General features: G+C 43.2%; 1 protein-coding gene and 4 pseudogenes across 7 annotated transcripts; 3 read left to right on the plus strand and 2 right to left on the minus strand.

Moving 5' to 3' along the window:
• Window positions 1–10,844: 10,844 nt before the first annotated feature.
• On the plus strand, window positions 10,845–15,164 carry LOC103232157 (keratin, type II cytoskeletal 8-like; annotated as a pseudogene).
• Window positions 15,165–16,920: 1,756 nt separating this feature from the next.
• Window positions 16,921–117,220, minus strand: TAF1 (TATA-box binding protein associated factor 1). Of its 7 annotated transcripts, none has more exons than XM_073013578.1 (40): window positions 116,916–117,219; window positions 115,788–115,902; window positions 115,232–115,348; window positions 108,341–108,460; window positions 106,441–106,682; window positions 105,801–106,019; window positions 105,170–105,388; window positions 104,598–104,805; window positions 102,202–102,378; window positions 101,522–101,649; window positions 101,321–101,428; window positions 101,025–101,198; window positions 100,082–100,255; window positions 99,459–99,563; window positions 96,751–96,951; window positions 95,845–95,986; window positions 95,355–95,485; window positions 94,561–94,641; window positions 91,503–91,652; window positions 91,227–91,346; window positions 90,727–90,902; window positions 89,958–90,136; window positions 86,626–86,839; window positions 85,384–85,549; window positions 81,758–81,969; window positions 76,817–76,925; window positions 75,824–75,922; window positions 75,360–75,537; window positions 62,515–62,582; window positions 60,729–60,851; window positions 59,911–60,003; window positions 59,741–59,825; window positions 28,930–28,997; window positions 28,322–28,438; window positions 24,535–24,660; window positions 23,646–23,747; window positions 23,193–23,349; window positions 22,086–22,263; window positions 19,059–19,123; window positions 16,921–18,537 (listed from the first exon to the last, which is right to left on the minus strand). In XM_073013578.1, the coding sequence occupies exons 1-40, from the start codon at window positions 117,093–117,095 to the stop codon at window positions 18,461–18,463; spliced, it is 5,703 nt and encodes a 1,900-aa protein (XP_072869679.1). In that variant the 5' UTR covers window positions 117,096–117,219; the 3' UTR covers window positions 16,921–18,460. The 7 variants fall into 7 exon arrangements, with proteins under 7 accessions (XP_072869679.1, XP_072869676.1, XP_072869678.1 ...); XM_073013575.1 differs by having other exon boundaries at window positions 18,853–19,123; XM_073013577.1 differs by having other exon boundaries at window positions 16,921–19,123; window positions 106,441–106,619; window positions 116,916–117,220.
• Window positions 43,276–43,403, plus strand: LOC119621025 (small nucleolar RNA U13; annotated as a pseudogene).
• Window positions 62,596–64,872, plus strand: LOC103232158 (polyadenylate-binding protein 2 pseudogene; annotated as a pseudogene).
• An 11,764-nt stretch (window positions 117,221–128,984) lies between the features above and the next one.
• LOC103232156 (rho-related GTP-binding protein RhoG-like) lies at window positions 128,985–130,400 on the minus strand (annotated as a pseudogene).
• Window positions 130,401–144,179: the final 13,779 nt, after the last annotated feature.

Raw genomic sequence — 144,179 nt, forward strand, 5'->3', positions numbered from 1 at the left:
TAATCCCAGCACTTTGGGAGGCCAAGGCGGGAGGATCACGAGGTCAAGAGATCAAGACCATCCTGGCCAACATGGTGAAACCCCGTCTCTCCTAAAAATACAAAAAAATAGCTGAGCATGGTGGTGCCCGCCTGTAGTCCCAGCTACTGGGGAGGCTAAGGCAGGAGAATCGCTTGAACCTGGGAGGCGAAGGTTGCAGTGAGCCGAGATCGCACCACTGCACTCCAGCCTGATGACAGGGCAAGACTCTGTCTCAAAAAAAAAAAAAAAAAAAAAAAAAAAAAAAAGTGAGGTGTATGTCCATGGTTAGTCTGGTATGTCTAATGGAAAACAGAGAGAAAAGAGAAATGCATAAGCCAGTGCTTCTCAAATTTGGGTTAACAGTAAGAATCAGCTGAGTTGCTTTTAAAGCTAGTTTCCAAACTCATACCCCAGACACACTGAATCTGACTCTGGAGGAGGGGCTTGGAAACCAATAGTTAAACATGTACCCCAAGTGATTATGATAACCAGACAAGTCTGGGAAACAATTGAACCTTATGGCTTTCAAGAAGGCAAACTCACAATAACCTCATGGATGAGGAAATATGAGGCGGATGATAGGACAGGCAATATTGGTAATAACAAAATTAGGATGAGTCAAAATGTAAGGGACCTATCAAAAAATTTATTAATTACTATGGTGGTTTTAACATATGTCCACAACTTCTTGGATATATCTTCCTCTGCAAAGTTAGTGTGAGCTGGACTTAGTGACTTGCTTCTAAAGATTAGAGTATGCGGCTGGGCTCGGTGGCTCACGCCTGTTCATCCCACCACTTTGGGAAGCTGAGGTGGGCAGATCACTCGAGGACATGAGTTTGAGACCAGCCTGGCCAACATGGCGAAAACCCATCTCTACTAAAAATACAAAAACTTAGCCGGGTGTGGTGGTGTGCACTTGTAGAACCAGCCACTCTGAGGCTGAGGCACAAGAATCACTTGAACCCGGGAGGTGGAGGTTGCAGTGAGCTGAGATTGCACCACTGCACTCCAGCCTGGGCGACAGAGTGAGACTCTGTCCCCCACAACACCCGCCAAAAAAAAACTGTTTTGTAGACACAGTGGGGGGTGTTGTGGTCTCCCTATTCCCTATGTTCCCTAGGCTGGTCTCAAACTCCTGGCCTCAAGTGATCCTCCTTCTTTGACCTCCCAAAGCGTTGAGATTACAGGCATGAGCCATCAGGCCCAGCCAACAGTAACTTTATAGTGGAGAAACCTGGCATTGCTTCTCAGCCTTTTGGTTAAGATCAAGTGGAGAAACTTGGCAGACAGCTCTTTAACCAAGTGATCAATGTTAATATCACCAATAATAAGTTATGTTGATGTTATATGTACCACCTGATATGATGCAGATGTACTTCATCTCTGCGGTATTCTGCCCAAAAATACATTACCCAGTCAATTAATGAGAAAAACATCAGACAAACCCAAATTGAAAGACATTCTACAAATAGCTGGCCAGTACTCTTCCAAAACATCATGAAAGACAAGGAAACACTGAGAAGATTCACAGATTGGAGAAGACTAAAGAGACACAATGTTCCACATTGAAATCCTAACTGAATATCACGAAAAGATAAAAAATAAACAAATAAAAAAAGAGACATGATGACCAAATGCAACGTGGTATCCTGAATCAGATCCTGGAAGGGAAAAAGGATGTTAGTGAAAAAACTAGTAAAATTTGAATAAAGTCTATAGTTTAAAGAACTATACCAATCCTAATAATTTAGTTTTAATAAATGTGCCTTTAGTAATATGTTAACATTAGGGGAAGCCAGGTAAAGGGTATATGGAAAACTCTTTTCTATAAATCTAAAATTAGTTCAAAATAAAAGTATTGAAGGAAAACTGTGATTTTTTTTTTTTTTTTTTTTTTTTTTTGAGACGGAGTTTCGCTCTTGTTGCCCAGGCTGGAATGCAATGGTGCGATCTCAGCTCACTGCAACCTCTGCCTTCCGGGTTCAAGTGATTCTCCTGCCTCAGCCTCCCGCGTAGCTGGGATTACAGGCATGCGCCACCATGCCTGGTTAATTTTGTATTTTTAGTAGAGACGGGGTTTCTCCATGTTGATCAGGCTGGTCTCAAACTCCCGACCTCAGGTGATCCGCCTGCCTCAGCCTCCCAAAGTGCTGGGATTACAGGCATGAGCCACCAAGCCCAGCTGAAAAATGTGATTTCTTAAGCTAGGTGGTAGGTACACATTTAATGGTTTTATTATTCTCCACATCTAATATATCCTATATTACTTTAGGATAATATTTTAGGATAATTATTTAGGACTTTTTTATTCTATATTATTTTACACATGAACTATTTCATAATTTAAAAAACAAGGCTGGGAGTGGTGGTTCACACCTGTAATCCCAGCACTTTGGGAGGCAAGGCAGGAGGACTGCTTCAGCCCAGGAGTTTGAGACCAGCCTGGGCAACATAGTGAGACCCACGTCTCTACAAAAAAAATTAGCCAGGTATGATGGCACACGCCTGTAGTTCCTGCTACTCAGAAGGCTGTGAGAGGATCCCTTAGACCAGGAATTCAAGGATGCAGTGAGCTGTGATTGTGCCACTGCACTCCAGCCTGGGTGGAGAGTGAGACTCTGTCTGTAAAAAATAAAAATAATAAACAATTATATTTTCCTTTGTTAATAAATAATAAAGGAAAAATGTAAGGCTTCTAAAATAAGCCATCCTTGGAAGGGATCTTTGAGATTTTTAACACTCTAAAGTCAATTAAGTTGATTTGGAATAAGCACAGGATTGGCTGTGCCAGTAGGTAACACACTTCTATTTCAGAACTACCCTGAGCTCTATCTGATGAAATGATGTATTAACAGAATAAGGGTAGTAAGCAAGTCATCAGATGAGAGTCCAGAATACAGGCCAAATTCATCAATATTCACCAGCACTATCTGGAAGCGGGGAGTGTTCTGGTAGAAATCCATCCCTATAGAGAAAATGGGTGCTTGATGATAACTAGGCATTAAAATCATTGAACGCAACAACTAGACATCATATGCCTTCTCATGTGATACAATAAGAAGCATACGCCATCACTTACAAAGCATCTTGCTACTCCCTGATCCACAAAAATAAAATCATTTTTTACCTGAGTCTAATCCAGCCTACTGGATTGATGGTCTAAATGTCCATTGATAGTACAGAAAAATACTGGGTATACAATCAGCCATACTATGAGAAATTCAAAATCACCTGGTTTCCTCAAGAAATAAATGCCATTTTTAGGCTGGGCAAGGTAGGTCACCCCTGTAATCCCAGCACTTTGGGAGGCCGAGGTGGAGGGAATCACCTGAGGTCAGGAGTTCGAGACCAGCCTGGCCAACCATGGCCAACATGGTGAAATCCTGTCTGTACTAAAAATACAAAAAATAGCGGGCATGGTGGCAGGTGCCTGTAATCCCAGCTACTGGGGAGGCGGAGGCAGGAGAATTGCTTGAACCTGGCAAGCGGAGGTTGCAGTGAACTGAGATTGTGCCACTATACTCCAGCCTGGGCAACAGAGGGAGACTGTGTCTCAAAAAAAAAAAAAAAAAAAAAAAAGAAAAGAAAAGAAAAAGAAATAAATGCCATTTAAAACAATTCCTGCATAATTAGCTCATGAAAGAAAGAAAGAAAAAGATTGGTGGGACTTTTTTTTTTTTGGTGTGTGTGTGTGTGGAGACAGGGTCTCACTCTGTCGCCCAGGCTGAAGTGTGGAGTGCAGTGGTGGGATCATGGCTCACTGCAGCCTCTGCCTCCAGGCTCAAGCGATCCTCCTGCCTCACCCTCCTGAGTAGCTGGGACTTACAGCACATGCCACCATGCCTGGCTAATTTGTGTATGTTTTGTAGTGATGGGGTTTCACCATGTTGCCCAGGATATTCTAGAATTCGTGACCTCAAGCGATCTGCCCACCTTGGCCTCCCAAAGTGCTGGCACTACAGGCCCGAGCCACCTCCCCTGGCCTGAACTCTTAAAAAGATTATAAAAGACTTCAAAGACAATGTCTAAATCCTGATGTCAACAAGACATATGTATAAAAACATTTTTCAAGACAATGGGGAACTTTGAACATAGATTGGGTATTAGATTGTATTAGGGGATTATTATTACTTACTTCATACGTGTTATAATGGCAGAAGCATTTTGGGGAGGCTTGTTTCATTTTTGTTTTAGAGATAGGGTCTCATTCTGTTGCCTAAGCTGGAGTGCAATGGTATATGTGATCATAGCTCACTGCAGCCTTGAACTCCTGGGCTCAAGCAATCCTCCTGCCTAAGCCTCCCAAGTAGCTAGGATTACAGGTATGCGCCACTAAGCCAGCCCATTTTATTCTTATTCTTATTCTTATTTTGTAGAGATGGAGGTCTCGCTATGTTGCCCAGGTTGGTCTCAAATTCCTGGGCTCAAGCTATCCTCTTGCCTCAGCCTTCCAAAGTGCTGGGATTACAGACATGAGCCACTGTGCCTGGTCAGACGAGTTATTGATTTTAGAAGTTTTTATCTGTAAGAGATACTGAAGAATTTACTGGTAAAATAAAATGTCTGGGATTTGTTTTAAGATACCACAGCATCTTTCTAAAAAAGGGTGGGGGCCGGATAGATGAAAGAAGACTGGCAAAATGTTGTTAATTGTTAAAGTTTGATAAGGGTTCACTATACTCCTAAAGGTTCATTATATTCTTTCTGGGTTTTTTTTTGTGTGCTTTCTGTTGGTTTTTTTTTTTTTTTTTTTTGAGACGGAGTCTCGCTCTGTCACCTAGGCTGGAGTGCAGTGCCGTGATCTTGGCTCACTGCAACCTCCACCTCCCGGGTTCAAGCGATTCTTCTGCCTCAGCCTCCCGAGTAGCTGGGACTATAGGCACGCGCCACCATGCCTGGCTAATTTTTGTATTTTTAGTAGAGACTAAATTCACCATATTGTCCAGGCTGGTCTCGAACTCCTGACCTCAAGATCCGCCCGCCTCGGCCTCCCAAAGTGCTGGGTTTACAGGCGTGAGCCACCACACTCGGACCATTATATTCTTTCTACCTTTAAGTACGTTTAAAATTTTCCATAGCAAAAAGCTAAAAATAAAATCCAACTTACTGACTGGTTCTGATTTCTCACCGAGCAACATTCTGATTAAAATGTCTTCTGGGCACAGAAGACATATATGTGTGTGTGTGTGTGTGTGTGTGTGTTATATATATATATTTTTGATTCAAGGTCTCACTCTGTTGTTCAGGCTGGAGTGCAGTGGCGTAATCTTGGCTTACTGCAACCTCTAACTCCTGGGCTCAAGCAATCCACCTAAACCTCCCGAATAGCTGGGACCACAGGTGCATGCCACCATGCCTAGCTAATTTTTTTGTATTTTTTTTAGTGATGGGGTCTTACCATCTTGCCCAGGCTTGTCACCAGCTCCTGGGCTCAAGCAATCCTCCCGCTTCAGCCTCCCAAAGTGCTGTGATTACAGGCGTCAGCCACCACACCTGGCCACTTACATATATATTGAGAGACTATCTTTGACGTTTCAGGGCATTATCTATGGTAAAACTTGACATCTAGAGATAACTCCAGGCAGTCCTCTTTACACAGCTCCAACTGATAGCAAAAGCACTCTAATTGCTTGAAACTTTAATAATTACAGGTTTGCACGGAAAAACCTAGAATTTATGTCATAAAATGAAGAGCCCTTGAAATTAGGTCAATTGGCTACACTGGGATGTAAAAATATTTTAATGGAATGGATGTATTTACTATGTAATAACTTCTAAATATGGATTAAAAATCGTCATGCCAGAATTGAGTTAAAGGGAACACCTTCTGGTTTAATTGTAAGAAACTTTTTTTGAGACAGGGTCTCACTCTGTCACCCAGGCTGGAGTGCAGTGGCATGATCACGGCTCACTGCAGCCTCAGTCTCCTGGGGCTTAAGCGATCCTTCCTCAGCCTCCTGAGTAGCTGGTGCCTCAAGCATGCACCACAATGCCCAGCTAATTAAAAAAAAAAAATTATTTGTAGAGACAGTGAGGGGGAGTCTCCCTACGTTGCCACACTGGTCTCAAACTCCTGGCCTCAAGAGATCCTCCCACCTCAGCCTCCCAAAGTGTTGGGATTACAGGCGTGAGCCACCATGCCCAGCCTAATTGTAAGAAATTTGTCTTACCTTTTAAAAAATGTATATTACACTTTCTGGTAAACAAATTCTGTCCAGCTCGATTTTTTTTTTTTTTTTTGAGAAGGAGTCTTGCTCTGTCGCCCAGGCTGGAGTACAGTGGTGTGATCTCAGCTCACTGCAAACTCCGCCTCCCAGGTTCATGCCGTTCTCCTGCCTCAGCCTCCCAAGTAGCTGGGAACTACAGATGCCTGCTACCACGCCTGGCTAATTTTTTATATTTTTAGTAGAGACGGGGTTTACACTGTGTTAGCCAGGATGGTCTCGATCTCCTGACCTCGTGATTCGCCCGCCTCGGCTTTCCAAAGTGCTGGGATTACAGGCGTGAGCCACCGCACCTGGCCTGCAGTCCGATATTTATTGCTTAAAGTTTGGAGAACCCATACTTACTTGGTGATCTTAAGAGTTAAATCTGTTGACTTACAATTTAATTCTAAAGTTAAAAAAAAAAAAGAAGAGAAAATGAAATGAGAAGCAAACCTTTTAAAATTCTCAATTTTTATTCTAAATTTGAATTTTGGAAATATATAAAGAAACTGTATTATAGTACTTGGAGCTGTCCAGAGCTCTCGAGTATTTGTTTTGCTTTCATTTGACTGTGTCATCGAGTTTATTTTAAATAACAGAGAGTCAAGTAAGTTGAAAAGATTGCTTTCTAGCCCTGTCAGAAACGGGAGACGAAATCAGTAAGTGGTTCTGAAGCTTTTCCCCTATCTTTATACATTTTCTTTTTTTTTCTTTTTCTTTCTTTTTTTTTTTTTTTTTTTTGTAGAGATAGGGTCTTGCTATGTTGCCCAGGCTGGTCCTTTATACATTTTCATCTGTAACAGTGGCTCACCAAGGCACTAATTTACAGCCAAGGGGATACTGCTTCTCTAGTTGTGACTATTTATGTTTCCAATTTCCCATTACAGCCTTTTCTTTAAAGCATTCCTGATTTCATAGGAAGAAGGAAACACAAGGAGAAAGTAATTTTGTGATCACTGATGTAACATGCCCTCCAACTCAAATGTAATTTAACTGCTTACTCTATTTGACCACTTCTTACATATACTGTAGGATAGCTGAGTCAAATTTCTGGTTAATGGAAGGTCTCATGTGCTACCTAAGAGAGTCACGAACACAAGATATAAGTACACATTTTTATTTTATTGTAAATCAGGAGGAATGGATATTTAAACACGACGAAACATGGTAACATGGAGTTCACTGAAAACACTGGATTCCGAGTCCCCAAAATGTGGACAATCCAAACCTATATAGGCAAAATTTAAAATAAATGATTTCAAACTTTTATATCCATTTAAACCAACTTGTAGAATTTATATATAATTTTAATCATCACAATTTATGCATGATGGATGAAATATAAAACGTTAAGAGCAATTTATTTCTAAAAAGCCTTGACTATTGGCCGGGCACGGTGGCTCACACCTGTAATCCCAGCACTTTGGGAGGCCAAGGTGGGCGGATCACGAGGTCAGGAGATCGAGACCACTGTGATTAACACCGTGAAACCCCGTCTCTACTAAAAACACACACACACACACACACACAAAATTAGCCGGGCATGGTGGCAGACGCCTGTAGTCCCAGCTACTCTGGAGGCTGAGGCGGGAGAATGGTGTGAACCCTGGAGGCGGAGTTTGCAGTGAGCCGAGATGGCGCCACTGCATTCCAGCCTGGGTGACAGAGCGAGACTCCATCTCAAAAAAAAAAAAAAAAAAAAACCTTGACTATTAAGTTATTAACCAGAAAGCAAAGAATAAATCTGCAAGATGATATGCCTAGTAATTTTTAAAATTATGACTATATTTCTTCTAAAGTACTTGTATTTACCAAAGGATTATTATTAATAATGTCGCTATTGCTTTAGGGACTATCTGCATCAGAATTACAGGTGTGCATATTATAAATGCACATTCCAAGCCCAGGAATTGAAATTTCACAATAAGCGATCCCTACTCCATTTTGATGCACATTAGTTTAAGAACAGCTGATACAGAGAATAACATTAATTTGGGAATGTTGCTGGATCAGAGTTTCCCAAACTTCTCAAGTAAGAATCACTTAGGTCATCTATAAAATATACAGACTACCACCTCTTCTCCACTAGATATTCTGACTCAAGAGGGCTGAACTGGGGCCTAGAATCAGTGCTTTTTTTTTTTTTTTTTAACAAGTACACCAGTTGCTTATTTTCAAAGTTGGGGGAAGGGAAAAAGATTGTTGTATTTAGCAAATATTGTACTGTAATTCCCAAGATCCTAGATCTGCAAATGAAGCTTAAACTACCCATAGGAAAAAAAATTTTTGGATGACCAGGTGCGGTGGCTCATGCCTGTAATCCCAGCACTTTGGGAGGCTAAGGCGGGTGGATCACCAGAGGTCAGAAGTTCGAGACCAGCCTGGACAACATGGTGAAACCCCGTCTCTACTAAAAACACAAAAATTAGCTGGGCGTCATGGCACATGTCTATAATCCCAATTACTCGGGAGGTGGAGGCAGGAAAATCACTTGAACTGAGGAAGTGGAGGTTGCAGTGAGCCGAGATTGTACCACTGCACTCCAGCCTGGGCAACAAGGGCAAAACTTATCTCAAAAAAAAAGGTCAGGCATAGTGGCTCAAGCCTGTAATCCTAGCACTTTGGGAGGCTGAGGCGGGTGGATCACGAGGTCGAGATGGAGACTATCTTGGCCAACATGGTGAAACCCCATCTCTACTAAAAATACAAAAATTAGCCAGGCGTGATGGCACGCACCTGTAGTCCCAGCAACTTGGGAGGCTGAGGCAGAAGAATCGCTTGAACCTGGGAGGCGGAGGTTGCAGTGAGCCGAGATAGCGCCATTGCACTCCAGCCTGGCGACAGAGCGAGACTTCATAGTATCCAAAAAAAAAAAAAAGCCCGGGCGCGGTGGCTCACTCCTATAATCCCAGCACTTTGGGAGGCCGAGGCAGCAGATCACCTGAGGTCAGGAGTTCGAAACCAGCATGGCCAACATAGTGAAACCCCGTCTCTACTAAAAATACAAAAGTTAGCAGGGCCTGGTGGCAGGTGCCTGTAATCCCAGCTATTTGGGAAGTTGAGGCAGGAGAATCACTTGAACCTGGGAGGCGGAGGTTGCAGTGAGGTGAGATGGTGCCACTGCACTCCAGCATAGGTGACAAGAACGAGACTTCATCTCAAAAAAACATTTTTTTTCCTACTATTTTCACACTGGTTTGGAAGCACAAACCTGAGGTCATCTTCCCAGGTTCTACCCCATTCCCACTGAAAAGTTTCCCATTACTCTTAGGATAAAAACAAAACTTCTTTATTTTTTTAGAGACAGGGTCTCCCTATGTTGCCCAGACTGGTCTCAAACTTCTGGGCTCATGTGATCCTCCCACCTCAGGCTCCTAAAATGCTGGGATTACCGGCATGAGCCACCAGGCCAGCCTGACAAAACTTCTCAACAGGGCCTACAATGCTCAGGGGCATGGTTTTGCCCCCTTCCTACTGCATATATATGCATCTTTCTGGCCTTAAAGAGAGTCCTTCTCCAGTCCAAGGCTAATCCCTCTATTTGTATGACCCTGAACAAGTTCCCTCATTTGTAAAATGGGAATAATACCTATCTCATAGATGGTTCAGGATTAAATGAGGTCAGGTACTCTCTGCGGAGAGGTTGGCACAATAAATGATAGCTATTATTTAATCAAATCAAGCTCCTAGAAACTGTTGCTACTTCTTCTCATTCAATTATTCAACCTACTTGCCATCTGATTTCAGCACTGTTTTCACCAGGCTCACCAAATGCCAAATCCAAATGACAAATTTCAGTCCTTACCTGACTGACCTTTCTGCAAGTACTGGACACTGCTGACCACTCCATCCTTTGAAACTCTCCTTCTTTGGCTTCCCTCCAATCAGTATATCCTGGTTTCTGCATATTTTTCTGGACAGTGTTTCAAAGCATCTTTTGAGGATCTTTTATTGCTTGCCTTTTCACACTTAAAAAAATGTTTTAACTTTACAGAAATAATACATGTATATTTGTATGTCAATGACAGTTACTCAGCAAAGTCTTCCCTGACCATTAAATTAGCACCCTTGATTGGGTGCAGTGGCTTGCGCCAGTAATCCCAGCACTTCGGGAGGTTAAGGCAGGAGGGACTGCTCGTGTCCAGGAGTTCAAGACCAGACTAGGCAACACAGCGAGACTCTGTCTCTTCAAAAAATACAAAAAAAATTAGCCGAGTGTGGTGGCACGTGACTGTAGTCCCAGCTACTCAGGAGGCTGAGGTGGGAGGATCACGTGAGCCTAGGAGGTTGAGGCTGCAGCAAGCTGTGCACTCAGCCTGGGTGACAGAGTGAGACTGTCTCAAAAAACAAAACAAAACAAAACAAAAAACTAGCAACCTCACCCACACCCTCTCACATCACTTTTATTTTCTAAGTAGTGCTTCTCACTCTTATTTGTTATTGTCTCCTTCCTTCACTAAATTCTAAGCACTTTGAGGGAAGGGGCTGTTTTATTCATTGCTGTATCTAAAACAAGCTTGTCCAACCTGTGGCCCACAGGCCACAGGCGGCCCAGGATGGCTTTGAATGCGGCTCAACGCAAATTCATAAACTTTCTTAAAACATTATGAGGACCAAGAAGCAGGTTCTCTGCTCCTTCTGGGATCTCTGCCTGGTTCAGCCCGCCTGCTTCCACTCCTGCCTCCACCATGTCCATCAGGGTGACCCAGAAGTCCTACAAGGTGTCCACCTCTGGCGCCCGAGGCTTCAGCAGCCACTCCTACATGAGTGGGCCCGGTGCCTGCATCAGCTCCATGAGCTTCTCCCGAGTGGGCAGCCGCAGCTTCCAGGGTGGCCTGGGCAGAGGCTATGGTGGGGCCAGCGGCATGGAGGCATCACCACCATCACGGTCAACCAGAGCCTGCTGAGCCCCCTTAAGCTGGTGGTGGACCCCAACATCCAGGCCATGCGCACCCAGGAGGAGCAGATCAAGACCTTCAACAACAAGTTTGCCTCCTTCATAGACAAGGTACAGTACCTGAAGCAGCAGATGATGATGCTGGAGACCAAGTGGAGCCTCCTGCAGCAGCATAAGATGGCTTGGAGCAACATGGACAACATGTTGGAGAACTACATCAACAACCTGAGGCGGCAGCTGGAGACTCTGGGCCAGGAGAAGCTGAAGCTGGAGGCAGAGCTTTGCAACATGCAGGGGCTGGTGGAGGACTTCAAGAACAACTATGAGGATGAGCTCAATATGCGTACTTACAGAGATGGAGAATGCATTTGTCCTCATCAAGAAGGATGTGGATGAAACTTATATGAACAAGGTAGAGCTAGAGTCTCGCCTGGAAGGGCTGACTGACGAGATCAGCTTCCTCAGGCAGCTCTATGAAGAGGAGATCCAGGAGCTGCAGTCCCAGATCTCGGACACATCTATGGTGCTGTCCATGGACAACAGCCACGGACACATCTATGGTGCTGTCCATGGACAACAGCCACTCCCTGGACATGGACAGCATCATTGCTGAGGTCAAGGCGCATTATGAGGAGACTGCCAACCGCAGCCAGGCTGAGGCTGAGAGCATGTACCAGATCAAGTATGAGAATCTGCAGACGCTGGCTGGGAAGCACGGGGATGACCTACGGTGTCCAAAGACCGAGAACTCTCAGACGAACTGGAACATCAGCCGGTTCCGGGCTGAGATTGAGGGTCTTAAAGGCCAGAGGGCTTCCCTGGAGGCCACCATCGCAGATGCTGAGCAGCCGGGGGAGCTGGCCGTTAAGGATGCCAACGCCAAGCTGTCCGAGCTGGAGGCAGCCCCTGCAGCAGGCCAAATAGGACCTGGTGTGGCAGCTGCGTGAGTCCCCAGAGCTGATGAATGTCAAGCTGGCCCCGGACATCGAGATCGCCACCTACAGGAAGCTGCTGGAGGGCGAGGAGAGCCAGCTAGAGTCTGGGATGCAGAACATGAGTATCCATATGAAGACCACCAGCGGCTATGCAGGTGGTCTGAGCTTGGCCTCTGGGGGCCTCACAAAACTCAGCCTCGGCTATGGCAAGGGTTCCAGCTCCTTCAGCTGCACCAGCTCCATCAGGGCCATGGTTGTGAAGAAGATCGAGACCCGCGATGGGAAGCTGGTGTCTGAGTCCTCTGATGTCCTGTCCAAGTGAACAGCTGCAGCAGCCCCTCCCAGCCTGCCCCTCCTGTGCCTTCCCTAGAGCCCAGGAGGGAGGCCACTGTGCAGGGGAGCACAGGGAACAGGAGACCCACCTGAGGCTCAGCCCCAGCCCTCAGTCCACCTGCGGGGGAGTTTACTGCTTGGGGACCCCCCCTTGTCCATGCCTCCAGCTACAAAACAATTCAACTGCCTTTTTTTTTGGTCCAAAATAAAACCTCAGCTAGCGCTGCAAAAAAAAAAAAAAAAAAGATTTATGCGGCCTTTTTATTAAAAAGCTCATCAGCTATCGTTAGTGTATTTTATGCATGGCCCAAGACAATTCTTCTTCCAATGTGGCCCAGGGAAGCCAAAAGATTGGACACTTCTAATTTAGAATAATGCCTGGTATCCATTAGACTCAATGAATATTGACTGACTGAAATAATCCACATCTAATCAGTCATCAAATTTTATATAGATTCTACCTCCTAAATTCTCTCAAATCTCTGATCACTGTTCCTACCTTACAGCTGATTTGTCTCACCTAATGACTGCCATAACCATTTCCAGTCCTGCTCTTTACCATCCACATTCTGAACTGCTGCTGAAATGATTCCAGTCCTTCAACAGATCCCCACTGCCTTTAGGATAAAGTCCAAATTCTTTAGCAAAGCATACAGAGCTCTCCAGATCTGGACACTGGCTAATTCCTTAGTTTCAGTTCTTGCCAGCCCTTCCATGTGCACCATGCTGTAACCATTCCTAATTCTTTAGTCACATGTTCCTTGCACATGCTATTTTTTCTGCCTGGAATGATAACCATTCCCTACCCCCATTGCTTGCTTTGCCTAATTCAAGCTAGTAATCTCTGGAAAGGTTTCCCTTAGATCCAGAGTTGGGGTTACTCTGTACCTTCAAAGTACACCATATGTATTTTATCATTTCACTTATCACACTCTTGCATGGACTTATCTAACACTAGACCATGAGCGGTATTCACAGCACCTAGCACAGTGCTTGGTATAGAGTAGTCAAGAGAGCGTTACTGAAATGAAATTAAATTCACCATCTATTCCTTATAACCAGGTCTTCACCCCAGACTGCTTTACTATCTGTGCTTCTACACACTGACCAGTTGTGTTGCTAAGTACCTTTAAAGGAAAAACAGGCCAGGCACAGTGGCTCATGCCTGTAATCCCAGAACTTTGGAAGGCCGAGACAGGTGGATCATGAGGTCAGAAGATCAGGACCATCCTGGCTAACACGGTGAAACCCCGTCTCTACCAAAAATACAAAATATTAGCCAGGCATGGTGGCACGCGTCTGTAATCCTAGCTACTCGGGAGGCTGAGGCAGGAGAATCACTTGAACCTGGGAGGCGGAGGCTGCAGTGAGCCGAGATCGCGTCACTACACTCCAGCTTGGGCAACAGAGTGAGACTCCGTCTCAAAAAAATAGAAATAAAAATAAAGGAAAAAAAATCACACCACAATAAGTGGGTACCATTTTAAATTAAGTCTTCAACCTTGCTTGTACATTAAGCATCCAGTAATCCTTTCATGGATCCCTAGTCAGCTCCAGCTCCCATTTTCATCGGTGACTATTATAAGATTAAAAACAGGCCGGGCGTGGTGGCTCAAGCCTGTAATCCCAGCACTTTGGGAGGCCGAGACGGGCGGATCATGAGGTCAGGAGATCGAGACCATCCTGGCTAACACGGTGAAACCCCGTCTCTACTAAAAAATAAAAAAAAAAAAAAAACTAGCCGGGCGAGGTGGCGGGCACCTGTAGTCCCAGCTACTCGGGAGGCTGAGGCAGGAGAATGGCGTAAACCCGGGAGGCAGAGCTTGCAGTGAGCTGAGATCCGGCCACTGCACCCCAGCCTGGGCAACAGAGCGAGACTGCGTCTCAAAAAAAAAAAAAAAAATAAGATTAAAACCAAAAATGCTTAGACTTATTTTTTTTGAGATGGAGTCTTGCTCTGTCACCCAGGCTGGAGAGCAGTGGCACGATCCTGGCTCACTGCAACCTCCGCCTTCCAGGTTCAAGCAGTTCTCCTGCCTCAGCCTCTGGAGTAGTTGGGATTACAGGCACGTGCCACCATGCCTAATTTTTTTTTGTAGTAGAGATGGGGTTTCACCACGTTGGTCAGGCTGGTCTCAAACTCCTGACCTCAAGTGACCCACCCGCGTTGGCCTTCCAAAGTGCTGGGATTACAGATGTGAGCCACCGTACCCAGCCAATTTTCCTTTAACAGCTGCATACTTTTTCACTGAATGGATATACCATAATTCAACCTCTCTGCTACTGGACATTTAGCTTGTTTCCAGTTTCTCATTATCCCCCACAGTAGGATAGTATTCAAGCCCTCATTCCCATTTTCACTTTTGTCACAAGGATGATCTTACAGTTTCACAGACGAAGCTGAAGCTATGAAGCGTGAACTCCTCAATTTCCCATCTCCCTATCTACACAATGATAGATAATTACATCCATTCTTTTGTCTCTCTCAGGGGAAGATCTCTCTCTTCTAAGTCAGTATCTCTACCTGTTAGCTAACATCCTCTCCTGTTTTCACAGGTCCTTCCAACAATTATCCTCTCTTGCTTTCTTTCCCTAAGCCTACAGAGGTATACATATTTGTCTTCCATCTTAAGACTGTGCATCTCCCTAGCTTCTTGAAAGAGCAGTCTATTATCTTTATCATCACTTCCTCACCTCCATTTGTTCCTTGCTCCACTGCTGGTGAGATTACAATCTCACTACTCTGTTAAAACTGCTTTTGATTGCTCAGGTCACCAGGGACCTGCTAGTTGCCAAATCCAAATGCTCTCTCTTGGGTCTGACTTTACTTTTCTGTGGTAAATATGTTGTCTTTTTCTCTTCCTTAAATCCCTTCCTTGGTTTGAGAACTACTCCTCTTCAGGTTTTCTATTTCTCACCACCCCTAAATACTGGTCTTCGCCAGGAGTCTATCCTCTGTACTCTGACTCTACACATTTCCTGGGTGATCTCACCTACTTCCAAGATTGTACAAATCCTAAACTTTATACATACCATACTTCAAACTTACATGCTTCAAAACTAAGCTTAGCTGTTTCCCCCTACCTTCCACCCTCAACCTGTTCAGTAAATGGCATCACCATTTATCCAGTCACCCAGATCAGAAACCTAGGTTCCACTCCCTTACTTTCCATTATCCAATCAGTCACCAAGACATACCACTCATTCCATCCCTGCTGTCAATGCCTTAGTCAGTTTAGGTCTCCAGCATCTCTTATCTGGCATCACCCCTTCTCCACTCTATTTTCATACTGCTGCCAGAGTGATTGCTTTAAAATGAGCATTTCATCCTGAGCTTGTGATCACTATACACTACATAGGTTCCCTACATTCCAGCCGTCTATAACTATATGTAGTTCTATGAACACGTTGCTTCATGCTCCTAAGCATTCTGTTCCCCTCTGCTTAGAATGCCCTCCCATCCCACCCCTATGACCATCTAGTAAATTCCTTTCCACTCTTCATGATTTTTTTAAGGGTCTCCTCTGTGAAGCATTCTTGTTCGTACTTCGTAAAGAATCAAGAACTTTTTCCTCTCACCACGGATTCTTGTAAATATTTATTGCAATGATCACTTTTTATTAAACTTTATTTACATATCTACCTCTCATTCTAGACCTTAAGTTCCTTGCAATCAGGGAGTATATCTTACTTCTCTATCAGCATCTGGCAGGCTGCTTATAAAAACAGGTGGTTTGGCCAGGCACAGTGGCTCATGCCTGTAATCCCAGCACTTTGGGAGGGCAAGGTAGGTGGATTGCTTGAGGTCAAGAACTCTAGACCAGCCTGGCCAACATGGCAAAACCCCATCTTGGCTGGGTGCGGTGGCTCACACCTGTAATCCCAGCACTTTGAGAGGCCGAGGCAGGCGGATCCCCTGAGGTCAGGAGTTCGAAACCAGCCTGGCCAACATGGCGAAACTCTGTCTCTACTAAAAATACAAAAATTAGCTGGGCATGGTGGCAGGCATCTGTAATCCCAGCTACTGAGGAGGCTGAGGCACAAGAATCGCTTGAACCCGGGAGGAGGAGGTTGCAGTGAGCTGAGATCGCACCACTGCACTTCAGCCTACAAAAATTAGCCTGGTGTCGTGATGCGTGCCTGTAATCCCAGTTACTCAGGAGGCTGAAGCAAGAAAATCGCTTGAACCCAGGAGGTGGAGGCTGCAGTGAGCCGAGATCACACCACTGCACTCCAGCCCGGGCAACAGAGGGAGACTCCATCTAAAAAAAATAAAACAAAAAAAAGTGGCATGATAAATGTTGAAATGAACCAACGAATACCATGTATTCACCCAATCCTCCCAACCAAAATTCTGGAAGCCACCTTCCATTCCTCCTTCTCTACCCCCAAATGCCAAGTCCTACTCCCTGAAGATCTCTCAAATCCATCCCCCTCCTCCCGATTCCAATGCCATAGCACCAGTTTGGGCTCCATTCTCTCTTACTTGAACTAGATCCATCCAAACCATTCTCCACACTACTGCTGGAATTTTTTAAAAAATTTATTACAAAAATAATACACACTTATAAAAAAATTCAAACAATACAGAAATAAAAGCACAATATCCCACCCAGCATACATAACAAACACAGAAGCCCCCTCCCCTCCAATCCCATTCCTGGGGGTCATCATTGTGAACAGTTAGCATATATCCTTTCAGACTTTTACCTTTGCGTACACAAGTATATATATAAACACATATAAATAAACACACATGGTTCTGTCTTTTACAAAAAATGGGATCACATATATCTGTTACATGATTCTTCAATTTCTTTCTTCATTCATTCATTACACAGATTTCTAAAACACAAACCTGATTATATCACTCCTTTAAGAGCTTATTTCCCATAATATAAAAATCATACACATTAACATCAAACACAAAGCTTGTGATGATATACTTCCTGCCCATCTTTCAGTCTCATCTCTAGCCATTCCAGCATTAAAGGACTGGAATATAAACTACCTTAAATCCTTCCTGGAACAAGGCAGGTACAAACAAACAAACAAACAAACTAGGAACACACTCTGCCATTTCTAGACTGTGGCCTTTCCCATTCATGTTACACTTTGCCTGGACTTTTCCATCTGGCAAGCTTCTACTAATTCTAAAACAATCAGCTTAAAAATTACCTCTAGGAAGACTTCCCTGACTTTTCAGACATGATTACTCCTCTATTTCCCCTATACTTTATAACTAGCTTCTTAATTGCACTTATCTCACAGTACTATGATGATTTATTAACATGTTTTGAATTCCACTTCCCCTCCCCCAACTTGATGGTGAGCTCTTTGGGTAAAAGGGATTTGTCTTATTTACCTTTGCATCCCAAGGATCTGATAGAGTGCTTATCATGAAAAGCAGATGCTCAGTAACATATCTGTTGAGGACTTTATGATTCTAGGAACATTTACTGAGTACCTACTATGCACAGAACCACATCCTAAGCATGAAAAGAAACAGAAGACACAGTCTTTGTCCTAAGAAACTTACCATTTTCCTATCATTTCCCCTGGGGGGGAGGGACAGAAAACATTTAGGTGGCAACATTATCATTTCTGACATACAGGCTGTTTCAAAATTTACGGTAATTTGCCTCAAATCCATTTAGGAACTAGGCATTGCATAATTAAATAAATAAAATAATGGGCGGTTTGTCTCACAGGTTTAAGTGTAGCACAGAGTCCACTAGAACCCAATTCTCTGTCCCAGCAGGAGGGCTTTCATCTGTTCCAGCCTGTAAATTAGAAAAGTGAGATAATACCATGCTTGGAAATTTTCTTTTTTCTTTTTTTTTTTTTTTTTGAGATGGAATCTCACTCTTTCACCCAGGCTGGAGTGCAGTGGTGGGATCTCCACTCACTGCAAACTCTGCCTCCCGGGTTCAAGCGATTCTCCTGCCTCAGCCTCCCAAGTAGCTGGGATTACAGGTGCCCGCCACCACGCCTGGCTAATTTTTGTATTTTTAGTAGAGATGAGGTTTCGCCATGTTGGCCAAGCTGGTCTCGAACTTCTGACCTCAGGTGATCCGCTTGCCTCGGCCTCCCAGAGTGCTGAGATTACAGGTGTGAGCCACCACGCCCGGCCGGAAATTTCCTAATACATCAAGAGGACATAAAGTTACTAGTTCTTTCATAATTTCCCCTCCTTCCCCAGGGAAAAATTATACCAAAAGCAACACATGGAGTTAAAGGAGGACACGGGAAAATGAGCTTGCTCTTTTTGGTAGTGGTAGGGGAAAGGGGGTTGCTTTGTTTTAAATCAAAGGGTGACACTGCCCCAGGAAGATAAGGAGTGGTGATTTGTTATCATTTACTTACTACTTTTAAAAAGGCTAAGGTGTTAGTTAATTTCATGATTTCAGGATCAGATACTGTACAAATATGAACAAATTGGGGAAAGGTGAACCACCTAGGCTGGAGAACAGGGAAGGCTGACCAAGGAGGCCCAAAGGAAGCCTCATTCATCAGAGTCCAAGTCACTGTCCCCAGCAATGGAGTGGAAATCCTCACTGTCCTCCTCGTCCTCTGACAGGTGGACCTGGCTTAGTACGCTCGGCCCAGAGCGCTGCTCTTCCTCCTCCTCATCTTCTTCCTCCTCTGATACCTCATACCCACCGATGCTGCTGAAGCTTGTGTCTTGGGTGTTCGACTTGGGATCAGGCTCCTCATAGCTCCCATAACTGAGAAGAGAAACATGTCATCTCTCAAGCTCGGACACCATCCTCTAGCTGACCATTCCCATTCTCAGCGCCACCAAAGGATAAGCCCATCTCACCTCCCCTGGACACTAAAGTGACTGGTTCTGAACTATTCTATATGCCCCTGAGAGAAAAATGATCCTGTTCAAAAACATCAACTTGCCAACTTCATATACACAAGAACCTGAATGGAAGAAACTCCCTTACACCTGAACAACACACTGCCATCTTACATGACCATAAATGCTCTGACAGCCTCATGGTTTCATCTACCACTTACAGTATCCAATTAGTCAATAGTCCTGAAGATTCCCTCTTCAATATATCTTGTCTCTATCCCCTCCTTTCCATCCCTACTCTGCCTGCCTTGGCTTAGTCCTTTGTTATCTCTGGCCTGCACTACTGAAGTAAGTTGTCATGTCTCCAGTCTTGCTCTCCTCCAATTACTTCTTCACACTTCTGCCAGAGTGCTCTTTATTTTTTTGTTTGTTTGTTTATTCTTAATTTTACTTGAAAAAAAAAAATCACACAAGTAATGCACGTTCACTGGTTAAAAAAATTAGAACATACACCAGAAAAAAATTTTTAAAAATCATCAATAACTCCATCATCCGAGATAATCTTTTGGTATATTACCAAAATTTTCTGTGCACTTTAGATGCTTAAACATTTTTGTTTAATTTACAAAATTGCGATACTCTACATACTCTCCAGGAATCTGCCTTCTTCACCAATGATTATAATGAACATCTTCCCGTGTCAATAAACATACGTCTATAGCATAATTTTAATAGCTACATGGTATTCCGCCATATAGCTGTAACATGACTTAACAGTCTCTCACTAGGACATTGAAGCTGTCTCCAATTATTCCACTATTAGGAACAATGCTGTCATAAAACATCCTTACACAAACAACTTGATGGTGTGTTAATTATTCCCACAAAATAATTTCCTAGATGTGGATTTTTTGGGCCAAAGGGGATGCACATTTTTAAATGTTTTTATTTATGATGATAAATTGCTAAGCCTCTCTCCAAACCACCCCATTTTTATCAATCAACATTACCACCAGTAGTTTGAGAATGTCTTTTTCCTCATAATCTTTCCAAACACTAGGCATTATCATTCATTTTAATCACCAATATGATAGGTAAAAAATTGCACTTCGTGGTTTTACTGCATTTCTTTATTAGGGGAGTTATTATTATTATTATTTTGAGACTGAGTCTCGCTCTGTCACCAGGCTGGAGTACAGTGGCACAATCTCGGCTCACTGCAACCTCTGCCTCCTGGGTTCAAGCGATTCTCCTGCCTCAGCCTCCCCAGTAGCTGGGACTACAGGTGTGACCAGGTCCAGCTAATTTTTGTATTTTTAGTAGAGAGAGGGTTTCATCACGTTGGCCAGGATGGTCTCGATCTCTTGACCTTGTGATCCGCCTGCCTCGGCCTCCCAAAGTGCTGGGATTATAGGCATGAGCCACCGCGCCCGGCTGGAAGTTATTTTTTCATATGATATATTGGTCATTTACATTTCTTTTCTAAATTAGTTCATGCCTTTGCCCATTTTTCTTTTGGGGCACAGGACAATCTTTCTAAAATGTAAATCTGGTCATACTATTCTCATTCAATGACTCCCCAGAACTTTCAGGCCCTTCATGATTTGGTATTTACCTACCTCTTTAAATCATTTCTGTCACATGAATTATAGATCTTACATGGATCAATCAAAAAATCTCCAGTCACACTGAGCTACGTGTGGTCTCTAAAAGTGTTTCATGCCTGTAAAATGTTTCATGCCTGTGTCTTCATATAGGCTCTTCCTAGTCTCTGGAATGCCCATTGCTTTCTCATTCGTTTAGCTAATTCCTATTCATATTTGGCTCAATTTCCTTCTCTAGCCAGCTCTCCTCCCTCCCCACCTCTACCCAAGTTCTAGAAGAACCCTGCGGTTGCCTAGCATAGCACTTTTCATATTACACTGTGATTGCCTGTTTTAGGTTTCCTACTAGACTCATCTCCTTGAAGGAAGGGACCATATCTTAGTTTGTTTTTGTACTTACGATAAATATTTGCTGAAATAAAAAATTTTAATTTATTTACAATGTTATTTGCATATTAGCTGCTTGCTGGTTAGATGTATCATAGGTACATTAAATCCAACATGTCCAAAGCCAAATCCAAATCCATTTTTTCCTCCTTTCCTGCCCTATCTAACACGTATTCTTCTTCTTTACCAGAGACATCTCCATTCATTATTCATCTAACCTCCTTACCTCTTTATGTCCCTTTATTTTCCCCACTCCTGACAAGTCCCTGTTGATATCATCATCTGTCCCACATTGTCCTAAGTTATACAAATTTGATGTCACTTCCTTTTCCTTAAACTGATGACTCCTATTACCCACAGGTTAAGGTCCAAATGTCTTAGCATGCCTTGTAAAGTCCTTCACAATATAATTTCCCTTGCTACACTTCTGGAGCCTCAACTCCCCAACAAATTCCATTTGCTCTGGAACACACTGTTCCACCTATAAAGATCTCCCCACCCCCTGCCATACTACCTACTTACTAAACTCCTATTAATCTTTTAAGGCCCAATTCAAATGTTCCCTTGTCTGTGAAACTTTCCCTGATAACTCCAAGCAGAGTGAGACACTCCCTTCTCAGTGGTGCCTTGGCACTTTGTCTTACTTATGCTATAGCACTTATCACATTGTATTTATAATGATTTGTTTGTGTCAGTCTCTTCCACTAGGCTGTGAGCTCCTCAAGGGCACGGTATGTTTTGCTCCTCCGTGTATCCCCAGGACCTAGCACAGTGCCTGGCCCTAGTAGGTGCCCAGGAAATGTTTGATGGATGAAAAGTAATCTGATGCTGGGCCCCTCGACATCATAGCTAGGCACTGATGCCACAGCCCTGTAGCATGTTGCTGCCGATTACCTGATGTTGCTATCCTCCAAACCATGGGAAGCCTCCCCACCGTCTCCCTCATAGGACATCATGCTTTCTTCATTTTCCATGTCCATCCTTGTGTTCTCCTGAAGCATGCGGGGTTGTTTGGGTCTTATTCCACCAGATCCCACATCAGAGTCACTTCCACTTTCACTCAGCTGGATAGCTGTAAAAAGAGACAGATTCTGGTTCATCAAGAGTTAAGCTTGACAGATTTAACTTGATCTTTGGCTTGATCTTCCCAAACTAGTAACACTCACACATCTACACAGGCATCTTGCCTATACTCCTCTCCTCAGATGCCCTTCTTATAACTGCCTAGGGTCAACAGTAGTAGCAAGGTTTGTAGTTTAGAATCTGAATCCAAATAACAATTTCCTTTTCCATCTCATGCCAACCTATCTGTGTTTTTTCTACCATCTACTCCCATACTTTTCCTTGGCCATTGCCATTAATCCACAAAACATTAGTCCCCCAAACAGGATTTTTCTTAATTTTCCTTCCCTGTTGCCACATATAACACTTTATTATTCTGTTCTCATCTTTTTTTCTTTTTCTTTGGAGACAGTCTCACTATGTTGCCTAGGCTGTAGTGCAATGGTATGATCATGGCTCACTGCAGCCTTAAAGTCCTGCCCTCAAGCGACCCTCCTGCCTCAGCCTCCTGAGTAACTGGGACTACAGGCACTTGCCACCACACCCAGCTAATTTTTATTTATTTACTTCTTGTAGAGACAGGGTATTGCTATGTTGCCTAGGCTGGTCTCAAACTCCTGGTCTCAAGTATTCCTCCTACCTTGGCTTCCCAAAGTGCTGGGATTACAGGCATGAGCCACTGTGCCCAGCCTTTGACAAGTATCCAAATCAAAGCTCTTACTTAGACACTATCTTTTCCACTGTCGTATTTTGTACCTCCTGCTAATGAATATGATCATCCTATGCGTGAGTGCTCAGTACTCTCAGTTCTATTAATAGAAATTCAATAAAAGAGGCAGCTTCCAATAAAAGCATATGTGGCCAAGAGCGCCTATCCAGTCCAGTCCTGAGGGTGCTATAGTGAGTTATAAAGGAATAGAAGCAATGGTCGAGGCCTACCAGAGAATGGATTGTCTCCTTCTTCATCACTCCCAGCATCTTCCTCATCATCTTCTCCTTCAGACATAAGCAAATCCTCATACAGGACACTGGCTTGAGGCTGTTGTACAGTTCCTTCCTCTTCATCTGCAAGATCACCATCTCCATCTTCACCTTCCTGAATGAGACCAGTTAGGGGTCAAAGTCCTATCAACTGACCATGTAAGAGACCAGAAGCCACCACCAGACACAACCCCCCTCCCCACCCTGCCCATCCCTCCACTTGCTGCCTCACAAGAAGTTAAGTATTTTTGGTGGACAGATTGTTTAGTTGGTCCCAAGGATTAAATTCGGATTGGGGCTCACTAAGGAGACCCCCTGATATCACCTTAGGATTTGGCCTGCCCTGTACTGATGGGGCTCCTATCATATAAGGGTATAACGTAACCATAAGCTTTCTGTAAGCATACTCACTGGGGCTGGAGTCTTAGGTTTCCCATCCTCCTCCTCATCATCATACCCTTCAATATCTACATCAGAGTCTTCCTCGCCCAGCCTACCTCGGCCCTGGCGCATCTGAGTAAGGAACACAAATAGCACATCATTGAGGGACGTGCCTGTAGGAGGAGTTAACCAAGGGCTCTCACCCAGGATGAATGCTCCTCCCTGATATCCCAGCCAACCCCACTGCTAGTGGGGGCTGTTTAGACCGCTCAAGGCATGCGCATTTTCCCCCATTCTTTGGAAATCATAGCCAGAGTAAAAAACCCAAAGAACAGGAAAGGCCCTTAGTCTACTCTTACTGTATCATTACAAAGAGACTCTTTCTTTCTAACCCAAACTTTTCCTTATAGCTTGTGTTGAACTCTTTGGGATAGAAAAACCCTCCTGGGTTTTTACACTTTCCAGTGGAACCCTGACTGAGAATAGCTGTAGAATTTCTGGCTTCAGACTGTATCTTCTGATACCTCTAGAAAAGGCCAATTTTTAAAATTTAATTTTATAAATAATTTTAATTTAAATTATAATACACATTAAGTAGGCCAATTATTCTGAACTGTCTGAGTGCAGTTGGCCGTTCTAGTCACCTGTCAGGCTACTCTGATGCTTCATACCCTTTTTTCATTCTTGTGCCTTCCCTGAAGTTCTGCTGTGCCTGACTCTGCCCATGGGGACAGACAGAAGATAACTCCAGTCACACGACCTGATGCCATCCCAACTTGAAAGCCCATTTCTAAGCTTTCATTCCCAGGGCCAAAGGGCCCAGTCATTCTTGACATATGTCACATATCACCATCACCATTCCCCTAGCCCCACCTGCAGGCATAATACCAATCTTATAAAAAGAAAAACAACATCCTACCTGTGTTACTTGCTTTTCTGGAGTGGCAGTGGGAATATCCAAGACAGACATATTGCTCTCATCTTGAAATACAGAGGCATCTCGAGACATACTGAGGGATGTGTTGGTATCATACAAATCAGGAGGCTGTGGCACAAAACATACAACTTAGCTTCTATCTAGGAAAGGGAAAATAAATACAGATAACTCCCCTTTAAAGCATTTACTGGAGAAAAAGATCATGCAGAGCAATTCAGTTAAAGAGAAACAGTCTGACACAGCTTTACAGACAAGTTTTTGGGACTCTTACAAATGTTGCCTATTCTAGTAGACAGGTGCCTGATGCATGTAATCAGAAGCCTGAAGCAGAAATGCACCAAAGCTATGGGACAGTTTTATGCCCTAACAGCCTTTCTGGTCAATAACTTAGTTTTTTCTAAGCCTTGTCTTTTGGTTTTTAGGCCCAAGGCTTAATATCAGTGCTATTTTGATTGCTTGATCTGGAGACATCTAAGAGAAAATGAGATAAAGGAATTTCAATTCCAACAAGAGCATAGAATGCTTTGATAGTTTATGAGCCCATCAGAGGATGCCACGAAGCAAAATGGCATGGTGAAAAATCACAGGCTTTGCGGTAAAATGTCCTGGGTTTGAGTCCTGGCTCCAACACTTGCTAGTGAGTAACAAATTACGTAACATCTCTAAGCCTTGATTAACTCAACTATAAAACATGGATGATAATGTCTACCTCACAGGGTTGTTGTGAGAATTAAGAGATGTGTAAGTTTCTTATCCAATACTCAATAAATTATAGATCCCTTCCCTGTTTTCTTCCCTGGAAAGAACAGGGATTTAGCAAATAGACTATTCAGTGACAGGAGGGCAAGAAGGACTAGATAAAGTGCTCACAATATAAAGTGAAAAGAGTAAGACACAAAACCATATCGATCAATTTCATTTTAAAAGTGTGTATATAAGCACAAATACATACACCACAGATATGAAAAATAAAAATATTCACACTGGTTGACGTTGCTTCTGAGTGGTGGAAGTGATTACAGGTAACTTATTTCTTGTTTTAATTTTCCAATTTTCTCTAACGAACATGTTACTTTTATCATCAGAAAACCCATATATGTGTTACATTGTGTTTTTTGAAAAGAGGAAACAAGACTGATTCTGAAGAGGGTTTTGGTGAAACAGAGGCAAAACAAAATTCAAAGCATTACAGAGCAGGTAAATCAGTGTGGAACACAAAGAGGGAAAAATAAGGGGATGAAATTTCTGCAAACCCCTACAGCACAGTGTAGAAAACTGCAAAGTCAACAGTTTTAGATAAAGTGTTAAGCTGAACAGATGATGCAATGCAAGTTAGGTGGAAATAGTTGAGTGAAAATACATCATTGGGCCGGGCGCGTGGCTCACGCCTGTAATCCCAGCACTTTGGGAGGCCAAGGCGGGCCTGAGGTTGGGAGTTCAAGACCAGCCTGACCAACATGGAGAAACCCTGTCTCTACCAAAAATACAAAATTAGCCAGGCATGGTGGCCCATGCCTGTAAAACCAGTTAATCGGGAGGCTGAGGCAGGAGAATCGCTTGAACCCGGGAGGTGGAGGTTGCAGTAAGCCAAGATTGCGCCATTGCACTCCAGCCTGGGTGACAAGAACGAAACTCCGTCTCAAAAAAAAAAAAAAAAAAAAAGAAAAAGAAAATACATTATTGACCACCACCATTTAGAAGTTGAAAGGTATGATTACTGTCATGCTTCTTACAACCAAAATTGTATTAAGGCAGGTTACACTTTTGCAAACATACTCTAATAACATTTGAGTTTGAGAGTAGTTGGCCGGGCGCGGTGGCTCAAGCCTGTAATCCCAGCACTTTGGGAGGCTGAGACGGGTGGATCACGAGGTCAGGAGATCGAGACCATCCTGGCTAACACAGTGAAACCCCGTCTCTACTAAAAAAATACAAAAAAAACTAGCTGGGCGAGGTGGCGGGCGCCTGTAGTCCCAGCTACTTGGGAGGCTGAGGCAGAAGAATGGCGTGAACCCAGGAGGCGGAGCTTGCAGTGAGCTGAGATCCGGCCACTGCACTCCAGCCTGGGCGACAGAGCGAGACTCCATCTCAAAAAAAAAAAAAAAAAAGAGAGTAGTAATGTGTAAGGACAGTCACTCATGTACACCTTCCTCAGGTTAAGAGATAATGAGTTGGTTACTATCTTAAACTGTTTGAGTGAAGGGAATCATGAAAAGGTTAACTGGAATAATGAAGCAGTACTATCTGATCTTACTCTTCATAGGAAACCCTCTAACTGCACTAAACAACAGCTAATGTTCAAGAGAGAGAATAGTTGACAGGTTTTCCTTAGCCATTTGAAGTAGCCTGGGAGACGCAGCAAAGAAAGGAAGGTGACTTTGGGGTCCAAGGCTTTGACTCACCAAAGGACTAGGCTTAGACTGTCCTAGAAATGAGCAAACCATGTGTCATTCAATGGCTAGACTCTCCTGGGGAATGATGGCTAACACCAGGCTTTAACTTACCAGAAAGTACCTTGTGGAAGCTGTGGGCCTATTAGCAAATAGGGCCTTCCTGGGGCAACATCACTCACCCAAGAACCCTTGACCCAATCTGCCCACACACTCCAAGAGCCTTTCCTTGTTCTGGACCTTGAACGAGTATCTGAGGGTTCTTTTATACCTGGCCCCTCAGTAACCTAGGTTGTGAGATGAAAGAGAGAGTAAAAGATAGATAGGGATAGTGCATGAACGAGATACAGAGATAGCAATAATCCAACAGAGGTCACATAAGTTGCATTATCAGTTCAGAGGGAAACCTGGATAGAATGAAAAAAAAAAATTTTCCTGTGGGAATTGGCAGAGTTCTGCATTAAAATACTTGATTAAATTTGAAAGGGTCTCAGAGAACAGATAAAGATGTATCAGGCAAATTAAATTAATTCATTTAATGTTTACAACAATCTTGAAAAGATTTCAGAGAAAAGGAAACTAAGTGAGAGAGGTTAACTTTCCAAGATTACAAAGCTAGACAACAGGAGAACTAAGACTCAAACCCAGGCCTGTTTTATGTCAAATCTTATGTACTTTCCGCCCTACCATAGTGCCTCCAATACAGAAACCAAGCACCAGTGATGTTCTGTTAAGTCCTATTCTTCAAATATGCCAACCCTCTAAGAGTACAGTAGAGAGGAAATACACTCTTAAGTGTATTTCAAGGATCCAGTTAGACCAGGAAGACTAAAAATTTCTTATTTATCTTTCTCTCTAATTCTTTTGACACGAACATTTAAGAACATTATTAGTACTACCTTTCTTCATTTACTAGGAGTCAATCCAGGAAAATGAGTGACTTCTGAGCTACACCGAGATACCTCTGAGGGAATGAGTAATCAAGTGTCTGTAAGGCACAGGAACAATATGGCCCATGTCTGTAACTGAGAAGTCTACACTCCAGGGATGTTCTAGAGTCCCAAAATTCATGGACAAGAAAATTCCCGAGACCCAGAGGATGGCTGGGTCAGGAATTTGGTATTCCCAAACACTGCCTAAACAACTAAGGCCCCACCCCACTCATTCATCCCACAGCTGCCTCGTCTGGATTCAAGGCCACCAAGACCCATGGCCCTCACTCACCTTAGCCTTTGAGAAGACAAGAAAGCACACGAAAGGCATATGAAGAGGAAGGACAGAGAAGAATGGTATCTCAGTAAACAGATTTGTTAACATGCTCCCAATTTCCCAAACCAATAAGAAAACTATACAAGGAAGTACTTAGTCCTCAGACTCACCTGAGGTGTGTAGGGCCCTGGGGTCATTGGGTCCAGGCTTTCTAATTCTGCTTCCTCCAAAGCTGCTTCTTTAGCTGTACAGATATCCTTCTCAAGTTGAGTCAAATGCTCATCATACTGAGAAATAAAGGAAATAAATTCATTCAACATGTAGTTTAATTACTGGGGATACAAAAGTACACAAAAGAAAAAAATATCTATCTTCATGAAGCTTATGTTCTAGTGGCAGGACACAGATAATAAAAATAAATCAAGCAGGGAAGGAAATAGGGGATGTGGAGTTGGGGGGCAGGGAATACTACATTTTAAAATAGGATAATCAGGGAAGGCTCCTCATTCAAGGGAACAGGATTTCAAAAAGCTAGAACCCAAGGGGACCTCTTTTATTTTCTGAGACAGAGTCTTGCTGTTTCCCAGGCTGGAATGCAGAGATATGATCATGACTCCTGCAGCCTTTACCTCCCGGGCTCAAATGATTCTCCTACCTCAGATGAGTAGCTGGGACCACATGCATTTACCACCACACCCCACTAATTTTTAAATATTTTTTGTAGAGATGGGGTCTCCCTATGTTGCTCAAGCTTGGGACCTCCATCTTTACCACCTACCTCAGTCAATGTCTGGTAACAGACGTTCACAATCTCCTGGGCAGTCTTAGTATACTGACTCTCAGGTCCTATAAATAAAATAAGAAAGTGCCATTATCTTTGCAGACTTGTTCCAGAATTTTACATTCTGTCATCAGCAGTGTGTCCCATTATCCTAGACCTAGAAAAATCATTCCTCAGCTTTAACTTGGACTCTTGTTCTACTTTCAGAGGCAGAAAATTTCAAACATATGCAAAACAACACTAACATAATGAACTCCCATGTACTCACTAGCCAGCTTCAATGATTAACACACAGCCAATCTTGTTTCATTTACTTCAATTTTCAGACTCTTCTCAAATTGTTTTGAAGCAAATTCCAGCATCGTAACAATTTTCCTCTAAAAATTTTTCAGTATGTGTTGCTAGGTTTCACCATGTTGGCCAGGCTGCTCTTGAACTCCTGGCCTTAAGTGATCCACCCCCCTCAGCCTCCCAAAGTGCTGGGATTATAGGCATGAGCCACTGTGCCCAGCAGAAGGCTGCTTTTAATAAACAATTATTGGTATAATGGTGGATACATGTCATTATACATTTCTCAAAACCCATACAATGTATACCACCACCAAGAATGAACCATGGACTTGCGGGTGATAATGATATGTCAATGTAGGTTCATCAACTAACACAATTAATATAACACTCTGGTGCAGGATGTTTTTGTTTTGAGACAGTTTCGCTCCGTCACCCAGGCTGGAATGCAGCGATATGATCACAGCTCACTGCAGCCTTTAACTCCTGGGTGCAAGCATGCGCCACCACGCCCATTTTTCTTTGTTTGTTTGTAGAGATGGGGGGTCTCATTATGTTGCACAGGCTGGTCTTGAACTCCTGGCCTCCCAAAGTGCTGGGATTACAGGCGTGAACCACAATGCCCAGCGTGGTGCAAGATGTTGATAACTGGGTAGGCTGTATGTATGTGAGGGCAGGGAGTATATGGGAACTCTCTGTAACTTCTGCTCAATTTTGCCAAGAACTAAAGTTGCTCTAAAAATAAACCAACTATATCACATCTAAAATAATTAACGATAATTCTTTAATATTATCAAATAGCCAGCCAAGATTCAAATTTCCCAAATTACTTTATAAACACTCTTTTACATTTATTTCTTTGAATCATAACCCAAAAAAGGTCCATACATTGCATCTGGCTGATGTGTCTCCTTAAGACACTTTTACCTACAAGATGATTCTTAACTATATGGGTCCCCATATGGCCTTAGTTACAAGTTGCAAATTGGTGGCTTATAGCTTTGTTTGGCTCACATAAAAAATTAGTTCAGTTTATAAAAATGGATTGAGCTATACACCCACAATACATAACACTTTTCTGTATCTAAGTTATATTCCAATAAAAGGCTTTTTGAAAAAAACTTAGTTGATAACATTTAACAGTTGGGAGATTTCACATAAAAACCTAAATTGTCTGGCTTCTTTTAGAAAATTTAAAGATGTGGCCAAGACAGGGTCAGCATTCCTGCAAGGCACCAATGGGCTGGGGCTGAGTAGCAGCTGTTCGTTTTAGATAAAGCATGTGTTCTCCAAGTTATCATAGTCCCTCCCAGGTCTGCTTATCTTATGCCTAGACCCTGAAGGCATTTGAGTTTTCAATCCCTGCCTTAAATGCTCAAAATGTTCTTTTAATATACTGATCATTCACTTATTTATTCATAAGACATTTTCTTAATACTTCTTGTGTGCCAGGCATTGGAGATGATAGAAATGAGTGAGATATAGGTCATATCCTCAAGAAGTTTATAGTCTAGTACAGTGAGATAGACTGTAAACAAATAGGGCAACACAATGCAATGGAAAAACAGTGGCACAAAGAAGGAAGTGGCTGATTCTTGGAGGTAAGAGGGGAAGAGGAATTAAGAAAGCCTTCAGTTGTTTTTTGTTTTTTTGTTTGTTTTGAGATGGAGTCTCACTCTGTCACCCAGGGTAGCGTGCAGTGGCACAATCTCAGCTCACTGCAACCTCCGCCTCGTAGGTTCAAGTGATTCTCTTGCCTCAGCCTCCCGAGTAGCTGGGACTACAGGCATGTGCCACCACGCCCAGCAAATTTTTGTATTTTTAGTGGAGACAGGGTTTCACCATGTTGGCCAGGCTGGTCTTGAACTCCTAACCTCAAGTGATCCACCCACCTTGGCCTCCCAAAGTGCTGGGATTACAGGCATGAGCCACTGGGCCCAGCCAGAAAGCCTTCATAAGAGGTGATCCCTAAATTAAACCTACTGTTTTATCAGGATATAAAGGATAAAAAATATACCATAGGCCAGGCATGGTGGCTCAAGTCTGTAATCTCAGCACTTTGGGAGGCCGAGGTGGGGAGATTACTTGAGGCCAGGAGTTTGAGACCAGCCTGGCCAGCATGGCAAAATCCTGTCTCTACTAATAATACAAAAATTAGCTGGGCATGGTGGTACATGCCTGTAATCCCAGCTACTCGGGTGACTGAGGCATGAGAATTACTTGAACCTGGGAGGCAGAGGTTGCAGTGAGGCAAGATCATGCCACTACACTCCAGCCTAGGTGACAGAGTGAGACGGCCTCAAAAAAAATATAATTATATATATATATGTACACACACACACACACACACACCCCACGTGGACTTCAAATTATACTACAAAGCTATAGGAACCAAAACGGCATGGTACTGACATAAAACAGACACACAGACCAATGGCACAGAATAGAAAACACAGATACAAATCCAAACACAGCCAAATAATAATTTTCAACAAAGGCAACAAGAACACACATTTGGGGAAAGGACAGTCTCTTTAATAAATGATGCTAGGAAAACTGGTTATCCACATGTAGAAGAATAAAACTAGATCTCCATCTTTCACCATACATAGAAATCAACTCAAAATGGATTAAAGACAAATGTTAAGATCTAAACTACAAAATTATTAGAAGAAACATTGGAGAAATGCTACAGGATACTAATCTGGGGCAAAGTTTTTTAAGTAACAACAAAAGCCAAACAGACAAATGGGATCATATGAAGCTAAAAAGCTTATACACAGCAATGGAAACAAGAAAGTAAAGAGACAACCTACAGAATAGGAGAAAACATTTGCAAACTATCCATCAACAAGAGATTAATTAACCAGAATATAAAAGGCACTCAAAAAATCCAATAGCAAAAAACCAATCTGATTAAGAAATGGGCAAGGCCAGGTGTGGTGGCTCAAGCCTGTAATCCCAGCACTTTGGGAGGCTGAGACGGGCGGATCACGAGGTCAGGAGATCGAGACCATCCTGGCTAACACACGGTGAAACCCCGTCTCTACTAAAAAATACAAAAAAATAACTAGCCAGGCGAGGTGGCGGGTGCCTGTAGTCCTAGCTACTCGGGAAGCTGAGGCAGAAGAATGGCGTAAACCCGGGAGGCGGAGCTTGCAGTGAGCTGAGATCTGGCCACTGCACCTCACCTGGGCAACACAGCGAGACTCCGTCTCAAAAAAAACAAAAACAAAAAACGAACAAAAAAAAGAAATAGGCAAAAGACCTGGATATTAATCCAGAGACATACAAGGTAAGCAGGTATATAAAAAGGTGCTCAACATCAATAATCATTGGGGAAATGAAAATCAAAACCACCGTGAGTTTTTTTTTTTTTTTTTTTTGTGACAGGGTCTCTGTCACCCAGGCTGGAATGCAATGGCGCAGTCACGGTTCACTGCAACCTAGCTGGGACTACAGGCAGGTGCCACCACACCTGGCTAACTTTTGCATTTTTTGTGGAGATGGGTTTCGCCATGTTGCCCAGGCAGGTCTTGAACTCCTGGGCTCAAGCAATCTGCTCACCTCAGCCCCTCAAAGTGCTAGAATTACAGGTGTGAGCCACCACTCCTGGATAGAATGGCTTTAATCAAAAAGAGAGAACAACAGATGCTGATGAAAATGTGGAGAAAGGGGAACGCTCGCACACTGTTAGTATACTAGTACACAGCCATTATGGAAAACAGTATGGAGGTTACTCGAAAAACTAAAAATTGGATTATCACAGGATGATCCAGCAATACCACTGCTGGGTATATATCCAAAAGAAGGGAAATCAGCATAATGAAAAAATATCTGCATCCGCATGTTTACTGCAGCACTATTCACAAGAGCCAAATATGGAATCAACCTAGGTGGCCATCAATAAATACAATGGATAAAGAACATGTGCTGGCCAGGCACGGTGACTCACGCCTATAATCCCAGCACTATGGGAAGCCAAGGCAGGCGGATCACCTGAGGCCAGGAGTTCGAGACCAGCTTGGCTAACATGGTGAAATCCTATCTCTACTAAAAATACAAAAAAAAATTAGCCAGGTGTGGAGGTGGGCGCCTGTAATCCCAGCTACCCGGGAGGCTGAGGCAGAAGAATCGCTTGAACCCGGGAGGCAGAGGTTGCAGTGAGCTGAGACTGTGCCACTGCATTCCAGCCTGGACAACAAGAGCAAGATTCCATTTCAAAAAAAAAAAAAAGGTGTTATATATACACAATGGAATATTATTCAGCCATAAGAGAGAATGAAATCCAACCAGTATGGTTGGAAACAGAGATCATCATGTTAAGCAAAATAAGCCACGCACAGTGAAACAAATATTACGTGTTCTCATTCATATGTGAGAGCTAAAAACATGGATGTCATGGAAGTAGAGAATAGAATGGTGGTTACCAGAAGCTGGGAAGGGAAGAAATGTAGGGGATGAGACAGGAGGAATAAATTCTAGTATTCAATAGTACAGTAAGGAAATCATAGTTAATAATTTATATTTCAAAATAGCTAGAAGAATTGTAATGTTTCTGATACAAAAAAAAAAGATAAATGTTTGAGGTGTTGGATATCCCAATTACCCTGATTTGATTACTACACATCGTATACATGTATCAAAATATCACATGTACTCCATAAATATGTACAACTATCATCTGTCAACAAAAAATAGATACCACAAGTGTATGTGAAGCTTTGAAGCTTTCAGGTCATATCTACTATGACTATTACAAGCTATCACATAAATAAAAAAGTCTTGGCCAGGCACTGTGGCTCACAACTGTAATCTCAGCACTCTGGGAGGCCGAGGCGGGAAGGTCATTTGAGGTCAGGAGTTCGAGACCAGCCTGGGCAACTTGATGAAACTCCATCTCTACTAAAAATATAAAACTTAGCTGGGCATGGTGGCACATGCCTGTAGTCCCAGCTACTCGGGAGGATGAAGCACGAGAATCTCTTGAACCCGGGAGGTGGAGGCTGCAGTGAGCCAAGATTGCACTACTGTACTCCAGCCTGGGCGACAAGAGCAAGACTCTGCCTCAAAAAAAAAAAAAAAAAAAAAAAAAAACTATCTTCCAGATAAAACTTCTTACAAGTATAGGTCATTTACTCTTTAAAACATGAAAAATAAAGTTGTATCCTCACAGAAACTGCCTGTGCCAAACACAAACAAGGAAGAAAAGTCAATTGTCAAGATATTTAGAGCCGGGTGCGGTGGCTCATGCCTGTAATCCCAACACTTTGGGAGGCTGGGCAGGATGATCACTTGAGCTCAGGAGTTCAAGACCAGCCTGGGCAATACGGCGAAACCCCGTCTATACAAATAACACATAAATTAGCTGGGCATTGTGGTGTGCACCTGTAGTCCCAGCTACTCAGGAGGCTGAGGTGAGAGGATCAGTTGAGCTCAGGAGGTTGAGGCTGCAGTGAGCCATGATCGTGCCACTGCACTCCAGCCTGAGTGACAGAGCGAGACTCTGTCTCAAAAAAAACAAAAAAACAGAAATGTTGCTGGAGAAAATAGAAAGGCTGCATACAGGTTACAGGCCTCCTTCACCAAGCCTGTACAACGGTAGTTCCTTACAGTATAGGCTCTTCTACCTATAGGGACTTGCCTCATGGCTAAAACCCCAGCCTATAAATTAGGAATTCAATCTTTATTCTACTTTAGTTTCGAAACTTAAACATTAACTAACCTCTCAATATCTCAATTCCCTCACTTTATAATACAAGGAAAAATTAGTTTTATACATTTGTGAAGTTTCTCTCTTACTTTAATCCATTTTGAAAATGGGACCTCTTCCCTACCCATTTTCTTTGCAACACATCACTCTAAGAAATACCCACTAATGGCTGGGCACAGTGGCTCATGCCTGTAATCCCAGCACTTTGGGAGGCCGAGGTAGGCAGATCACCTGAGATCAGGAGTTTGAGACTAGCCTGACCAACATGGAGAAACCCCATCTCTACTAAAAATACAAAATTAACCAGGCATGGTGGCGCAAGCCTGTAATCCCAGCTACTCGGGAGGCTGAGGCAGGAGAATCACTTGAACCCAGGAGGCGGAGGTTGTGGTGAGATGAGATCGCACCATTGCACTCCAGCCTGGGCAACAAGAGCTCTCAAAACAAAACAAAAAAATAAATAAAAATAAAATACAAAATTAGTCGGGCGTGGTGGTACACGCCTGCAGTCCCAGCTACTTCGGAGGCTGAGGCAAGAGAATCACTTGAACCCGGGAGGTTGCGGTGAGCCGAGATCGCGCCCTTGTACTCCAGCCTGGGCAACAAGGGTGAAACTCCGTCTCAAAAAAAAGCAAAGAAAAGAAAAAAGAAAAGAAAAGAAATATCCACTAATACCTCCAGAATATTTAAGAAAACCCACACTTACTTGCACAGCTGATACACTTATGTGTTTGTGTCAGTTTCAGACAGTCCATGTTCTCAACAGTTACAAGAGCTTCAGCTATTAGACTCTATTACACTATTATATGCAAAGGAGCATTTAAGTCTTTCTAATGAAACATGGTAGTGGAACTGGCAAACCACTGTTAACATAGTGAATAAAAATATCCACTGTGATGTCTTCTTATCCCTACCTATACCAGGGGTTCTTATGAGAGAGAGAGCTACGAATCCTTAGAACTACAAACAAAATTCTGTATGTAATACTCATCTTTGAGAGCAGAACAGCCTTAGTTTTTCATCGGATTTTCAAAGGGATCCATAACCATCTCCGTAAGTCTAAAAATATCGTTCTACATTTTGGAGCAATCAGGAACTTACTAAAAGTAGGATGATCAGCTATAGGTTTTGTAGCTTAGGAAGAAATGAGGAATCCAAGTAAAGAGACAAAGACAACAGAGCCTCTACAGGAATAGTAAAGGTGCTGAAGCTACTGTGGGGGGGCTGGGAAGAAGGTTAAACAGAACTGAACTCCAATTTCTAGTCCCTACAGGGTTACTACACAGAAAACTAGAATTAAGTGATAAAGAATTTCTAGAATGACACCAAAATGAATGAAAGATGATCTGTGACTTGTCACTGTACTCAACAGAATAAGCTACCCACTCATGAAAAGGAATGTTTTTCCTGAGTATATATTTTTTCTCCCTCTCCTTGTTAAATCATGGCTGAAGCAACTCTACATGTCACGTTGGAAAAACGTTATTTATTTATACTTTGCCTCATACCAAATAAGGAGTGGTAGAGTCTACAGAATCACATACAATTCAAATTCTAATGTCCTTAAATAGAGATAATGCCAATGACAACTTTGGAAAGCTGACACTCCACCAAGAAAATTCTTTTTCTGGTTTCTAAGTTAATTTCCTTCTGTATGGTGATGTGAGAAGAAACCCAAGTCACAAGCTTCATGGTTCTAGTAAGAGGGGGAAAGCAAGCATTATTGCTATTTTTTTTTTTCTTGACACAGTGTCTCGCTCTGTCACCCAGGCTGGAGTACAGTGGCGTGATCTCTGCTTGTTGCAACCTCCGTCTCCAGGGTTCAAGTATTTCTCCTGCCTCAGCCTCCCCAAGTAGCTGGGATTACAGGTATGCACCACTACGCCCATCGAATTTTTTATTTTTTAGCAGAGACAGAGTTTCACCATGTTGGCCAGGCTGGTCTCGAACTCCTGACCTCCAGTCATCTACCCGCCTCGGCCTCCCAAAGTGCTGGGATTACAGGCGTGAGCCACCATGCTCTGTCTATTGCTGCTAACTTTCTGAAAACATTCAGAGAAAAACACCAGTCAAGTTGGTAAGCATCCCTGGGCCCCAAGAAGAGGGGATTTGTGATCACTCCTAGGCTCACATTTCCCTTGAGAACTCTTCCACAAATACTAAAAATAATCCCTCCCTAAGAAAATGAGTACTCTGTCAAAACAGCATAAATTATCATCTTGACAGTGGATGGTGTGACGATATGCATTTGTTCCAATGTGAACCATTAAAATTAAAAAATAAAAGTTCAGTAGAAGTACAAAGCTTTTATTTAAAAAATCAGTGCCAGATATAAAAAAAAGAACCTGCATACTAAATTCCTAAAGAAATCAGAATTACTAAATGCAACTACGCATAGTCCAGATCCCAAAGAGATGAGCTCTGACTCTGCAATTCTTAGATATTTATCTTCAAACTAGATCCAAAACAAGTGAAAATTAAGGAGAAGTGAATCTAATCTTTCACAATATAGCTAGGCTCCTTACCTTATGTAGAATGAGGATCAAATGTAAATTAGGATGTTTAGTTTCCAAAGAGGTTCAGTCTCTCAATAATCTCACTCAGAATCTAGACTAGAAATTCAAGAAGGTAGAAACCATCCAGAAGGAACTGGGGTAATAAATCTCACTGGCCAAGGGTCTATTTGATGAAAAGCCCAAAGACCCTGAAAATGTTTTTTTCCTCAAAAATGAAACACCATTCCATTTAGCAACTTAAAAATATATAGATAAACAAACAGATAGCTTTGGCTAAAAACATATCCTCATATCTCATATCTCTACAACTACAAAAATAAACACCTCAAAACACCTTTTCCTATAGAGTAAAATTTATGATACTTCACACCAAATCTAATACTGGCTACTAATGGGATGGTAGGAAGGGAAGAACAAGATTTTTCCTTTTCACTTTATACAATTCTATGCTGTTTCATTTATTCAATGAACATGTATGTAATTTTTATAAAATTTTAAGTTATATACTTTAATTTTACAAGAATAATTTTTAAAGTATTGATATTCCCAGCGTTAAAGAGGTTGTAGGGAAACAGATATTTTCCTTCACTGTTATTTTGACTATAAAGATACAGCCTTTTGGAACACGATTTCAAAATATTAAGATTTCCTACAAAAATTTTATACAAGCACACATCAATAAAATATAAAAATAGTGAACAACTAGGCCGGGCACAGTGGCTCACACCTGTAATCCCAGCACTTTGGGAGGCTGAGGCAGGTGGATCACCTGAGGTCAGGAGTTCGGGACCAGCCTGGGCAACATGGGAAAACCCCATCTCTACTAAAAATATAAAAATTAGCCAGGCATGGTGGTGCACACCTGTAATCCCAGTTACTCGGGAGGCTGAGGCACAAGAATTGCTTCAATCCGGGAGGCAGAGGTTATAGTGAGCTGAGATCACGCCACTGCACTCCAACCTGGAGACTCAGTCTCAAAAAAAAAAAAAAAGTGAACAACAGTCTGCAAGCCAGCATTATAGAGATACTTTAAATGCCTATCAATATAAAATAAATTATGATACATCCATCCATGCTAAGAAATAAGTTTAAAAGAATGTAGAAATCTATATGTACTAACATGAAAAGAGAATCAGTAAAGATGTCAATTCTCCTCAAATTGATCTATGGGTTTTAACACAATTCTTACCCAAATCCCAGTAAGATGTTTTTGTAGATATAGACAAGCCCCTTCTAAATTTAGTGGAATGGCAAAAGAACTAGAATATAAAACAGTTTTGAAAAAGAGAGGAATCACTCTACCTGATCATAAGACTTCTAGAAATAAACCAACACACTCAACTGATTTTTGATAAAGGAGGAAGGACAGTTTTTTCAATAAATGATGAAAAATTGGACATCCATAGGCAAAAAAAGTACTTCAACCTAAATTTCAAACTGTACACCAAAAGTAATTAAAAATGGATCACGGACTTAAGTGTCAAAGGCTACAACTGTAAAATTTTAGGAAAAACGTAAGAGAAAACATAAGAGAAAACCTTTGTGATCTGAGCTGGGCAAAGACTTTTTTTTTTTTTTTTTTTGGAGACGAGTCTCACTCTGTCGTCCAGGCTGGAGTGCAGTGGCGTGATCTCAGCTCACTGCAACCTCCACCTCCCAGGTTCAACCAGTTCTCATGCCTCAGCCTCCTGAGTAGCTAGGATTATAGGTGTGCGCCACCACACACCATACCCAGCTAATTACTATTATTATTTTTCTTTGTATTTTTAGTAGAGATGGGTTGCACCATGTTGACCAGGCTGATCTCAAACTTCTGACCTCAAGCAACCCACCGTCTTGGCCTCCCAATGTGCTTGGATTATAGGTGTGAGCCACCGTGCCTGGCCAACTTCTTAAGAGATACAAACACTGGGCTGGTCGCGGTGGCTCACGCCTGTAATCCCAGCACATTGGGAGGCCGAGGCAGGAGGATCACGAGGTCAGGAGATCGAGACCATCCTGGCTACGGTGAAACCCCGTCTCTACTAAAAATACAAAAAAAAATTAGCCGGGCATGGTGGCGGACAACTGTAGTCCCAGCTACTCAGAAGGCTGAGGCAGGAAAATGGCGTGAACCCAGGAGGCAGAGCTGGCAGTGAGCTGAAATGGCATCAACTGCACTCCAGCCTGGGTGACAGAGCAGAGACTCCTTGTCTCAAAAAAAAAGAGAGAGAGCGAGATACAAACACTGGCCACACCTGGGGACTCACACCTGTAATTCCAGCACTTCACCTTGACCTCCTGGGTCAGCCCTGACCATAGCTTTGACCTCCTGGACTCAAGCAATCCTCCCATCTCAGCCTCCCGAGTAGCTGGGACTATGGGCATGCATCACCAAACATAAATTTTAAAAATTTTTTGTAGAGATGGGGTCTCACTACATTGTGTAGGCTGTTCTCGAACTCCTGGGTTCAGGTAGTCTTCCCACCTTGGCCTCCCAAAGCGCTGGGATTACAGGTGTGAGTCACTGTGTCTAGCCTGAAAGATACTATTAAGGGACTGAAAAAGTAAGGCATAGACTGGGGAGAAAATCTCTGCAAATCGTATATGTAATAAAGGTCTTGTACCTAGAATATATCAAGAACCCTCAAAACTCATTAAGAAAACAGGCCAAGCGAGGTGACTCACGACTATAGTCCTAACACTTTGGGAGGCTAAGGAAGGCCGATCACTTGAGGTCAGGAGTTCCAGACCAGTCTGGCCAACATGGCAAAACCCCGTCTCTACTAAAACTACAAAAATTAGCCAGGCATGGTAGCAGGTGCCTGTAATCCTGGTTACTTGGGAGGCTGAGGCAGGAAAATCACTCAAACCTGGGAGGCGAAGGTTGCAGTGAGCTGAGACTGCGCCACTGTACTCCAGCCTGGGTGACAGTGCGAGACTCTGTCTCAAAAAGAAAACACAGGCCGGGCACAGTGGGTCATACCTGTAATCCCAACGCTTTGGGAGGCTGAGGCAGGCAGATCACTTGAGGTCAGGCATTCAAAACCAGCCTGGCCAACACGGTGAAATTCCGTCTCTACTAAAAATACAAAAAAATTAGCCAGGCATTGGGGTGGATGCCTGTAATCCCAGATTCTCAGGAGGCCGAGGCAGGAAAATCGCTTGAATCTGGGAGGCAGACACTGCAGTGAGCCAAGATTGCGCCACTGCACTCCAGCCTGGGTGACAGTGTGAGACCTCTGTCTCAAAAAAAAAGAAAGAAAACAACACAATTAAAACTGGGCCACAGACAGGGCAATCAGGCAAGAGAAAGAAATAAAGGGTATTCAATTAGGAAAAGAGAAAGTCAAATTGTCCCTGTTTGCAGATGACATGATTGTATATTTAGAAAACCCCATCGTCTCAGCCCAAAATCTCCTTAAGCTGATAAGCAACTTCAGCAAAGTCTCAGGATACAAAATCAATGTGCAAAAATCACAAGCATTCTTATACACCAGTAACAGACCAACAGAGAGCCAAATCATGAGTGAACTCCCATTCACAACTGCCACAAAGAGAATAAAACACCTAGGAATCCAACTTACAAGGGATGTGAAGGACCTCTTCAAGGAGAACTACAAACCACTGCTCAATGAAATAAAAGAGAACACAAACAAATGGAAGAACATTCCATGCTCATGGATAGGAAGAATCAATATCATGAAAATGGCCATACTGCCCAAGGTAATTTACAGATTCAATGCCATCCCCATCAAGCTACTAATGACTTTCTTCACGGAATTGGAAAAAACTACTTTAAAGTTCATATGGAACCAAAAAAGAGCCCACATTGCCAAGACAATCCTAAGCAAAAAGAACAAAGCTGGAGGCATCACACTACCTGACTTCAAACTATACTACAAGGCTACAGTAATCAAAACAGCATGGTACTGGTACCAAAACAGATATATAGACCGATGGAATAGAACAGAGGCCTCAGAAATAACTCCACACATCTACAACCATCTGATCTTTGACAAACCTGACAAAAACAAGAAATGGGGAAAGGATTCCCTATTTAATAAATGGTGCTGGGAAAACTGGCTAGCCATATGTAGAAAGCTGAAATTGGATCCCTTCCTTACTCCTTATACAAAAATTAATTCAAGATGGATTAAAGACTTAAATGTTAGACCTAAAACCATAAAAACTCTAGAAGAAAACCTAGGCAATACAATTCAGGACATAAGCATGGGCAAGGACTGCATGTCTAAAACACCAGAAGCAATGGCAACAAAAGCCAAAACTGACAAATGGGATCTAATTAAACTAAAGAGCTTCTGCACAGCAAAAGAAACTACCATCAGAGTGAACAGGCAACCTACAGAATGGGAGAAAATTTCAACGATTTACCCATCTGACAAAGGGCTAATATCCAGAATCTACAAAGAACTTAAATTTACAAGAAAAAAATCAAACAACCCCATCAAAAAGTGGGCAAAGGATATAAAAAGACACTCCTCAAAAGAAGACATTTATGCAGCCAACAGACACATGAAAAAAATGCTCATCATCACTGGCCGTTAGAGAAATGCAAATCAAAACCACAATGAGATACCATCTCACACCAGTCAGAATGGCGATCATTAAAAAGTCAGGAAACAACAGATGCTGGAGAGGATGTGGGGAAATAGGAACACTTTTACACTGTTGGTGGGACTGTAAGCCAGTTCAACCATTGTGGAAGACAGTGTGGCGATTCCTCAAGGATCTAGAACTAGAAATACCATTTGACCCAGTCATCTCATTACTGGATATATACCCAAAGGATTATAGATCATGCTACTATAAAGACACATGCACACATATGTTTATTGCGGCACAATTCACAATAGCAGACTTGGAACCAACTCAAATGTCCATCAATGATAGACTTGATTAAGAAAATGTGGCACATATACACCATGGAATCCCTATGCAGACATAAAAAAGGATGAGTTCACGTCCCTTGCAGGGACATGGATGAAGCTGGAAACCATCATTCTGAGCAAACTATCACAAGGACAGAAAACCAAACACCACATGTTCTCACTCATAGGTGGGAATTGATCAATAAGAGCACTTAGACACAGGGTGGGGAACATCACATACCAGGGCCTGTCGTGGGATGGGGGGTTGGGGGAGGGATAGCATTAGGAGAAATACCTAATGTAAATGACGAGTTAATGGGTGCAGCAAACCAACATGGCACATGTATACATATGTAACAAACCTGCACGTTGTGCACATATACCCTAGGAAAAAAAATACAAAATTATAGCTAGATAGAAATAAGTTCTAGTGTTCTATAGCACCATAGAATGACTACAGTTAATAATAAAACAATATATAGTTTCAAATAGCTAGAAGGATATTGCACATTCTCAACACAAAGAAGTGATAAACATTTGAGACAGTGGATGTGCTAATTACCTTGATCTGATAACTATAAATTATATGTATGGAAATATAATTATGTGCCCTCAAGAATATGTACAATCGCTGTTAATTTAAAAAATTTTTAAACTGTATATTGAATCCTTAAGATGCTAAATTTACTTATATAACAAAAAAATTTCTTATGCTAATGTTTTTCAAAAATCATAGCTTTTATGACTTTATATAAATATATTTAAAATAATTGTATGATTTTTGTAGTTTAATAAAATTTGCACCGAATTCCAAAAAAAATAAAAAAATAAAATCACAATAGAAGAACAGCTAAAATTTTTTAAAGTGTTAATAGTGAATGCTGCAGAGAAACTGGATCACGTACATTGCTGGTGGGAATGTAAAATGGTACAGACACTCCAAAAGTATGGCACAATCTTTTTGTAGTTCATAAGCTTATGATGACATAAGTGTGATGACATTGGGTTTTCACACTCATGTGTGAGATGTGCCTCCCTCAAGCCTTATTACAATGCCAGTACATTTTTTTTCCACATCTGATGTGGAAAAAAAAAATGAAATAGTACGGTTTCTTGTAAAACTAAACATATACCATTCTATTCTTGGGCATTTATCCCAGAGAAATGAAAAATTAAACTCATCCAAAACCCTGTCTATGATTGCTCACAGCAGCTTTACTCATAATGGCAAAATAGTGAAAATCTGAATGTCCTTCAATGAGTAAATGTTTGAACAAACTCTGGTACAACCACACAATGGGACACTCAACAATTTAAAAAATGAACTACTGATACAACAATTTAGATGGACTTCAAGGGAATTATGCTTTGTGAAAAAAGTCAATCTCAAATTGTTACATACATATTATACTATTCCATTTATATAACATGCTCAAATGTCAAAACTATAGAGATGGAGAACAGATAAGTGGAACAGGAACAGTGGTGGGTGCGGTGGTGGGCGTGTGTGTGCGGGGGGTGCAGATACAAAGAACAGGGAGTTCCTTTATGGTAACAGTTCTAAGTCTTAATTGTGGTGGTGGTTACAGAAACATACATACGGCATGAAATTGCACACACATATGCACAAATAGATTTTTTAAATGGTGAAAACTAAGTTTTGTAATTTATTTAACAGTAATGTACCAATATAAATTTCCTGGTCTTGATATTGAAGTACAGCTATGTAAGATACTGCCATTGAAGGAAGCTGAGTGAGAAGCCCACAGGACTCTGTACTATTTCTTGCAACTTCCTGAATCTATAATTACCTCAAAATAAAAAGGATCAGAATATATTCATGAGCAAAAAAGAGCAAATTACAGAATAAAACAAAAACTTGAAAAACCTACATGTATTTTTCTTTTTTACTGCTCCTGCAGAGCAGGGCTACCCTATAGGCAGTGTGCTGAGAGTGGCGTAATAAGTAAACACATTTTGTGTAAGCATAGAAAAAAGTACCTAAGACTATATATCAAGCTGTTATCTCTGGGGAAATGAAAATATGGGAGACAGGAGTGGGAGGGCAGGCAGAAGCTTTAACTTTTAATTTTATATATTTCTAGATTATTTGATCTTTTTATAAGAGGTTTTGCTTTTTTGTTTTTTAAAAGGTCTACTCGACAGGAATGTAGATGTTAGGTTAGAAGGAGATAAATATAAAGGCTGGGACATTCACCAGGTGACTAGGCAAAATATAATGCAAACTTTAGTGACATACTGGATGTTGGAACTTATTCAAAGTAAAGAATCAAAAACAAGAGGGTCCTAGATGTAGCTACTGGGTAATGTTAATGTCCCATTAAACCCAGATTGGAAATTTTAAGTGAGTGATTCAAGTAAAGGAGGAGAGAGGGAGAAAGTTGGAATAAAGGAGGATAGGAGGAAACAATAATACACTCAGCTTGAGGTATGTTTTAAGTTCCACTGAAACATCCAAGAGGAAATGTTTGGCAAGTGGCTTTGTCTACAATAGAGTCATCAGGAAAGAGGTGATAACTGAAGTTACAGGAGTGGGCAGAACATTCAGCAAAGGAGATTAAATAGGAATAGTTTAAGAGGTGGGAGGAAAATAAGGGCTGACTTTTTTATTTTTGGAGTCTCGTTCTGTCACCCAGGCTGGAGTGCAGTGTCATGATCTTGGCTCACTGCAACCTCTGCCTCCCAGGTTCAAGTGATTCTCCTGCCTCAGCCTCCCGAGAATGCTGAGTGCATTCTTATGCTGTGTGCCACCACGCCTGGCTAATTTTTTTGTATTTTTAGTGAAGACAGGTTTCACCATGTTGGCCAGGCTGGTCTCGAACTCCTGACCTCACGTGATCCACCCGCCTCAGCCTCCCCTAGCCAGAGCTAAAAATTGTCATGGAAGCCAATCACAATACAGTTGTGAGGAAAGAATGGTCAATTACGTCAAATACTAGGGTGAGGTCAAGATAAGCACAGAAAAGTGCCCACTATATCTGACAATTATGTGGTCCTGTTTACTTGGGAGACTGGAGAGGGTGGAAGACAGCTTAAAGCTAAGTGAGGCATTACTGGCAGACAAAGAAAATAGTGAGAGATGTTACATATTCATAAAAGAAATCTGGCTGTCATAAAAAAGAATGAAAGTCTGATACATGCTACAACATGGATGAACCTTGAAAATATGGTAAGTAAAACAAACCAGACACAAAAGGAAGAATATTGTATATAATGTATGATTTACTTATATGACATACCTAGAATAGGCAATTGCATAGAGAGAGAAACTAGAATAGAGATTACCAGGAGCTAGGAAGAAGGGGAGTTACCATGTAAGGGGTACAGAGTTTCTGTTTGGAATAATAAAAAAGTTCTGTAAATACATAGTGGTAATGGTTGCACTACACTGTGAATGAACTTAATGCCACTGATTTGTACACTTAAAAATAGTTAAAATGACGGCTGGGCACGGTGGCTCATGCCTGTAATCCCAGCACTTTGGGAGGCTGAGGCAGGTGGATCACCTGAGGTCAGAAATGGGAGACCAATCTGGCCAACATGGTGAACCCCCGTCTCTACTAAAAATACAAAAATTACCCGGGCGTGGTGGTGTACACCTGTAATCCCAGCTACTCTGGAGGCTGAGGCAGGAGAAACGCTTGAACCCAGGAAGCAGAGGTTGCAGTGAGCCAAGATCGCACCACTGCACTCCAGCCTAGGAAACAGAATGAGACTCAGTCTCAAAAAAATAAAAATAGTTAAAATGACAAATTTTTATATTATCTATATTTTACCATAATAAAAAAGTCTGTATGGAAAGAGAAAGAGACAAGATGGCAGCAAGAGACTCAAGCAGGATTTGGGGAAGTTTTTCTTCTCTTCAATGACGTGAAGGACTTAACCTTCATATGGAAATATTTCTTTTTTTTTTTTTTTTTGGAGACAGAGTCTCACTCTGTCGCCCAGGCTGGAGTGCAGTGGCATGATCTCAGCTCCAGGCCCAGCTAATTTTTGTATTTTTAGTAGAGATGGGGTTTCACCATGTTGGCCAGGCTGGTCTTTAACTCCTGGCCTCAAATGATCCGCCTGCCTTGGCCTCCCAAAGTGCTGGGATTACTGTTGTGAGCCACCAAGCCTGGTCAGAGATACTTATATCTTGGGTCCCAATCACTGATGGAAAAAAAAGACCCTTATTATTTGTTAGTGGCCAAACTTACAGAGTACTACCCTCATAGCACAGACTTAGAAACTAGTATTATGGAAACGCTTTAAGTATTACATTTAACCTATGAACAATACTGAATCAACTATTCATATTCTTCAAACTGAAACCTTTAGACTTAATAACCAGTTAGGAAAAAAAGAACACAAGCACACTGGCAGCAAAGCTTTTAAATTTTATATAGAATATTGACAATGAAGAATAAACAAAATAAAAACTTAAATTACCTAGTAATAAACTCAACAATGAGAAATTCAAAAGCAACAAAAACTATAAAATGTATAGGAATAAATTAAAAGATGCCTAGAAACTATATGAAGAAAACTAGAAGCCATTATTGGGGGACATAAAATGTGAGTAAATGAAGAAATATAAACTCCCAGGTGGAAAAATGGAGAATTATAAAGATACACAGTTTCTCCAAATTAATCCATAAATTAAATAAGGTCTCAATCATGTTTATTCATTCGACGACAAGGTAGAATCTAACAAAAACGACCTTAGAGTTTATTTAGGATAATCAAGCAAGCACAGTCAAGGAATTTAAAATTATAAAGCCTTTGTGATAAAACAATTATATTATCTGGTGATAATAGCACCAGACTAGACAAACAGATCAATGAAGCAGATCTGTTCATTGATGAAGCAGAAAGCTCTCAAATAGGTTCGAGAATATATAAGAGCCGGGCGAGGTGGCTCATGCCTGTAATCCCAGCACTTTGTGAGGCTGAGGCGGGCGGATCACGAGGTCGAGAGATCGAGACCATCCTGGTTAACACGGTGAAACCCTGTCTCTACTAAAAATACAAAAAAATTAGCTGGGTGTGGTGGCGGGCACCTGTAGTCCCAGCTACTCTGGAGGCTGAGGTGGGAGAATGGCGTGAACCCGGGAGGCGGAGCTTGTGGTGAGCCAAGATCATGCCACTGCACTCCAGCCTGGGGGACAGAGCGAGACTCTGTCTCAAAAAAAAAAAAAAAAAGTAAGAATTTAGTATATTTAAAAGTAGCATTTTGGCCAGGTGCATTGGCTTATGCCTGTAACCCTAGCACTTTAGGAGGCTGAGGCAGGTGGACCATTTGAGCCCAGGAGTCTGAGATTAGCCTGGGCAACATGGTGAAACCACATCTCTACAAAAAATACAAAAAGTAGGCCAGGCCCGGTGGCTCATGCCTGTAATCCCAGCACTTTGGGAGGCCAAGGTGGGCGGATCACGAGGTCAGGAGATCGAGACCATCCTGGCTAACATGGTGAAAACCCGTCTCTACTAAAAATACAAAAAATTAGTCAGGCATGGTGGCGGGCGCCTGTAGTCCCAGCTACTCAGGAGGCTGAGACAGGAGAATGGCGTGAACCTGGGAGGCGGAGCTTGTAGTGAGTGGAGATCAGGCCACTGCACTCCAGCCTGGGTGACAGAGCGAGACTCTGTCTCAAAAAAAAAAAAAAAAATACAAAAAAACAAAAACTAAACCAAAAACAGAAATTAGCCAGGCTTGGTGATGTATGCCTGTAGTCCCAGCTACTTGGGAGGCTAAGGTGGTAGGATAGCTTGAGCCCAGGAGGTGGAGGCTGTAATGACCCATGATCACACTACTGCACTCCAGTCTGGGCAACAGAGCAAGACCTTGTTTCAAAAAAAAAAAATGCAGGTAGCATTTCAATTAGTAGAAGAGGTTAGACTGTTCCATAAAAGGGACTTGGACACTTTGGCTAGTCATTTGGGAAAGAAAGTAAGTTAAATATTTACCTTCTACTTAAGATTTTATTCTAAAAAGTAGACAAACATTTAAATATTTAAAATACTGTACGTATTAGAAGAAAATATGGTTTGCTATCTTGGGGGTAAGGAAGATCTTTTGAAGAGTTATAATACCAAAGACAGGAATCATATAGGAGAGACTGATAAATACAAATGTATGCATATGAAGTTTCTGTATGTCAGAAATACCATAAAACTAAACATTAAAAGACTTTCTGGGCATGATAGAATAAATGCTATTGGATTAGTCCTCCTACTATAACCAGAAAACTAGAAAAAAACAAATGAAACAACTGCTTTCAGACACTGAGCAACTAGTAGTGTAAGAGTCTGTGATCCCTGTGAGAAGGGAAGGGAAATGAAGTGAGCCCTACAATTGTCCCTGGCTTTCTGCTGAAGGCAAGCCAATTATTGCAGTCTTCCTGAGCTGTGGAGACATATTAGAGTCTGAGGACGTTAAGACAGCTGGAAATTGCAAGGCACAACTGGAGAAGAGGGTGCTCCACAAGATCTGCAAGGGCTCCCTTTAGTCTTTGGCTGAATAACTACTAAGCTACACAGGCATAGGATGAGACCCCAGAATGTCAGGCAAAGGTCCTATAACCTGAACAACTATCAGAGCCCACAAAAGGTTGGGAGATACTCAAAAGTTGGGGACAGGGGGAGATTTCTCAGTTTTTCTTTGTAAATTTGAATCTAGATTGTGGGGTCCAACTGAGCATTCTAAAACTTTGGGCTCTCAGGTTTCATGACATAAGTTCTATCTATGTCCATCCTAAAGATGGTTTCTTACTGGAGTTGATTTTGCTTTTAAGAGCACTAGAGGAGAAACTTACTATGAAATCTTTGGGAAAGGGGAATCTCATCATGACTAGCTCAGCATCACCTATTGGTTCAGACTACACAGCTCATTTCAAATGAGATCAGGCACATTTAGGGTGATATAGCCACAGACTATGCAGCTCATTTCAAATTTAACTAAACATTAAGTAGTAAGGCCTCTGCCAATTTTGTTAAGTCCGGCAAAAAGTTTGGGTTGTATTTTTGAGAAGGGACTTATCTGTATGACTCTCTCCTTTAACTGTTGTGGTCCTTTGGGGACTGCTGTAAATAACTCCAACCACTTAAAGTTGTGGACTTCCCTGTATTAATGTTCTTTTCAAATGCTATTTAAACATGAACAGAGGTTCTGAAATTGATCTAGTACTTACGTGGCAGCTGGAAGGTACAAGGGCTTAACTCTATAATTAGCGTACAGTCCACTGTCATCACTTAAGGACAAGACCAATTCCTCTGATACATGCTGCCTATGTCCAGATGTGTTTTATATGGAGTGTTACTTATCTTCTGGTTTTTGCCTAATGACCCTAATCTTAGTGCTAAGTATTCTGGCTATATACAATATAGTTCACGGGCTAAATATGTGACTAACAAAGTCAAGGAAGTCAGTGTAAAATGTTACAGAAATATGCTCATATGCAGTATATTATGAGTGAAGGATCTGAATATAAAGAGTCAAAATAATGTTTTTTTTTTTGTTTTGTTTTGTTTTTTTTTTTTGAGACGGAGTCTGGCTCTGTCACCCAGGCTGGAGTGCAGTGGCCGGATCTCTGCTCACCGCAAGCTCCTCCTCCCGGGTTTACGCCATTCTCCTGCCTCACCCTCCGGAGTAGCTGGGACTACAGGCGCCCGCCACCTCGCCCGGCTAGTTTTTTGTACTTTTTAGTAGAGACGGGGTTTCACCGTGTTAGCCAGGATGGTCTCGATCTCCTGACCTCATGATCCGCCCGTCTCGGCCTCCCAAAATGCTGGGATTACAGGCTTGAGCCACCGCGCCCGGCCAAAATAATGTTAATTAGAGATACCATTCCACTAATTTAGATTAACTTTAATACTAACAATAAAATTTTACAAAATAAAAATTTTAACATAGAGAATAAAGTCCACATGGACTTTGTTACTATTTATATTTTTTGTTTTTTGAGACAGGGTATCACTCTGTCAACCAAGCTGGAGTGCAGTGGCACAATCATGGCTCACTGCAGCCTTGAACTCCTGGGCTCAGCAACAGGCACACACCACCATGCCCAGGTAATTTTTAAAATTTTTTAAGAGACAGGGTCTCTTGCCAGGGCTGATCTTGAACTTCTGGCCTCAAGAGATTCTCCTGCCTTGGCCTCCCAAAGCATTAGGATTACAGGAGTGAGTCGCTGCATCCAGCCTGGACTTTGTTACTATTAAGTAAAAAAAGAGGCAGGATCATATTTGGCTGAACCAACAAAGTTTTAAACAGAAATATTATTTCGTGTGTATCAACTGATAGTGGGAAATATTTCATGTGCCTTTAACTCCTCAATGTCTTTATGGTGTCTTTCTAGATGTCATCATTTCATATCACATGGCACCACTAACCCTTATAGCCCTATTCAGAAGTTTCCTATTCCACTGGTTAAGAAGGGGGAAAGTCAGCCTTCTAGGCTGTCCACTGCTACTACCTAGACATTATTTACTTCTTCTTGGGGATAAAAAAAAATCTTTCCTACTCTAAGGCCTGTTTTTCACTACGCCAGAGGTTGAAGACTTGGAGCCAAATTTGGCCTGCAGATAGATGTTTTTATTTGGCCAACGGAGTAAAGAAACATTTAAACTATTTGCAAATACGTAAAAATTTAAGAAATGTCACATAAAAAATTCAGATTTTCAGCTTCTCTTGAAAAATTAAGACATCTAGCAACACAGGATACTCATTTCCTTAGGACAACAATCAGATGAAGGACATGCTGCTTTAGATGGAATATGCATGCACTCTTCTAGTTTAGCACAATCCCACCTGGCCCACCTTAGTCATTTACATTATTTGCCTGGCCCCTGCAGGACACCTGAGTTTGAAATCTGTGTTCTTCACCTTTAGTCACCATTATTAACTGATTCTCATTCACAAAAACTTATGCACCTGGCACAATCATTCTCTCGGCTCCAAATCTCTCCCATCATAGTGAGTTACTTTATTGTTCACATGTACAACCTATCCAAATCCCTGCAAATCTTTGTGCCAATAGTTTGCACCTTTGCTCCAGCCAAACACATCCATGGCTACCAAACACATCCATGGCTATACCCAGAATGCTATCTAGTGAAAACTGCTTCACCTCTGGAACTTTCAACTCCAAATATTCAACTTTCTTACCACAGCCTTGTGTCTGTCCAGTTTTTTCATTCTCTTTCTCTTACTTCAAGAAAATTGCCAGGCCCATTAATTTCTATCTCTCAACATATTAAGCCTCTCCTGGCATTACTTTAATGTATAATCAGCCCCATGTTTTAAAAACTAAGGTAATGCAGAAGAATATACCAAAGTAAGCTATGGGATCATTGTTGTATAGCTTCCTGAATCAGCAATTTTACGTTAAGATTGGAGAGGGAATGTGAAGTAATTTGGTAAGAAACTTGAAGCAAGTTAAAGTACAGATAAGCCTAAAGGAAAATTTGCGTAAGTTTTTAAGATAAAACACAAATTGCCAAATAAATTGCAAGCTTCTGTGAAGCTGCTCTGAGATATTCCCCCAAACTGGAGACTATACGGTCACAATCCTCTGCAATAAAGTGTCCTTTATTGGTTTGAGATGCCCGAACTTCAACAATTTTTTTTTTTTTTTTTTTTTTTTGCTAATACCCTCACAATTCCCAATCTTTCCAGCACATCCACAAAACAAAATCTCAATCCTGAATCAATTTTATCATCTGCCTTCTCAGTTTCCTAACTTGATCTGATGAGCACTGACAAAAATTACGGAACTGTTCCAAATGATACTGCTCAAAAAAAAAAGTCTCCATCTTCAGCTGGACCCTGAAAAGCTGCTCAACAGCATTCTTCTGAAATGTCCCTCATCAGCTCCTTTTCCAATTTCCCATAAAAATAATTCTTGTTGGTATTTTTCTTCAAATTCCTTCTCGTACTTTAATCTCAGCAAAAAATACCGTTTCCTACTTTACGGAGAACTAAGATGTTACTTACACGGAAACTTTCTCAATGTCTATCTTCCCACTTTCATAGGTATTTCATTTCCTTTTCTTCTCTTTGACCTATACAAAGGTCTCCTCTGTCCAACTGCCTTCATCCCCTCAACATATTGTCTACTTCCTTCTTCCCTTCACAGGCAACTCTCAATCTCTACTTTCTTGCTTCCCATTCATTCATAACTCCTGCAGTCTGGCTTTTTATTCTACCACTTCAGTGAAATAGAAAACTCTTCTAATAACCATCCTCTTTGGTCTTCTCTGTAGCACTTGACCTGTTGGTAATTTTCCCTCTTTGAAATTCTCTTCTCTTAGTTTGCAGTATATTATTCTTAGTTTTTCTTCTTTCATTCTGGCCACTCCTTCATATTCACTTTTTTTTATTTTTTTTATTTTTTTTGAGACGGAGTCTCACTCTGTGGCCAGGCTGAAGTGCAGTGGTGCAATCTCGGCTCACTGCAACCTCCGCCTCCCGGGTCCAAGTGATTCTCCTGCCTCAGCCTCCCGAGTAGCTGGGACAACTGGCGCATGCCACCACGCCCAGCTTATTTTTTGTATTTTTAGTAGAGACAGGGTTTTGCTATGCTGGCCAGGATGGTCTCGATCTCTTGACCTCATGATCCACCCGCCTCGGCCTCCCAAAGTGCTGGGATTACAGGCGTGAGCCACCGTGCCGGGCCTCACCTATTATCTTAAATATTGGAATTTGTCAGGTCTATTCTTATCCCACATCCTCTCTTAAACAGTGATTCTTTTTTGGGATCACACACAACTTTGATAATCTGATAAAATCTATGGTCTTTCTACTCAGTAAAATAATCATATTTTACATACAACATCAGAGGGTTCAAGGAATGTACCCTACTCCCTATTTGAGCTCATCTACTTATATTTTTATATGCTGATAATCTGAAAAATAACCATATTTATAGTATAAACTCTCTTCTGAGGCCAGGTGCAAAAGTTGACACCTAAAATCCCAGCACTTTGGGAGGCCGAGGGAGGTGGATCATTTGAGGTCAGGAGTTTGAGACCAGCCTGGCCAACATGGTGAAACCCCGTCTCTACTAAAAATACAAAAATTAGCTGGGTGTGATGACATGTGCCTGTAATCCCAGCTACTTGGGAAGCTGAAGCAGGCAAATCATTTGAACCTGGGAGACGAACGTTGCCGTGGGCCGAGATCGCACCACTGCATTCCAGCCTGGGTGACAGACCAAGACTCTGTCCCAAAAAAAAAAAAAAATATGTATCATCTGAGCTTTGGGCTTGTATACAGCTAACTACCTATTAAAAGTCTTCACTTAGATGTCCTACCCCAATACAACATAGCAAGTTGAACTCTGCTATCTTTTCTCCAAACTACTCTTCCTGTATTTCCCATATTAGTCAATGGCACCACTTGTTGCCCAAGTCAGAACTTTGGACGTCATTTGATTTCTTCATCCTTCCAAAAATGGAAATTTCTCTTAATTGTAAAAGTACATAATACTTTTAGGGAGCACATATGCTCACTAAAAAATTCAAATACCTGGCCGGGCGCGGTGGCTCAAGCCTGTAATCCCAGCACTTTGGGAGGCCGAGACGGGCGGATCACAAGGTCAAGAGATCAAGACCATCCTGGCTAACACGGTGAAACCCCGTCTCTACTAAAAAATACAAAAATCTAGCCGGGCGTGGTGGCGGCGCCTGTAGTCCCAGCTACTCGGGAGGCTGAGGCAGGAGAATGGCATGAACCCGGGAGGCGGAGCTTGCAGTGAGCTGAGATCTGGCCACTGCACTCCAGCCTGCGCGACAGAGCGAGACTCCGTCTCAAAAAAAAAAAAAAAAATTCAAATACCTAAGTACAAACAAGTATAAAGTAAAAACTATTCTCCATTTCTCCCTTTGGTAATTCAATTCCATGGCAACAACTGAGCTAAACAGTGACTGACTCCTAGATGGGATACCTGCTCTCCAGTTCACTGGCCCCCACAACATAGCCCATTTCACTCATTTGTATTACCTGTCCATAGAATCCAAATTTGTGACCCCACCCTTTCTAAATATACTGTTGAGTAATATGGTTCTCAATAATACAACTTGAATATCTTTTCATATGAGTATACACAAATACACCTAATTTGTTAGCTAAGTCTACCATTTTGATAGCTAAGCAGTACTTCATCATATAGATGTGCCATTTTTAAAACAATTTCCTATTGTTGGATATTTAGAATGCTCCATGTTTTTGCAATTACAAGCAATGCTGCAAAGAACATTTGTACATGTACCTTTATAAACTTGTGTGGAGTAGTCCCTGGAAGTGAAGGTGCTTAGCCAATGGAAATGAACATTTACAGTCCTCTAAAACGTTTGTACTAATTTATGTTTCCCCCAAGAGCATGAGTGCTTGATACCATCTTAAAATCTCCATCCTTTACCCATGCCCCCAACTTCTAACCATTTATGAAACATCAATTCTACCTCCTCAGTATCTCTACACCCCGTCTTCATCTTTTTACTCTTATTGATACTGATCTTAGTTCAGGCCGTCAGTATTTTTAACTGGGAATGCTGTCAATAGTTTCTTTACCGGTCTCTATCTTATTCCCCTCTTCCAATCCATTCTTCAGATAGGTTTCGGAATGATACATTCAGGTACTAGTACCTGATATGTCCCTTTCTCCTTCTAAAGGTTTGGTGTAACATACTAGGCCTTTCATGATTTGGCCCCTCTACCTTTAAAATCTCGAATCTCACTACCAAATGTAATTCCACTATGCATCCTAGTCATATTTAACTACCGGCATTTCCCTATCCAAGGCACCTTCATCTACTTTTGCATTTGTGCTATCTGCCAGGAACTTCTCCACCGTTTTCCACTTGACTATTTCCTTGGCACAGTAGGTGCTCAATAAGTAGTTATTATCATCATCATTCTTCAAAACTCAGTTCAAAAGTCACTTCCTCTTAGGAGAGTTCCCCTGCTTCCTATACAAGGAAAAACCATGGAAAACATATAACATCATCCCCTTTACATCAACTGTTCAAGTAAAGTAAGTCCTTGCTAACATAAATAACAGTATCATGAATACCTCTGACTACATCTCTGATTAGGATTATAATCTTACCACATGCTAACTACTTACATGCACTATTTTATTTAATCCTCACAACAACCCTCAGAGGGGAGTACTATTATTCTTATTTTACAGATAGGAAAAGCAGAGACTAAGTTATTTGCTCAAAGTCACATTGCTATTAAGTGCTGGGGCCAATGTTCAAATCCAAGTCTACCTGACAATAAAGTCTGTTCAATAAAAGTCTGAACAATTTTTTAGTCTCTCAATGTTGCCAAATAGCTTTCCAGAAATCTCACACAATTTTATACTGCCAACAGCAAAGCGTGAGAGCACCTGTCTCACTACCATTATGTCTACTAAAAAACTGAGTTGGCCGGATGCAGTGGCTCATGAGGGAGACCAGGCCAGCCAAGATGGTGAAACCCCATCTCTACTAAAAACACAAAAATTAGCCGGGCACGGTGGCGGGAACCTGTAATCCCAGCTACTCGGGAGGCTGAGGCAGGAGAATCGCTTGAACCCAGGGGGTGGAGGGTGCAGTGCGCCAAGATCATGCCACTGTACTCTAGCCTGAGCGACAGAGCAAGACTCCGTCTAAACAACAACAAAACAAAACAAAACAAAAAAAAAACAAACAAAAAAAACCTCTTTCAATTTTTTTTTTTTTGAGACTAAGTCTCACTCTGTCACCCAGGCTGGGGTGCAGTGGCACTATCTCGGCTCACTGCAGCCTCTACCTCCCAGGTTCAAGCAATTATCATGCCTCATACTCCCAAGTAGCTGGGATTACGGGAGCCTGCCACCACGCCCGGGTAACTTTTGTATTTTTAGTAGAGATGGGGTTTCACCATGTTGGCCAGGCTGATCTCGAACTCCTGACCTCAGGTGATCTATCTGCCTCGGCCTCCCAAAGTGCTGGGATTACAGGCATGAGCCACCACGTCCGGCCCAATTGCATTTCTTCGATTACTAGTGCAACACAATATTTATTCATGTTTGTTACCTATTTAATTTTCGTCTTTTGTGATCTGTCCATCTGCCCTCTGCTTACTTTTTTATTAGTATCTTCTGGGTTTTTCTTACTGTTTTACATAAGCTCCTTGTAAGTCTGCCCTATGTCCTAAGTCAGGCATCACCAGGTCAAGTGCCTTTCTGTAACACTCTTGCTTATCACTTGCTACACATAGTCTTTTTTAGACGTCTGTGAGCTTACCAACACTTCCACTGCCAGAATTCTGGGTGATTAATTTTAGGTGTTTTCATGAAACAATAATGGATAATTGACCCAACAAGGGACATTTCTACTCTCCAATTTCCAATGTGTAATAAGCAGAGCAAAGTGAGAAAGTAGATTCTTTCAACCCAAACCAGAATGAACAAAAATGGAAGTCTCATCTCTTTAATGATATATGCATGTCCTAGTTACGTATAATTCCCTGAACTTGCCCTGTTCTTTCATTCTTCCATGATATTAAACATTGTGTTCTCTGCCCAGAACGCCTATTTCTTCATCAGTCTTTCCGACTGACCAATCCTTCACCTTTTCTCTCCAATACTCTGCCCCTTCTGACAAACTTAACAGTCATACTACTTACTGCTAAAAATTACAGGAGAAAAGTCTTATAATCATGTGGATTCTTAGTTGAGAACCTCAGTATGCTAGATAATTTTCTCAAATGCCCTTAGCTCCCTCTTCTATTTGTTTAAGGAATTATAAGAAATCGTTTCCCTGTTTCATTCCTTCAGTGTTTTCCTATTTAGGATCAAGTACAAACTCAAGTATAGCACACAAAATCCTCTATGGTTTGACTCTTGCCTGCCTCTCTAAACAGTTACTCACCAATATGTACACTTGAACTGCAACCCCAACACCTTGTTTCTTTTTTCTTTTTTTGAGACGGAGTTTCACTTTTGTTGCCCAGACTGGAGTACAATGGCACCATCTTGGCTCCCTGCAACCTCCGCCTCCCAGGTTCAAGTGATTCTCCTGACTCAGCCTCCCGAGTAGCTGGGATGACAGGCATGCGCCACCACGCCCGGCTAATTTTGTATTTTTAGTAGAGACGGGGTTTCTCCATGTTGGTCAGCCTGGTCTCAAACTCCCGACCTCAGGGGATCCCACCGCCTCGGCCTCCCAAAGTGCTGGAATTATAGGCGTGAGTCACCGCACCCGGCCTGTTTCTTAAACCTATCATGCAATTTCAGGCCTCTGTGCCTTTACATATTGCTGTTCTCTCTACCTAGAACATTTTCTCCTCCACATTCTTTGCCAAGTAAACACCATTGATCTTTCAGAATTCAGCTTAAGAAAACTCTCTTCTGATGGGTGTGGTGGCTCATGCCTGTAATCCTAACACTTTGGGAGGCCAAGATAGGAGGATGGCTTGAGTCCTGGAGTTCCAGACCAGACTGGGCAACACAGCAAGATCCCCATCTCTATTTACAAAAAAGAAAAAGAAAAAAGAAAATCCTCTTCCAGAAAGCTTCCTCTAACCCCCCCCCCTTTTTTTTTTTGAAATGGGGTCTCACTATGTTGCCCAGGCTGGTCTTGCACTCCTGAGCTCAAGTGATCCACCCGCCTTGGCCTCCCAAGGTGCTAGGATTACAGGCATGAGCCACCGCACCCCGCCCCACTCTAATTTAGATATACTGTCCTGTGATACTCTGTGCATGCTTATAACAATAAAATTTAAGTACTATAATTTTTCTTTTCTGTTTCCCGAACTAAACTAAACTAATTTGGAACAGAAACCATATATAATTTGATATTTATAACATCTATCAGTGCCAGCACATATAAGTACTCAATGTTTAAAAATTGTCATTAAAAACTGTATTAGCTTGTTTATGAAGCCTTCCCTCTCAGTTAAGATATTCCTTGCTCTCGTCTGATGCACTCTGCACATACTTCTATTATAGCCCTTGTCAAACTGCATTTTACTTATTTATTTTATTTATTTATAAAGACAGGGTCTTGCTGTCGCCCAGGATGTAGTGCAGGGGCATGATCATAGCTCACTGCAGTCTTGAACTCCTGAGTTCAAGTGACCCTCCTGCCTTAGCCTCCCAAATAGCTAAGACTTCAGGCACTCACCACTACACCTAGCTAAGCTTTTGTTTGTAAGTGTTTTATACAGACAAGGAAGGTCTTGCTATGTGTGCCCAGGCTGGTCTCAAACTCCTGGCCTCAAGCAATCCTCCCACCTCAGCCTACCAAAGTGTTGAGATTACAGGCATGAGCCACCATGCCTGGTTCCAAGCTGCATTTTAATTGTCTCTTTCTGCCAACTGGATTGTGAATTACTTGAGGACAGTGACTGTCTCTCTTATCAGTAGATTAAGCAGCTAGCACAGAGCCTGGCATATGTTATTCAATCAACTCATGTACTGAGCAAAACTCCATGCACCAAGGAAGCTCACCTTGGTCTATAGCTACCCATTTCCCTAAGCTCCATCTAAGGGCCTGGGACATAGGTGAGTTTTCACATTCTAGGAAAAAGCAATGATGGCTCAGAGCCCAAAGTAATATCCATTTGATTTTTATTCTCACTTCATTTTTCTGTGCCTTCCGAGATTTCAAAAGTAAGCATATATTACTTTTTCATCATTAAAGGCTAATAGCAATCTTTATACAACATACACACTAAAATATATGCTTGCTTTTAAAAAAAAAAAAAAAAAAAAAAAAAGACTGGCCAGGAGTGTGGCTCACACCTGTAATCCCAGCACTTTGGGAGGCTGAGGCAGATGGATCATCTGAGGTCAGGAGTTCGAGACAAGCCTGGCCAACATAGTGAAACCCCATTTCTACTAAAAATACAAAAATTAGCTGAGCGTGGTGGTAGGCACCTGTAATCCCAGCTACTCAGGAGGCTGAGGCAGGAAAATTACTCGAACCTGGAAGAGGTAGAGGTTGCAGTGAGCCAAGATTGCGCCACTGTACTCCAGCCTGGGCAACAAGAGTGAAACTCCATCTCAAAAAAATAAAAATAAAAAGACTAAGTCACTCAATTGATTCTGCGATCACTGCTCAAGGCTGCCTTATGCACATAAATTTTAATAATGCTGGCTAGGAGTGTTGGCTCATGCCTGTAATCCCAGCATTTTGCGAAGCCGAGGTGGAACGATTGCTTGAGCTCAGCCTGGGCAAAACAGCAAAACCCTGTCTCTACTAAAAAAAGAGCCTGGCGCAGTGGCGTGTGCCTGGTTCAGTGAACTATGATCACACCACAGCATCCAGCCTGGTTAGGAGAGCAAGATCCTGTCTCAAAAAAAATTTTTTTAATAATGCTAAGTAATGTCAGATGGATAGAAGATGGATGGATTCATGGAAAGAAAATAAAGAGAAATACCCACCATTATACTTAACACTGTTGGCCAGAATAAGGTTTACATCATCTAGAAAGCTCTCCCGACTCTGATACTTGTGCTTCGAGATATTCTGTGATGAAAAGAATCAGGCACTCAGATACACACACACAGTCACTTGATTACAAAAAGGCATTTAGATCAAATCAGTCACTCACCTTACGTATGGTCTCTAAATCCATTGGATTGACAATCACTTTGTAATAATCTGGAACAAATTTCTTATTAACTGGGTGATGAAATGGCCAAGACTAGTAAATAGAAAGCATAAGAAATTAAATGGAAATCACTCTTCATACCAGAATTTCACCACCTTTGTTGGCTTACAAATATTCCTATAAAAAGCTATGGACTCTTTCCCTAGAAAAACACATAATCATACAAAACTTCTGTATATAATGTAAGGGGTTCACAGATTCCTTTAAGGATTTCTATGCCATGATAGGGTAAAAACACTTGCTCTATAGTCATAATTAAAATTTCTTATTCCCTAGTCCCATCCGGAAGTTTTATAGCATTACACACGTAGAACACATTCCTATAGTGCAAAAGGAAACTGTTGAGAATTCCTAGGGAGGATCACCATAACAATATAAAAACGAAATAAAAGACAACCAACGGTGTCTAATTATCAAAGTATCATTTGCTTAGAAGTACCTTTAAATCAAAAGTCTCACATTCGCTAGCACCCTCTCTCTATAGGGCTACTCAGGAGCATTCATATACTGAATGTCAGCAACAGGAAGCAAAAACCTCCCTACATCCAAAGATTCCTGGCCTCTTTGACTTCAATGATAATGTACTCTTTAAAAAAAAGATAATGTACCCATACAGCAAAAAGGTCAATATTTAAAATCACATACCAGTCACAACTGACATACCCACTTAGACTCTCCAAAATACACACACGTACACCCTATACATTTTTCCTTTCCCCTGCACGATCCTCACAATATTTAGCACAGAGACAGCTTACATCTGGAACTGCCATCATTTTCTGGGTGACTATGTTGTCCAGAATGAAAGAAAAGGCCACTTGGTCATCATCATCCAGCAAGGGGTTGATAGCTTTCTCTAAGCGAGCTAATTTATCTTCTTTCTGAAATTAAAGCAAAGCCAAGACAGAAGTTTCCCTAAGGTGTGATCACCACAGAAAAATTAAGGATAATTTGCTGGGCGTGGTGGCTCATGCCTGTAATCCCAGCACTTTGGGAGGCTGAGGCGAGTGGATCACAAGGTCAAGAGATCGAGACCATCCTGGCTAACACGGTTAAACCCCATCTCTATTAAAAATACAAAAAAAACCAGGCATGTTGGCGGGCGCCTGTAGTCCCAGCTACTCGGGAGGGTGAGGTAGAAGAATGGCATGAATCTGGGAGGTGGAGCCTGCAGTGAGCCAAGATCATACCACTGCACTCCAGGCTGGGTGACAGAGCGAGGCTCCATCTCAAAAAAAAAAAAAAAATTAAGGATAATTTAAGGTTCAGCTAGCTATCTATGACCCTTGCCCCAGAAAGTGTAACTTTGAATTGTCTACGGAATGACAAAAAGTCAAGATAAATGATATTCCAGGCTGGGCACAGTGGCTCACACCTGTAATCCCAGCAATCTGGGAGGCCGAGCAGGTGGATCACATGAGGCCAGGAGCTTAAGACCAGCCTGGTGAACATGGCAAAACCCCATCTCTACTAAGAATTAAAAAAAAAAAAAAAAATTGGCTGGGCGTGGTGGCACACGCCTGTGATCCCAGCTACTCAGGAGGCCAAGGCACAAGAATCACTTGAACCCAGGAGGCGGAGGTTGCAGTGAGCCAAGATCATCCCACTGCACTCCAGCCCGGGTGACAGAACGAGACCCTGTCTCAAAAAAAAAAAAAAAAAAAAACAGATATTCCAGTAAAACGGTCAAAATGGATACGTCAACAACTTCTTAGGTACTCTACATTCTATTCTTCTGGTTCACCAAAATTTATACTTCTCTGAGTGTCAACATCATAGCTGCCACACACACAAAAAAAACATCTTTAGCAATTTAGGCTTTAAGATCATGCTCTCTGTTTTTGGTATAAAACTACTGCTGAACAACACTAAACATTATTACTGATTAGTGACTTTTGTATAATGGGACGTAACCCAATAAATTTATTTTAGACTCTAGTAGGAAAAAGTTTGTATTCCTATTGCTCCAAATCCTCATCAACACTTAGTATTGTCAGTCTTTTTAATTTTAGCCTTTCCAGTGGGTATGTAGTGACATCGTGGTTTAAATTTGCATCTCCTCAATAATCCGTCAAGTTGAGAATCTTTCCATGTTTACTGGCTAGCTACCCTCTTTTGTAAAATGTCTACTTCATACTTACACTTTTGTAGGTTTATAAAGTACCATTAAATGTTTTTGGTAAGAAGAGGGAATATAGATAGATTATCATTTAAAAATTAAAACTTCTAGCACTTGCTGCTTGGTTGGTTAAAAATACAAAGAAAAAATTAAAATTCCTCCTTCCTAAAACATTGACTAGTCTCTCAGCTACAGCTGACTTCCTGGAAACTCACTTTCCTTTGCCCTTTCTAATGAGTTATGGGCCCAGTTTTTCCATCTACAAAAGGGACTGGCCTGTGAGTTCTAAAGTCCCTTCCAGCCTTCACATATACTAAATATCTGCTACTCCCACATATATTTTTCCTTCTGTTAAATTCCCTACTTCCTAAACCCTGATATACCCCCCTCCTTCAAATTCCACTGCCTTTCTTTCACTGTCTTACCTCTTTGAGTTTTTCATCACAGAGATCCAGCATGGATTGAGAGATCTGAGTCAATGAGTGTTTTGGCCCTGTAGAGGAACAGTAAGAGATGAAACCATTAAAAATGGAAGGCAAAATCTGCCAACACTTCTTTATCCTCTTAATGCACTTGCTTAAGAACCTAATATGTGTCAGGCACCAGGCTAACTGATGGGTGAGACAAATATACCAGACTTATATCCATTTTTCAGTGCCTAAAACATAGCAGGTACACAATATGAATGAATAAACTAATTTTAACTCTTTCCTTAATTTGTGTATATCTACACACGGTAGTACTACTACTGCCTTTAATACCTTGAACATAATACTATGGAAGGGGAGCAATAATTTAAGAATGCCTGAAGAGTGAGCAGGCGGCAGGGGCTGCGGATGGCGGGGGCTGTGGACGGTCGGGGCCCCAGGCCAGGGCGGCGGTGCCATCTTGTGCCCAGGGCCGGTGGGGAGGCCAGGGAGGGGACCCCGGGGGGCGCAGGGGACTACGGGAATGGCCTGGAGTCTGAGGAACTGGAGCCTGAGGAGCTGCTGCTGGACCCCAAGCCAGAGCCCAAGCCCGAAGAGGAGCCGCCCCAGCCCGACACCCACACTCCCACGGGAGCTCCGGGCCCTGGGCCTGGTTCGGGAGTCCCTGGCAGCCAAGAGGAGGAGGAGGAGGAGCCGGGACTGGTCGAGGGTGACCCGGGGTACGGCGCCATTGAGGACCGGGAACTGGAAACTATCAAAACTCAAGTCAGGGAGATGGAAGAAGCAGCTGAGAAGCTAAAGGAGCTACAGAACAGAGGTAGAGAAGCAGATGAATACGAGTCCACTTCTAGGCAATGCTGGCCCAGTGATCATGTCATTGAAGAGAAGATGGAGGCTGATGCCCATTCCATCTATGTTGGCAATGTGGACTATGGTGCAACAGCAGAAGAGCTGGAAGCTCACTTTCATGGCTGTGATTCAGTCAACCGTGTCACCATACTCTGTGACAAATTTAGTGCCCATCCCAAAGGGTTTGCACATACAGAGTTCTCAGACAAAGAACCAGTGAGGACTTCCTTGGTCTCAGATGAGTCCCTATTTAGAGGAAGGCAAATCAAGGTGATCCCAAAACGAACCAACAGACCAGGAATCAGCACAACAGACCGGGGTTTCCCACGAGCCCGCTACCGCGCCCAGACCACCAACTATAACAATTACCTCTCTCAATTCTACAGTGGTTTTAACAGCAGGCCCCACGGTCGCGTCTACAGGGGCCGGGCTAGAGCAACATCATGGTATTCCCCTTACTAAAAAAGTATTAGGAGAAGAGAGAAGAAAAAAAGAGGAAAGGAGGGGAAAAAAAAGAATAAAAAAAAAACAAAACAGAAGATGACCCTGATGGGAAAAAAACCATTTTTTAAAAAAACGATATACTGCGGAAGTGGGAAAAATCCCGTAATTAACAGCTGAGGAGGGACCTGCTTTGGGGAGTAGGGGAAGGCCCAGGGAGTAGGGCAGGAGGCTGCTTATTCACTCTGGGGATTCGCCATGGACATGTCTCAACTGCGTAAGCTGCTCCCCATGTTTCCCCGCACCATTTCACCCCCTTGGGTGCTGCTCAAGGGTAGGTGAGTGTGGGTGGTAGGTTTTTTCTTTTTTTTACCCAGGGCTCTGGAAGGACACCAAACTGTTCTGCTTGTTACCTTCCCTCCATCTTCTCCTCGCCTTTCACAGTCCCGTCCTGCCTGCTCCTGTCCAGTCAAGTCCCACCCCAGCCCTCTTCTCCGGCTCCCTGCCCCTCCAGATTGCCTGGTGATCTATTTTGTTTCCTTTTGTGCTTCTTTTTCTGTTTTGAGTGTCTTTCTTTGCAGGTTTCTGTAGCCGGAAGACCTCCATTCAGCTCCCAGTGGTTCCAGTGTAAATTCCCCTTCCCCCTGGGGAAATGCACTACCTTGTTTTGGGAGGTTTAGGAGTGTTTTGTTTTTCAGTTTTTTTTTTTTTTTCCTTTGCCTTTTTTCCCTTTTAATGGGAGGGAATGAGAAGCGGGAACAGGGAGGTGAAAAGTGTATTTTGGTTTTTTTAGCTCATTTCCAGGGGTGGGAATTTTTTAAAAAATATGTGTCATGAATAAAGTTGTTTTTGAAAACTAAAAAAAAAAAAAAAAAGAATGTCTAAAGAAACCAATGGGTAACTTGTAATTTTCCCACACTTAGCATATACAATTTGTGATTGTAATTTTTGTTTGTAGAATTTATGGTTTGTGATGTTCTAATAACATTGGGTTAATCCAAAGCCTCTGTTAAAAAATAATCTCTGGGCTGGGCGCGGTGGCTCAGGCCTGTAATCCCAGCACTTTGGGAGGCCCAAGCAGGTGGATCACCTGAGGTTGGGAGCTCAAGGCCAGCCTGACCAACATAGAGAAACCCCGTCTCTACTAAAAATACAAAATTAGCCAGGTACGGTGGCGGGCGCCTGTAATCCCAGCTGCTCGGGAGGCTGAGGCAGAAGAACTGCTTGAACCCAGAAGGTGGAGGTTGTGTGAGCCAAGATTGTGCCATTGCACTCCAGCCTGGGCAACAACAGTGAAACTTCGCCTCAAAAAAAAAAAAAAAAAAAAAAAAAAACACAAATCTCCACACTGATCCCTATCAGAAGCTTCAGAAAATCCTTGAATTATCTGACCTATCTCCTACACTCCCTGCTTATGAATGCCCTAATTTAAGCTCATCATAAAGAAGCTAAAATATTTTCATTTAGCTAGTAACTCCAATTACTTCTTTTACATATCCTTTGCTACACTGTATTCCTCTGTCTATCCTTTTGTTAGTGCTCCCCAGAGCCTAAATGTCAGTTCTCTTCTCACTTACTATTTAATTTAATTCAGCATTCACTTGTTTATTCATTTAATAAATGTTTAATGACTATGTACAATGTGTTCAATGATGGGAATATAAGGAAAAATAAGACAGACTTCCTGCCTATGAGACTTACTGGTTTAGGCCAGGCATAGTGGCTCATGCCTATAATCCCAACACTCTGTGAGACTGAGGCGGGAGGATTGTTTCAGCCTAGGAGTTTGAGACCAGCCTGGGCAACATAGCAAGACCTCACCTCTACAAAAAAAAAAAAAAAAAAAATCAAAAATTAGCTGGCCGTGATGGCATGCACCTGTAGTCCCAGCTACTCGGTAGGCTGAGAAAGGAGGATTGCTTCAGCCCAGGAGGTCAAGGCTGCAGTAAGCCAAGGCTGTGCCACCGCACTGCAGCCTAGGTGACAGAGTGAGATCCCATCTCAAAAAATAGAACAAAAAAATAAAATAAAGATAGTTGCTGGTCTAGTCAAAGAAATGACTTGAAAATAAATTATTGCAAGACAGAGTATAAATGCTTTAAGTATTTATGGATGAAATGATACAAAAGCTGAAAATATATACTAGATTGACCATATGCTAACAAAGTGTTGAACTGAGTGAATAGCACTGAAGTTTATTTCCTCTTTTATTTCTGAATGTGTCTACCAATTTCCGTAATAAATTTTAAAAAAATAGAGTATTCGTGGCCGGGCACGGTGGCTCAAGCCTGTAATCCCAGCACTTTGGGAGGCCGAGACGGGCGGATCACGAGGTCGGGAGATCGAGACCATCCTGGCTAACCCGGTGAAACCCTGTCTCTACTAAAAAATACGAAAAACTAGCCGGGCGAGGTGGTGGGCGCCTGTAGTCCCAGCTACTCGGCAGGCTGAGTCAGGAGAATGGCGTAAACCCAGGAGGCGGAGCTTGCAGTGAGCTGAGATCCGGCCACTGCAGTCCAGCCTGGGAGACAGAGCAAGCCTCCGTCTCAAAAAAAAAAAAAAAACAAAAAACAAAAAAATAGAGTATTCGTATAAATAGAGAAATATATTGGTTGCCATAAATTATGGAGGAGCTACATATGAGATACAGATGCTCCTTGACTTATGATAGGGTTACATCCCAATAAACACATAATCAGTGGAAAACATCATAAATGCATTTACTGCAGACAGCACAACACAGAATGCTATAAGCTGTTTTACAACAATTGAATCTGCTTACTGGGGCCGGGGGTGGTGGCTCACACCTATAATCCCAGCACTTTGGGATGCTGAGGTGGACAGATCGCTTGAGCCCAGGAGTTCGAATGTGACGAAACCCTATCTCTACAAGAAAAAAAAAATACAAAAATTAGCTGGGCGCACTGAAGCACACCTGTGGTCCCAGCTACTTGGGAGGCTGAGGTGGGAGAATCATCGAGCCTAAGGATATTGAGACTGCATTATGCTGTGATTATGCCACTGTACTCCAGCCTGGGCAACAGAGTGAGACCGTCTCAAAAAAAAAAAAAAAAGAAATTTCTTACAATTATGACGGCTGAGCAGTCCAGGGTCAAGGGGCCTCAATTAGTAAGAGTCTTTTTGCTAATGGAAACTCTGCAGAGTACCAAAGTGACTCAGGGAATCCCACGGTGCTTGCTCAGGTCCCTTTTCCTCTTCTTATGATTCACTAGTTCCACTCCCATATTAACCCATTAATCTATTAATCCATTCATGAGGACAGGGTCCTCCAGATCCAGTCACCTCTTGAAAACCCCACCTCTCAATACTGCCACATTTGGGCATTAAGTTTCAATATGAATTTTGTTTTATTTATTTATTTATTTATTTGAGACAGGGTCTCGCTCTGTTGCTCAGGTTGGAGTGTTGGCCAGGCTGGTCTTGAACTCCTGACTTCCAAGCAATCTGCCCTCCTCAGCTTCCCAAAGTGCTGGGATTACAGGAGTGAGCCACTGTGCCCAGCCTGTCTCTAAGAGTCTTACTCTGGTTCAGCAACTGCCTAAGTTGCACTGTTGTTCTGAAAGCAGTCACTTTAAGCAGAGGTGTTGGACACTGGATGATACCTAGAGGAAGCTGGGAAAATGAGTTGCACAGGCAGTAATTGTTGTACAAATTCAGAGGGGAAATAAATTTATCCAGATCAGGAAAGTCAAAGAAGGCTATTCTCGAGGAAGGTGGTGATGACTGTGCCCCTTTTGTATCGACCTTGTGTGTTTGATCTTTATGCCTATTCCTGGATGGAAAAAGAACGGGCTGATGGTCAGTGAATACCCTGGGGTGGTTTTCCACCAGAGTTAAATTATGCTCTGGACTTATTTTAGCTGTGGAACCTGTGCTAAAGACGACTTCTAGGTGGGAGGCCTCACCACTCAGAACTGGCTCTGTGTGGGTAGAGAGCAACCCCTAGTGGGCTTCTGGAAAGCACACTCTGAAAGCCACTTTTTTTCTTTTTTTTTTTTCTGAGACAGGGTCTCCATCTGTCACCCAGGCTGGAGTCCAGTGGTGTGATCATAGCTCACTGCAGCCTCGATCTCCCAGGCTCAAGGAATCCTCTCACTTCAGCATCCCAAGTAGCTGGGACTACAGGTACATGCCACCATGCCTGGCTAATTTTTTTTATTTTTAGTGAGACGAAGTCTATGTTGCCCAGGCTGGCCTCAAACTTCTGAGCTCAAGCAACCTTCCCCCCTCAGCCTCCCAAAATGCTGGGGTTACAGGCATGAGCCACCACGCCCAGCTCACTTTTCTTTATTCTGACCAAAATGAGGTGTTGTGTTTATTTTGTTTTTGCCTATGATATGGGCCTAATGTGGACCTTAGCTAATGAGACAACAGGATGAGGGATGTATCTATTTCCCCAAATCCTTAAGGTGAGAAATAAATTCATTCTCAATTTTTTTTCTGTAACCAAATATGTATGATTTAATGCCCTTTCCTCTGTGCTCTGACACTTAAAGAAGGTACTGCTATAAGAATAGGTCTGAAATTAGGGCAGTAATTAAGAACCTACAGAAAGTGGAGTACTTCGGGACCTAAATTGAGGGCAAGGCGTTGATGGGGTATTAATATGAGTGTATAAATATAGGAACTCAAACAAGCTTCTTGGAGAGCATCTCTGCCATATCATTTACTCGGAAATACTGATTCATGAAGAAATGGATGAGTGTGGTGGCATTAAGACCTGTAGTTTTACTCACATAAGGTTGAAGGGGATGAGACCCCTGGTTTATCTAGCATTGTAACCATATTACAGAATTTTTGCCTTCTCCAGCAGAATACTAGAATTATTAAGAAGACATAGTAGCTTCTATCACTTAATGAGTACTGTCTATGTGAGAAGGACTAATAAGTACTACGCATGCCTTCTTTCATTTAACCCTCAGGTTAAAAATTTTCTCTGGCCAGGAGCTGTGGCTCACGCCTGTAATCCCAGCACTTTGAGAGGCAGAGGCGGGTGGATCACTTGAGGCCAGGAGTTCAAGACCAGCCTGGTCAATATGGTGAAACCCTGTCTCTACTAAAAACGCAAAAATTAGCTGGGTGTGGTGGCGCACGCCTGTAATCCCAGCTACTCGGGAGACTGAGGTACAAAAATCGTTTGAACCCAGGAGGCAGAGGTTGCAGTCAGCTGAGATACACCACTGCACACTCCAGCCTGGGTGACAGAGCAAGCCTCTGCCAAAAAAAAAAAAACAAAACAAAAAACAAACGACAAGTTCACAAAGATTAGAAGGAGATATGGGTTTTGCCTCCTGACCTCGGAGACTAGACTCTTAACCATTTCTCTTTTTTTTTTTTTTTTTTTTTTTTTTTTTGAGACAAGAGTCTTGCTCTGTTGTCCAGGCTGGAATGCAATGGCATGACCCTGGCTCACTGCAACCTCTGCCTCCTGGGCTCAAGCAATTCTCCTGCCTCAGCCTCCTGAGTAGCTGGAATTACAGATGTGTGCCACCACGTCTGGCTAATTTTTGTATTTTTAGTAGAGATGGGGTTTTGCCATGTTGGTCAGGCTGGCCTCGAACTCCTGACCGCAGGTGATCTACTCGCCTCGGCCTCCTAAAGTGCTGGGAATACAGGCGTGAGCCACCGCACCCAGTCCTCTTAACCATTTCTCTAGCTGAGTGTGACTTTGTCTGCCTTTCTCTCCAGTACTGTGATGTCTGTTTTTCAGGAATGGAGGTTCCTCTGCTGCTCTATAGCCAGAGACCCAAAGTGAGAGCCATGTTTCTTGATTCAACCCTGGAAACCTTCTATGATAATTTTAAAAAATTACTAACCATCTATTGAGCACCCATAATATTTTAGCACCTTTGATACAGTAGATCCAGACCTTATGACAACACTGTAACACAAATACCTATGTGTATGAATGGTTTTTAATCTTTTTGAGTTCACCAAAAGATTAAAAAGCCTTTTGTGGGATACTGGTGACAGCTCTGGATCTTCTTTCCAGAAAAATTCAATTATGCACATATACATAGTATTGTACACAACTTCAGAAGAGGCTTCTAGGACCTACTGAAGCCCATCCTCTAGTAGTCCACAGACTCCAGGGTAAGAACTCTTGACTTATACAACCCTTTGCAGCTGACTCTTTTATAGCATTAAGGGTATAGAGAGTGTGGGGGGCATCTTATCCTCCTCATCATCTCCTCAGAGAGAAATGTTTAGAATAGCTCCCTACATTAACCAAGTATCTCTGAATATTCTTTCTTTCTCTCTTGTACATAGGACTACAAGGGAAGAATGCAGACAATCACGTGTGGTTGTAGGAGATGAGGCTATAGGTAAAACCTGCCTCCTCATCAGTTATACAACAAACGCCTTTCCTGAGGAGTATTATCCCCACTGTCTTTGGCAACTATAGCGTGCAGACATCTGTGGATGGGCAAATCGTCAGCCTGAACATGTGGGACACTGCTGGCCAAGAGGAGTATGACTGACTGCAAACACTCTCCTAACCCCAGACCAGTATCTTTGTTCTTTGTTTTTCCGTTGGCAACTTAGAATTTCCAATTTATGGGACTTGGTTATCTATGAGTGTGGGGAAGAGAAGATGGAATAAATTATGACTATGATTTCTAGGATGTACAACTAGATGGGCAATCAGATAATAAGTTGCCAGTAGGACAATGAAAAATGGACATGTCTGGCAGACAACTGGAAGCACAGGTATGGAGCCCTGAAGAGAGGTATGGGGCTGGAGATAGTGATGTTAACAGACATATGATGGCTGAAGTAATGAGAATGAAAAGGCAAGGAAATCATTTGAGAAAGTGTTTCTGGAAAAGGGAGAAGAGAGTATCAAGGAGGAAAAAGTGGTCAATAGTGGCAAATGCACAAAAGTTCAAGAATGATATTTCTAATCATATTCGAAAATTTTCGGCATCATTAGTCAATAGGGAAATGCAAATCAAAATTACAATGAAATACCACTTCACACCCACTAGGATGGTTAGAAGCAAAAAGATGGACAATAACAAGGGTTGACAAGGATGTGAAGAAACTGGAACCCGCTGGTGGGATTACAAAATGGTGCAGTTGCTCTGGGAAACAGTTTGGAGGTTCCACAAAAAGTTAGTTAAACATATGAGTTACCATGTGGACTCGGCAATTCGGCTCCTAAGTACAGACTGAGTATTCCTTATCTGAAATGCTTGGGACCACAGGTGTTTCAGATTTCAGGTTTTTTAAGAATCTGAAATATTTTGGAATATCTGCAAATATGTGAACATCCCTAATCCGAAAATCAGAAATCCAAATGTTCCAGTGAGCATTTCCTTAGAGCATCAAGCAGGCATTCAAAAAGTTTAAGATTTTGGAGAATTTCAAGTTTTTGGATTTGGGATGCTCAATCTTTATATACCCAAGAGAAATAAAAACAAGTGTCCCTTTCTTACTTGCCTGAGAAATAAAAAAAATTAAAATTGAAAAAAGCAAATGTTCGCCGGGCGCGGTGGTTCACACCTTTAATCCCAGCACTTTGGGAGGCCGAAGCGGGTGGATCACGAGGCCTGGAGATCAAGACCAACAGTGAAACCCTGTCTCTACTAAAAATACAAAAAATCAGCCAGCCATAGTGGCACGCACCTATAGTCCTAGCTATTTGGCAGGCTGAGGCAGGAGAATCACTTGAACCCAGGAGGCGGAGGTTGCAGTGAGCAGAGATCGTGCCACTGCACTCCAGCCTGGGCAACACAGGAAGACTCTGTCTCCAAAAAAAAAAAAAAAAAGCAAATGTCCACACAAAAGTTTGTACAAGAATGTTCACAAAATGTTCACAGATGCATTATTTGCATCAGCCAAAATTACAATCTAAATGTCCATCAATTGACAAAATGTGGGGCATCCATACAATGGAGTATTACATGATAAAAAAAAAAATGAGGTTGGGCACAATGGCTCATGCTTGTAATCCCAGCACTTTGGGAGGCCAAGTTAGGAAGATCGCTTGAGCCCAGGAGTTTGAGGCCAGCCTGGGCAACATAGTGAGACTCTGTTTCTACAAAATAAAAATTAGCTAAGCATGGTGGCATGCACATGTGGTTCCAGCTACTTGAGATGCTAAGATGGGAGGATTCCTTGAGCCTGGGAGGGTGAGGCTGCAGTGAGCTGTGACTGCTCCACTGCACTCCAGCCTGGACAACACAGTGAGACCCTGTCTCAAAAAAAACAGGAATGAAGTACTGATACATGTTACAATATGGATGACATGTTAAAACTGACCACTTTAGCCAACCAGGCGTGGTGGCTCATGCCTGATTTAATCCCAGCACTTTGGGAGGCCGAGGCAGGCAGATCCCTTGAGGTTGGGAGTTCAAGATCAGCCTGACCAACATGGAGAAACCCCATCTCTACTAAAAATACAAAATTAGCCAGGAGTGGTGGCGCATGCCTATAATCCCAGGTACTCGCAAGGCTAAGGCAAGAGAATCGCTTGAATCCAGGAGGCAGAGGTTGCAGTGAGCCGAGATCGCGCTATTGCACTCCAGCCTGGGCAACAAAAGCAAAACATCATCTCAAACAAACAAACAAAAAAAACTGACCACTTTAAATGGATAAATTGCATAGTATGTGAATTATATTTCAATAAAGGTGTTTAAATAAAAGGTTATTTCTGAAATGTGGCCAGTGGATCCAGCAATTAGGATGTAGCTGGTACTTCAGCAGAAGACAAGTGCAGGGTTGTGAGGCGTAAACAGTAAGTGAAAAAGTGGAGAAGGGTATATGGAGCATGGTGGTTAAGAGTACAGGCTCTGACATTAGATATAACTGGATTAACATCTCTACTCTGTCATTTTTTTTTTTTTTTTGAGACAGTCTTACTCTCTCACACAGGCTGGAGTGCCGTGGTGCGATCTTGGTTCACTGCAACCTCCACCTCCCAGATTCAAGTGATTCTCATGCCTAAGTCTAGTGGTGGCTCTTGCCTGTAATCCCAGCACTTTGGAAGGCCAAGATCAGTGAATCACTTGAGGCCAGGAGTTCAAGACCAGCCTGGTCAACATGGTGAAACCCTGTCTCTACTAAAAATAGAAAAATTAGCCGGGCATGGTGGGGCACAGCTGTAGTTCCAGCTACTCAGGAGGCTGAGGCAGGAGAACTGCTTGAACCCCAGAGGGGGAGGAAGTTGCAGTGAGCCAAGATCATACCACCACACTCCTCCAGCCTGGGTGACAGAGACTATCAGAAGAGAAAATCAGCTGGACACGGTGGCTCACGCTTGTAATCCCAGTACTTTGGGAGGCCGAGGAGGGCAGATCACCTGAAGTCAGGAGTTCGAGACCAGCTTGGCCAACATGGCAAAACCTCATCTCCACTAAAAATAAAAAAATTAGCCCAGCATGGTGGCGCATGCCTGTAATCCCAGCTACTCAGGAGGCTGACGCAGGAGAATCACTTGAACACAGGAGGCAGAGACTGCAGTGAACCAAGGTCGCATCACTGCACTCCAGCCTGGGCGACACAGCGAGACTCCATCTCCAAAAAAAGAAAATCACAAATGTAGGTTAGAAGTGCCCCTAAAGGTAAAGTAATCTTCCTCCTTTTTTTTTTTTTTAATACATGTGCAGGATGTGCAGATTTGTTACATAGGTAAACGTGTGCCATGGTGGTTTGCTGCACACATCAACCCATCACCTCATCATTAAAAAAACATTTTTTAAAGCTATTTAAACACTATAGGCCTGTATGTTCATCTGGAAAACGAGGGTTATAACAGTACCCATTTTAAAGATTTCTTATGGTGAAATAAAGAAAATCATGGGCTGGGTGCGGTGGTTCATGCCTGTAATCCTAGCACTTTGGGAGGCTGAGGGCAGATCACAGGGTCAGGAGTTCAAGACCAGCCTGGCCAACATGGAGAAACCCCGTCTCTACTAAAAATACAAAACTTAGCCACGTGTGGTGGTGGGCGCCTGTGATCCCAGCCACTCGGGAGGCTGAGGCAGGAGAACCGCTGGAACCCAGGAGGCGAAGGTTGCAGTGAGCCGAGATGGCGCCACTGCACTCCAACCTGGGCGACAGAGCAAGACTCCATCTCAAAAGAAATAAAATAAAAACAGGTAATATAAGTTGGCCCAGAAATATAGGAAACAAAGGCATCCCAGAGAGAGAGCAAAGACTGCAAAGTCATGAAGAAATGATAGGGGATATTTTGTGAAATATAATGCTGAGTGTGGCAAGGGTTGATAATGGGTATGGGAGCCAGTCATTGGAGATAGAAAGTAGATAAATGGGTTGGGCCTGCTTCTGAAAGGTTTTAAAATTCACATAGTACTATCCCATGTTTACAGATGAGAAAACTGAGGAGGGTATGAGAAGTTAAATAACTTGTCTATGGTAACTCAATTAGTAAGTGCCAGAGCCATGATTTATACTCTATCTGTACTCTGAATCCCTACATTTATATATGTGAATCTGTGCTCAAGGATGCAAACGGAAACCAGAAAACCTTATCCTTTACATGCAGAAGCTATACTGTTTCCTCTTTTTAAGACATAGCAACAGGCCAGGTGCAGTGGCTCATGCCTGTAAACCCAGCACTTTGGGAGGCTGAGGTGGTCAGATCAGTTGAGCTCAAGAGTTTGAGACCAACCTGGGCAACATGGCGAAACTCCGTCTCTACCAAAAAAATACAAAAATTAGCATGGCATGGTGGCAACCACCTGTAGTCCCAGCTACTTGGGAGGCTACTGGGCAACAGGAGTGAAACCCTGTCTCATAAGGGGGAAAAAAAAAGACAAACAGATTTCTTCCCCTTTGTCTTCTCAGTTTTTGAGCAAAGTGAACATATAACGGCGCCTCTAACAAATTTGTAGACCAAACAGAAGATTCAGACACAGCAAACATGGTCCCAAGTGCATACCCTACACAGGTTCCATCCACACTGAATGTCCCTCTTTTCTACTAACCTAGGACCACCTCTTCCACTACTTTCCATGGAACTGTTTCATTACAACGGACAGACTCCAAATTCTCCAGAGGATATAAGAATTAAACAGTGGGAATAAAAAGAAGTGACATTAGGCTGGGTGCAGTGGCTCATGCCTGTAATCCTGGGAGGCTGAGGGGGGTGGATCATGAAGTCAGGAGTTAGAGACAAGCCTGACCAACATGGTGAAACCCTGTCTCTACTAAAAATACAAAAATTAGCCAGGCATGGTGGCGCGTGCCTGTAATCCCAGCTACTTGGGAGGCTGAGGCAGGAGAATCGCTTGAACCGAGAGGCGGAGGTTGCAGTGAGCCAAGATTACGCCACTGCACTCCAGCCTGGGCAACAGAGAGAGACTCCAACACCCACTACCCGCAAAAAAAGAAGTGATATTTATTAAATGACTGAAAATGTGCATTACCTGATTTTCATACCCACAAATGAATGCAGAAATACACTGTAGTCCTCTCAGTCCAATCTAGTCTGAATTTAGGCCCAGTAAGGAATAAATAAAGATCTGAACAGTGACCTTTGCAATCATAGAACATTTGATTCTTACCATTGTAGGTTGCACTATTTTTCACAATTAGCTCCAGATGCTCTCTGAACTCTTCCCGAGATGGGTAGAGGCGTTTACGCACATTTTCGCGGAGAGTTTGTAGGTCCATTGGCCGAGTGATGATTTTGTAGTAGTCCTTTACAACCTTTGCATTGACTGGAGTGTGGAAAGGGTATGTCTGCAAACAAGGGCCGGAACCATACATCAGCAAAGAACACTTGCCAGAGCCAATTCCTGAAGATTCTCACATCTTACCTATCCACCTGGCTATCAACTCTGAAAGGAATCTTTCTAGCAGGTCTGTTTCCTCTACTAAACTGCTTAAACAAACAAAAAAACTAAATCCCCAAAAATTAGGCATTCCAGTTACCTAAATCTATAGATTACTGCCCTCTATTGGAAATCACAGACAGAACAAAGGGCTTTGACACCCCTACTATAGATATCCAACACAATGAACTCACATTCGGAAGATCTCTCATGTCATTGATGATAGACTCCAAGATGGATGACAGCGTCACCATAGGATCTGTGCGGCGCCGGTGGATGGACTTATGAGGTCTCTAAGAAGAAACATGAAATCAGAATGCTTCAGACCAAAAAAAATCCACATTCTGTCCAGGCACAGTAGCTCATGCCTGTAATCCCAGCACTTTGGGAGGCCGAGGTGGACGGACCACTTGAGGCCAGGAGTTCAACACCAGCCTGAATAACATGGCGAAGCCCCATCTCTACTAAAAATACAAAAATTAGCTGGGTGTGGTGGCACATGCCTGTAATCCAAACTACTCAGGAGGCTAAGGTGGGAGGATCACTTGAACCTGGGAAGCGGAGGTTGCAGTGAGCCAATATCACACCACTGCACTCCAGCCTGGGTAACAGAGCGAGACTCTATCTCAAAAAAAAAAAAAAAGAAAAAATCCGCCAAGCACGGTGGCTCACACCTGTAATCCCAGCACTTTGGGAGGCCAAGGCGAGTAGATTGTGTATCAGCTGGGCATGGTAGCTCATGCCTATAATCTCAGCACTTTGTGAGGTGGAGGCGGGCAGATCACCTCAGATTACCTGAGGTCAGGAGTTCAAGATCAGCCTGATCAATATGGCAAAACCCCATCTCTACTAAAAGTATGAAAATTAGGTGGTGTGTGCCTGTAATCCCAACTACTTGGGAGGCTGAGGCAGGAGAATTGCTTGAACCTGGGAGGTGGAGGTTCCAGTGAGCCGAGATCGTGCCACTGCACTCCAGCCTGGGCAACAGAGTGAGATTCCGTCTCAAAAAAAAAAAATCCACATTCTCTAACTAGACAAACATATTTTAGAAATCTTATAATGAACAGTACACATAATTCTCAGGGCAAGGCAAATGGAGAATCTAAGGCTGTCAGAGCCATGGCATATATGGTTAGGGGAATCAATGAGAACCCACCTAATCAGAAGGAAGCAATGCACATACTCACATTCAAATAGTCACAATGAACAGTGGTTCCAACTCTCCGTTTCTTCTTTGGAGGAAGTTGCTGTTTAGGAAATTTGAGAACCAGAGATTTTCTGCGAACCTCATCCGCACTGTAATCAAAACACTTTAGTAAGATACAGCCCCTATTTCTAATTCCCAGGGAAAAAAAACCAACTATAATAAAAAAAAATCCAAGGTACCTAAGCATGAGCTTAGGGAGGAAAAAGCCAAACCAAAGGCCAGACATCCACCTTCAGATCAGGCAAGCCCTCAAAGGCTTTCCAAGTTAATAAGTAACTAGGCAAGTCACAACTTTACCTCAGTTTCCTATTGGGAAGATAAGGAAACCAGGCTAAAGAATTTTAAAAATCCTTCCAGTTCCAACATTCTATCTTTTTTTTTGAGATGTAGTTTCGCTCGTCTCCCAGGCTGGAGTACAATAGCGCAATGTCAGCTCACTGCAACCTCCACCTCCCAGGCTCAAGTGATTCTCCTGTCTCAGCCTCCCAAGTAGCTGGGATTACAGGAGCCCACCACCATGCACAGCTAATTTTTGTATTTTTAGTAGAGGCAGGTTTTCGCCATGTTGGTCAGGCAAGTCTCGAACTCCTGACCTCAGGTGATCCACCCGCCTTGGCAAACCAAAGTGCTGGGATTACAGGTGTGAGCCATCGTGCCTAGCCCCAGCATTCTATCTTAAAAGGCTAGGAAACCTAACTCATTCAGAATGAAAATAAGAAATTTAAAACTGATTTGAAAAAAGAAAACAAACTAGTTTGGGCTTCCCTCAATCATTAAAGCTCATTCACCTTCTTCTCTTCCACTTTAAGGGACCATGGTATCACATTTTCTTCTTCTTCATTTTTTAAATTTAAAAACTGCTTGTTCAGTAATAGAGACAGGATCTCACTATATTGCCTAGGCTGGTCTCGAACTCCTGAGCTCAAGTGATCCTCCCACCTCAGCCTCCCAAAACGCTGGGATCATAGGCATGAGCCACCACGTCTGGCCCATCTTCCTCTTCTAATGTGCTTCAAAAAACAATGACTATTACAAATATTAATAATTAAATCAACAAGGATGGAGGCTGGGTGTGGTGGCTCACGTCTGTAATTTCAGCACTTTGGAAGGCCAAGGCAGGCAGATTGCCTGAGCTCCGGAGTTCAAGACCAGCGTGACCAACATGGCGAAACCCCATCTCTACTAAAAATACAAAAATTAGCCAGGTGTGATAGAATGCATCTGTAGTCCCAGCTACTTGGGAGGCTAAGGCAGGAGAATCACTTAAACCCAGGAGGCAGAGGTTGCAGTCAACTGAGATCGCACCACTTCACTCCAGCCTCGGCAACAGAGCGAGATTCCATCTCAAAAAATAAAATAAATCAACAAGGATGGGAAAAGGAACCCCAAATTAAACACAAACAGAAATAAATGACTCTAACTGTATCAAATTGATTTCTTAAATTACACACAAAAAAAGAAGTGATTCAAATATGTTTGGAATAGCCTAACTATACCTCAGCGGCATGTAGTCCAAGAAAAATAAACTATGAAAAACATCTTGAATCTACTTTATGGGTTTGTTGGTGGTAGTGGTATTATTATAGTAATTCTGAAACTATTTTGTACCTATCATAGGACAGAGCAAATTTCTCAATATATTGATTTCTAAGTAAATATATAGAGAAATTAAGTTATTTCTTGAGAATGGAGACATATGAAATGAGGGAAGATGAGGAAAAAAAGATCTATAAACTAAATTGGAGGTATCAGTATAAAGTTGTAATTTAAAATACATGTATATCAGCTGGGCATAGTAGCTCATGTCTATAATCTCAGCACTTTGGGAGGTGGAGGCAGGCAGATCACCTCAGGTCGGGAGTTCAAGAGCAGCCTGACCAACAGGGAGAAACCCCGTCTCTACTAAAAATACAAAATTAGCAGGGCAAGGTGGCACGTGCCTGTAGTCCGTTACTCAGGAGGCTGAGGCAGGAGAACTGTTTGAACTGGGGAGGCGGAGGTTACAGTGACCCAAGATGGTGCCACATTGCAGCCTGGGAGACAGAGCAAGACTCCGTCTCAAGAAGAAAAAGGAACCCCGGCCGGGCGTGGTGGCTCAAGCCTGTAATCCCAGCACTTTGGGAGGCCGAGACGGGCGGATCACGAGGTCAGGAGATCGAGACCATCCTGGCTAACACAGTGAAACCCCGTCTCTACTAAAAAATACAAAAAACTAGCCGGGCGAGGTGGCGGGCGCCTGTAGTCCCAGCTACTCGGGAGGCTGAGGCAGGAGAATGGCGTAAACCCGGGAGGCGGAGTTTGCAGTGAGCTGAGATCCGGCCACTGCACTCCAGCGCGGGCGACAGACCAAGACTCCGTCTCAAAAAAAAAAAAAAAGAAAAAGGAACCTGGGCTCTTGGAGAAATGGCTGACTCCAAGTATAGGATAGGAAAATTTGAAAGAGAGCTTTTAACATCTTGTGCCAGAAGGCTGAGATTGGTGGCTCATGCCGGTAATCCCAGCACTTTGGGAGGCCCAGGCGGGCGGATCACGAGTTCAGAAGTTTGAGAACAGCCTGGCCAACAAGGTGCAAACCCATCTCTACTAAAAACACAAAAATTAGCCAGATGTGGTGGCACAAGTCTGTAATCCCAGCTACTTGGGAGGCTGAGACAGGAGAATCCCTTGAATCTGGGAGGCAGAGGTTTCAGTGAGCCGAGATTACGCCACCACACTCTAGTCTGGGCAATGGAGCAAGACTTCGTTGAGACGGAAACAAAAACATCTTGTGCCAAAAAGCAAGGAAGTTCTCAAGTATTTATAGGGTCGTTTAAAAAAAAAAAAAAAGAAAAAAAAAACCAGGATCTGGCTTGAGGGAGTCAAATTTGGGACACTATGTTGGAAAGGGAGAGTAGAAAGCTCTTTTTTATAGAAAAATGTTAGCTAATGTTGAAGAAATGCTAGAAATAGAAAAATTACCATTTTTGAACCCCCACTGAAATAACTGAATAAAGCAATGGTCATCAACTGATGCTAAAACTATTAAAAGATTGTCAGGGAACAGGATATTCACCAACATGTTAATTACAAAGAAAAAACATACTTTATTAAAGGATCTGAGGATCACCACTTTAGCAAGATGATCAAAACAGTGGGAAAATCTGACATTACATGCTTGCTGATATGGTATAGTAAGTATATCACCCAAATATGACATTAAATGTCTTGCCAACAACATTTAATTGGAATCTGATCAATGAGAGAACAGACAATTTCAGAATGTGGAATATTTTGAGACAACTGGCCTGGAATTTTCAAAAAATGCATGTCATGAAAAACATAAATGGGGCTGGGTGCAGTGCCTGATGCCTATAGTCCCAGCACTTTGGGAAGCTGAGGCAGGAGGACTGCTTGAGCCCAGGAGTTTGAGACCAGCCTGGGCAACACGGCAAAATCCTCTCTCTACAAAAAATACAAAAATTAGCCAGGTGTGGTACTGCACGCCTGTAGTCCCAACAACTGTGGATGCTGAGGTGAGAGGATGACTTAAACCTGGGAGGCAGAGGTTGCAGTGAGCTGAGATCATGCCCCTGCCCCTGCACTCCAGCCTGGGTAACAGAACCAGACCCTATCTCAAAAAAAAAAAAAAAAAGAAAAATATAAAAGGTAGGGAAAACCATTCTAGATTAAGAGAGATTCAAAATATATTTAATGTTTGAACTGGGAATGAATCCAGAATTGGGGACAGAGGAAATAAAGGACACTGAGACAACTGGGGAAGACTGAATGAGATCTGAATATTATTACATTAATGTTAACTTTCTTAGGAGTGAAATATGATGCCTGCAACTTAGTTCCAAATGATTCAGGAAAAAAAAAAGTTTTAGGTATATAAAGATGAAGCAAATGTGACAAAATGTTAACAATTAGTGAATTTAAAGGAATCATATACTACATTCTTTCAACTTTTCTGTAGGTCTGCCATTTTCAAACTAAAAAGGAGAAAGAACTTTACAACTTCTTCATTTTATTATCTATTAAAGTCTCTGAGGGCAAGACACAAGTATAAGCACAGTTTCTATGTCTCTTCCATCCTTTATTAGAACACTACAAGGCCGGGCATGGTGGCTTACGCCTGTAATCCCAACGCCTGGGGAGGCCGAGGCTAGAGAATCACTTGAGGACAAGAGTTCGAGACCAGCACGGCCAACATGGCAAAACCCTGTCTCTACCAAAAATACAAAAATTAGGCTGGGCATGGTAATCCCAGCACGTCTGTAATCCCAGCACTCTGGGAGGCCAAGGCAGGCAGATCACTTGAGGTCAGGAGTTCAAGTCGAGCCTGGCCAACATAATGAAACCCCATCTCTACAAAAATACAAAAATTAGCCAGGCCTGGTGGTGTGCGCCTGTAATCCCAGCTACTCGGGAGGCTGAGGCATGAGAATCGCTTGAACCCAGGAGGCAGAGGTGGCAATGAGCCACTGCACTCTAGCCTGGGCAACAGAGCAAGACTTTGTCTCAAAAAAAAAAAAAAAAAACACAACAATATTAGGGACCTTGCAAATATTATTAAGTATCTAGAAGTAGAACAAGAAGAGATAACTAACATCTACTGAGCATCTACTATATGCCAGGCACTATACTGTATGCTTTGTAATCTGTCTCATTTTATCTTCTTAACTATCCTAGTAAGGGTGGTTTTATTTTGTAACTAAGGAAATAGACTCACAAGTTAGGCAGCATGCTCCGAAACAAGTGGTACAACCTAATGAGTGCTATAATTTTCAGTACTGGCAACAATAACTGAGGAAAAGCCATCAAAATTCCCGTTCCTTCAGTTCCATTTCAGAGAACACATCACATCTACCCCCACCAGCCACCAATAAAACCAAACTCAAATGAATCCGTCCCATGGCACTTCCTGCCTGGTATCTCTTACCTCTCAATTAGCTGTTTCCCCAAGACAATTTTGGTCCCTTCGACCTTGATAAGTTCTTCATTATCATTATGAATGACTGTCTTTTCCAACTCCTCCTCCTGCTCTTCTGTCATGGCAACAGGGTTGGAAGGTGGCGCATTTGTTTGATAATAGAGGGGGCAGAATTTGTTAGTTCTCATGTGTCCAATGGCACCACATGCTCCACATTTCAGCTGCAAAAGGAAAAGTATCAAACATGTCAGAGGTAAGTAGGCTGAAACACATATCAGAGATAAGCACGCAAGTTGTCCCTCAGTATACGTAGGGGATTTGTTCCAGGACCCCGAGTATACCAAAATCCACACATAGTGAAGCCCATATATACAAAAAGCCAGCCCTCCATATACACAGGCTCCACATACCACGATCCACACATAAGTGGACCCGTGCAGTTCAAACCCATGTTGTTCAAAGCTCAACTGTACATACAAGATGGGAAAAACAAAGTCAGCTTAAAAACTTTTGCTCTCGGCCGGGCGCGGTGGCTCAAGCCTGTAATCCCAGCACTTTGGGAGGCCGAGACGGGCGGATCACGAGGTCAGGAGATCGAGACCATCCTGGCGAACACGGTGAAACCCCGTCTCTACTAAAAATACAAAAAAAAAAAAACTAGCCGGGCGAGGTGGCGGGCGCCTGTGGTCCCAGCTACTTGGGAGGCTGAGGCAGGAGAATGGCGTAAACCTGGGAGGCGGAGCTTGCAGTGAGCTGAGATCCGGCCACTGCAGTCCAGCCCGGGCTACAGAGCAAGACTCCATCTCAAAAAAAAAAAAAAAAAAACTTTTGCTCTGGCCGGGCACAGTGGCTCAAGCCTGTAATCTCAGCACTTTTTCGGGCGGATCACGAGGTCAGGAGATCGAGACCATCCTGGCTAACAGGGTGAAACTCCGTCTCTACTAAAAAATACAAAAAACTAGCCGGGCAAGGTGGCGGGCGCCTATAGTCCCAGCTACTCAGGAGGCTGAGGCAGGAGAACGGCGTAAACCCGGGAGGCGGAGCTTGCAGTGAGCTGAGATCCGGCCACTGCACTCCAGCCTGGGCGACAAAGCGAGACTCCGTCTCCAAAAAAAAAAAAAAAAAAAAAACTTTTGCTCTAATAGAATTGTTATGCACTGATCAATCAGAAGCCACTAGACAAAACTGCATGTATGGAAATGACACATGGAAAAAAAATGAAATCCAGAGACTAAACATTGCTTTAAAACTCAGGTAAGAAGAAAAAAGAGAAGATTTTCACTCCCAATTTAAGTTGTAAACTATGAAAATATTAAATATGCAGGAGACAAGCTGTTGGAAGCCCATCTACATTCAGCAGCATAATCAGCCTGCTGGGTGTATTCCCATTCTCTAGTCAAAACAAGAAAAACGTTCGATAACACCGAGTCTCCATCTCAGTTTTGCAGATGAGTAGCTCTGGTATCCTAGACCTCGGTTTCATCTGTAAAATGGGGCCAATACTGTATCACACTTATCTAACGCTACATACAAAAAGGAACATTAAAACACTTAATGACTTCAGTATGCGTTAAGAACAGCTCTTTACATCTGTTGAATATTTTATAAAGTGCTTCCCCCGAATTGTATCATTTAAAACAACAACACTGTGGACATATCATTTTATATTAGAGAAAACAAGTCTGGAGAGGTTAAGGTCACAGACCTATTAAATGGCAGAAACAGAACCTGAATTCAGATCTTCCGTTTCCAAGCTCATGGCTCTTTCCACTGTATGACAACTGCCTCATCTTAGGATGCTTATTACAATCACAGTAGTATCTGTGATCCTAAGTTATGGAAAACAACTTGTATGTTTTACTTTTGTTGCTTCTTTTAATATGTACAATATTTTAAAGGTACATATTTAAAAATATATATACACAATGTATACACACAGATAAGAGACATGAAAGTACATGTTAAAAAACCTACCAAACTTGGGCCAAGAGCAGTGGCTCATGCATGTAATCCCACAACTTTGGGAGGCCAAGGTGGGAGGATCACTTGAAGCCAGGAGTTCGAGACCAGCCTGGCCAACATATTAAAACCCTGTCTTTACTAAAAATACAAAAAAATTAGCCGGGCATGGTGGTGCACGCCTGCAATCCCAGCTACTCGGGAGGCTGAGGCACAAGAATCCCTTGAACCCGGAAGGCGGAGGCTGCATTAAGTGGAGATCACACCATTGCACTCCAGCCTGAGCGATAAACAGAGACTCTGTCTCTAAAACAAACAAACAAACAAACAAAAAACCCTACCAAACCTATCTCAACTCCTAGAAAATATTTCAGATAAAGAATAAGGCCAGGCTCAGTGGCTCATGCCTGTAATCCCAGCACTTTGGGAGGCCAAGGTAGGCAGATCATCTGAGGTCAGGAGTTCAAGTCCAGCCTGGCCAACATGGTGAAACCCCGCCTCTACTAAAAATACAAAAATTAGCTGAGCATGGTGGCGAGCGCCTGTAATCCCAGCTACTTGGGAGGCTGAGGCAGGAGAGTTGCTTAATGGGAAGGCAGAGGTTGCAGTGAGCCGAGATGGCACCACTGCACTCCAGTCTGGGCAGAGCAAAACTCCGTCTCAAAAAACAAATATTAGCCGGGCATGGTAGCACATGCCTGGTAGCACAGCTACTTGGGAGGCTGAGGCACAAGAATTGCTTACCAGGAGGCAGAAGTTGCAATGAGCTGAGATTGCGCCATTGCACTCCAGCCTGGGAAACAGAGTGACACTCTGTCTCAAAAAAAAACAAAAGAATAAATAACAAGCCTGGCGTGGTGGCTTACACCTGTAATCCCAGCACTTTGGGAGGTGGAAGCAGGTAGATCACCAAGTCAGGAGTTCGAGACCAGCCTGGCCAACATGGTGAAATCTTGTCTCTACTAAAAATACAAAAAATTAGCCAGGCATGGTGGCAGACACCTGTAATCCCAGCTATTCGAGAGGTTCTGGCAGGAAAATCGCTTGAACCCGGGAGGCAGAGGTTGCAATGAGCTGAGATTGCGCCATTGCAACTCCAGCCTGGGCAACAGAGTGAGACTCTGTCTCAAAAAAAAAAAAAAAAAGAATAAATGACAAGCCAGGCATGGTGGCTCACGCCTGCAATCCCAGCACTTTGGGAAGCCAAGGTAGGAGGATCACTTGAGCTCAGGAGTTTGAGACTAGCCTGGGCAACATGGCAAAACCCCATCTCTACAAAATATACAAAAAGTATCCAGGTGTGGTGACATGTGCCTGTAGTCCCAGCTACTTGGGAGGCAGAGGTAGGAGGATGGCTTGAGCCCAGGAGGCAGAGCCTGCAGTGAGCCAAGATCGTGCCAGAGTGCTCCAGCCTGGGCAACAGAGCCAGACCCTGTCTAAAAAAAAAAAAAGAGAGAGAGAACAACAGCACCAGATTTGGTGTGGAATTGTCAATATCACCCACATTAGTACTGAGAACACCCCCAAGTAGTCACATCAATTCAAACCAGCTTTCCACAATATACTTCCCTCATTCCCAGTAAAGGAGGATACAAAAGAGGATGTCAAAAGCTAAAGGAAAAGGTATACTTTCTTCCTTTGCTCCATTAGCTGTAATTATACCACATTATACTTACTTTTAGGTCAGGACGCTCCTTCATTTTCTTGGGCTTCTTCTCAGGAGGACCCTTAAGCTTCTCCTTTTCCTGGTTCCGCTTAAGCCGCCTCAGTTGCTCTTGAATCCTCCGCCGTTCTTTTCGCATCTCTTCCCGATGTTGTTCATCAAAAAGGGCAAATTTTCGACTGAACAATGTGGGCAGCAGAGGAAGGACCATAAGCAAACCTTAACCAAAAAGGCTATCGTAATAGCTAACATCTCAGGACTACAGTAATCCATTCAGGTTAATATAAAAGGGGCTACATGCCATTCCCATCTCCCTCCCTAGTCAGCCCTCCATTTGCAGAGGTAACTCTCTTAGAATAAGTCCTGAGTAATCTCTAAGTTTTTTTTTTTTTGGGACGGAGTCTCCCTGTGTCGCCCAGGCTGGAGTGCAGTGGCAAGATCTTGGCTCACTGCAACCTCTGCCTCCCGGGTTCAAGTGATTCTCCTGCCTCAGCCTCCCGAGTAGCTGGGATTACAGGTGCGTGCCACCACATTCAGCTAATTTTTGTACTTTTAGTAGAGACGGGGTTTCACCATGTTGGTCAGGCTGGTCTTGAACTCCTGACCTCGTGATCCGCCCACCTTGGCCTCCCCAAGTGCTGGGATTACAGGCATGAGCGCCCGGCCGGTAATCTCTAAGATTTTTGCAAACCAACCAATCAAAATGCAAAGGATTGAAATGGAACAAGACATGCCTTCATCTTGTGGCAAATACTGAATAGAATTTTCCCTGTAATTTGGCTCTATTCAAACCCAATCTAAAGGCAATATAGTTCTCAATTACAGCAGAGTTCTAGAAATAACTGTGAAGAACCCTGTCACTAAAACTCAAAGCACCCACCCCAATCACCATTCCGCACCATTATTATTTTCCCTATCACACTCAAAAGTGGTGAATTAGGCCAGGCGCCGTGGCTCATGCCTGTAATCCCAGCACTTTAGGAGGCTGAGGCAGGCAAATTGCTAGAGCCCAGGAGTTCAACACCAGCCTGGCCAACACGGCAAAACCCCATCTCTACTAAAAATACAAAAATTAGCTGGGCATGGTGGTGCACGTCTGCAATCCCAGCTACTCTGGAAGTTGAGGCACGAGAATCACTTGAACCCGAAAGATGGAAGTTGCAATGAGCCGAGATCACGCCGCTGCACTCCAGCCTGGGCCACAGAGCAAGACTCTGTCCTCAAAGAAAAAAAGGAAGTGGTAAATCAAACTCACATGAATTCCTCATCTTTTGTAGTCCGTATGCGCACATAGGCATCAATGACAGCTGGTTTTCGGACTGTCTCACAGCGAACATACTCTTTCCCTTCTTCATCTCGAAACGTGCGATAAATCTTGAGACAGCGCCCAGTGGCAGAAGAGTTAAGGCTAGTCACGGAAGCTGTGTCATCATCTCTGTGATTGTTTCCTGATGCTGCTGAGCCTGCTGCTGCAAGGTAAGTAGAAAAGATTTCCAAATGTTCCCCTTATCTCCCAAATGATCATTTTCTTGGGGTTGAGTGGATACACCAAAACTCAACATGCCACAAAAAAACTATGGTTCTACAAAAAGCATCAAAGTCATCATTATCCCCAAGAATATGCTGATTTGTCCTTTCCTGACTTCATTTTAGGCACTGCCAATTTCCTCACTTTTTTTTTTTTTTTGAGACAGGATCTCTCTCGCTCTGTTGCCCAGCCTGGAGTAGTGGTGCAATCTCGGCTCACTGCAACCTCCACCTCCCAGGCTCAATCTATCCTTCCAGCTCAGCCTCCTGAATAGCTGGGACTACAGGTGTGTACCACCACACCCAGCTAAATTTTTGTAGAGACGGGGTCTTGTCATGTTGCCCAGGCTGGCCTCTAACTCCTGGGCTCAAGAGATAGGCCAGCCTTGGCCTCCCAACGTGCTGGGATTACAGGCCTAAGCCACACGCCCGGCCAATTTCCCAACTTTTATAAATACAAAAAATTCTGAAAGAACCTCAAAGAACTACATGTTTGCTACAGGAGATAGAGAAGCAGATTCCTCTGAACAACAGTGCAAGAGAAAAGGCCAGGTAGGCAGTGGGTGATGATCACATTACAAATAAAAGCACGCAAGGCCGAGTACAGTGGCTCATGCCTATAATCCCAGCATTTGGGGAGGCTAAGGTGGGAGGATCGCTTGAGCCCAGGAGTTTGAGACCAGCCTGGTCAACAAAGGAAGACACTGTCTCTACAAATGCCTTTAACTAGCCAGGTATGGTGGTACACACCTGTGGTCCCAGCTACTCAGGAGGCTGAGGTTCTTGAGCCCAGGAGGTTGAGGCTGCAGTAAACAAGCCATGGTTGCACCACTGCCCTCCAGCCTGGACAACAGAACGAGACCCTGTTTCCAAAAAAAAAAGTACCCAGGCACGCAACTCAGGGGGAAAAATGGCACTACAAAAACAAGTTCCGAGTCTTAAAGCCTAACATATGCTTCTCAAACATTAGTATGAATAGGAATCATTTGGGGATCCTGTACAAATGTAGGATTTTTTTGGTTTTTTTTTTGAGACAGAGTTTTACTCTGTCGCCCAGGGTAGAGTTCAATGGCGCACTCTCAGCTCACTGCAACCTCTGCCTCCCAGGTTCGAGCGATTCTCCTGCCTCAGTCTCCCAAGTAGCTGGGATTACAGGCACCCACCATCATGCCTGGCTAATTTTTGTAGAGATGGGGTTTTACCATGTTGGCCAGGCTGGTCTTAAACTCCTGACCTCAGGTGACCCGCCCGCCTTGGCCTCCCAAAGTGCTGGGATTACAGGCGTGAGCCACCACACCCAGCCACAAATGTAGGTTCTAATTTAGTAGATGTGGAGTGAGGCCTGAGATTCCACATTTCTAATTCCCAAATGATATAGATACTGTGTTTCAGGACTACGCTAGAAAACATAGAAGACCACATTGGTGGAAGGGCTATATCACATTTTTACAAAGCACCCAAAACAATGAAATTACACAAAACTTACACAGAAAAGAGGAAACAAAGGGAAGACTACTGTGACTGAGAAGTCATATAAATCTTCATCATCAGCCTTTATCCTCTCTTGCAATATCTACATCAAGTTTTCATTTTATTTTATTTTTTTTTTTTTGAGGCGGAGTCTCACTCTGTCACCCAGGCTGGAGTGCAGTGGCCGGATCTCAGCTCACTGCAAACTCCGCCTCCCGGGTTCACGCCATTCTCCTGCCTCAGCCTCCCGAGTAGCTGGGACTACAGGCGCCCGCCACCTCGCCCGGCTAGTTTACATCAAGTTTTCAACTGCCTCTTTGACACGTATACTTCAAGGGTGTCAAAGGGACCTCAAACTCCACATACTACACATTCCCTTCCTAACTTCTTTTGAGACAGGGTCTCACCCTGTCACCCAGGCTGGAGTGCAGTGGCACAATCTCAACTCAATGCAACCTCTACCTCCCAGGCTCAAGTGATCCTCCCACCTCAGCCTCCCGAGTAGCTGGAATTATAGGTGCCTGCCACCACATCTAATTTTTGTATTTTCTATAGAAACAGGGTTTCACCATGTTGCCCAGGCTGGTCTCAAACTCCTGGGCTCATGTGATCCTCTCACTTCGACCTCCCGAAGTGCTGGGATTACAGGCATGAGCCACCACGTCAGACCTTGAAATTCACTACTCTAATCAATGGTACCAACATCTTTCTAGTAATCTCAGAGTGAAATCTTAAGGTTGTCTTGATTTTCATCCTTAATGCCCTCCATATCCCAACTCAATTCAGGTCTTTATTATTCCTACCCTCAATTTCTACAATTTTAAAACTCTTTTCAGGGTCTAAGACTCCTTCTGAGGGTCTTCTGAAAGCCATGGATGTTCTCAGAAAATGCACATTTAAGGCCAGGCGCGGTGGCTCATGCCTTTAATGCCAACACTTTGGGAGGCTGAGGCAGGTGGATCACTTTGAGCTCAAGAGTTTGAGACCATCCTGGGCAACATGGTGAAATCCCATTTCTACAAAAAATACAAAAATTAGCCAGGCATGGTGGTATGCACCTATAGTCCCAGCTACTCAGGAGGCTGAGGCAGGAGGATCGTTTGAGCCTGGGAGGCGGGGGCTGTAGTAAGCTAAGATTGTACCAGTGCACTCCAGCCTGGGTGGCAGAATGAAACCCTGTCTCCAAAACAAAAAAATAATAAAATGCACATATGCATATTTTACACGTAATTTCAGAAGTTTCAAAGATAACTGCCTAAATTCATTTACAAATTCTGTATTAAAAACTCTTACCCTCTAGGATAAATGCACAAAAAGCTCATTTGAAGTACAGCACTGATAGCCCAGGCTTGGCCAGGCACCTGATACAGACAGAGGCAGTAGTGGAGTGGCATCATCTCTGAAATTTGTCCTCCACAGACAATCCTAGAGTCCAGATTGTGAAAAGCTTTCTACTTCATTCACAGACTTTTCTACATGCATCCTCTACATCTTCTGCCTCCAGATCTCCCTCAATCATAGTCTGTGGTTATTTAGGCTCCTTTTTAAATCCTTCTCTTTTTTATCTGTCTGTGAAGCCACTATCCTCACCCAGTAGCATTCGCTGTAGTTCCTTCCGCTCCTGCTCCTCCCGTTCACGTGACAGCTGAGAGCTGGTTTTCTTGTTCTGCAACATGTTCTCAATGTTCTTTCCCATTTCTTCGAAGTCACTATCTTCAGCTGAGCTGCTGTCTGTGTCAGTTGATAAAACTTCAGTTGATGACAGAACCCTAAAAAGAGAAAAAGCAATGTGCAGAAAGAGCTAAAGAAATATGGTTGCAGGCAAAAGTAAAAAATTGGGAAATCAACCTTAAAAAGGCATACTCAAAATCCACTAAGACATGGGGCCCCTAACAGAAAAGCTTTACAAAGTTTTCCGACACATTTGGTCAACAAGACAAGTTTGAAAAACTGTAGTAACTCTTTCAGAATTCCTGGAGACAATTTGATAAATAAATCAGCACACTGGTCATTTTTTAACAGTGTATTAACGTCCTCTCACAACTAAACCTTTAGAAAAAAGCCCCACCTGTCACCTGCTACCATTGTGCTGTTTGTTAGGCCCAAGTAGGCCATAAGAGTTGTCATGGAACCTAGAACACAAGACTAGCATCTCTTTCCATTCAAAAATTTTGCCAAGTTGGGTTGAAGGAAATAGGTACTCTGGTGGTGGTGTTACAAACAGATACTACCCTGACACGTCGGATATCTGACTACCTAGGTAGTCAAACTTTTAGGTGACCTCCTCTTTATTATGAAATAGTGCCTGGAACTCCTCCCCTTTCCAGCTTGGATTTTCTGCAGCACTAAAACAACCCACTTGTTCTGTAGGTCAAAGATGCGCTGACATTCCTCTTTGTAACGCTCTTGATGCTCAGCCACAGAAAACCTTGATCCGCGGGCAAATTTACTCATGGGCCCCTCTCCAGAACGAGCCTGTTCTGTTGACATTGTGCGCACCACATCAATCACTTCCCAGCGGGACAACTTTTTAATCTGCAAGACAAATAGCCACATACATATACATACACACACACACACACACACACACATATACACATATATACACACAAAAATCATTCAGGGATTTCAAAGGACAAGCCAATGTACACAATTAGTTAGACCAAAAAAGAAAAATCATCCCAAAGCAGATTACAAAGACAGATAACTCCTGAAACAATATCTAAGACCTAGCTTACTATATCCTACTATACCCTACAATACAAAGTTCCCCAGATAGTTCTATACATCTGCTTCCTAGCAATTCCCTCTCTATACAAAGCCCCTAGTATCCTCTAAGTTTTCCACTTCCACACTCACCTCTTCCTCAGGCACACCAAATTTACGTAGAAGTTGCTTGGCATTTTTCAGGGAAAGGCGACGAAGGTCTGCATCTGTTCCTGTCACTGTCTTCTTCACTGGCTGCGGTTCTTTATCATCCTACCTCAAACCAAAAAAAGTGAGAATCCTAAAAACCTGAATTCCTTGTAAGTAGGAATCTAAGTCATTCTGCTAACTTAACTACATTCCAAGTCCTCCACTCACCCATTTCTTTCTCCCCTGACTTTCTCATTCTAGAAATAAACACAATCCCACCTTCTGCTGTGTTGGTTTGTTTGGAATCTTCACATAGGAGAATCCTTCACCACACCCTGTGGGATCTGCCACCCCAGTCACCTCTAGGAGACACTTGCCCTTCATGGCAGCAATGAAGGCCCTTGTGGTGTTCCAAGGAGCAGTGCGAACCTGAGATAAAGAAGAAGATTCTCAGGGCAGTGGGAAACATTTGTTCTATGTCTAGCTAATATCCACAAGAGTAGAATAATTACAAACTATTTCATGTTCTTTTTTTTCTAATGTTTAATTTTTGTGGGTTCGTGCTTTCTTAACTGTCCACAAAAATCAACAGTTAAATATAGCTACCTAGTACTCAGTTCTCTTCTATCCTATGGTACAATACTTACAACATGATATTAAATAGAGGTCAAGAGCTCAGCCAGGATAAGGAGAAAAATAAAGAACAGTGGAATCCCTTCAGCCCCTTATCCCTTGGGCTTCAATAAGTATTCTTAAAGACAGTGTTTCCCTCATCCTCATGATGCTCAAAATTAGACTAATGACTACATTTGATTGTCCAACTGCTCAAATAGCTGTTTTAGAATGAAACCTATTTTCTCGAAATAGTTGATGTGCTTGCATTCAAAGCACTGGCCCCCTATTCCAGTGACACTAAACCAAAGTCCATTCTATTTCTGCCACTGGTTTGGTCAAAAAGGTCTGTCCTCTCCTGGGACCCTGAATAGTGTTTACCAACCCCTGCAAAATTCTTAAAGAACTAAGCCAAGGGGTGAATGTGCCTGCCCACACAGACCAGTCAGGAGTACACATAAGGCCAGGTGTGGGGGCTCACACCTGTAATCCCAACACTCTGGGAGGCCGAGGAGGGCAGATCTCTTGAGGCCAGGAGTTCAAGACCAGCCTGGCCAACATGGTGAAATCCCATCTCTACTAAAAATACAAAAATTAGCCAGATGTGGTGGCACACACCTATTGTCCCAGCTACTCAGAAGGCTGAGACACGAGAATAGATTGAACCCAGCAGGCAGAGGTTGCAGTGAGCAGAGACTGCACCAATGCACTCCAGCCTGGGCGACAGAGTGAGACTCTGTCTCAAAAAAAAAAAAGAGTATATATGATTAGCAAGAAAATGGCCAATTCTCTAAGATACAATATTAAAAGCCATTCAACAGAATTCTTTTTTTCTTTTTAATTAAAAAAAAATTATTTTTCTTTTTTAGAGATAGGGTCTCACTATGTTGGCCAGGTTAGTCTTGAACCCTTGGCCTCAAGCAATCCTCCCACCTTGGCCTCCCAAGGTGCTAGGATTACAGGCCTGAGCCACTGCACCTGGCCTCAATAGAATTCTTAATTTCTGAAATTCTTAGATATCCACTCATTTTTCATTCCAACCTCAAAATAGTACAACGATTCTTTACTCACTCTCTGTGGTCTCATTTTCTGCTTCATTTTATAATCACTTAATTCATTTAACGAATATTTATTGAATACCAACTACACACTACTCCATGCTACTTTTTCATGAACCTCGTCAGTGAGGGAAAAACAGCCAACCAAGTTCAGTAATATTATGATCAGTACCATGGTAAGAAAGTAAAGGAGGCCAGGCACAGTGGTTCATGCCTATAATCCCAACAGTTTAGAAGACCAAGGCAGGATAATTGTTTGAGCCCAGGAGTTCAAGATCAGCCTGGGCAACACAGTAAGACCCCATTTCTTTCTTTCTTTTTTTTTTTTTTGAGACGGAGATTCGTTCTTTTAGTCCAGGCTGGAGTACAATGGCACGGTCTCGGCTCCCTGCAACCTCCACTTCCCAGGTTCAGGTGATTCTCCTGCCTCAGCCTCCCAAGTAGCTGGGATTACAGGCATGCGCCACCACACCCAGCTAATTTTGTATTTTTAGTAGAGACAGGGTCTTACCATGTTGGCCAGGCTGGTCTTGAACTCCTGACCTCAGGTGATCCACCCGCCTTGGCCTCCCAAAGTGCTGGGATTACAGGCATGAGCCACCATGCCCAGCCGTGAGACCCCATTTCTACAAAAAATTTAAACTATTAGCTGGGTATCGTGGTGTGTGCTTGTTGTCCCAGCTACTCGGGAGGCTGAGGTAGAAGGACTGCTTGAGCCCAGGAGTTCAAGACTACAGTGAGCTGTGATCTCACCACAGTACAGCCTGGGCAACAGAGCAAGACCCTGTCTTGGGGAAAAAAAAAGTAAAGGGGTACTATATGTACATAATGAAAGGAGAATTATCATCCAATCGAAACTTAGGGTGGAATGAGGGGAAAAGTCCAGGAAAGCTTCCCAGAGAAAATAACTTGTAGATGAGAGTCAAATGGCAGAGTGGAGAAAAAATATCTCCACAGAAGACATAACAGTTGCAAAATTCTGGAAGGGGAGAGAAATTTAGGAAACTGAATGAACTTCGGTATGGTTGAAGCTTAGAATATAAGACAGGCAGTGACAGAAGATGAAAGGAGGTCAGATTAATATGCAAGGTCAAAATCACGTGGAGTCTCATAAATCAGGTCAGTCTTTTTTCTAGAAGAAATGAAAATCCTGCCAGGCGCAGTGGCTCATGCCTGTAATCCCAGCACTTTGGGAGGCCAAGGCACGAGGATCACTTAAGGTCAGGAGTTCCAGACCAGTCTGGTCAACATGGTGGAACCCTGTCTCTACTAAAAATACAAAAAACTAGCTGGGCATGGTGGCATGCAACTGTAATTTCAGCTACTCGAGAGGCTGAGGCAGGAGAATCGCAAGAATCGCGGGAACCCGGGAGGTGAAGGTTGCAGTGAGTCGAGGACCCGCCACCACTGCACTCCCGCCTGGGCAACAGAGCAAGACTCTGTCAAAAAAAAAAAAAAAAGAAAAAAGAAAAAAACCATATCATATAAAGTACAGTATTTGATATATCACATCATTTTTTCTGGCATGAATAAAGCAAGAACATGAAATAGTATACTTTAAATGTATACAGTTTATTGTATGTTAATTTTATCTCAATAAAGCTGTCTCTTTTAAAAGGATAAATGAGATGTATTAATGACTAATACAAACTAGTATAAAGCCTTACTTCATCATCAATCTTCATCTGGAAATCTTCCTCATTTTCTTCTTCTGGAGCAAAAAAGGATTTCTCACCATAGCCAGCATCCTGGAAGAGGACAGATCCATGCATAAATCAGTCAGTTAAAAAACACAAAGCACAAGTTTTTTTTTTACTGAATACAAGTACAGAATACCAAAGCCTATTTTGCATAGATGGATTCCATAAAGTCTTCACTATATCTAGCACCATGGTACATCCTTAAGCTATGAGAAGATACATTACCACATGCCAAAGAGCTTACTAGCTGATATACAGATAGTTACAGCCCATAAGCAAGCTGAACAGAGATGCTCAGTAACTGAGACTCATTAACTCAGTGGGACAGAGTTGTGCTGTCCCACCCCAGCTGGACCTTTTCTCTTTCGGCCTTATAAGAATTCTGTGCTTCTCTAAACCACACATTCAGCACCATCATCATCTCTGCCTACCCGAGAGGCTGACAAGTACTTTCCCTGCTTATATGCTTATCTTGCAAAGAAGAGATTAAAGTCACCCAGTCACCATTTTCAAAGCAAAACAATATGCCCAAAGTTCCTGGTTATGCCTTCCCACTGATATTCAGCTACACTGCAGTTTTTCTCCAGAACTGATGTACATAGGAAGTACTTTACACAAATTCAACTTTTTAGTAATTGGTAATAATCTAGTAACCATCCTCCCTAAGCCAGCGAGAGAGAGTCTTCTCTCTCATCTCTCCGGGGGGGAGGAAAAAAAAAAAAACCACAGGCATAAGTGGTGTCTGAGAGGAAGGTGTTCACCTTCAGTCGTTGCTCTGCAGCTATCATGCTATAATAAGCACAGCACTGCTCTGGTGACACCATAGCTCTGATCTCTTCTTCCGTTGGTAAACGAAAATCAGACTTAAGCACCCACCAGTTTGAGTCCATCCCTGGAAAAGACATATACATAGAGAATGAGACCATTCTGAATTCCAAAGGCCCTGATATTTATTGACAGCAACAGGGACAGTAAACCAAAACTGTAACAGGCCTAGCCACAGTTGGCATGACTGGCCAAGAAAACCCCAGCTGCTAAGTTTCCTACAACTCATAGAAGATATCTAACAATCACATTAAACTTCCTGGCAGCCAAATTCAAAAAAGCAACCAGAGCGTTAGAAGATCTGCTACCACCTTTCAACGGCCATCAATTTCTATTTTATTAACTATATGCTTATCCTTTAACTCAAAATCATCAAAATTCTTTTCTTGGAAAAAGGCAGTCAAATAACTAGTCACAACGGATGACCTGTGCGTTTGAAGTCCGCGCAGAGCTTTAGCCTCTTCCGGATGCTGCTTTCTGAATGGGATGGAAAGGCTTTTTTTATATCTTCCATTCGTATCCTCCGTGGCCGATCTTTACTTTTCCAGAAAAGGCGGTAAATAAAAACCTGCCCAACAAACCAAGTGTATTTTAGTTGGCAAAGAAAAGGATGAAAGTCCTCACTAGGGCCTCTTCCCTTGCTAAGCTCTAATGTATTTTCATCTTTCCTGATGTGCTCCCAAACCCACACACCCGACTTTTTCTGAGACGGAGACTCACTCTGTCACCCAGAGTGGAGTGCAGTGCTCACTGCAACCTCTGCCTCCCAGGCTCCCGTGATTTTCCTGCCTCAGCCTGCAGAGTAGCTGGGACCATAGGAGTACACCACCACGCCCCAGCTAAATTTTTTTTTTTTTTTTTGGAGACTGTTTCACTCTTGTTGCCCAGGCTGGAGTGCAATGCTGCGATCTCGGCTCACTGCAACTTCCACCTCCTGGGTTCAAGCGATCCTCCTGCCTCAGCCTCCCGAGTAGCTGGGATTACAGGCATGTGCCACCACACCTGGCTAATTTTCTATTTTTAGTAGAGATGGGGTTTCTCCATGTTGGTCAGGCTGGTCTCAGACTCCCGACCTCAGGTGATCTGCCCGCCTTGGCCTCCCAAAGTGCTGGGATTACAGGTGTGAGTCACCACGTCCAGCTAATTTTTGTATTTTTAGTAGAGACAGGGTTTCACCATGTTGGTCAGGTTGGTCTCGAACTCCTGACCTCAAGTGATCCATTCGCCTCGGCCTCCCAAAGTGCTGAGATTACAGCCGTGAGCCACGGTGCCCAGACCCAACATACCCTTTCTATATACAACCCAACCCCCTCCCTATCCTCCCATTCTTACCTGTAGAAAGTCTCGAATATGTGTATTGGCCCTTTTGGAGTTAGGCCCAGGAACTTCAAACAAGGGACACTGCTGGCCAACCACAAAAATATCCACTAATTCCCGAATATAGTATCCCTGTCTTGTCCGAATGATCAGGAAATCAGTTTCTGGCATCTTATGAAGATAAATTGGAGCACGAAAAAGGTTGTTCTCAAATGCCTAACAAAAGTAAAAACACAAAAATTATGTACAGAGTAGCCCCAGGAAATTCAGTCAACTGCTGAGAAAGAAAAATCAAGCTTATTGCTCTCCATCTTCATTATGCCATCTAAAGTCTATCCAGTAATACAAATAGATTAAAATATGGATTATCAAATGTGATTAAACAATTTTTCATCCACTATCTATCTTTCAGAGTCAGTAGGAGAGAAAATACAGGAAGTGAATTCAGATGATGCTAGCTCTGCCATTACCTATATTATTTAACATGTCTATTTAAGCTATTTAACATATCTAAGCTTAGTTTTCCTCAACTACAAAACAGAGGTACTTAAAAATGCCTATACCTCACAGGACTGCTACGAAGATTACATATGAAAATCACTTTATAATGTACCAAGTATTATACTACTACCCTAGACCACAGTGTAGCCCGACACACAACAGGTGAGAGCAACATTTGTTGGATAAATAAGTGAACTAATTAAAAAATAAAACAACGCTGGGCACGGTGGCTCATGCCTGTAATCCCAGCACTATGGGAGGCCGAAGCGGGTAGATCACTTGACCTCAGGAGTTCAAGACCAGCCTGGGCAACATGACAAAATCCCGTTTCTACAGAAAATACAATAATTAGCTGGATGTGGTGGCATGCACCTGTTGTCCCATCTACTTGGGAAGCTGAGGTGGGAGGATGGCTTGAGCCCAGGAGGCAGAAGTTGCAGTGAGCCAAGATCGTGCCACTGCACTCCAGCCTGGGTGACAGAGCCAGACCCTGTCTCCAAACAAACAAATCATAAAACAACCGATGAGGTATAAAGAGTGCTAGACAGAACAGGCTGGAAAAAAGAAAAGGAAAACACAAGACAGTAGGGCAGAGGACAGCTGAACAGAAACATCTAAGCCAGTTTAAGTAGAGGCAAGATAGGGATCAACTGTCACAAGAAGCCTGAGACTAAGGAAAGCCTTCGCCAAAAATCAGAAGAGTAGACAGAAAGAGGGAAGAACATCACTGAGTGTGGAAAGAAAATTCTAAATGTGAAATACAGGAAGAAAAAGAATTACAGAAGAACACAGAAAAAGAATTACAGAATACAGAAAAAGATCTTTTTTTTTTTTTTTGAGATGGAGTTTCACTCTTGTTGCCCAGGCTGGAGTGCAATGGCGCAATCTCGGCTCACTGCAACCTCCGCCTCCTGGGTTCAAGTGATCCTCCTGCCTCAGCCTCCCAAGTAGCTGGGATTACAGGCATGTGCCACCACACCCGATTAATTTTGTATTTTTAGTAGAAACAGAGTTTCTCCATGTTGGTCAGACTGGTCTCGAACTCCTGACCTCAGGTGATTCACCCACCTCGGTCTCCCAAAGTGCTGGGATTACAGGCGTGAGCCACTGCACTCGGGAGCTGGGCGCAGTGGCTCATGCCTGTAATCCCAGCACTTTGGGAGGCCGAGGCGGGTGGATCACAAGGTCAGGAGATCGAGACCATCCTAGCTAACACTGTGAAACCCCGTCTCTACTAAAAATGCAAAAAATTAGCCGGGCGTGGTGGTGGGCGCCTGTAGTCCCAGCTACTTGGGAGGCTGAGGCAGGAGAATGGTGTGAACTCAGGAGGCGGAGCTTGCAGTGAGCCAAGATCGCGCCACTGCACTCCAGCCTGGGCGACTGAGCAAGACTCCGTCTCCAAAAAAAAAAAAAAAAATCTTTAAGAGACTACAAAAGTAGGCACAAAAGAAGAGGCTGAACTGGTAGAAAACCTCAACAGAAAGTTTCAGGGAAAGGAGAAGAACAATACAAAGATGATACTAAAAATCTGGTAGGCAATAGACTATGGATGTAAAGGATAAAGAAAAAAACTGAGTTTTGCAGACGTTTTAGGAGAGTAAAGGATAACAACAGTAGAATAAACTAGGTATAAGAGTAGGACAAATGGTTAAGATTGCCAAGAGAAATGAAATGGAGAAAAAAAAAGATAGGACAGTGCTAGAGATTTTCCACATCATTTGTGGACCACCATACTTCCCCCCTTGAATATATAAAAGCTGTTACAAGAGGGCCTCTTTACACCCATTAGAATAAAGGAGGAAAAAAAGGCATTTCACTATGGCTGGGGACTGCAGATGGCACAGTTCAGGTGTGGTTCAATATTCACAATAACCACAGCTAGTATGATCAAAATGTTATCAATTTTATACACAAAAATTAAACATTCATAAATTATAGTAAATTCATCCTAGGTTGACTTCCTTATGCTTCCCAGATGTTACTGAGCTTACCAGTGTGTATTTTTAAAAACCTATTTTACATTTAGCCTAAGAACAACACAATTTACAGCCAGTTTTAAGAAAAAGATTTCTTTAAAACATTTTTGGATTATACTTATCTTCTTTGTACTTAATATTAAAGCATCTCAATCAACCAGAATTATAATAGTTCTTTCTGAGCTGACTGGCTCCTCATTTATCAATTTCCTTAGTTAAAAGTAAAAACAGGAAAGAATTCCTCACCTGCAGTAATTGGCCAGGATGGAGAGAGCCCAGGAAAGGAGATGTATGGCAGTAAACAGTTTCCCCATATTTACAATCTGGTGCTCCAGGATCTTTTCCAGGTTTCTAAAAGGAACACAGAAGACCCAGTTATTAATCACAGAATATAATCAATAATCCTACACAATATGAGCATAGCACTTTACTAACACATGTTGAGTATCCCTCATCCAAATGTTTGTGACCAGAAGTGTTTTGGATTTTGGAATAGTTGCATTATACTTACCAGTTGGGCATCCCAAATCTGGAAATCCAATATGCTCCAATGAGTATTTCATTTGAGTATCATGTTAGTAGTGCTCAAAAAGTTTTGGATTTTTACTTCGAATTTTGAGGTTTGAGATGCTCAACATGTTTTAACTACAAAACAGGTACCACTCCTTTCTCCCATGAAATTTATGGTATATGTTCACAGATTACCAGTAGATCTCTAACTACAGCTATGTTAATAACAAAAAGTTTGTACATAAGTTTGCAGTTTGTCTTACTACAGCTACATTAATAACAAAAAGTTTGTACATAAAAGTTTATGGAAGCATAAGCAGAATTATGTGTGGAAAAAAATTTTCTGAGCAGAGACTCACCCGTTTATAATAGTTCTTTATCTTGGTTGCCATGCCAACCTGCATCATTAAGGGTCCATTTTCCTCACTATATTCTGCAAGAATAAGATCTCCATCTTTGCCTGTGAGGTCCTGAGGTGTGCGCATAAAAAACATCTCTCCACCACCTGAAGCTTGCCTCTCTTGTTCTCTCATCTGTCCAGAACAAAGAAAATACCATCTAGCTCCTGACAGGATAACTACTACACACAATGATGTTGTTCAATCTGAGACAAACACACCAAAAAGATTTTATCTATTTTTCAAACTACTGTAAAGTCCAAACAATAGTACAGTCAGCCCTCCATATCCATGTATGGTTCTGCATCCGTGAATTCAACCAACCATAGATAGAAAATATTCAGAAAATACAACTGTATCTGTGCTGAACAGGTACAGACTTGTCTTGTCATTATTCCCTAAATAATAACAGTGTAACAACCATTCACATAGCATCTACATTGGAGTAGATATCATAAGTAATCTAGAGGTGATTTAAAGTATAGGAGAGGATGTGCACAGGTTATGTGCAAATATTATGCTATTATATCAGAAACTGGAACATCTAAAGATTTTGGTATCCAGAGGAGGTCCTAGAACCAATCTCCCAGAGATACCTAAGGACTACTGTACTACGAACACTTATCCCACGTTGCTGTTTATATTTTGCCTTTTTTTTAACCTTTACCTTTCTATAGACTTTGCTGGACGGTTTTTGAAAGATGCAGTCATTGTGACACCTCACCTTTAAATATTTTCACAGCATCACCTAACAATAAAGACATTCTCCTAAATAAATAAAATAACATTCTATCACATCTGAGAAAGTAACCAACTCCCTGATAGAATCTAATATCTGGTACATTTCCCTAATTTATACCCCAATATCCTTTATAGCTGTTTTCTAACCAGAATTCAATTATACCTTGGCCTTTTTTTTGATGTGCTTTAGCAAAGGTTGGACTGAGTGGGGACCTGGCTGAGAGAGTGCACCAAATGAGTACTTTTTCAGAGGTGGGCGATGGAACTGCCGGAGTTTGATGGGCCCCATGTGGGTGGGAAAGAAGGGCTGCCGTAATTCCACAGCAGGAATTGAATGCTAAAACAGGAAATAGAAGGGTTAAAATTAGCTAATTCCAGCCTAAGCAAGATTTTCCCATATCCTCCGTCAGAACAAAGCCATGGGGTTCTCCTCTACCACAGAAAAGACACTATTTGTACCTGGATAATATTCCCTCCAAAGGTGCCTCGAAGACCCTGTTGCTTGGGGTAATAATACTCATCATTGGAGAGATTCCATGGATCTTTCACTTCTGGCTGAGACATGTTCTAATGATAGATAATCAAACAAATCTTGGTCAGACTATCCTTCTCTATTACCTTTGTTCCTCTAAACGCCAAGCCCCTTTTTTCTTCACACACCTGCTGTGGTTCCTCCTTGATGACTCCTGTTTTCCCTAAGAGAATTCGACTCTTCTTCAGAGATGATTCCTTCTTACTCTCCTTGGAGGGGGAGTTAGAGGTGGCCTCTTCCTTCTCATCAGGAATTTCTGAGAATAAAACAAAGATCACTTGAGTTGCTCTCCCTGAAGATTCACCTTTCCTACAGACAAGTATCCAGTTTTCTTCTTTTTTAAGGTGATGGATGTCCCAATGAAGTTCTTAACTAGATCTTTCATCCCACCCCAGGTAACTTCTAGTCCATGATTTACTAACTGAACTACATGCTTGACATCTCAAAGGTATTACTGACATTCCTACATGAGTTTTCCCTAGGGAATACACAAATAATAAAAACTAACAGCTACAACTTTGCTCTCTCTGAAACTGCTACCTAGAAGTTTCCAGTCCATGATTCACTAACGGAACAAACTATGCTCCTGACATCTCAAAGTTGCAACTTTCCAATATTCCTACATGAGTGTTCCCTAAGCATATACACAAATAATATAAACTAACAGCCAAAACTTTGCTCTTTCAAGCCACTACCTATAAGTTTCTAGTCCTAATTTTCTCCAACCCTTCTGATTTCCTCCTGCCTGTTGAACATTAACAGCAAGTTGTCAAAGGAGAAGGAACACTGGCCTCTGCCAGTAATATACCCAAAATGAGGTTCTCATCATTGGGATCAAGTGTCAAAACAGGAGGTTCCAACAGCCGGGGCATGGCCTGAGCATCCCAAATGATATTGTCCTCCCAGCGTCCATACACCAGATCCTCATTGTCAATGGGAAAAATGGAGTACCAAGGTTTGTCATCATCAAGGGTGGCTGCAAAACCTAGTCAAAGTGCAAGGAGGAAATAGTAACAGAGAAAACATTTATGCCCCTTTCAATCAAGATTCTGGCAAAGATTTTTTATGAGTAACATGAGTAATGTGAGTTACTCATGTGCCCACTGAAAAGGAACCTACACAGCGCATTTCTCACTTTAAAATAATGTTGCAGGCTGGGCGCGGTGGCTCACACCTGTAATCACAGCATTTTGGGAGGCCAAGGCAGGTGGATCACTTCAGGTCAGGAGTTCAAGACCAACCTGACCAATATGGAGAAACCCCATCTTTACAAAAAATACAAAAATTAGCTGGGTGTGGTGGCACATGCCTGTAATCCCAGCTACTCAGGAGGCTGAGGCAGGACAGTCACTCAAACCTGGGAGGCAGAGGTTGCAGTGATCTGAGATCGTGCCATTGCACTCCAGCCTGGGCAACAAGAGTGAAATTCTGTCTCAAAAAATAAGTAAAAATAAAACAATGTTGCAGTCAAAAATGTTCATTGCAACACTGTTTACAATAGTTGAAATTTAAATAACCTAAATGTTTAAGAAGGAATTGCTTAAATTATAGTAAATGATACAGTAAAGTATGCTAACAATAAATGGTAATAAATTTTATTAACAAATGCAACATGTATCAGTAAATTATGAAACATTCATAGTAATAATACACAACCCATAAAGTGGGCAGAATGGAAAGGAAAAAACCTATTTCTTAGGTTTTAAAAATCAGACATTTTTGTATCCGGGTGCGGTGGCTCACGCCTGTAATCCCAGGACTTCAGGAGGCCAAGGCAGGCAGATCACTTGAGGTCAGGAGTTCAAGACCAGCCTGGCCAACCTGGTGAAACCCCATCTCTACCAAAAATACAAAAATTATCTGAGCACAGTGGTGCACACCTATAATTCCAGCTACTCAGGAGGCTAAGGCACAAGAATCACTTCAACCTGGGAGGCGGATGTTGCAGTGAGCCAAGATCGTGCCAACACATTCCACCCTGGGCAACAGAGACTGCTTTCTCAAAAAAAAAAAAAAATTTTGTTTTTCCTCCAAAATGTAGAAGTAATCCAGCTTTCTATGTTTATGCAGTCTGCTTTTTTTCATTTACACTAATAAGATATCATATATGTTGTTTCATATCTTCTTTCTTTCCATTTAAAATGAGTTTCTCAAGCCAGGTGTGGTGGTGTGCACCTGAAGTCTCGGCTACTTGAGAGGCTGAGGCAGGAGGATCACCTGAGCCCAGGAGTCCAGCCTGAGCAACATAACAAGACTCTACCTCTACAAAAAAATAATAATTTAATTAAAATAAAATGAATGAGTTTCCCATGTCATTAAACATTTTTATAAAGAACACAATATTATTTATGTGGCTGGGTCGGGTGGCTCTTGCTTGTAATCTCAGCACTCTGGGAGGCCGAGGCAGGAAGATCGCTTGAGTCCAGGAGTTTGAAACTAGTCTGGGCAACAAAGTGAGGCCCTGTCTCAATAATAAATAATAAAAAATGAAAGAGAGAAAAATATTTATTAAGTGAAAAGCACAGTACACAAAACTATACATATAGAAATGAGCTCAACTACATACACACAGAGAACACTGAAAATACACCAAAAATTAACAGTTGATAATCTCCAGATAGATTACCAGTGACTTTTTTTTTTAACACTATACTGTATTTTCAAAGTGTTTTACATGAATCATGGCATACCTTAAAAAAAAACACACAAACCTATTTAAGGAGAAAAAAAGGAAACTAGAATTCTAAATACAAAGGGACTTGGGAAACAAAAATATACTATAAAGTACCATTATAGTTCAGAAAGATCTTTAACTTCAGGCCAGGCGTGGTGGCTCATACCTGTAATTCCAGCACTTTGGGAGGCTGAGGCGGGTGGATCACCTGAGGTCGGGAGTTCAAGACCAGCCTGACCAACATGGAGAAACTCCGTCTCTACTAAAAATACAAAAATTAGTCAGGCATGGTGGTACATGCCTGTAATCTCAGCCACTCCAGAGGCCGAGGCAGGAGAATCGCTTGAACCCGGGAGGCGGAGGTTGCGGTGAGCCGAGATTGCACCATTGCACTCCATCCTGGGCAACAAGAGCGAAACTCTCTCTCAAAAAAAAAAAAAAAAAAAAAAAAAAAAAACACAGCTAGGCCCACTTATGGTGACTAAGATTAAGGGCAGTATATGCTGGACACAGCTAGCACAGAAGCACACCTTGCTGAACATTGTAAGCCATCGCATTCCTAGTCATGCTAGAAGGAAGCCAGCCTGCTAGGCTTGCACGCTGAGGTTTTGTCCCTTTGTGTTTGACATCCTCCCCATCCCAGATGATATCATCCTCCCAATGCAGCTGTGTCACCATCAGGAAGTTTTCATCAGCCAGAAGATCAGTGCCATTGTTTTCCTCAAGTTTCCTAAATTCCTGGGTAAGTAGGGAAGAAAAAACACACCCTCGATTGGTCACTGGTCAAAGTTTACACTCCAAATTCCACATTAGAGATACAGACACATCGTAAGTGGTCCTTTACTTGAAACAACCACTTGATAACAGAGGAATATTTGCCTCTTCCCACTCCTAGTCTGGCACAGCACTCACTTCACAAACAGAATCCTTAGTATAGGACCTAGCTACCAGGGTGATACACCATACCAAATAAAAGGCTGAGACACCTCAATCTCCCACTAAAGAAACCCCACCCAATATCTCCCAAATTAAAAAGTAAAGTTAGTAAAAGTAATAGGACCTGAGTACACTGATTCCTTTCTTACATACCAGTGTTGCTCACCTCTATCGTTCTAGATTTTATCACAGGTTCATGTTCTGTCTTTCTCAGTTTGAAGCCATAGTCAAACCCACTGCCATCTTCAGGGACACCCAGCATATCGTACCACAGTCGGGCAGGCCCGTAACGCCACTCAGCCACTCTTGGCTTGGTATCTGTCACTTTATCTATATCTCCAGTTGACTGGGAAAATTTGGACTCCACAGGAGCCATCATTGTGATCTGTAACAGAAAAAAATAAGTAGAGCAGGGAGAATTTCCTGATCCCAGCTGTCCTAAGGCTATAGAGAGTTAACAGTCAGGAGGGGAACTTAGACAAACTGAGGATGATTTACCTGGAGTTAAAATGTAAACAATGGAGATGTATCATAGCACATTCCGCCTATCGATCAAACCTTATTCAGCAGCATATCACCATCTACCCCTCTCATCCCCGCCTACCCCACCAAACATTTTTCTTTTACAGTAGGGAAGGGGCAGCCGCTGAGACTGAACCCATGATTACTCATTGAGAATTAGCACAGAATTCTATCTGCTATGGTGTTATTTACAATTTAGACATAAACTAGAGAGAATTCATTGAATTCATTTGTTCCTCTCCTAAGCCTTAATCTCAGGTCTCCATTTTGCCTACTTCATCATCAGAGAGACACTGCTCTGGAGGTGGTGGTGGAGCGTAGTCGTAGTTCCACAAAGACTTCTGGCTGACTTCTGATTCTACTGAGCATTCCACCTCCTGGATCTGCTCTTCTTGTATCAGCTCACGGTGCTTCTTCTTCCTCTTTCTCCGAGCACTCCGCCAAACAGATGGGACATTCTTCCCTGGTCCAAAAAGACGTAGGAAGCGTAACACCTAGAACACAGAATACATTACTATGACAGAGACTCAAAGTCAGATACGAAAACAGCAGCATCTGGGCCTGAAAATGCCCTTGAGAGATCTATTCAAATGCGGGGGAGAAATAAAGGAGTGTTGCATTCAGACTTACAGCATCTAACAAGAAAGTAAAGAAGCGTTCCTTAATAATTTGGACTAGTTCTTTTAAGGTAACAGGGAAATTTCCAATGAGAACAGCATAAATCACATTTACTATCAATATATACAACTTTAAAAAAAAGACCTAATACAGTGTGAAGAACTCTTATATAGCCAATAGTATGTCACTGAGTAAGGAAACCCTTAGGTCTATTCCATACTCAGCATCTTAACAACGAAACTCATTATTTGGAAGAGGTCGGTGGTTTGCAATCTGGGCATTCTCCATACAATGTACCTTTCCAGGTCGAAATTCTGGAAACAGTTCTGTGACACTTGGCAACAGCTTGGTGGCATCATGTTGCATAATCCCAGCCAATGGAAGGGTCAGCTTTCCATCCTCAGATTCTGCCTGTGTTGCTTCCTGAGATCCCATCTCAGATTCTGAGTCAGAGGAACTACTGAAGTCCACTTTCTCTGAGGCCAAAGAGGAAGGGGCAATGATGGAGGGCAAGATGATGCCTTCTCCATTTTCAGACACTGCAACAAGGAAGAGAAACCCCTTTGGCATGTAACTGTGAATGTATTTCCTCAAATTCCGCAAACACCCACTTTTAGGCTATACACATGGCTCAATGCCAGGAGATATAGGCCCAAGCACCCAAATCATAATACTAGTATGCAACCCAGAAAACTCTTCTAACTCATTATCTCCCATCATCCCCCAACTCACCACGTACCTGGTACCCTAGGGTTGTGATGAGAAAACAAACACTATTACTAGGTTTACTACTTTCGGTGTTTTTTTTTTTGAGACGAGTCTTGCTCTGTCGCAGAGGCTGGAGTGCAGTGGTGAGATCTCAGCTCACTGAAACCTCTATCTCCCAGGTTCAAGTGACTCTCCTGCCTCAGCCTCCTGAGTAGCTGGGATTACAGTCATGCGCCACCACGGCTGGCTAAATTCTTGTATTTTTAGTAGAGATGGGGTTTCACCGTCTTGGCCAGGCTGGTCTCAAACTCCTGACCTCAAATGATCTGCCCGTCTCCACCTCCCAAAGCGCTTGGATTACAGGTGTGAGCCACCACGCCTGGCCCTACTTTCTGTTAAGTAACCAATATTGTAACCAATGTTGTGACCAATAGCAAAATTATGTAATACTTTATACCACTGAGGTAGTCCTAGTTCAGAGACCCATGAGCTGGAGAATCTTTTTAAGCCCACAGGACAACATTAAGATTCTTTGGCATAAAGAAGATCTATGGAACAGCTGACATTTAGCAGACTGTTAAAAAGAAATGGCTTAGAACTCCAACAGGAAGAATTTAGGTAAATGCAAGCCTCAACATACAGGTCAATCAAACACACTGCTCTTCCCCAATTTTCAAGCCTAGGACAGTTACTGTTATAGGAATAGGTAAGATAAACACTGAAGACTCTACCAGCCTTTGAAATCTCTGAATATCTGGTAGTTGACACTATCTGATTTATCAACATTCCAGGGCACCTTCCTTAACCACTTCACTGAAAATAAAGCCATCTAAACAAGTAGTTTCTAAATACCAGTATACAGATCAGTTGTATCATAAATTACTTAAGAAACTCTTTAAAATTCTTGGGTTCGGCAGGGCGCAGTGGATCACACCTGTAATCCCAGCACTTTGGAAGGCCAAGGCAAGAGGATCACTTGACATCAGGAGTTCCAGCCCCTTCTCTAGAGACTGAGGCACAAGAATTACTTGAACCCAGGAGGCAGAGGTTGCAGTGAGCCAAGATCGTGCTACTGCACTCCAACCTGGGCAACACAGCAAAACTCTTTCTCAAAAAACAAAAAAAAATTAATTAATTAATTTAATTTAATTCCTGGACTCTACCCAAGATCTTCTGAATCAGGTTCAAGGGGTGAAAGTCAGGTATTGGGTTTTTTTTGTTTTTTTTTTTTTAAAGACTCTAAGTGATTCTGATGGGTAACCAGATTTGAGAACCACTGACTAAACTACTATATATTGAGCACGTTAAAATACTGTTGCCAAATGTTTTAAAACTTCCCTTTAATACAAAAATTTGAGATTGTATGAATTATTTCTAGAAGTTTTGTCCTTTCGTATAAGCTTAAGTTTGTCCCTTACGTGTGAGCCACAAGACTGGACTTATGAATGGAAACTTGCTCCTAACACAAAAGTAGACAATCTCTACTTACCACCAGTAACAGCATCCTGGTCCTTATCCTTCTTCATTGGTCCCGGGGGTGGAGGTGGAGGAGGCATCAACTTGCAATCAATGTCTTCACAATCAGCATCATAGTCATCTTCATCATAATCTAATAAAACCAAGAACATGATCTCCTCAGTATCCAAAATATTACACAACCGCCTTAAGCTTCCTTGCCACTCAATTTTTTGGTTTTTTTAAGATGGAGTCTCACTCTGTTGCGCAGGCTGGAGTATAGTGGCACAATCTCAGCTCGCTGTAACCTCCACCTCCCGAGTCCAAGTGATTCTCCTGCCTCAGCCTCCTGAGTAGCTGGGATTATAGGCATGCGCCACCACGCCTGGCTAATTTTTGTATTTTTAGTACAGACAGGGTTTCATCATGTTGGTCAGGCTGGTCTCAAACTCCTGACCTCATGATCTGCCCGCCTCGGCCTCCCGAAGTGTTGGGACTACAGGGCCACTCAATAATTTAAAGCACCCCATGAAGCACTATCCATATCCCTTAAGAACACACAAGTGAAAAAAGCAAGGTGAGGGCCAGGCATGATGGCTCACACCTGTAATCCCAACACTTTGGGAGGCCAAGATGGGCAGATGGCTTGAGCCCAGAATTTTAAGACCAGCCTAAACAACATGGAGAAACCCCATCTCCACAAAAAATACAAAAATTAGCTATGCATGGTAACACATGCCTGTAGTACCAGCTACTCAGGAGGCTGGGGTGGAGGTACAGTTTGAGCCTGGGAGGTCAAGACATTGACGAGCAGTAATCGTGTGACAGAGCAAGACCATGCCTCAAAATATTTTACATATATATATCTGAAACATAGCTTTAGCCTTTAGAAAGAGATGACGTCAAGGTGCAAGTCAATTGCTATAACATGAATAATACCTCATACAAGACATGATGGCTGGGCACGGTGGCTCACGCCAGCACTTTGGGAGGCTGAGGTGGGCAGATCACCTGAGGTCAGGAGTTCCGAGACCAGCCTGGCCAACATGATGAAACCCCATCTCTGTCAAATACACAAAAATTAGCCAGGAGTGGTGGCATGTGCCTATAATCCCAGCTACTCAGGAGGCTGAGGCACAAGAATCACTTGAACTGGGAGGTGAAGGTTGCAGTAAACCGAGGTCGCGCCACTGCACTCCAGCCTGGGTGACAGAGTGAAACTGTGTCTCGAAAAGTAAATAAATAAATAAATAAATAAATAATCATACAACATATGAAAGAGCTTCCAAGAGCTGTTTGAAACCTTTGCTCCTTTCCTGACCATATCTTTTTTAGAATTTTCATACTGGGCCGGGCACAGTGGCTCGCACCTGTAATTGCCAGCACTTTGGGAATCTTCTCCCTCTGTCAGTTTCCCATAAGACTGGTCTTTCTTCTCATCTCTCAAATGAGAGATGGCACAGTTTTTCTATCTATCATCTGCAGTTTTTTACTCTTTTCATGGCCCTTTAGCCATTGGCATCACTCAAGATTTCATCCTGAAGACTCTGCTTTTATTCCCCTGCACATTCCCTATTCCCTTTCTCAAGAATCACCTTCGCCTGGATTAAACCCAAATATACATATGCGGCCTTAATTTACCTCCTCGGGCTGGGCACAGTGGCTCACGCCTGTAATCCCAGCACTTTGGGAGGCTGAGGCAGGTGGATCATGAGGTCAGGAGATCGAGACCATCCTGGCTAACACGGTGAAACCCCATCTCTATTAAAAATACAAAAATTAGCTGGGCGCAATGGCAGGCGCCTGTAGTCCCAGCTACTCGGGAGGCTAAGGCAGGAGAATCGCTTGAACACAGGTGGCAGAGGTTGCAGTGAGCCAAGATCACACCACTGCACTCCAGCCTGGGTGACAGAGGGAGACCCTTGTCTCAAAAAAAAAAAAAAAAAAAAAAAAAATTTACCTCCTCTACAATTCCACAACTCTTCTGCTTCGTAAAGAATCTTTCTACTCAGATATTTAACAACTGTACCTTATAAAACACTGAAATATCCTTTATCTCTTTTAAATTTCCTATCAATATCACATCCACATGCATTCTCCCAGCTTATGACTTTAGTCCACTGTCTCCTTCATCAATCTCGTGACCCCCAATATACATTTGTCCAGTTGATCATTACAAATAGTAAGTGTAGGGCCAGCGAGGTGGCTCACACCTGTAATCCCAGCACTTTGGGAGGCTGAGGCAGGCGGATTGCCTGAGTTCAGGAGTTCAAGACCAGCCTAGGCAACATGGTGAAACCCAGTCTCTAATAAAATTCAAAAAATTAGCTGGGAGAGGTGGCACGGGCCTGTAGTCACAGCTACTCAGGAGGCTGAGACAGGATAATCGCTTGAACCCAGGAGGCAGAGGTTACAGTGAGCCCTGCCTGTACCACTGCACTCCAGCCTGGGCGACAGAACAAGACTCCGTCTCAAAAAAAAAAAAAAAAAAAAAAGCATAGCAACTTCCTACTATAAAACTTCCATTATGTGCCAGGCATTTCTTGATGTTTTATGTATAATCCTCCCAGTAACACTTCACAACAGGAATTATCCTGAGATATGGAAGAGACTGAATTTTAAGTGACAAAATCACAATACAAGCCTGGTTTAACAACAAAGCCTACACTCTTTCCAACACAATTCCTCACTCACCAAGCCCTGTATTTTATTTATTTTTTTTAATTTTTTTGAGACAGGGGTCATGCTCTGTTGCCCAGGCTAGAGCAGAGGCTTGATCATAGTTCACTGCAACCTCCAACTCCTAGGCTCAAGTTATCTTCCCGCCACAGCCTCCTGAGTAGCTGGGACTATAGGCAACCAAGTCCTATGATACTTTATCAGTATCTTCTAAGTTTGACCCTAGCTATCTTTTTTTTTTTTTTGAGGCGGAGTTTCGCTCTTGTCCCCCAGGCTGGAGTGTCCCCCCAGGCATGATCTTGGTTCACTGCAACCTTCACTTCCCGGGTTTAAGCGATTCTTCTGTCTCAGCCTCCCAAGTAGCTGGGATTACAGAAGTGTGCCACATAGCCGGCCAATTTTTGCATTTTTAGTACAGACGGGGTATCACCATGTTGGTCAGGCTGGACTTGAACTCCTGACCTCAAGTTATCCGTTCTCCTCAGCCTCCCAAAGTGCTGGGATTATAGGCGTCAGCCACCACGCCTGCCCTGACCCTAGCTATCATTTTCTACAATTGTCACCCTACTTCAGACCTTAATAACTTTACATCTCTAGCCTGCAAGAACAGCCTCCAAGTTGATGTGACATTCACTCTTTTACTAATCAAAACCCCATAGCGACAAGTATCACTCTTCTAAAGCATCACAAAGGGAAGCCTCTAAGACTGTAAACTAGCAAAGCAGAAAAAAAGGAAAGTCAACTAATATTGACAAGAGCATTTACCATTATACTATGTGCTTTCACATCATGTGATAAACTTAAATTCTCACAAAACTATTATTAATGTAACTATTATCACCTTTACTACTGACAAGAAAACTGAGGGATTATTACAAATGAGAAATCCAAGCCTCAGAGATTGAGCAACATGCTCACAGTCACACTAAATATGGAGTTGGAATTTGAATCTATGACACTCTAAGCCTAGGACACTTTGACTCCAAAGTCCTTTTCTTTTCATTATACCATCCTGCCTCTCACTCAACCGTCTATGATGGTTTACAATTCCTTATGTCATCAAATCCCAAGTAATACATACATAAAGGTACTGTGAAATTGCTCTATTCTTGGTTCTTGCTATTTGGCAGCATGTTTTCTACTCCTTTCAAGAAAACCTACTGGCTAATTCCCCCCTCTACACACATGACTTGCTTATTTCTAAATATCTCCAAAACTTTAGACAAGCCATGTTTTCAAACCAAAATGAACTGCTGCTCCTTCTCCACCAAACCTTGCCTCACTTTCAAAATTCTACTCAAAATTCACCTCCATGAAAGCTTTATTAGCAATCTACATCCACTTCCAATTATTCCCAAGAAGCACCCTTGTAAATCAAGCCACGCAAAGGAGCCAATGCCAAGGAAGGAAAAAGCTAAGGGTATAGGTGAAGGCACCCCTAGAGGACAAGAGAACTTAGAAATGAGCATCCCAGAGTACTGAGATTCTATCAAATGTAGCATCCTCCTTTTCCAGGAAGTTAGCTCATAAAACTCACCTAGGGAATCTCCCAGCCTTTTCCTTACCATCCCTAGTCAAGACAACAAACACAAACCTGGAAATTATAACTTCTACTGAAAATAATAACTGCCACCATCTCCCCTCAGTCAGGGTGCTCAAAAATGACAGCTATTGACTTACCTATTCTGGCAGCCCATCAAAACTAAATATAACACTCTATATACAGAAACATGAGCTCATAGTTGGTTCGCCTTACTATGAATAATTGTTCTGCATTTATGTATGTCATCTTCCCCACAAGATAACAATATCCTTAAAGGCAGGGCTTATATCTTCTATTTTTCATGGGTTAATTTCCGTATATGCAGTACAGTTAATTCTTTTCATATAAGCAGCACTCAAATCCATAAGCTGTCCCGAAAAAATTAAGTTCAAGTATTTACCAAGGTTTTATTCACATTTATCAGCAGCCTGAAATCTAGTTCGAAGAGGTGGACAATTAATAAATAACGAGCAACTTCATATAAAACTTCCAAGCAGGCCGGGCAGGGTGGCTCACACCTGTAATCCCAACACTTTGGGAGGCAAAGGTGGGTGGATCACCTGAGATCAGGAGTTCGAGACCAGCCTGGCCAACATGGCAAAACCTCATCTCTACTAAAAACACAAGAAAAATTAGCTGGGAGTGGTGGCGCACACCTGTAGTCCCAGCTACTGGGGAGGCTGAGGTGGGAGAATCACTTGAACCTGGTAGGTGGATGTTGCAGTGAGGCAAGATTGCGCCACTGCACTCCAGCCGTGGTGACAGAGAGAGGCTCCGTTGGGGGGGTGGCAGGGGCAGTTTCAGGCAGTGAGAGGCAGAACAGGGCAGTGCAAAGAATGAACTATAAAAAAACTGTGGACCAATAGCTCTAGATTCCAGACTACTAAATTGAATTCCTCAAGTTCCGAAAATGGACTTCATTATCTTTTGAGACAGCGTTTAGCTCTTGCCGCACAGGCTGGAATGCAGCAGTGTCATTTTGGCTCACTGTAACCTCCCCCTCCCTGGGTTCAAGCGATTCTCATGCCTCAGCCTCCCGAGTAGCTGGGACTACAGACGCACGCCACCATGCCCAGCTAACTTTTGTACTTTTAGTAGAGAAGGGGTTTCTCCATGTTGGCCAGGCTGGTCTCGAACTCCTGGCCTCACATTATCTGCCCATTTGGGACTCCCAAAGTGCTGGGTTTACAAAGGCCTGAGCCACCACACCCAGCCAACTTCATTATCTTTGAAACACACCGCCTAGGCGGGTCGCGGTGGCTCACGCCTGTAATCCCAGCACTTTGGGAGGCCAAGGCGGGGTGATCATGAGGTCAGGAGATGGAGACCATCCTGGCTAACACGGTGAAACCCTCTCTCTACCAAAAACAAAAATAAAAATAAAAATAAAAATTAGCTGGGCAAGGTGGCGGGCTCCTGTAGTTCCAGCTACTGAGGAGGCAAAGGCAGGAAAATGGCATGAACCCAGGAGGCGGAACTTGATCTCAGCTCACTGTAACCTCCGCCTCCGGTTTGAAGCAATTCTCCTGTCTCAGCCTCCCGAGTAGCTGGGATTACAGGCATGTAATCCCACACCTGGCCAATTTTCTTCTATTTTTAGTAGAGAAGGGGTTTCACCATGTTGGCCAGACAGGTTTCAAACTCCTGACCTCAAATGACCATGCTCCCCTACAGGCGTGAGCCACCGCACCCTGTGTAAACAATGAACTTGATACCTGCTTGCAAATATGTTTTTTTCTTCTCTGGTATAAGGTGCTACATTATAGAATCAGAACAAGATGCTACATTGCAGAATCAGAACCTCAGACCTAGAAGATAAAGTCAGTAAGTGGAAGGAGTCTTAGGATTTATTTGTAACCTCTAGTAGAAAAGGAAAATTTGAACTTTAGAGAACTTTATAATAAAGTGTGGAATTTTATCAAAAGTAATACAATTAGCTAGTAGTAGACTCTGACTAATTTAACTCAGTTCATTACACGTTGTTTGAGCACTTGTTATGTACTCTAAACTGACAGGAAGTGTGTTTCTTTTTATTTTGAGACGGAGTCTCGCTCTGTCACCAGGCTGGAGTTTAGTGGCGTGATATAGGCTCACTGCAACCTCCGCCTGCCGGTTTGAAGCAATTCTCCTGCCTCAGCCTCCCGAGTACCCGGTATTACAGTCCATGTGCCACCACGCCTGGCTAATTTTGTATTTTTAGTAGACCGAGTTTCTCCATGTTTGTCAGGCTTGTCTCAAACTCCCGACCTCAGGTAGGTAATACGCCCGCCTCGGTCTCCCAAAGTGCTGGCGTGAGCCACCACGTCCTGCCTTAGTTCACTGTTTATGTATGACCTTGCATCCCTCTTGAACTATCAATTCCTTCAGGGCAAAAACTGAATTTGTTTCATAGTTTCCAACTTTGAAGTGCATCTCACAAACCCCTGCAAGTATTCAAATACCAGATGACAAGGAAGCTACTTGTCATTAACCAAGAATTCATGACTGAACAGTATGAGGAATAACCACGAGTACAGTTAACACTGGCCAGAACAAAAAAAGATAGCAGCTACTTGGAACTCAGCTGACAAAGGGAGAGGAGCAAAGCAAAGGCATAGAGAGCAGGAACAATGGCAGAAAGCAGGCATGGAAACCAGAGCCCAAACTGGACTATACAGCAGGATAATGCACTGGAATGTTCAAGCTAATACACCAAAGAATCACCTGAGTGGCAAAGGGGCTGCAAGCTCCCCATTGTCTGCTGGTATCTTCGGCTTTCGTCTTCTGCCACCTCGTTGATGTCTGAATAGTCCACAGCATCTTCTGTACTCCTAATCCACCCTATGAAAAAGCAGGGAGAATCGCAACAACAGTAAGTGACCCTCACTCCCTCAGGTAATTCCCATTTAAAAGTACATGTACAGGCTGGATGTGGTGGCTCACGCCTATAATCCCAGCACTTTGGGGGGCCGAGGCGGGCGGATCACCTCAGGTCAGGAGTTCGAGACCAGTCTGACCACTATGATGAAACCCTGTCTCTACTAAAAATACAAAAATTAGCCGGGCGTGGTGGTGCGCGCCTGTAGTCCCAGCTACTTGGGAGGCTCAGACAGGAGAAATGCTTGAACCCGGGTGGCGGAGGTTGCAGTCAGCCGAGATCGCCCCACTGCACTCCAACCTGGGAGACAGAGCAAAACTCCATCTTACACACACATAAAAGTACATATATAGTAGGTGGCTAGCCTCCTCCCCCACCTACTCCTCACAACCCAGACTTCACCTTCATCATTTACCAAGGCACCGTCAGTCCCGGTCAATTCTTCATTTGCCGTGAGTTCAGTGATCAGGCTGCCCAGCCCCAAAGCCCCCAAGCCTGCCAAGTGCTTCTTACACTCCTGAAAAAGGGACAGCACCAGAGTCGAAGACAACAACTAAACCTACGATTCCCACACCAGAAAGGCTTATTTCCCTGGTCCACAACAAAGTCACAAATCCACATGAAAAATGACTGTGCAGTGTGCCAAAAGGAGTAACACGTTCAGGAACTGCAATATCTATCTACCAAACTTCGCATCGATCAGACCCTTTATTAAAGCACCACAGCCAACTGCATCGCCTACACTTTAAAATACAATACTACGAGAGAAGACGAATCAAAGAACTACCAAGACTGAACGAATGGAACAGTCGTTCTCGGAACCAGGGCCAAGGCAGGGTGATGAGCGGGATTGGAGGCGGCTAGACGGGGCTCGTTCGGGCCGTTTCGCATGGGCCTGTGGCACAGTAGGGGCCACAGCGGCCGACAGCTTCACCCCTCAAGAAAACTGGCCTAAGTGAAGGCGGGGTAGTTTCACGAGGGCGCAAGACACTATTTCACGGATGTCAGTGAAGACGCTGGGAGAACTACCTATAAGGCGCACTGGGACCAGGAGGCCCTCCTGGGTGCTGAGAACACCCCATTGTCCTAACCCTGGGGCCAGAACCAAACGAGCGGGGGGCAGGTCCTGTCCAGTCCTCCGGCTCTATAGAGCCATCTCAGCCTAGCGATGTCAGAGGGGTAGGCAGTGTCAAGAATCTCCAAGCAGGTTACGGGTGGGAAGCCATCTCATTAGGCAAAACAAGCATGTGTCCTACTGTCTGGTCGGCAGAGCACTAGCTCCAAAGCCACCATTCCCTACGCCCCTGGCCCCGGGCTCGCCTCGCCTCGCGCTCTCTTCTGCCCACCCTCCCCCAGAACTGATCACTCCCACGCGACGCTGCTTCCGCACCCACGAGGGCGGGATCCTCCTCCCCGGCGTTAACTGCGCCCCGTTCTCGCTGCCTGAGCACCCTCTGCTTTCCTCCCTGCACCTCCTTCCTCTGCTTAGCCGCACCCTCCCCAGCCCTACCCCCACGCCCACCCCCTCACATCATCCAAGACGCTTTCCCCCTCCAGCTGCCCGGCTCCATTGATGTTGCCGAAGAGGAAACCCGCTAAAGAAAATGGGCCGCCTCCGGCGGAATCTTCGTCGCTGTCCGTGTCTGACATGATGGCGGCAGCAGTGATGGTACCTGCTGCCCGCAGCAGCAAATCGCAGCCGGGTCCCATAGACCGGAAATAAAACAACAGTCGCACAGAAGTGACTTACTGAGCTCCCTTACCCTACCAGCCTCTACCGGAAGCTGAATAAAGGTGGGGAGGAGAAGGGAGGGGAAGGGAGGGGAAGGGAGAGGAGGGGAGGGGGAAGGGGGCAGATGGGAGGGAGGAGGGGGAGGGGGGAAAAAACCCGGAAAGACCGGCTATCCTAAGAGAAAGAAGTAACTACTTTACTAACGGCTTTTGATTCGACGCTACGGGATCAGGAGGGTGGATACGTGGAAAGCGGTTGGTCAAAGAAAATATTCAGTCCCGCCCGCTCCCAATGCTCTGTGCGCGAGCTTTCTCACGGCACCGAATTAGAGCAATGGCTCTTCCTCCAGTCAGAAGGAGCTGTTCGGGTCACGTGGCTTACGCTCTGGCAACCTCGGGTTCCTGTGCCACAATACCCGGAAGTAGGGATAAGAGCCGGTCTTTGTGCTGCCTGCAATTTCACCGCTTCTTCCCAAGGAGAGCCTTAGCGTAAATTATACGGGCATTCCCCAGCTATGCTGAAGGTATCTTTGCAGGTTACTTGTTTTGAGTTGACATTTTTCCCTAGAAATTGATTTTTTGACCAGGCGCGGTGGCTCAGGCCTGTAGTTCCACCACTTTGAGAGGCCGAGGTGGGAGGATCGCTTGAGCCCACGAGTATGAGGCCAGCGTGGCAAGAAAGCGAGACTCCATCCCTACACAAAATCTAAAAAATTAGCCAGATGTGGTGGCCAGTTCCTGTAGTCCCAGCTATTGGGGGGTCTGAGGTGGGAGCCAGGAGTTGGAGTCTGCAGTGACCTGTGATCGGGCCACTGCACTCCAGCCCGACTCAAAAAGACTTTTTCCCCCAACGTTTTATTTCGGAAAATGTGAAAGTTTAGTAAAATGAACAGCTGACTCTTAACCTAGACTCACAATTGTTAACATTTTGCTAGGATTTTTGTTTTTCTAAACCATTTACGGGCATCTTGTTCTTCACTCCTAAAAATGAGCGTCTTAACTACGGAACCAAAGTACCTTTATCACATCTTTAGGAAGTAAGTCAATATTATTTAACAAAGAGTCCGCACTTAAATTTCCCCAGTTGTCCTAGTTGGGACATTTTACGGGGTTTCGTCATGTTGCACAGGCTGGTTTCAAACTCCTAGGCTCAAGCAATCTGCTCGCTTCAGCCTCCCGAAGTGCTGGGATTACAGGCGTGAGCCACCACGCCCGGCCTTCACCTTGCTTTTTTCACTTATTATGATAACATAGACTGAAATAATTTCTGTACCACACCATAGCACTTTTCCTCATTTTCCTTTTTTTCCACTCTAGGATCCATTCACGTTCCATGCATTGTATTTGGTCATCTTCCTTTAGTCCAGAATCCACCTGCCTTTTTCTTTGTTTTTCATGACACTGAATATTTGGAAGAAGCCAGGCAAGTTGTCTTGAAAACATTCCATGATCTGAATTTCTCTTGTTTCCTTAGATTGATTCAGGTTAAAATACACGGCCGGGCACGGTGGCTCAAGCCTGTAATCTCAGCACTTTTTCGGGCGGATCACAAGGTCAGGAGATCGAGACCATCCTGGCTAACAGGGTGAAACTCCGTCTCTACTAAAAAATACAAAAAAACTAGCCGGGCAAGGTGGCGGGCGCCTGTAGTCCCAGCTACTTGGGAGGCTGAGGCAGGAGAATGGCGTAAACCCGGAGGCGGAGCTTGCAGTGAGCTGAGATCACGCCGCTGCACTCCAACCTGGGCAACAGAGCCGGACTGTCTCAAAAAAAAAAAAAAAAAAAAAATTATTTAGTACGATATATTGTCTCTTGGATGCTTATACTTGAGGAAAAGCAGATTGAATAAAAGTAGAGGCTTGTAGGGAGACTTCAGGTCCTATAAATATAAAAGATAACTTTTTTTTTTTTTTTTTTTGGAGAGACAAGGTCTCACTATGTAGTCCAGGGTGGTCTTGAACTCCTGAGCCCAAACAATCCTCCCACCTTGGCCTCCCAAAGTGTTGGGATTACAGGTATGAGCCACCACACCTAACCTAAAGATACCATTCTTGATTCAAAACATGGCTTTATATATTCACATTGTTTAGTCCAAAAAGTAAAATAAAAATTTTTTAAAAAGTAAAAATAGGCTGGGCACGGTGGCTCACTCCTGTAATCCCAGCACTTTGGGAGGCCCAGGTGGGCAGATCACCTGAAGTCAGGAGTTCGAGACCAGCCTAGCTAACATGGTGAAACCCCATCTCTACTAGAAATACAAATATTAGCCAGATGCGGTGGTGGGCGCCTGTAATCCCAGTGATTCGGGAGGCTGAGGCAAGAGAATTGCTTGAATCCAAGAGACGGAGGTTGGCAGTGAACTTAGATTGTGCCACTGCACTCCAGCCTGGTCGACAGAGCGAGACTCCGTCTAAAAAAAAAAAAAGTTATTTAGTACAACATATTTTCTCTTGGATGCTTGTGCTTGAAAAAAAGCAGATGCAATGAGAGGTAGAGGCTTATAGGATGTGGAAGGAGACTTCAGGTCCTATAAATATAAAAGATAACAATATTTTTTTTTTTTTTTTTTTTTTTTTTTTTGTAGAAACAGGGTCTCACTATGTAGCCCAGAATGGTCTTGAACTCCTGAGCTCAAGCAGTCCTCCTGCCTTGGCCTCCCAGAGTGTTGGGATTACAGGCATGAGCCACCACACCTAACCTAAAGATACCATTCTTGATTCAAAACATGCTTTTATATGTTCACACTGTTCTGTCCAAAAAGTAAAATAAAAATATTTTTTAAAATAAAAATAGGCGGCCGGGCGAGGTGGCTCACGCTTGTAATCTCAGCACTTTGGGAGGCCGAGGCAGGTGGATCATGAGGTCAGGCTAACACGGTGAAACCCCATCTCTACTAAAGATACAAAAAATTAGCCGGGTGTGGTGGTGGGCGCCTGTAGTCCCAGCTACTCAGGAGGCTGAGGCAGGAGAATGGCGTGAACCCGGGAGGCGGAGCTTACAGTGAGCTGAGATCGCACCACTGCACTCTAGCCTGGGCAACAGAGCAAGACTCTGTCTCCAAAAAAAAAAAAAAAAATTAAAAATTAAAATAGTCCGGGCACAGTGGCTCACTTCTGTAATCCTAGCACTTTGGGAGGCCAAGGTGGGCAGATCACCTGAAGTCAGGAGTTAAGACCAGCCCAGCCGACATGGTGAAACCCTGTCTCTACTAAAAATACAAAAATTAGCCAGATGCAGTGGCGGGCGCCTGTAATCCCAGTGACTCAGGAGGCTGAGGCAAGAGAATCGCTTGAACCCAGGAGACGGTGGTTGGCAGTGAACCAAGATCACGCCACTGCACTCCAGCCTGGGCGACAAAGCAAGCCTCCATCTCAAAAAAAAAGTTTTTAAAAATAGGCCGGGCACAATGGCTCACGCCTGTAATCCCAGCACTTTGGGAGGCCAAGGCAGGTAGATCACTGGAGGTCAGGAGTTAAAGACCAGCCTGACCAACATGGTGAAACCCCATCTCTACTAAAAATATAAAAAAATTAGCTGGGCGTGGTGGCACATGCCTGTAATTCCAGTTACTTGGGAGGCTGGGGAAAGAGAATAGCTTGAACCTGGGAGACAGAGATTGCAGTGAGCAGAGATCACGCCACCGCACTTCAGCCTGGGTGACAGAGTGAGACTCCGTCTCAAAAAAATTTAAAAAAAAAAAAGGTTTTATGTAAATTTACCTTGTAACCCAACAATTTCACTCATGGTTTTCTACCCAAGAGAATTAAAACATATGTCCACACAAAACCTTGTACATGTTCACAGCAGTGTTAATAATAGCCAAAAAGTAGAAACAATCCAAATGTCCATCAGCTGATAAGCAAAGTATGGGATATCCACATAATGGAATATTATTCAGCAATAAAAAGAAATGTAACCAGGCAGAGTGGCCAGCACTTGTAGTTCCAGCTACTTTGGAAGCTGAGGCAGGAGGATCGCTTAATCTCAGGAGTTCAAGGTTTAGCATGGTACGACTGTGCCTGTGAATAGCCACTGGACTCTGGCCTGGGCAACACATCAAGACCCCCATCTCTAAAAAAGAAATGAAGTACTAATGCATGCTACAAAATGAATGTGCGTTGAAAACATCCAAAATGAATGAAGTAAGTTACAAAAGGCCATATATTACATTATTTCATTTATATGAAATACCCAGAAAAGACATCTGTAAAAGAAAGTAGACTAGTTTGTCTGGGGCTAGAGGTGGGAACAGGGATTTGGTGAATGAGGCATCTTTTTGGGATGATAGAAATGTTCTAAAACTGGATCTTGGAGATGGCTGCACAACTAAGTAAATATTAAAAAGTATTAAATTGTACACTTGAAATGGGTGGATTTTTTTTTTTTTTTTTTTTTTTTTTTTTTTTGAGACGGAGTCTCGCTCTGTCACCCAGGCTGGAGTGCAGTGGCCGGATCTCTGCTCACTGCAAGCTCCGCCTCCCGGGTAATGGGTGGATTTTATGTTATATAAATTATACCTCAATAAAGCTGGGTTTGATTTAAAAAACATGGTTCTTTCCTTACTAGTGCACCAGCACTACACACAATTACCAGCCAGAATTAGTCAATTTTTATAACAAACAAGGATATTTTGCTGAGATGACTGGAAGAGGCAAAGCACATTAAATGATGTCTTATCTTTACAACTCCGGCCCCTAGTATGGTAATGCTTGTAACATAGTAGGAGCTTAATAATTATTTGCTGAGGCCAGGCACGATGGTTCATGCCTGTAATCCTAGCACTTTGGGAGGCCTAGGCAGGCGGATCACCTGAGCTCAGGAGTTTGAGACCCAGCTGGGCAACATGGTGAAATCCCGTCTCTACTAAAATTCAAAAATTAGCCGGGCATGGTGGCACACCCCTGTAGTCCCAGCTACTCCAGAGGTTGAGGCATGAGAATCGCTTGAGCCCGGGAGACGGAGGTTGCAGTGAGCCGACATCACACCACTGCACTCCAGCTTGGGCTACAGAGTGAGACTCCATCTCAAAAAAAAAAAAAGAAAAGTCTGAACAGCATCTAGTTTCAGGCACCAAAAAGGGTAAGACATCAGTTTGAAAAGAGCCCTATCAGAACAATATGAATTCTTCTATAATTGAAGCAACAACATCAAGTTTATGTTCAAGTTTGGGTGAAAGAATGGTGAAATCATTGGTGCTTTATGAAAAGTTTATGGGGACAATGCCATAAAGAAATCAGCAGTTGGCTGGGTGAGGTGGCTCACGCCTGTAATTCCAGCACTTTAGGAGGCCAAGGTGGGTGAATTTCTTGAGGCCAGGAGTTCGAAACCAGCCTGGCCAACATGGTGAAACCCTGCTTCTACTAAAAATACAAAAATTATCTGGGCGTGGTGGTGCAGGCCTGTAATCCCAGCTACTCGGGTGGCTGAGGCATGAGAATCACTTGAACCCAGGAGGCAGAGGTTGCAGTGAGCCAAAATTGTGCCACTGCACTCCACCCTGGGTGACAGAGCAAGACTCTGTCTTGAAGAAAACAACAAAAAGCGGTTTACAAATAGATAACTCATTGTAAGAAGGGACAAGACAATATTGAAGATGTAGCTGGCAGCTGGAGACCACCTATTTTTTTCTTTTTTTTTTTTTTGAGACAGGGTCTGACTCTTTGTTTTTGTTTTTGAGATGGAGTCTTGCTCTGTCACCCAGGCTGGAGTGCAGTGGCACAATCTCGGCTCACTGCAACCTCCGCCTCCTGGGTTCAAGCAATTCTCCTGCTTCAGCCTCTCGAGTAGCTGTGACTACAGGCACGCATCACCATGCCTGGGTAATTCTTTTAATTTTTCTTTCTTTCTTTTTTTTTTTTTTTTTTTAGTAGAGACAGGGTTTTGCCATGTTGGACAGGCTGGTCTTGAACTCCTGGCTTCAAGTGATCTGCCCGCCTCAGCCTCCCAAAGTGCTGGGATTATAGGTGCGTACTACCACGCCTGGCCCTGAGACGGTCTGACTCTCGTCACCCAGGCTGGAGTGCAGTGGTCCAATCTCAGCTCACTGCAACCTCTCCCTCTGGGGCTCAAGCTATCCTCCCACCTCAGCCTTCCAATTACTGGGACTACAGGCACACACTACAACGCCCAGCTAATTTTTGTATTTTTTGTAGAAATGGTTTCACGGCTGGGCGCGGTAGCTCACGCCTGTAATCCCAGCACTTTTGGAGGCCGAGGCGGGCGAATCACGAGGTCAGGAGATCGAGACCATCCTGGCTAACACGGTGAAACCTCGTCTCTACTAAAACTACAAAAAATTAGCAGGGCGTGGTGGCATGCTATGCGTGTTTTAAAACAAGGCAAAGCAAAACTTACAACTACAAAACCCTGTAGTCCCAGCTACTCAGGAGGCTGAGGCAGGAGAATGGCATTAACCCGGGAGGCGGAGCTTGCAGTGAGCTGAGTTCGTGCCACTGCACTCCAACCTGGGCAACAGAGGGAGACTCTGTCTCAAAAAAAGAAACAGGGTTTTACCATATTGCCCAGACTGGTCTCTAACTCTTGAGCTCCAGCCCACCTCGGCCTCCCAAAGTGCTGGGATTACAGATGTGAGCCATCATACCTGGCCTTTCCTCAGTTCATTACGTAAAAAAACTGCATTTGACTGGTTAAATTCTCAGGACCCTCAGTTCTTTCAGGATGGACTAAATTGCTGGTATCATTGCAAAAGTGTGTTGGCCAGGCGCGGTGGCTCATGCCTGTAACCCCAGCACTTTGGGAGGTTGAGGCTGGCAGATCACCTGAGGTCAGGAGTTCAAGACCAGCCTGGACAACATGGTGAGACCCCATCTCTACTAAAAACACAAAAATTAGCCAGGTGTTTTTATGGCTCATACCTGTAATCCTAGCCACTTGGGAGGCTGAGACATGAGAATCACTTGAACCCAGGAGGCAGAGGTTGCAGTGAGCTGAGATCATACCACTGCACTCCAGCCTGGGTGACAGAATGAGACTGTGTCTTAAATATTAATACATAAATAATAAAAATGAACTTTCCTAATAACTCAGGACCTACCCATCTAGGAATAAACCATCCTAGCCATGAGAGAACAGACAAAACCTGGAACCAGAGACTCATTTTCTTCTAAAGTGCTTTCTCCAGAAGATTTTTAAAAATAAAAAGGAGGGAAATGTGAAAGGAAAATAGCTTGGGTCCCCAAAATCATTAAGCTAAAGGGAAAAGTCAAACTGGGAACTGCTTAGAGCAAACCTGCCTCCCTTTTTATTCAAAGTCATCCCTCTGCTCACTGAGATAAATGCATATCTGATTGCCGCCTTTGGAGAGGCTAATCAGAAACTCAAAAGAATACAACCATTTGTCTCTTATTTACCTATGACCTGAAAGCACCCCCCCTGCTTGGAGATGTCCCGCCTTTCCAGACTGAACCAATGTTTATCTGACATATGTTCATTGATGTCTCATTTCTCCTAAAATATATAAAACCAAACTGCTCTGACTACCTTGGGCACATGTTTTCAGGACTTCCAGAGGCTGTGTCACGGGCTCACATCCTCAATCTTGGCAAAATAAAACTTTCTAAATTAACTGAGACTTGTCTCAAATTTTCAGGGTTCACATGTCCAACCTGGACTCGCCACAGTCATTAGACAACCAATGGTGTCAACAGTGAAGAGCTATCCAAAGTTAAGGGTACAGCGATGAAAGAAAAGCAAAAAAAAAAAAAAGAAAGAAAAAAACAACAAACACTTTAGCCCATGGTGAGGGAAAAGAGAAACCAGAAGAAAAGGAAGGAGAATAGGAAGCTTATGTAACCTTTTATCTTCTATCAATACTTGATATCTGCTTGACTTTCAGGTTCCAGATTCTCCAAGAGTAGGCTTGACAGATTTATCAAATAAAAACACAAGATGGCCCATTAAATTTGAATTTCAGATAAACAATAATGTTTTAGTGTATGTTCCAAATATTGCATGGTATATACACTGAAAAATTTCTGTTGAAAAAAATACAGAATTTGGGGATTTAGAAAAATTATAGAAAATTATCTGTTTATTTGAAGTTCAAATTTAACAGGGCATTGTGTATTTTATCTGTCAGCCCTGTCCAGGAGGCTGTGCCGACCAAACCTTGTCAAAGAACAATAAGGAGGCTACCACAGAACAAAGCACAGACACTTCACCCACTGCAGGGGGTGGGGACCATGCAATCCCTTAGCTTCATTTCCTAAACTCTCAAAAACCCAATGCTATTTGGCAGGGAGTGTGTGTGCACGGTGGAGTTATCAACCACTGTGCACCAGGTGAAGAAGTAAGTTTTCCTTCCGGATCAAATGAAAAAGGTCAAAAATACAAGCAGGGAAGAGAAGCAGGCCCACTAGGACATGGAATCTGACTCTTATTGCCCCGGGGCAAGCTTAGCAACTCCAGCAAAACTTGAACTCCTTTATAACCACAAGGGGAACGACCTCAGTGGCTAGAGATATGGAGCTGGGACGCGCTCAGTGGCTCACATCTGTAATCCCAGCACTTTGGGAAGCAGAGGCGGGTGGATCACCAGGGGTCAGGAGTTCCAGACCAGTCTGGCCAACATGCTGAAACGCTGTCTCTACTAAAAATACAAAAATTAGTTGGGCGTGGTGGTGGGCACCTGTAATCCCAGCTACTCGGGAGGCTGAGGCAGGAAAATCGCTTGAGCCCAGGAGGTGGAGGTTGCAGTGAGCTGAGATAGTGCCACTGCACTCCAGCCTGAGCGACAAAGTGAGACTCCGTCTCAAAAAAAAAAAAAAAAAAGGATCAAACATGCTAAAACTTTTGGAGCAACTAAAAGACCTCAAAAGGCACACAGAGCTGAATAAATACACAGGGAGATGTTCTGAGCAGGGAAGGACAGGAAGCAAGCATGACAGCCTGTGTAGACTCAAGCTAAACCCAGACACGAGGGCAAAAGAGAAGTCTCAGAAAAAGCACAGAACTCCAACAATGACTGGCAGGACAGTATTTTATTTGTTAGTTTTATTTAGGGGCTTAACTTATTTTTTTTCTCCTTTTTCTTTTAATAGAGGTGGGGGTCTCCCTATGTTGCCTAGGCCGCTCTGGAACTCCTGGCCTCAAGCAATCCTCCTGCCTCGGCCTTGTGAGTAGCTGGGATTACAGGAGTGAGCAACTGCACCCTGTTGGAGGTTAATCTTGAGTGGTCTGTCCTTAAAGCTGAAAGTGAGAGGGGCCACAGGGAAGACTCAGACACAAGCTTTTTTTCAGAGGGATTGGTAATTCCACATCACAAGGCCCATAGTGCTATCAGAATGTGATAGCAGATCTCACTGTCAGATCCCACCTCCAATGCACTATCATGACTAAGGGCCAGACCCATCTCCTGAAGCAGAGGAACAAATAAGACTATGCTGATAAACATCTGTCTCAAAGGCATGAAGAGGAAAACACCAAAAGAACAAGACTACATTATGCTTTTTGGTTTTACAGCCTCTTCCTTGGAAATTCCTAGTTCCCATTAACCCAGCTTCTTTGAAATGGTGTCGGCCAGGCACGGTGGCTCACGCCTGTAATCCCAACACTTTGGGAGGCTGAGGTGGGTGGATCACGAGATCATGAGTTCAAGACCAGCCTAGCCAAGATGGTGAAACCCTGTTTCTACTAAAAATACAAAAATTAGCTCGGCGCAGTGGCAGGTGCCTGTAATCCTAGCTGCTTAGGAGTCTGAGGCAGAGAATTGCTTGAACCTAGGAGGCGGAGGTTGCAGTGAGCCGAGATTATGCCACTGCACTCCAGCCTGGGCGACAGAGCGAGACTCTATCTGAAAAGAAAAAAAAAAATGGTGTCACCAGACATATTAATAGGTGTTGCATGGGACCAAAAAAAAAAATTCAGTGGTGAAATAAGTTTGAGAAATGTTTCATACGTCATATTAACTTATAAAGTCTTGCCATTAAAGAACCTGTTCAGTTTTATTTATTTATTTGTTCATTTTTGAGACAGAGTCTCCCTTTGTCACCCAGGCTGGAGTACAGTGGTACAAACCCAGCTCACAGCAGCCTCGACCTCCTAGGCTCAAGTGATCCTCCCACCTCAGCCCCTCAAGTAGCTGGGACTACAGGCGCACACCACCACACCCGGCTAATAGTCACATATTTTGTAGAGACGGTTTTGCCATGTTGCCCAGGTTGGTCTCAAACTCCTGAGCTCAAGCCATCTACATGCTTTGGCATCCCGAAGTGCTGGGATTATAGGCATGAGCAACCGTGCTCACCACTATTTTAAATTGCTGGTTCTTGAACCTATTTGATGACGGAACCGTTTTTTCCCTTTTTTTTTTTTTTTTTTTTTTTTTAATCCCAGTAGGAAGAACAGAGTTCTGTTCTTCTGACAGAACTCTTCTAAGGAACATCTATTACCATCTCACAGAACTTTAAAAAATGCTCCTAAACCATTTTTGTGAAAATGTCTCATCTCAAGAATGGGAGTAACATTGTCAACATTGGGAACACCCAGGAATCACACAAATAGGGTTTTCTTTTTTGTTTTTGTTTTTGTTTTTGTTTTTGAGACGGAGTCTTGCTCTGTCACCCAGGCTGGAGTGCCGTGGCGTGATCTCAGCTCACTGCAAGCTCCGCCTCCCAGGTTCATGCCATTCTCCTGTCTCAGCCTCAGGAGTAGCTGGGACTACAGGCAGCAGCCACCACACCCGGCTAATTTTTTGTATTTTTTAGTAGAGACAGGGTTTCACTGTGTTAGGACAGTCTCAATCTCCTGACCTTGTGATCCGCCCGCCTCGGCCTCCCAAAGTGCTGGGATTACACGCGTGAGCCACCATGCCTGGCCCATAATATGGTTTTCAAAAATTAGTTGCCCAGGCATGGTAGCTCACACCTGTAATCCCAGCACTTTGGGAGGCCAAGATGGGAGGATCACTTGAGCTCAGGAGTTCAAGACCAGCCCGGGTGACATGGTGAAACACCATCTCTACAAAAATACAAAAATTAACCAGACATGGTGACACGCACTCATGGTCCCAGCTACTTGGGGGGCTGAGGCAAGAGGATCCCTTGAGCCTGGGATATCGAGATGGCAGTGAGCCATGTTCATGCCACTACCACTGCAGTCCAGCCTCCATGGATGACAAAGCAAGACCTGTCGCAATAACCACCCCCCCCAAAAAAAGCAACCTCATATATGAAAGTTTAAAGCAATGATTTAAAAACTGAATAACCAGCCAGGCATAGTGGCTCACACCTATAATCCCAGCACTTTGGGAGGCAGAGGCAGGCAGATCACCTGAAGTCAGGAGTTTGAGACCAGCCTGGCCAACATGGTGAGACTCTGTCTCTACTAAGAATACAAAAATTAGCCAGGTGTGGGCCGGGCTCGGTGGCTCAAGCCTGTAATCCCAGCACTTTGGGAGGCCGAGACGGGCGGATCACGAGGTCAAGAGATCGAGACCATCCTGGCTAATACGGTGAAACCCCGTCTCTACTAAAAATACAAAAAACTAGCCGGGCGAGGTGGCGGGCGCCTGTAGTCCCAGCTACTCGGGAGGCTGAGGCTGGAGAATGGCGTAAGCCCGGGAGACGGAGCTTGCAGTGAGCTGAGATCCGGCCACTGCACTCCAGCCTGGGCTACAGAGCGAAACTCCGTCTCAAAAAAAAAAAAAAAAAAAAAAAAAAAAAAAAAAAAAAAATTAGCCAGGTGTGGTAGTGCGTGCCTATCACGTGCCTACCTACTCAGGAGGCTGAGGCAGAAGGCAGGAGAATTGCTTGAAACTTAGGAGGCGGAGGTTGCAGTGAGCCAAGATCATGCCACTGCACTCCAGCCTGGGTGACAGTGAGATTCTCAAAAAAATAATAAAAATAGGCCGGGCATGGTGGCTTACACCTGTAATCCCAGCACTTTGGGAGGCTGAGGTGGGTGGATCATCTGAGGTCAGGAGTTCGAGACCAGTCTGGCCAACATGGTGAAACCCTGTCTCTACTAAAAATACGAAAGAATTAGCCGGGCATGGTGGCGGGCGCCTGTAATCCCAGCTACTCGGGAGGCTGAGGCAGGAGAATTGCTGGAAACTGGGAGGCGGAGGTTGCAGTGAGCCGAGATCATATCATTGCACTCCAGCCTGGGTGACAAGAAAGAAACTCCATCTCAAAAAATATTAACAATAATAATAATAAAAAATAAATAAAAACTGGATAACCTTGTCCTTCTGTGAGGCACTTGCTCAGTGGTAAATACAGCAAGGAAAGCTCCAATTAGATTTAAAAGCAGACAAGCAAAAGTCTACAATGAACAGTCCTAAGCTGCTCTGCTTATCATTACCTGGCCAGGAGAGAAAAGAACAGCACTGAGTGGCACCTCCTCTTACCACTTCGACAGGGGAGACACACACACACACACACCCCTTCCTCCAAAAGGTCAGACCAAACTTCAAAGCAGCTATGCACAAATAAGTCTGTCTTCATTCCTCCAAAAGCTCAATATCCTGCAGTCTAGGGTTTCTAGAAGAGAAAAATGGCTCATGCTGGTACTCTTTAACTGCTGACAAAGGAATATCACCCTTATACTTCTTAGGTGCAGTCCCCAGGTAGCACCCAGAAGCTATAAGAGGATGCACTTCTTGGTGTTCTTTGTAGCAGAGTAAAGCACAGCCCAGACAGCTTCTAAAAATACCTCATGCACCCCATCCTGCATCAGGGCCGAATATTTCAGATACTTCACAGCCCCCAACTGCTTAGCCAGGGAAGTGCCTTGCTGGGGAGTCATGAGCACTAGGCTCTGCTCCTTCAGCTTCTTCACTGTCTCAAGGTCACTCCACAGGTCCCTCTTGGTGCCTACCAGCAGAACAGGCACATTGGGGCAATGATGGGAGACCTCTGGGTGCCACTTATGCCTCACATTGGCATAAGAGGATGGGTTCCCAGCGGAAAAACAAAGAACAAAGATACTGGTCTGGGGTTAGGAGAGTGTTTGCAGTCAGTCATACTCCTCTTGGCCAGCAGTGTCCCACATGTTCAGGCTGACGATTTGCCCATCCACAGATGTCTGCACGCTATAGTTGCCAAAGACAGTGGGGATAATACTCCTCAGGAAAGGCGTTTGTTGTATAACTGATGAGGAGGCAGGTTTTACCTATAGCCTCATCTCCTACAACCACACGTGATTGTCTGCATTCTTCCCTTGTAGTCCTATGTACAAGAGAGAAAGAAAGAATATTCAGAGATACTTGGTTAATGTAGGGAGCTATTCTAAACATTTCTCTCTGAGGAGATGATGAGGAGGATAAGATGCCCCCTACACTCTCTATACCCTTAATGCTATAAAAGAGTCAGCTGCAAAGGGTTGTATAAGTCAAGAGTTCTTACCCTGGAGTCTGTGGACTACTAGAGGATGGGCTTCAGTAGGTCCTAGAAGCCTCTTCTGAAGTTGTGTACAATACTATGTATATGTGCATAATTGAATTTTTCTGGAAAGAAGATCCAGAGCTGTCACCAGTATCCCACAAAAGGCTTTTTAATCTTTTGGTGAACTCAAAAAGATTAAAAACCATTCATACACATAGGTATTTGTGTTACAGTGTTGTCATAAGGTCTGGATCTACTGTATCAAAGGTGCTAAAATATTATGGGTGCTCAATAGATGGTTAGTAATTTTTTAAAATTATCATAGAAGGTTTCCAGGGTTGAATCAAGAAACATGGCTCTCACTTTGGGTCTCTGGCTATAGAGCAGCAGAGGAACCTCCATTCCTGAAAAACAGACATCACAGTACTGGAGAGAAAGGCAGACAAAGTCACACTCAGCTAGAGAAATGGTTAAGAGGACTGGGTGCGGTGGCTCACGCCTGTATTCCCAGCACTTTAGGAGGCCGAGGCGAGTAGATCACCTGCAGTCAGGAGTTCGAGGCCAGCCTGACCAACATGGCAAAACCCCATCTCTACTAAAAATACAAAAATTAGCCAGACGTGGTGGCACACATCTGTAATTCCAGCTACTCAGGAGGCTGAGGCAGGAGAATTGCTTGAGCCCAGGAGGCAGAGGTTGCAGTGAGCCAGGGTCATGCCATTGCATTCCAGCCTGGACAACAGAGCAAGACTCTTGTCTCAAAAAAAAAAAAAAAAAAAAAAGAGAAAAGAAAAAAAGAAAAAGAAAAGAGAAATGGTTAAGAGTCTAGGCTCCGAAGTCAAGAGGCAAAACCCATTTCTCCTTCTAATCTTTGTGAACTTGTCGGTGTTTTTTTGTTTTTTTGTTGTTGTTTTTTGGCGGAGTCTTGCTCTGTCACCCAGGCTGGAGTGTGCAGTGGTGTATCTCAGCTCACTGCAACCTCTGCCTCCTGGGTTCAAACGATTTTTGTGCCTCAGCCTCCCGCATAGCTGGGATTACAGGCGTGCGCCACCACGCCCAGCTAATTTTTGCGTTTTTAGTAGAGACAGGGTTTCACCATATTGGCCAGGCTGGTCTTGAACTCCTGGCCTCAAGTGATCCACCCGCCTCTGCCTCTCAAAGTGCTGGGATTACAGGCGTGAGCCACAGCCCCTGGCCAGAGAAAATTTTTAACCTCAGGGTTAAATGAAAGAAGGCATGCGTAGTACTTATTAGTCCCTCTCACATAGACAGTACTCATTAAGTGATAGAAGCTACTATGTCTTCTTAATAATTCTACTATTCTGCTTCTGGAGAAGGCAAAAATTCTGTAATATGGTTACAATGCTAGATAAACCAGGGGTCTCATCCCCTTCAACCTTATGTGAGTAAAACTACAGGTCTTAATGCCACCACACTCATCCATTTCTTCATGAATCAGTATTTCCGAGTAAATGTTATGGCAGAGATGCTCTCCAAGAAGCTTGTTTATTATGAGTTCCTATATTTATACACTCATATTAATACCCCATCAACGCCTTGCCCTCAATTTAGGTCCCGAAGTACTCCACTTTCTGTAGGTTCTTAACTACTGCCCTAATTTCAGACCTAATTCTTACAGCAGCATCTTAAGTGTCAAAGCACAGAGGAAAGGGCATTAAATAATCATGTATATTTGGTTACAGAAAAAAAAATTGAGAATGAATTTATTTCTCACCTTAAGGGTTTGGGGAAATAGATACATCCCTCATCCTGTTGTCTCATTAGCTAAGGTCCACATTAGGCCCATATCATAGGCAAAAACAAAATAAACACAACACCTCATTTTGGTCAGAATAAAGAAAAGTGAGCTGGGCGTGGTGGCTCATGCCTGTAACCCCAGCATTTTGGGAGGCTGAGGGGGGAAGGTTGCTTGAGCTCAGAAGTTTGAGGCCAGCCTGGGCAACATAGTGAGACTTCGTCTCACTAAAAATTAAAAAAAAATTAGCCAGGCATGGTGGCATGTACCTGTAGTCCCAGCTACTTGGGATGCTGAGGTGGGAGGACTCCTTGAGCCTGGGAGATCGAGGCTGCAGTGAGCTATGATCACACCACTGGACTCCAGCCTGGGTGACAGACGGAGACCCTGTCTCAAAAAGAAAAAAAAAAAGGAAAAAGAAAAGTGGCTTTCAGAGTGTGCTTTCCACAAGCCCACTAGGGGTTGCTCTCTGCCCACACAGAGCCAATTCTGAGTGGTGAGGCCTCCCACCTAGAAGTCGTCTTTAGCACAGGTTCCACAGCTAAAATAAGTCCAGAGCATAATTTAACTCTGGTGGGAAACCACCCCAGGGTATTCACTGACCATCAGCCTGTTCTTTTTCCATCCAGGAAGAGGCATAAGGATCAAACACACAAGGTCGATACAAAAGGGGCACAGTCATCACCACCTTCCTCGAGAATAGCCTTCTTTGACTTTCCTGATCTGGATAAATTTATTTCCCCTCTGAATTCGTACAACAATTACTGCCTGTGCAACTCATTTTCCCAGCTTCCTCTAGGTATCATCCAGTGTCCAACACCTCTGCTCAAAGTGACTGCTTTCAGAACAACACTGCAACTTAGGCAGTTGCTGAACCGGAGTAAAACTCAGGGAGAGGCTGGGCACAGTGGCTCACGCCTTTAATCCCAGCACTTTGGGAAGCTGAGGAGGGCAGATCGCTTGGAAGTCAGGAGTTCAAGACCAGCCTGGCCAACACTCCAACCTGAGTGACAGAGCGAGACCCTGTCTCAAATAAATAAATAAATAAAACAAATAAATCAGAGATATTTAGGTATGCTTAAAGGATTGGAAACTGGGAGGGGCCTGTAACTGTAGAGACAGCACCCAAGAAGGTCCCTGAGTTAGTCATTCACTCCTAACCCTGGTATTACAGTATCTTAAAAGTCTTCCAACCTCATCTACTAAAGCAGTGGTGTCCATATCTTTTGGCTTTCCTCCACGTTGGAAGAATTGTCTTGGGCCACACATAAAATACACTAATAATGCTGATGTGCTAAAAAAAAAAAAAAAAAAAAAAATTGTAAAAAAAAATTGTTTTAAGAGAGTTTACAAATTTATGTTGGGCCACGAGTTGGACAAGCTTGTCCTAAAGCATCCTTCTCCACATATACAGTCTGTCTGGCAGTCAACTGTCTCCTGGGCTAGACACACACTATGAAAGTCTTAACAACGGTCAAGACAAGAGTCCAGCTCAAAATGGTACTGTTTCTAACACATTCTCCATGTGTCAGCCGTCTTCCCACAAGTCTGAGTTTACATTCACTTGAAATGGCTCTCTCTTTCTGAAACCCAAATAATTCAATAGAAGACCCCCATTCTTAATCTACTGTACTTTCTGCAACTTAGTTTATCTACTGAACTTAGTTTATCTACTGACTTCTTTGGTTCAAGACAGGTTAAAAGAGACTCTAGGACACTCCAAGATGAAGCAAGCCACTTGAACCCTCCCCAGCCCTGAGCCAGAGGAGACTATCTTGCACTTGGAAATTTCAATGAAGGACAGGCAAGCCTAGTGATCCATCAAGTTACACCACAAGCCCGTTTGACACTTCATACACATCCTTCTCCACCAAGGGTAGTTGATTCCGGGGCTTCACATGGACGCGTGAGGCTGGGACAGAGAGGCACCCTCCATCGGATTCACATACAGGAAAGCTGGCTCAGTCTCCCCGACATACACACACCTCACTCCATCCTCAAATCCCTTCCATCCAGGGAGTGGCTCATAAGACAGTGTTCTCTAAAACAACCTCCCGGGGGATGGGGAGACTCGGAGAGAGAAGATCGGAGTTAGGGATCGGCTCGGGTGTTCTCAGTCCGATCGTTCACAGTCCGATAGTTCTCCAGAGTTGCTCCAACACCAGAGCCTCCCGGACGTCTTGCGTTGCGCTGGGCAGGTTCCGCGAACTCGGCGCCACATCCGGGTAGCGTCCGAGTCCCACGCCACTCGACGCCTGAGACCTCCTGGGAAGTGAAGTTCTAGGGACAGCCTCACTGTAAGTCACAGGCTTCTGCACTACATCTTCAGGTAATCCAGGACTACTTAGATCGCGACATCAGTACGATTTACTTAGCCCAGGGGTCCCCAAACCTCACCTTTCCCTTGGCAAAGTGAGACCACCCCGTGTTCCCCAGATCCCCAAGTCCTATTTTCTCCTCTGGACTAATATTAACATAAAGAGACAGGGACACGAGAAAGTATTTGAGAAAATAAAATAAAATAAAATAAAATAAAATAAAATAAAATAAAAGTAAGTAAAGACAATGAGGTTTAAAAAAAAAAAAAAAAAATGGCCAGGCGCGGTGGCTAACGCCTGTGATCCCAGCACTTTGGGAGGCCGAGGCGGCGATGAGGGGAGAAGGAGGGGATCAACTGAGGTCAGGAGTTCGAGACCAGCCTGACCAACATGATGAAACCCCGTCTCTACTAAAAATACAAAAATTAGCCAGGTGTGGTGGCGTGCGCCTATAATCCCAGCTGCTGGAGAGACTGAGGCAGGAGAATCGCTTGAATTCTGGAGGCCGAGGTTGCAGTGAGCCGAGATCATGCCATTGCACTCCAGCCTGGGCGACAAGAGCGAAACTCCATCTCAAAAAAAGAAAAAAAAAAAAGGCCGGGTGCGGTGGCTCACGCCTGTAATCCCAACACTTTGAGAGACAGAGGCGCAATCACCTGAGGTCAGGAGTTCGAGACCAGCCCGACCAACATGGTGAAACCCCGTCTGTACTAAAAATACAAAATTAGCTGGGCGTGGTGGTGCACGTCTGTAATCCCAGCTACTCGGGAGACTGAGGCACACGAATCGCTTGAACTTGCAATGAGCCAAGATCACGCCATTGCACTCCAGCTTGGGCAACAAGAACAAAACTCTGTCTGCCTCAACAAACAAACCAAAAAAATTTTGTTAAATAAAATAATTCTTTAAAAATAAACAAAAACACAAACTGGGTGTGGTGGTGCCCGCCTGTAGTCCCAGCTACTCTGGAGGCTGAGTGGGAGAGGATCGCTTGAGCCCAGGAGTTCAAGTCCAGCCTAGGCAACACAGCGAGATCCCAGTCTCCAAAACAAATATAATCTTAAAAAAAGAAAAAGACAATGAGGTAGTGCGAGAATTATAGTTCCTTTCTATCACTATATATTAGTTTGAATTTCCAAGAGTTTTATATAAATGGAATCATACAGCTTTACTGAAATATAAATTCACACACCATTTAAAATTTACAATTCAACGGTTTTTGGTATATTACATTTTTAATTTTTATTTATTGTTTTTATAATTCTAAAATAAAATTTAAATTATTGATTAATTTTATTTCTTTATTCATTTATTTTTTGAGACAGAATCTCACTCTGTCCGCAGGCTGGACTGCAGTGGCGCGACCACGGCTCACCCCAGCCTCCACCTCCTGGGCTCAGGTGATCCTCCCACCACAGCCTCTCCACTGCAGATGAGTGCCACCACGCCCAGCTAATTTTTGTATTTTTTGTAGAGACAGAGTTTCACCATGCTGCCCAGGCTGGTCTCGAACTCCTGGGCTCAAGAGATCTGCCCACCTCAGCCTCCCAAAGTGTTGAAATTATGCATGCGGCCTGTGCCTTTGCTGTTTTGTTTTGTTATGTTTTGTTTTGTTTTGAGACGGAGTCTCGCTCTGTCATCCAGGCTGGAGTGCAGTGGCGCCATCTCGGCTCACTGCAACCCCCACCTCCCGGGTTCAAGCAATTCTCCTGCCTCAGCCTCCTAAGTAGCTGGGACTACAGGCATGTGCCACCACACCTGGCTAATGTTTGTATTTTTAGTAGAGAGGGGGCTTCGCCATGTTAGCCAGGTTGTCTCAAACTCCTGACCTCAGGTGATCTGCCCTTCTTGGCCTCCCAAAGTGCTGGGATTACAGGCATGAGCCACCATGCCCAGATTGGGTATTTGTATTTAAAGAGCATTTCTTGTATGCAGAACAAAGGTTGGGTCTAGCTTTTCTTTTTTTTTTTCTTTTTTTTTTTTTTTTGAGATGCAGCTTTACTATTTTTGCCCAGGCTGGAGTGCAATGTCGTGATCTTGTTATACCCAGACGGTTTGTTCCCCAAAGAAGACCACCAGAGTCCAGAGTCAAAGCCAAGTGGCAAGGATCTTTACTACAAGTTCGAACTTGGTCCCTCCATTCTACAGCATACAAGAGGGCCTCGAACAATGCGAGTGCTTGCTTTTTATAGCCTGATGTAAACAGGATATGTAAAGTTACAGGGAACAAGGTAATTCTCTCGGTTACAGCATTACAATTGGTTAACATTGTACATTTAGTATTCCTTATCGGAGATTTCCCAGGTGATGTTTTTCTGAAGTTTGAAAGAAATATGGAGGAATGTGTTTGTGCTGGGCTCAGGAAGTTGGGAGATATATGGGGGATGTGCCTCATTCCTTTCAATCTCGGCTCACCACAACCTCCACCTCCTGGGTTCAAGCGATTCTCCTGCCTCAGCCTCCCGAGTAGCTGGGATTACAGGCGTGTGCCACCACGCCTGGCTAATTTTGTATTTTTAGTAGAGACGTAGTTTCTCCATGTTGGTCAGGCTGGTCTTGAACTCCCAACCTCAGGTGATCTGCCCACCTCAGCCTCCCAAAGTGCTGGGATTACAGGCATGAGCCACCGTGCCCGGATTTTTTTTTTTTTTTTTTTTTTTTTTGTAACAGGGTCTCACTCTGTCACCAAGGCTGGAGTGCAGTGACATGATCTCAGCTCACTGTAGTCTCAACCTCCTGGGCTCAAGCAATCCTCCCACCTCAGCCATCTGAGCAGTAGCTAGGACTACAGGCAGACACCACCACACCCAGCTAGTTTTTTGGTTTTTTGTTTTGAGACGGAGTCTTGCTCTGCCATCCAGGCTGGAGTGCAATGGCATGATCTCGGCTCACCACAACCTCCGCCTCCTGGGTTCAAGCGGATTCTCCTGCCTCAGCCTCCCGAGTAGCTGGGATCACAGGCATGTGCCACCACACCCGGCTAATTTTTGTATTTTTAGTAGAGACAGGGTTTCATCATGTTGGTCAGGCTGGTCTTGAACTCCTGACCTCGTGATCTGCCCACCTCGGCCTCCCAAAGTGCTGGGAATACAGGCGTGAGCCACCGCGCCCGGCCACCCATCTAGTTTTACTTTTTGCAGAGACAGGTCTCTGTGTTGCCCAGGCTGGTCTTGAACTCCTGGGCTCAAGCAATCCACCTGCCTTCGGCTCCCAAAGTGCTGAAATTATAGGTGTGAGCCACTGTACCTGGCAGGTCTTGCTTTTCTACCCAGTCTGATCACCTCTACCCTGTAATTAGGGTGTTAAGAACATCTAAGTTTGGTCGGGCGCGGTGGCTCAAGCCTGTAATCCCAGCACTTTGGGAGGCCGAGATGGGCGGATCACGAGGTTAGGAGGTCAAGACCATCCTGGCTAACACGGTGAAACCCCATCTCTACAAAAAATACAAAAAAAAAAAAAAAAAAAATCCAAGTTTAATATGATTGTTAATACAATTAGATTTGAGTCTATCATCTTGTTTTTATTCATCCCATCTCTTTGTTCTCTTTTTCCTTTTTCCGACTTATTTTGGATTAGTCAATATTACTTTTTATTCCATTATATCTCCTTTACTGAGTTATTAGCTATTCCTCATTTTATTTTAGTGGTTGCTTAAAGGTTTATAGCGACATCTTTAACCTATCACCATCTACCTTCAAATATTATACCATTTCACAGAGAGTGTAAGAGCCTTATATTAATAGGCCAGGTGCGGTTGCTCACGCCTGTAATCCCAGCACATTGGTAGGCTGAGGCAGGCAGATCATTTGAGGTCAGGAGTGCGAGACCAGCCTGGCCAACATGACAAAACCCCATCTCTACTAAAAATACAAAAATTGGCCAGGTGTGGTGGTGCATGCCTGTAGTCCCAGCTACTCGGGAGGCTGAGGCAGGAGAATCACTTGAACCTGGGAGGTGGAGGTTGCAGTGAACCCAAATCATGCCACTGCACTCCAGCCTGAGCAACAGAGCGAGACTCCCTCAAGAAAAAAAAGAAAAAAAAAAAAAGAACCTTACATTAATATACTTCCAGGTTGGGCACAGTGACCCATGCCTGATAATTCCAGCACTTTGCAAGGCTGAAGTGGGCAGATCGCTTGAGTTCAGGAGTTTGAGACTAGCCTGGGCAACAAGATGAAACCCTGTTTCTACCAAAAATAGACTTTATTTTTTAGAGCAATTTTAAGTTCACAGTAAAATCAAGTGGAAAGTACAGAGAGTTCCCATGTATTCCCTGTTGTACCCCACAACCTCCCCTACTATCAAACTCTAGCATCAGAATGGGAAAAGAGAACAAAGAACAGTTTGTTACTGTTGAACTGACCAGGCATGGTAGCTCATGGTAGCCAAGATTGTGCCATTGCACTCCAGCCTGGGCAACAAGAGCGAAACTCCGTCTCAAAAATAAAATGAAATGAAATTAAAATAAATAAATGAATAAATAATTGTGGAGCCTACATTGACAAATTACTATCATTCAAGAGTCCATAGTTTATTTTAAGGTTCACTCTTGGTATTATACATTCTATGGGTTTTGACAAATGTATAATGATACGTTTTCACTATTATGGTATCATACAGAATAGTTTCCCTGTCTTAAAAACCCTCTGTACTCCACTTATTCATCCCTCTTCCCCTCAACCCCTGGCAACCACAGATCTTTTTACCGTCTCCATAGTTTTGCCCTTTCCAGAATGTCATATAGTTGAAATCATCCGGTATGTAGCCTTTTCAGATTGGCTTCTTTCAGTTAGTAACTGCATTTAAGCTTCCTTCATGTCTTTTCATAGCTTGATAGCCATTTCCCTTTTGAGAAGCCAGAAATTTTATTTATTTATTTTTTCTTTTCTTTTTGCAAAAGAAGGTAGCCTCATAAGGAGAGCCAGAAATTTAAGGAAATCTTTGCCAGGTCATCGACTGACCTCAGAGATAACAGAACAGAAACTTTAGTGGCCACATACAATAAGGAATATACAGTTTGCAAAAGTTAGTTTGCAGAAGTCACAAACAGATGGCTCCGGCCTTCAACAAGCAAGATTCAGCAATCCCTGAGGAGGAGAATTAGATCTCCAGAGTTACTACATATAATACTTAAGATGTCTAGTTCTCAAATGAATGATAAAACATACAAATAAACAAGAAAGTACAACCGGGTGCGGTGGCTCACACCTGTAATCAGAGCACTTTGGAAGGCTGAGGCAGGTGGATCATAAGGTCAGGAGTTCGAGACCAGCCTGACCAACATGGTGAAACCCCGTCTCTACTAAAAATACAAAAATTAGCCAGACATGGTGGTGCATGCCTGTAATTCCAGCTACTCAGGAGGCTGAGGCAGAAGAATTGCTTGAGCCTGGGAGGCAGAGGCTGCAGTGAGCCGAGATCGTGCCACTGCTCTCTAGCCTAGGCTACAGAGCAAGACGCCGTCTCAAAGAAAAAAAAAAAAAAAAAAAAAGAAAAAGAAAGTATGGCCCAACCACAGGAAAAACAGAATTTGACAGAAACCATCCCAGAGGAGGCCCAGAAATTAGAATTACTAGTCAAAGGCATTAATCACCTGTCTTAAATATGTTCAGTGAGCTAAAGGAAAATATGTACAAAAAAAGTAAATCAGTGAAATAATGTATGAAAAAACGAGAATATTGATAAAGAGAAATTAGAGCAGGCATAAGAAAGGATCGCAGACTTGAAGATGAGTCAATTGAAATTATCCAATTGAAAGATGGGGGCAAAAGAATGAAGAAAAATAAACAGAACCTGAGAGACCTATAGGACATCATCAGACATAACAACATACGCATTTTAGGAGTATCAAAAGGAGAAGAGAGAAAGAAAAAGGCAGAAATATATATACAGATATTTATTTATATGTATAGAAATATATATATATGCCGGGCGCGGTGGCTCAAGCCTGTAATCCCAGCACTTTGGGAGGCCGAGACTGGCGGATCACGAGGTCAGGAGATCGAGACCATCCTGGCTAACCCGGTGAAACCCCGTCTCTACTAAAAAATACAAAAAACTAGCCGGGCGAGGTGGTGGGCGCCTGTAGTCCCAGCTACTCGGGAGGCTGAGGCAGGAGAATGGCGTAAACCCGGGAGGCGGAGCTTGCAGTGAGCCGAGAGCCGGCCACTGCACTCCAGCCTGGGCGGCAGAGCCAGACTCCGTCTCAAAAAAAAAAAAAAAAAAAAAAAAAAAAGAAATATATATATATATATACAGGCCGGGCGCGGTGGCTCACGCCTGTAATCCCAGCATTTTGGGAGGCCAAGATGGGTGGATCACAAGGTCAGGAGTTCAAGACCAGCCTGGCCAAGATGGCGAAACCCCATCTCTACGAAAAATACAAAAAATTAGCTGGGCACAGTGGCAGGCACCTGTAATCCCAGCTACTCAAAAAAAAAAAAAAAAATATATATATATATATATATACACACACACACACACACACATATATTTAGTTATATCTAAAATTATATATACGTACATAGTTTCAAAAGAAGGTAGGTATATGTATATAGGTATACAGTTTCAAAAGAAGTAAGGTATATGTATATAGTTTTAGGGACAGGGTCTCACTCTGTCACCCAGGCTGGAGTGCGGTGGTGCAATCATAGCTCACTGCAGCCTTGAACTCCGTGGCTCAAGTGATCCTCCTGCCTCAGCCTCCTGACTAGCGGGTACTACAGGCATATGCCACCATATCTAATTTTAAAATTATTATTATTTTTTTTGAGATGGAGTTTCGTTCTTGTTGCCCAGGCTGGAGTGCAATGGTGTGATCTTGGCTCACTGCAACCTCTGCCTCCCGGGTTCAAGCAATTCTCCTACCTCAGCCTCCTGAGTAGCTGGGATTACAGGCACCCACCACTACGCCCGGCTAATTTTTTTTTGTATTTTTAATAGAGACGGGGTTTCACCATGTTGGCCAGGCTAGTCGTGAACTCCTGATCTCAGGTGATCCACCTGCCTCAGCTTTCCAAAATGCTGTGATTACAGGCATGAGCCACCATGCCTGGCCATAATTTTAAACTTTTTTTTAGGGATGGGGCCTTACTATGTTGGCCAGGCTGGTCTTGAACTCCTGACCTCAAACAATCCTCCTGCATTGGCCTCCCAAAGTGTTGAGATTATAGGCATGAACCACCACACCTAGCCAGAAAAAATACTCGAAGAAATAATGGCCAAAAACTTCTCAAATCTGAGAAAAGACATGAATATACATGTTCAACAGTTAAACTCCAAGCAGGATAAATTCAAAGAGATCCACATCAAGACACATTATAGTCAAATTGTTGAAACCCAAAGACAAAGGGATATTTTTTACTTTTTTTTTAGAGACAGGTCTCACTATGATGTTGCCCAGGTTGGTCTTAAACTGCTGGCCTCAAGTGATCCTCCCATCTCAGCCTCCCAAAGTGCTGAGATTATGAGTGTGAGCCACTAGGTCGGAAATAACCACTAAGAAAAAAACTTAACATACAGAGCAGGAAAGAAGAAGGGAATCAAAATTGTACACCACCAAAAAAATCAACTAAATTTTTTAAAAAGCAGTAATGGAAGAACTGAGGAACGAAACCCATACAAGACATAAAGAAACAAATAGATAAATGGCAAAAGTAAATCTCTCTTTATCAGTATTCACATTACATATAAATGGATTAAACTCTCCTAGTAAAAGGCAGAAATTAGCAAGTTAGATTTTTTAAAAGATCCATTTATATGCTGTCCATAAGAATCTCATGTTAGATATAAGGACACAAAGAGATTGAAAGTAAAAAGATTGGGAAAGATACTGCATGCAAATAGTAACCAAGAGAGCTGTGGTGACTATATTATTGTCAGACAAAATAGGCTTTACAACAAAAAAGGTAGACAGAGGACATTAAATACTGATAAAAGGTTTATACAGCAAGAAGATATAGGCCAGGTGCGGTGGCTCACGCCTGTAATCCCAGCACTTTGGGAGGCCGAGGCGGGCGGATCAGGAGGTCAGGAGATCGAGACCATCCTGGCTAACATCATGGTGAAACCCCGTCTCTACTAAAAATACAAAAAATTATCCGGGCGTGGTGGCGGGTGCCTGTAGTCCCAGCTACTCGGGAGGCTGAGGCAGGAGAATGGCGTGATCCCAGGAGGCAGAGCTTGCAGTGAGCAGAGATCGTGCCACTGCACTCCAGCCTAGGTGACAGAGCGAGACTCCATCTCAAAAAAAAAAAAAAAAAAAAAGATATAACAATTATAAACATATATACACCTGTCTTAGTCCATTTTGAGTTGCTATAACAGAATACTCAAGACTGAGTAATTTATAAACAAAAAAAGTATTTAGCTCTCAGTTTTGTAGACTGGGAAGTTTAAGGGCATGGCCCTGGCTTCTGGCAAGGGGTTTCATGCTACATCATAACATGGCAGAGAAGGTCAAAGTGGAAACAGACACCTTGATCAAACAAAACTTGAGGGGCATCCTGACTTTATAACAACCCATCTTCATGGAAATTAATCCATTCCTGCAAGAACTAATCCAGTCTCGCCAGAGCAGGAACTCACTCACTAACATAAGAACAACACTAAGCCATTCAAGAGGGATCTCCATCTCCCTCCATGAGCCATGCACTACGCCCCACCTCCCAACATGGTCACACTGAGGATCAAATTTCAACATGAGTGTTGGTGGGGACCAAATCATAGCAGCACCTAATAACAGAGTTCCAAAATATATAAGCCAAAAATTGACAGAATTGAAGGGGAAAAATACTTCTACAATAGTAGTTGGAGACCTCAATACCCCACTTTCAATAATGGCCAATACAACCAGACAAAGGATCAATGTAGAAATGGAAGATTTGAACAAAACTACAAACCAATTAGACCTAACAGACATATACAGAACACTCCACCTAACAATAGCAGAATACAAATTCTTCACAAGTACACATGGAACATTTGGAGGAAAGACCATATGTTAGGCCACAAAACAAGCCTCAGTAAATTGAAACAGATTGAAATAATCTTTTGTGATCTGATCACAATGAAATGAAACTGGAAAGCAACATAATTAAAACTGGAAAATGCACAAGTATGTGGAAATTAAACAACACATTCTAAAATAACCAGTGGGTAATAGAAGAAATCACAAGTGAAATGAGAAAATACTTTGAGACAAATTAAAATGAAAACACAAAATACTAAAACTTATGGGATGCAGTGAAAGCAGTGGGAAGAAGGAAATCTGTAGTTGTAAATACATACATTATAAAAGAAATGTCTCGGCCAGGTGCAGTGGCTCATGCCTCTAATCCCAGCACTTTGGGGGGCTGAGATGGGCAGATCACTTGAGGTCAGGAGTTTGAGACCAGCCTGGCCAACATGATGAAACCCCATCTCTATTAAAAATACAAAAAATTAGCCGGATGTGGTGGTGAGTGCCTGTAGTCCTAGCTACTTGGGAGGCTGAGGCAGGAGAATCACTTGAACCGGGGAGGCAGAAGTTGCAATGAACCGAGATTACGCGACTGCACTCCAGCCTAGGCGACAGAGCAATACTCCGTCTCAAAGAAAAAAAAAGTCTCCAATTAATAACCTAAATATATACCTTAAGAAATAAGAA

Source organism: Chlorocebus sabaeus, chromosome X (assembly GCF_047675955.1).
Source record: "Chlorocebus sabaeus isolate Y175 chromosome X, mChlSab1.0.hap1, whole genome shotgun sequence".
Taxonomy (NCBI): Eukaryota; Metazoa; Chordata; class Mammalia; order Primates; family Cercopithecidae; genus Chlorocebus; species Chlorocebus sabaeus.

Excerpts from the sequence above, each read along its gene's own strand:
- TAF1 (XM_073013575.1), bottom strand. The coding sequence starts at position 117,095 with ATGGGACCCGGCTGCGATTTGCTGCTGCGGGCAGCAGGTACCATCACT. Across the intron at positions 62,583-75,359 it reads AAATAGTGCAACCTACAATG|GGCCAAAACACTCATTGACT; the intron begins GTAAGAATCAAA and ends GTTCCTCTACAG. Across the intron at positions 24,661-28,321 it reads CAGGGCCCTACACACCTCAG|CCTCCTGATTTGTATGATAC; the intron begins GTGAGTCTGAGG and ends TTTGTGCCACAG.